Source organism: Sinohyriopsis cumingii, chromosome 6 (assembly GCF_028554795.1).
Source record: "Sinohyriopsis cumingii isolate HCF-2022 chromosome 6, ASM2855479v2, whole genome shotgun sequence".
NCBI lineage: Eukaryota > Metazoa > Mollusca > Bivalvia > Unionida > Unionidae > Sinohyriopsis > Sinohyriopsis cumingii.
Window position 1 is genome coordinate 58,900,160 of NC_142966.1, and position 144,179 is coordinate 59,044,338.

General features: G+C 35.0%; 1 protein-coding gene across 1 annotated transcript in view; it reads right to left on the minus strand.

Moving 5' to 3' along the window:
• The window catches only part of LOC149797034 (uncharacterized), a 1,977-nt gene extending 567 nt beyond the window's left edge, over positions 1–1,410 (minus strand). Inside the window, exons 1-3 of the mRNA XM_089960699.1 lie at positions 1,266–1,410; positions 628–869; positions 192–429 (exon numbers count right to left, since the gene is read on the minus strand). Coding sequence (XP_089816825.1) covers positions 192–429; positions 628–869; positions 1,266–1,410 — 625 coding nt within the window. The remainder of the gene's footprint in view (positions 1–191; positions 430–627; positions 870–1,265) is intronic.
• Between the last annotated feature and the right edge of the window lie 142,769 nt (positions 1,411–144,179).

Sequence of the window (144,179 nt, forward strand, 5' to 3'; positions counted from 1 at the left end):
AATGGAGAGCAGAGTTATACCATGGTAGTTTAAGCAGTCAGACTTTTCCCCCTTGTTTTTGTACAAGGTGATGATGACTGCATCTTGGAGGTCTTGTGGAAGTTTCCCTCACTACCAGCAGCAAATGAAGAACTCATGGAGTTTGGTGTGCAATGCTGGGCCTCCACTCTTCCATATCTCTGGTGGGATACCATCTTTTCCTGCAGCATTTCCAGACTTCAGCTGTTCTACGACTTTTAGTCTCTTGCAGTGTGGGTGTCTCATCTCATCAAGTTCCCTCTTAGGTGGCTGTTGTGGGATGCGATCAATAGCTGCCTCCTGGACTGTACAGCTAGTGCTGAAGAGGGTGTGGAAGTGCTCTGACCAGCGGTTCAGGATAGATTCCCTGTCAGAGAGTAGCTCTTTGCCATATACAGTCTGTAGTGGGCTCTGTATTTGGAAGGAAGGACCATACACTGCTTTCAATGCTTCATAGAACCCCTTGAAGTCACCAGTGTCAGCATACAACTGGGTTCTTTCTGCAAGCTTTGTCCACCATTCATTTTGTATGTCTCAGAGCCTGCACTGGAGGGAGCTGCAGATAAGTCAGAAGGCTGCTTTCTTCTGTGGACAGGTTGGTTGAGCGACGTGGGCTTGGTATGCTGATCTCTTTTTGTCAAGCAGCTTTTGGATTTCTTGGTTGTTTTCATCAAGCCAGTCTTTGATTTTCTTAGCGGTGAATCCAAGGATTTCTTCTGAGGTTTGCAGAATGGCAGCCTTGATGTGATTCCACATCTCTTCTGGAGGTATATCTGGTGGAAAATTATGTTCTTCAAGTCTATACTGCAGGCTCTCTTGAAATTCTGCCTTGACTGGGTTCATACAGAATTCTGAACGATAATTTCAAACACTTTTCCCAAACTTTCAAAGACCACAGAGATTTCCAATATCTATTTTTGCTAACATTTTGTACACAAGTTATGTTATATGAGAAAACAATGAATGCAAAATACAATGTACTACAATATTATTTAATGATGAAATGAAACTGAATGGGTCATCGAAAGAAAGAAACCAGGAAAACTCGACTAGATCTGAATCTAATAACCTTGGACAATTTTATTTGTGATTATGGAAAGAAATTAAATGTTTGGATTTATATTAATTTTTAAAGACTTTTAAAAGACCTCGATGGTAATCTGCTTGATTTTCCCAATCTTTCAAGGCCTTGAAAATGCTTCCTCATTTTTCACAAACTGTCAAAGACCTTCAAATAGCATATGAACCCTGCTTGACATCTGCAAACAAAAGGTTCTTGACCTGGAGCTTCCTTCTCAGGGTACCTCCTTGTTGTCTGGGCCTAGGCTTGAAGTGGAAGTTGAGCTTGCATCGGACGAGACGATGATCTGTGTGGCACTCTGCACTGGGCATCACTCTGGTATGAAGGACGTTCTTTAAAATCCCTCTGGCATACTATGGAGTGATGGAGCATATACACTGAAGAGTGTGGCATGTTGTTGGTTCCCTAACGGGAGACACATGGACATGATGAGGTTGGTGTGACCAGTGGGAAGGTTTGTTAATTGGCAATTGAGTCCTTGACCATGAAGCCGACTCCTGAAAGTTGTTTTTCAGTCTTTGGTTTTCCTGACCAGTAGAGGGTGTATCCATAGCCGAGTTCTCTCAGACTTCCCTCTTCTGAAAAGCAAACTTCGCTAAGTGCAGTAATGTCAACACCAAAGCAAGAGAGTTCGTGTTGAATTAAGGCAGATCATCATTTTGGTCTGTTGCTGTCAGTTGAGTCTAGCATTGTTCTGATGTTCCAACAAGGCAGTTTTAGTCTTTTCCCATAATGATAGGCAGGTGGGGCATGCCTTGTTTTTTCTATTATGTTTTGACTGCGTGGAAAGAAGCCCGTTGGCTGCGACAGGCCAATGGGTGTGTGTGTGCAAGGAGATGAGCTTTGGTTAGGCCACCATTTCTAGACCCCTCTCCATGCGGAGCAAGCAGAGCTGTCCTTAAAAAAGGCTGCTTGGTCACTCAGGCTGCTGCCAGGTGATGGTGTCATCTCCGGATCAACAACAGATGGGCCAAATGCCTGAGTCGCCTGCATGTAGGATTGAGACTGCAACTTCCAGTGACATCTTTCATCTGCCGTTTTTGCCCCTTTCCAATTGCTGCAGGGCTTGAAAGAGTCAAACATAAACAGAAGACAGTAGACAGTTCCTTCATGCCTGCACAATGGAGCTTTTAGGTGGAGTGCAGTCTGTGCAAACTAGACCCACCCGTTAAGCCTGGGGTTCATCTGCTATAACCCAGCAAGCCAGGACGGCGACAGTGAGGTCCACAGGCCATAGGTTTTATATCAGAGTTTCCCTCTCTTAGGCAGATGGCCAACCATGGCTGAAGAGATCTCCCTTCCCTGCTATTTCGAACCATAGCTGGTCAGCCACAACCACGATCCACTAATACATATGGTGAACCCTAGTCCCAAACACTTGGCAGTTGATCTGTAGAGACCTTCCGCCCTAGCTGGTGACTTCCCTGTTGAAGTTCAAAATTAGTATGTGACTAACTAGCTATTAGATTAAACTGGCAAATCAGTATATGACTATTTACCTAAATAGAAAGCTCAGACTTCCACTGACTATATATTATAGACGCTGCATATAAGAAACTGTGTATACATAGTATAAAGAAAACAAAAGCCATGGTACACTACCATGCTCTGATGTTGCTTATAAATCATTTAAGCTCTTGGAATGACACAAAATGCACAAATTAAAGCAGAAACTAGTAATGTATTGAAATTACTAAGTCGCCAAAATGCTGTCATAATAGAACAGTGACAGTGTTGTATCAGAAACCTGTGGCCATGTTATGAACTAATGCACAATGCTTTGTTAATAATTAAACCATAATTCTATAAAAACGGCATAAAAATGAATAAACTAAGCATAAACATCAAGCTGCATGTCAGAATTTCACTAAAAAGACCTCTGTAACAAATGGAGTAAGCAAATAAAGTCAAAGGTATGCTAATTCATAATGACCTTGCATAAGGTCAACGAGTGTGGTGCAAAGGTAGTTTTAAAAGATGAAGTCCTAAAAGTGACAAAATCACTTAAAAATTGTCTGAAATTCTAAAATAATAAAATAATGCATACCACCTGCAGTAGATCAATAAATCCACACAATAAATCCAAAATGAACGTTGGATGGGCCCATATGAAACATAAAAATGGCTGGATTGTAGAAGGATGAACTGTATAACATGTGGTCTGTACAACAGTGAAGCTAAAAAGTGAAACCTGGTGGCATGAAGGGGAGATAAATGGTAAGCATTATTGCCCTCTGCCTATTGATATAGGCAAGGAAAGATGAATATTTGTCTTTTAGTAGGGCTGGATTGCAGCATATCAACTAACATACTGTGGTTGGGAAACATATTCGAAGGAGAAGAATATACAGAGCGAGACACTAGTTTTCGGCCGATTTTATAGCCACACATAATCTCCCATTTACAGTACCAGGTCATTTTTCAGGTCTAGTCAAAATAATGATCCCGGACTTGGAAATTGCACAAAAGTTCTCATATAAACTGACCGAAAAAAAACAAACAAAAATTATTCATATACAGACCATTGCAGCTTTGGGTCCATACTGGGATAAGAAAATTGAAGATATGTGCTGCAATTAAAAATTTGCTACTGTCATTAAAAATCCAACCTCTATTAAATTCAAAACTCCCCACCTAAGTTTGCAAGTCTGTCTTATGCTGACTTCTCTGTTCTGTCATAAGCTGTGTTACATTACATACACAAGTATCCATTCACATAGAATATCTGGATCATACAATGACCAACTTTTCTTCATAAAACATGAAGATGAAAGTTCAATATAAGAGAAAGCACTAATACTAGTACAGTAGTCTCTGCCAAATTAAAACTTACTCCTTCAAGCAGAGGCATTTTCCTGCAGATGATAAATTGACGAATTCAATCTCATTGTACATAACAGGGTCCATAAAGAGTGGTGGTTGGTAAAAAGGGTCTCGGAGCAAAACAGTATTATTTGCAATTTCCTGCACCGAAGACTTGTTGCTTTTCTCACCCAGTGTTTCTCGAACTTCAGTTGTAACACTTGCAAATGGACGAAGCCTTGAGCGAATGTCCTTAAAGAAAGAAAAAGTAAAATATTTCAATAATCAATACATTCATTGACTCCAAGACTGCAATCTGACTGTATAAAAGAAAGATGGGTCTGCTTGAGCATAGTTTTATATAAAAAAAAATAGTGGTTTATGGTTTGTTATTTTACTAGTAATTTTTTAGTTCCCCATAAAAATCCTGATAATTAAACTGATGGTTAACAGATCACAATAATTACAGTAATGGAAAGTGTAGCTCACTTATTTTGTAACTTGATTAGAAAATGCCTGGAATTTCTTGTCTTGTCTACTATGATTTCTTACCCCAGCCCCAGCAGGGTATGTCTATACATGAAAATACATTGAAATTAAAGTAAACTCAAATTTTCTGTTTGCCAAATTCTTAACTCCTAATGAAATTAATTCAGAAAGACAAACAAATCTCAATATATATTTTAGTTTTACTCTGCTGGTACAAAACAACCTGTCCCATTGTAACAGAACAGTGATGTGCTATCTTTACTGTACAATTATCTCATCCCAACTGCAAACAACATAACCTGCTGGCAGATCTGTGTCTATGTCGTCTGCTAGGACTAATCAGAAGAACAAACAACACAGACCTTGATATGCATGTGTATTATGTCACGATATAACAATGTCTATGTTGTTTGCAATTGGATAATATTTATACATGACTGTATCCTGCACCTTTATGGCTATATGGTCACGGGTCATGTGATTCTTTCCATCCATTCATCCATCTGTCCATCTGAGTTGGTGTGTTAATAATGCCATCAATCAGTTACTGATATCAAAACATTATCTAATATGTTGATTATGTAAGAGAGGATGTTTACAGATGATGAGTAGATGACAATGGTAGTTTTGGATCCTGCATGCAGCCCCCCATGGGGAGGATGGGGTGAGGGTCAAAGGTCACATTTTTATAGTTAATATGAACTCTACCTTGCAGCCATAATTTCATTGAGGGATTGCAATCAACAAGATCCTTAGGATGTTCTAAAAGGAGGCTAAATATAACAGTGAAAGTGTGATACTTGCTTATTTGTAAGTGTTTGTTTGTTCACATAACCTTATGCTTTTATCAATACTTTAAGACCTATAATAACAATGAGTGTTAAACCAAAGGTAAACCAACTGCTTATAAATGAGTTGAAATGCACATCTATTTATTGGGGTAATTAGGATTTCTTCTGACAAGTCTGTTCATCATATGCAGTTTTCTCAACATAACCATGGATAATCAAAATGTTGCAAGTAATATGACTTTACATGGCTTCTGCATGGAATAAGCTCCAAACATGTGGTTCAGTGCTCAACAAGAGATAATCAAAACACTGCAAGTACATGTACTATGACTTGGCATGGAATTTGCTCTAAACATATGGCTCAGGCCTCACACTGAGATAATCAAAACACTGCTTGTACTATGACTTGGCATGGAATATGCTCTAAACATATGGCTCAGGCCTCATCATGTGATAATCAAAATCAAAACACTGCAAGTACATGTACTATGACTTGGCATGGAATCTGCTTTAACAGTGGCTCAGGCCTCATCATGAGATAATCAAAACACTGCAAGTACATGTACTATGACTTGGCATGGAATTTGCTCTAAACATATGGCTCAGGCCTCATCATGAGATAATCAAAACACTGCAAGTACAGGTCCTATGACTTGGCATGGAATATGCTCTAAGCATATGGCTCAGGCCTCATCATGAGATAATCAAAACACTGCAAGTACATGTACTATGACTTGGCATGGAATTTGCTCTAAACATATGGCTCAGGCCTCATCATGAGATAATCAAAATCAAAACATTGCAGGTACTAAGAGTTGGCAAGGAATATGCTTCAAGCAAGTGGCTCAGTGCACAACAAGAGATAATCAAAACATTGCAGGTACTAAGAGATGGCAAGGAATATGCTCCAAGCAAGTGGCTTAGTGTACGACAAGAGATAATCAAAACAATTTGCAGGTTCTATGACTTGGCATGGAATATGCTGCAAGTATGTGGCTCAGTGTATAACAAGAGATAATCAAAACATTGCAGTTACTATGACTTGGCATGGAATATGCTGCAAGCAAGTGGCTTAGTGTACAACAAGAGATAATCAAAACATTGCAGTTACTATGACTTGGCAAGGAATATGCTCCAAGGAGGAGTTTTGATTTCATATGAGGAAGCATTTTCACAGACTCAATTTTTTGCATGCAAATGTTAGAAGAAACCTACAACTACTGAAAAATTTCCATTTTTAATATTAAAATATGAATATCATCTCATCAATTAGTCCTTTCACAGTAACTTGTTGCCATTCATACTCTCCTTAAATGTACCACAAGCATTCCGAGCATCTCTGAGGAGATCACTGTCTGGATTATATAGGTGGCAGTCCTGATCATTGTTGATCTTAACACTTGTATTGTTACTAGATCTGGGTTTCCTCGAGTCGGCCTGAATTTTCCTCAGATTAGAAAATGTTCTTTCAGTGCCTGCATTGGAATGTGGCAATGTTAATACAACTCTGAGTCCAACAAAAAGTTTAATTTTTCCTGCCTGCAGAAAAATGCAGGTAGCTGCCTGTCTGCCAAAACATCCCAATATTAGTGCTATCTTTGTCAAATTTGGAATGTCCACTTAAAATCATCTTTATAGGAATGAAAGAATACATATTCATTTCTCTTTGAACATGATTTGAAAAATAAAAAGTATTGTTTTCATCCATTACTCAAGTTTGTAAAATATTAGATTTTGGCATTGGGATATCAAGCATGCTCACATATTAACAAATGTTAAATGCCGATACCAAAACAAACCTGTTTAATGCCACCCAAGCAATTCAGTAATATTGAAAACAACCATAATCCATTACCATCTTAAATCCTTTCCAAATCACTAATACACACACACACATACACACACACACACACAGAGTATAATCAAATGATTAATTTCAGTTTATTGTCAGATTAGCAGTCATATGATCACAGGAAGTCTTTAATGGAAATATACTAAACTAAAATATAGACTGGTCCCTTGTCATACTTTTGTTTGATGACTACATATGAGCTGCGAACCAGCCTTAAGTACTGGAAGCAAGATGTAAACAAAACATACAGAAAAAATGTCTGTTCTGGACTTTTCAAAAATAATCATTTTGAATATGTAGATTTTAAAGAGAGTTGGGAAAGATATAATTCATCCCCATCTTGGGAGGAAAACCCTCTTGGTTGGGAGGATCACATGTATGTTCTATTACTTGTGACAGCTATATTGTAGCTTTTACTATAAACTGAACACTTCTGTGCCTGAGATGTATATGAATTTAACTAAAATTCATATTTTAATTAAAAAATTTCCATAATATACATAAAAAGATAACTTTGCAAATCTTATGGATAGAACAGACCTCAAAGAGTAAAAGCCTAAATATCAGATAGTACTTCAGATCAATGTTTGATATGGGTACCAAGTCAGGTTGAAACACCTTGAACAATTTGATTGTTATACTCTGGAGACTATGTTTAAAGACAGATGGACTATGGACAGGTTAACAGTCTACCTTATTTCATGTTATTTTTTGTACCCTTTAATTTTTCATACACCATCAAGCCATAAAATAATAATTAATTAATTCTATCATATTTTTTGTACACAAAATTTAATATTTTTTCAGTCATCCAATTATTTTTCGTACATGAAACGATCTACTGTGAAGATTTACTTTTGCCAAAGTGATTAAAAAAGGTATGGCCCTTTAAATTTTACAGCTAGGAATAAGAGATAAAATCATTGTTTTAGTTGCATTTTTATCTATCTATTATTTTTATTTCACTTTGTTAAAACTGAAGACATGTTCCCATTTCAAATGGATTCAAAAATATATCAAAGTTTGATTTAGGTACGTCAATTGACCAGGGTATTGTTTTGCTAAGCAAGTTATGAGTAGTGACTAACTTTGGGCATGTTCTTAACTGAGGCATTGAAAAGTAAAATGGGAGATTCATGCAATATAACAATTGTCGTTTATAATCATGCATTATAATTTATTTCTATTATTATTGTATTTCACTACATATTTTTGTTTTTACTTCCATCACGTTTCAAACGGCATCAGAAAAAAATGCTGATGTATCACTTAGATATGCAAAACGACCAATTTATTCTTTGCCAAGTATATTTGGTATAATCTCATATGAGAAATATAAATATTTGTTTCCTCAGTGAGACACAAACCCGAATTATCTGTTATCTTCGTGTAAATGTGTATCTAAGGCATCTAATAATGAAATTTTTTTTAAAAATAAAAAAATATTCACCAATTATAAGTGTGCAGAAAGCCCTTGCTCAGCTTACTCGGAAAGAGCAACTGTTTTGTTAACTGAGAATCTATTCACATTCATTTTATTGCCCTTATTTGTCTTTTGTATCGGCAAGAAAATATAATGATTGATGTATTTGTTCTGTTGTTGTCATTACAATATATTCCGCTATTCATTAACAGCTGGACAACATCGTTAATGAGCGCTCTCTTGATTATGTCTGTCGGTGTAACAAAGAAATGCGCGCATTTAAAAATGAGTTCAGAAGCCATTTGAGTTTATTTATCCAGTAAAAATAATATCTCAGTACAGGAAGATGCTAAGACCACAGACCATTGGGCAATTAATGTTATTGTCTCAATATACATATGCAGTAAAAACTACAAAAACCCGGTTAGTTTTAATCATAAATGCAAAAGTCATTGACTCCGTGAGTTCGATTTATATATAGTTAATATCTTCAAAGATCTTGGTCTGTTTGTGCTTTGGCATGTCTTCATTATTATGTTTGTTCAAACCCCTGCCAAAGGGAGAGATTTTTGTCCCACCACCACCTAAATGCACTGAACCACCAAACAAAAGGCAGAAATTGGACCTGGACAGCCCAGAAAAGACAACAGTGAAGCCCATCACCTGTCTGTTACTGCAGTTACTGAGATTGCCAATGTAAAAGATGATGCTGAACTGCACAAATCAAATATTGATGCAGCAGATAATGCCATTATACCAAAAGATACTATTGAAATGGTGCCCATCGTTGCTGAAAAATTTTCTGAGATTGCAGTAGACAAGCTGGACTACAGCAAAGATATGAGGGATATAAGCCAGTTTCCTTAATTATGCTACTGCAGTTATATAGGAGGAAAATCTAAAGTTTCAGGGCTCAAGAGGATGGGTTAATGGATTTTTCAAGCGAAATGGACTTGCACTGAGATGTAGAACTTCAATATCTCAAAAACTACCTCGAGACCAAGAGGAAAAAAATAGACTGCTTTACCAGATATATAAGAAGGCTGCAGGAGGATGAGGAATTTGATGAACATTTAATTGGAAATATGGATGAAACACCAGTGTATTTTGACGTGGTTCCAAGGAAGATAATTGAGAAAGTTGGAATGAGAGAGGTGCGTATTAGAGGTACCGGTAGTGACAAGCACCATTTAACTTGTGTATTGACATGCCTGGCATCTGGTGATTTGTTGCCACCCATGATAATCTTTCGGGCAAATTTCTTTTTTAAAAGTCTAAAATTCCCAAAGGAAGTTGTAGTGAAAGTTCAACAAAAAGCATGGATGGATTAACACTAATACTGGATTATACTGATGAAGTTTGGAGAGTACACGTGAAGCACGCACCTTCTCTCCTAGTGTTGGATTCAGTCTGTGGCCATTTGAATGATGGAGTAAAAAACTCCATGAAAAAATCCTGGACAACAATCATGGCAGTAATCCCCAGTGGATGCACAAGTAAACTACAGCCACTGGATGTATATCTAAATAAGCCATTCAAGGCACTGCTGCAAAAAAAATGGTCAGCGTACATGAAGGACCAGACTTCCAAAAATATTGCAACCAGGGAAGCTGATGAGAAGGCAACCAAAAAAATTCCAGCCCCTTCAAAGCAACAGATGAGTGACTGGATTTTTGAAGCCAGTGAAGAATTAAAGAAGAAAAAGGACATGATAATCAGTAGCTTCAAAGTTACTGGTCTTTCAAATGTAATAAATGGTAGAGAGGACCACTACATAGGGAGTGATAATGAAGCTCCATTTGAAAGTCTTTGGAAAGTCTTTCTAGTGATGAAGAATGTGAATGGTTTGAGGGTTTTGAGCTGGAAGACTTGTAAAACTCTTTAAAATTATGAATGTTTCATTGCATCATGATTGTGCATTTGTTTTGTGCATTCGTCCCATGTTGGATCACAAATTATATCCTTGAAAATAACATGTTGTGTTTATAATACAAAAATATTTTTTATACACGTTGCTTTCTTTTTCTCTCTCTCTCTTAAATTCATTTGCCATTTTTTTTTTTCAACTGGCTTCAGAACAAGTATCAGTATATTAATATTGTTCTTGAGATAATGGGCTTGTCATACATATTTTCAATACCCCATGGGTAGCCTCATTTCCTTACACAGAGCCTCCTTAATTTGATCTGTAGAGTCAAATCTGGTCTTCAATCCAGTATTTACTGGAAAAGACCAAGAAAAAGGTCGAGCATATTTAATTAGCATGTATATTACCTCTGCATAGCCATGTGGCACAGTGACAATGAATCTCACAATTACAACCAAAATGATTTATTTATTCAGGTTTTAATTGCCAATGGAATATAATATTGTCCTTGTAGTGTTTACATAAGGAATAAGAACTGACAGGTAAATGAACAATAAAGATCTCTCTCTCTCTCTCATAACAACAACCACATTCTTGATTTGAATGCAGAATGAGACCGGATTTGTACATAAGTTTTGTATGTTAGGTTGTCGAGTGTCGTGTGTTCTGCAGGCCTTGTCCACGTATGATCCCTTTATTTTTCGTACACAGTCATTACCACAAAATGATAATTATTTATTTTACATATAATTTTTTCTACACTAAAATTAATAATTATGTAGCATGCAACCCGGTCTAGATCTTACAATGGACTCTCTTATACTAACTTAACTTCTAGATTTTCTCAGATTTTTCTATCCTCCCTATAACTGTTCCTGACAGTGACATATTACAATCTTTTCCAAGATCACAAGGTTATTATCCTTACATCTGAAGCCTATAACAATATCACTGCCTAGAGAACACGCACCAGCCAGCCTCTGTCCTTATCAGATCGTCTCTCCATTTTACGGCACCATTAGACAAACACACTGACCTAGTGTGACCTCTATCACTTAACAGGCTAGCTTTGGGAACTATTTACAAAGTCAGCAAAGATACCTTGCTACAAATTACCCATGTCTCCGATTAAGTGTGTCCTCACACTAAAACCGCAATATATTTAGATTTGGTTTTTTTTTAAAGGTTCAAAAAAATATTCAATAAGACTAGACATTATAAAAGAAAAATCGTTGCGATTAAAGTTCTTTTTGTTTAGCATAAGCAAGCTCTATTGTATAATTCAAGAGTTCTAAATGTATAGTCACACACCGTATATCCAGCCGAATATTTCAGACAAGTCCTATTTTAACTTAATGGTATTCACTTTCAGCACTTTTTTTACTTTTTAAATTTCCACAACTGAAGTTTATAGTAACTCATACAAATTTTGGAATTAAAGTTTCTATCTAATACGTATATTCTTTCCACCAGCTCGGGCCTCGCCTTTGGCGTCCACTCTGGGTCGTTGGTAACGGGTGTTCCGAGGTGGTACTTTTCATAGGGTATGGCCAAGATAGATCCTTATTTCTGGATGTATCATCGAGATTAGTGTAGCTAGCATTGTCATGCTCATCAATATCATCATCACTTTGACGCATATCCCCATTATCATTGTTATCTTGGACTTTACAGGATTTAATCCTGTCCACATGAATCACTTGTGATTTGCCCCTATATCCACACTTTACACGGTATGTCACATCACTGAGCTTTTTAACAACTTGAAATGGTCCCTTCCACCAAGACTGCAATTTACTTGAAAGTCCTGTTTTCCTTTGTGGAGTGTAAACCCAAACCAATCACCTGGTTTGAACTGTTCCCATTTCAATCGACTGTCGTAGAATCTCTTCTGGCGTAACATACTTTGGTTAAGGTGGTTTCTTGCAAATTGATGAGCTAAATGCATCATTTCCGAAAGGTTTTCAACCCAGGTATTTCGAGAATATGTATCTGGTGGCTGTCCAAATTGAATATCGAGTGGAATGGTCACTTCCCTACCAAGCATCAAGAAATTTGGAGTGAAATTTGTAGACTCTTGGACAGCTACATGATACATCATTGTTAAATATGGCAAGTGTTCATCCCAGTTATCCTGATGTTCATTTACATATGCAGAAAGCATCACAGCGAGCATTCTGTTGAACCTTTCAACCATTCCATCACTCTGTGGGTGGTAAGCAGTTGTCCTTGTCTTTTCGATACCCAGTAATCTGCACATTTCTTGGAAAATTTCAGATTCAAATTGTGTTCCTTTATCTGAATGAATCTGACGGGGCATGCCAAATCCGCAGATTATCTCTTCAACAAGTACACTGGCTATGGCTATGGCATCCTGATTAGGCAGTGCAAATGCCTCTGTCCATTTAGTAAAATAGTCTCCAATTACCAGAATATATTTATTCCCAAGTGAAGTTTCTGGCAACCGTCCCTTAATATCCAATGCTATTCTATCCATCGGACTTCCTGATTTGCAGAGTTGCATCATGGCTCTTCTCTTCTTGCCTGGGGACTTTTTTCTTGCACATACTTCACATGTACTACACCAGTCCCTAACATCATGTTGTAGTCCAACCCAATAATATCCTTGCCTGATTTTATTAAGGGTTTTTGAAATCCCTAGATGAGCTCCAGTTTTACTATCATGAGAAAATTTTAATACACTTTTCCTGAGCTCATAGGGGACAATAGCTTGATGATGTCCCACTTTACCATCACATGTTTGGTATCTCCAGCACAATAATCCATTGTGAAACTCAAGTTGGTCCAATTGAGCCCATAAACCTTTAACTTCATTACTTTGGCCTGATACTTCATTCCAGCATGGCCTTATGCCACCAGTCACCCACTGTCTAACTATGGATAGGTCATTATCGGCGTGCTGAGATTCCAGCAGCTTTGATACCATATCTGCCGATGCATACGTACCGTTATTATGAGTTCTGGAACATAACGTACTTACAGCAACTGTTTGTAGTGCGTTTTTCTTGTTGTCATTTCCAATGTTTGCAACATGCGTTTGTCTCCCGCATTGTCAGCATGCCTTCCTTGATAATGCATCCGCATTTCCATGACGCAGTCCTGGTTGGTGTAGGATTTCAAAGTCATACTGAGCCAGCATCTCAAGCCATCTAGCCAGTTGACCTTCTGGGTCCTTTAATGTCATAAGCCAACGCAATGCATTGTGATCAGTCCGAATGAGAAATCATTTCCCATACAAGTATGGCTTGAAATGTTTCACAAAGTACACTATAGCAAGTAATTCTTTCCATGTCACGCAATAGGATTTTGACAGTGTCCTACTTCCATACGCTACGACTTTTTCGCGACCTTCATGAACCTGGGAAATTACTGCACCGATTCCATTTTCACTAGCATCAGTATCCAAAATGAATTGTTTTGAAATGTCAGGGTATGTGAGTATTGGTGCTGTTGTTAACTTAGCTTTCAGCATTTCAAACACTTCTCCGCACTCCTTAGTCCATTTAAATGCCCTTCCTGACTCTGTCAGTTTATGTAAACAACTAGCGATTGATGAAAAGTCTTTTATGAATCTCCTACAGTAGGAGCAAAGCCCCAGGAAGCTGTGAAGCTCCTTCGCATTCGTTGGTGTAGTCCAAGATTTCATTGCCTCGATTTTTTCAGGGTCGGTTTTAATTCCCTCTTCAGACACCATATGCCCTAAGAATGCCACTTCGTGTGCAAACAAGTGACACTTGGAGGGTTTAAGTTTAAGGCCCGCCTGTTGCAATTGAGTGAAAACTTTCTGTAGACAGCTTAGCTCCTCGTCGAAAGTTTTGCCGAAAATAATTATGTCGTCCAGATATATCAGACATGTTTTCCATTGTTAACCTGCTAAAATAGTCTCCATCAGCCTTTCGAAGGTGGAACCTGAACTGCATAATCCAAAAGTCATTACACGAAACTGATATAAGCCATTTGGTGTTATAAAAGCTGTTTTGGGTTTATCTTGCTCTTCCATTTCTACTTGCCAATATCCACTCATTAAATCAAGGGTAGAAAACCATGATACACCTGAATGTCGATCCAATGAGTCGTCTATACGTGGTAGAGGATACGTGTCCTTCACAGTCAGCTGATTGACTGCTCTATAGTCAGCACAAAAACGAATTGTTCCATCCTTTTTACACACCTGCACTATAGGCGAAGCCCAGGAGCTTAATGATGGCTCTATAATGCCTTGAGTTAACATACTCTCAACATGGTCTTCAATTTCATCTCTTGAGTAAATCGGAATTCTACGTAACGGTTGTTTTACTGGTCTTGCGTCCCCTGTATTTATCTTGTGACGTTTTTGATTGGTTCTGCCAAGATCATCTTTTGATTTAGCAAATAAACCCGAGAACGTACATAGAAGTTGGTCAACTTTCTTGCATCGGGCCAATGTAAGACCCCTTTTTGTTTCTTGAGATAACTTTTTCAGGTGTTCAGGCATTTGGAAGGTTTCCACTTGAGCCAATAATTCTCCAGAAACATCACCAACATCATCAACATCCACCGGTACATAAAGACCCATACTAGTTCCAGCATGGACAACTTTTGTTTCGTCGGTAACGTTCATGACCTTTAGAGGAATAACATCACTGGATGTAGCCCTAATAAGTACTTTTCCTACTAGAAGTTGCTTATTTTCAACAAATTGTCCCTCTGGTTCCACAACCCCGATCATACCAAACGCGTGGTTATCCCCTTCTGTTTGTAGTTTGCAAGGAATATTCATCTCATGCCTTGCAGGGATCGATATTGTCTCTGATAACACAACTCTAGCGCACTCCATCGAAATTGATTTGATCACATCAAATGACAAAATGGTGTCCCCAATAGTTAAAATGTGATTCACAAAATCAATTTCGCTTCCTACTTTTTCTAGGAAATCCAATCCTAACACTCCTTCTGCTGTCAAGCCCATCATTGCAACGATAACACAATGCTCGTGACGTTTCCCTCCAAACGACAAGGTAAACTTTCCTTTACCGACTACTTCTAACAGTTTCCCATCTGCACACAGAATGTTCCCAGTAACCTCATCTAACCGAGGTCGATATTCCAGCGCCATCCTCTTGTAGACACCCTTTGCTATCATGGTAACCATAGCACCTGTGTCTATTAAGAAGTTGACACCCATTCTGTGTACAAATCCCAGAAGGTACATCCCAGCATCTTTCATCGTTGCCAGTCCAGTTATATTCATAGGCCTGGAATCACCCTAGTTTTCCGACAGTTTGGGCTTGCTTTTTGGACAGTCTCTTTTGAAATGCCCTATTTCTCCACACTTGTAATAAGATGTTGCCTTCGTTATGGTTTTCCCTGCAGATTTTGCCTTCAAATCCTTTAGTAATGTCTTGAGTTCCGCAACTTCTTTCTTAAGTTCCTGGATATCACTTAACCCTGCATCAGACATTGTAACAGTTCATGCATATCTTCCCAAATCCTTTCGCTGAAGTTCGACTCTATTAAAGGCTTCGAGTTCTACTCCAATCTGAATGGCTTCATCAAGGGTTTTAGAGCGTGCCTGTTGTATTCTTAACCTAAGTTCACTGTCAGTTAAAGAATCAATAAATTGCTCCTTTGACAGTGTTTCGAGTAATTCTTCTGGTGCCTTTGGATATGCTTGGGAAGCGAGTTGGCGTATCGCTTGTCCCAATTCTGGAAGTGTTTCATGTTCCCTTCTAAGGCAGCTTTTTAGTTGTACTCTGTAAATTTCCATTTGGTTTTTTGGCGTGAACCTTCTTTCTAGTGAATCCATGAGCCTGTCGTAATCTGGAGTTCCAGATCCCAGTAGCTGTTGGGCCTGACCCCTGAGACTCACTGATAGATAAAGCCCTTTCTCTTCTTGAGTCCATTTGTTTATCCCGGCACACATACTAAAATGTGCTTGAAAGTCTATCAGTGGTGTGGAACCGTCGAACGTTTGTGGCGTTACAAGTGGTGATTTCAGTTTATTTTGTTCCGAAAATTCTAATCTTCTTTGGGGTGCTTGATGTCTTTCCCGGGGTCTTGATGGCATTATTTGATGTTCAATTCCTATAGTCCTATGTGTACTTTCTTCTATTTCACGTTCCAGTTGCCGAATTTCATGATTAATTCTTTCTTGTGCATCCATCATTGACGAGACTGTCTGTGATTGCGTCATTTTCATTTATTCTTAAAATTTTCCAGGGTTTGCAGCTACTTTACGAAAAAATAAACCCACCACTGCCACCAAATTGTGTTGCATGCAACCTGGTCTAGATCTTACAATGGACTCTCTTATACTAACTTAACTTCTAGATTTTCTCAGATTTTTCTATCCTCCCTATAACTGTTCCTGACAGTGACATATTACAATCTTTTCCAAGATCACAAGGTTATTAAACTTACATCTGAAGCCTATAACAGTATCACTGCCTAGAGAACACGCACCAGCCAGCCTCTGTCCTTATCAGATCGTCTCTCCATTTTACGGCACCATTAGTCAAACACGCTGACCTAGTGTGACCTCTATCACTTAACAGGCTAGCTTTGGGAACCATTTACAAAGTCAGCAAAGATACCTTGCTACAATTATTCTTTTGTGTATGAAAATAACATGAAATATGGTAAGTAATAACTATATTTCCGATGTTATATAACAGAAAGACAAAATTATGAGGAAAAATGTCAAATAAACTTACAAAGTGATACTTCATAATGGCTTAACACTCTGTGAGATGTTTAATTATTGTATTGTACACAATTTCAAAGATATTAATAATTCATACGCCAATTTTGACTGTAATCCACCCAAACTCTAATTATTAAGCAAAAATAAGAATGAGATGTAAGGTTGGGTCCTTGAAATAACAGACAGATGTATGGTTGGGTGAATTTTTACAAAACAAAAAATGAGAATGAGATGTAAGGCTGGGTCCTTGAAAATGCAGACAGGTGTATGGTTGGGTGAATCTTTACTAAACAAAAAATAAGAATGAGATGTAAGGTTGGGTCCTTGAAAATGCAGATAGGTGTATGGTTGGGTGAATCTTTACTAAACAGAAAATGAGAATGAGATTTAAGTCTGGGTCCTTGAAATGCAGACAGATGTAAGGCTAGGTCAAACTTTAATAAACAAAAATGAGAATGATATGCAAGGTTGGGTCCATGAAAAAGCAGACAGATGTAAGGCTAGGTCAAACTTTAATAAACAAAAATGAGAATGATATGTAAGGTTGGGTCCATGAAAAAGAAGACAGATCTAAGGCTAGGTCAAACTTTAATAAACAAAAATAAGAATGAGATGTAAGGTTGGGTTCTTGAAAAGCAGACTGATGCAAGGCTAGGTCAAACTTTAATAAACAAAAATAAGAATGAGAGGTAAGGTTGGGTTCTTGAAAAGCAGACAGATGTAAGGCTAGGTCAAACTTTAATAAACAAAAATAAGAATGAGATGTAAGGTTGGATTCTTGAAAAGCAGACAGATGTAAGGCTAGGTCAAACTTTAATAAACAAAAATGAGAATGAGATGTAAGGTTGGGTCCATGAAAAAGCAGACAGATGTAAGGCTAGGTCAAACTTTCATAAACAAAAATGAGAATGATATGTAAGGTTGGGTCCTTGAAAAAGCAGACAGATGTAAGGCTAGGTCAAACTTTAATAAACAAAAATGAGAATGAGATGTAAGGTTGGGTCCATGAAAAAGCAGACAGATGTAAGGCTAGGTCAAACTTTAATAAACAAAAAATGAGAATGAGATGTAAGGATGGGTCCTTGAAAAAGCAAACAGACGTAAGGCTAGGTTAAACTTTGATAAACAAAAAATGAGAATGAGATGTAAGGTTGGGTCCTTGAAAAAGCAGACAGATGTAAGGCTAGGTCACACTTTAATAAACAAAAATAAGAATGATATGTAAGGTTGGATTCTTGAAAAGCAGACAGATGTAAGGCTAGGTCAAACTTCAATAAACAAAAATGAAAATGATATGTAAGGCTGGGTCCATCAAAAAGCAGACAGATGTAAGGAAAGGTCAAACTTTAATAAACAAAAATGAAAATGGTATGTAAGGTTGGTTCCATGAAAAAGCAGACAGATGTAAGGCTAGGTCAAACTTTAATAAACAAAAATGAGAATGATATGTAAGGTTGGGTCCATGAAAAAGCAGACAGATGTAAGGCTAGGTCAAACTTTAATAAACAAAAATAAGAATGACATGTAAGGTTGGATTCTTGAAAAGCAGACAGATGTAAGATTGGGTGAATCATTAATAAACAAAAATAAGAATGAGATGTAAGTCTGGGTCCATGAAAAAGCAGACAGATGTAAGGCTAGGTCAAACTTTAATAAACAAAAATGAGAATGATATGTAAGGTTGGGTCCATGAAAAAGCAGACAGATGTAAGGCTAGGTCAAACTTTAATAAACAAAAATAAGAATGAAATGTAAGGTCGGGTTCTTGAAAAGCACACAGATGTAAGGCTAGGTCAAACTTTGATCAACAAAAATGAGAATGATATGTAAGGTTGGGTCCATGAAAAAGCAGACAGATGTAAGGCTAGGTCAAACTTTAATAAACAAAAATAAGAATGAGATGTAAGGTTGGGTTCTTGAAAAGCAGACTGATGTAAGGCTAGGTCAAACTTTAATAAACAAAAATGAGAATGATATGTAAGGTTGGGTCCATGAAAAAGCAGACAGATGTAAGGCTAGGTCAAACTTTAATAAACAAAAATAAGAATGAGATATAAGGTTGGGTTCTTGAAAAGCAGACAGATGTAAGGCTAGGTCAAACTTTAATAAACAAAAATAAGAATGACATGTAAGGTTGGATTCTTGAAAAGCAGACAGATGTAAGATTGGGTGAATCTTTAATAAACAAAAATAAGAATGAGATGTAAGTCTCGGTCCATGAAAAAGCAGACAGATGTAAGGCTAGGTCAAACTTTAATAAACAAAAATGAGAATGATATGTAAGGCTGGGTCCTTGAAAAAGCAGACAGATGCAAGGCTAGGTCAAACTTTAATAAACAAAAATGAGAATGATATGCAAGGTTGGGTCCATGAAAAAGCAGACAGATGTAAGGCTAGGTCAAACTTTAATAAACAAAAATGAGAATGATATGCAAGGTTGGGTCCATGAAAAAGCAGACAGATGTAAGGCTAGGTCAAACTTTAATAAACAAAAATGAGAATGATATGCAAGGTTGGGTCCATGAAAAAGCAGACAGATGTAAGGCTAGGTCAAACTTTAATAAACAAAAATGAGAATGATATGTAAGGTTGGGTCCATGAAAAAGCAGACAGATGTAAGGCTAGGTCAAACTTTAATAAACAAAAATGAGAATGAGATGTAAGGTTGCGTCCATGAAAAAGCAGACAGATGTAAGGCTAGGTCAAACTTTAATAAACAAAAATGAGAATGAGATGTAAGGTTGGGTCCATGAAAAAGCAGACAGATGTAAGGCTAGGTCAAACTTTAATAAACAAAAATGAGAATGAGATATAAGGTTGGGTCCATGAAAAAGCAGACAGATGTAAGGCTAGGTCAAACTTTAATAAACAAAAATGAGAATGATATGTAAGGTTGGGTCCATGAAAAAGCAGACAGATGTAAGGCTAGGTCAAACTTTAATAAACAAAAATAAGAATGAGATGTAAGTCTGGGTCCATGAAAAAGCAGACAGATGTAAGGCTTGGTCAAACTTTAATAAACAAAAATGAGAATGAGATGTAAGGTTGGGTCCATGAAAAAGCAGACAGATGTAAGGCTAGGTCAAACTTTGATAAACAAAAATGAGAATGATATGTAAGGTTGGGTCCATGAAAAAGCAGACAGATGTAAGGCTAGGTCAAACTTTGATAAACAAAAATGAGAATGAGATGTAAGGTTGGGTCCATGAAAAAGCAGACAAATCCAAGGCTAGGTCAAACTTTGATAAACAAAAATGAGAATGAGATGAAAGGTTGGGTCCATGAAAAAGCAGACAGATGTAAGGCTAGGTCAAACTTTGATAAACAAAAATGAGAATGACATGAAAGGTTGGGTCCATGAAAAAGCAGACAGATGAAAGGCTAGGTCAAACTTTAATAAACAAAAATAAGAATCAGATGTAAGGTTGGGTCCATGAAAAAGAAGACAGATGTAAGGCTAGGTCAAACTTTGATAAACAAAAATGAGAATGATATGTAAGGTTGGGTCCATGAAAAAGCAGACAGATGTAAGGCTAGGTAAAACACTGATAAACAAAAATGAGAATGATATGGAAGGATGGGTCCATGAAAAAGCAGACAGATGTAAGGCTAGGTCAAACTTTGATAAATAAAAATGAGAATGAGATGTAAGGTTGGGTCCATGAAAAAGCAGACAGATGTAAGGCTAGGTCAAACTTTAATAAACAAAAATGAGAATGACATGTAAGGTTGGGTCCATGAAAAAGCAGACAGATGTAAGGCTAGGTCAAACTTTGATAAACAAAAATGAGAATGATATGTAAGGCTGGGTCCATGAAAAAGCAGACAGATGTAAGGCTAGCTCAAACATTAATAAACAAAAATAAGAATGAGATGTAAGGTCGGGTTCTTGAAAAGCAGACAGATGTAACGCTAGGTCAAACTTTGATAAACAAAAATGAGAATGATATGTAAGGCTGGGTCCATGAAAAAGCAGACAGATGTAAGGCTAGGTAAAACTTTAATAAACAAAAACAAGAATGAGATGTAAGGTCGGGTTCTTGAAAAGCAGACAGATGTAAGGCTAGGTCAAACTTTGATAAACAAAAATGAGAATGAGATGTAAGGTTGGGTCCATGAAAAAGCAGACAGATGTAAGGCTAGGTCAAACTTTAATAAACAAAAATGAGAATGAGATGTAAGGTTGGGTCCATGAAAAAAGCAGACAGATGTAAGGCTAGGTCAAACTTTGATAAACAAAAATGAGAATGATATGTAAGGTTGGGTCCATGAAAAAGCAGACAGATGTAAGGCTAGGTCAAACTTTGATAAACAAAAATGAGAATGAGATGTAAGGTTGGGTCCATGAAAAAGCAGACAAATGTAAGGCTAGGTCAAACTTTGATAAACAAAAATGAGAATGAGATGAAAGGTTGCGTCAATGAAAAAGCAGACAGATGTAAGCCTAGGTCAAACTTTGATAAACAAAAATGAGAATGATATGTAAGATTGGGTCCATGAAAAAGCAGACAGATGTAAGGCTAGGTCAAACTTTCATAAACAAAAATGAGAATGATATGTAAGGTTGGGTCCATGAAAAAGCAGACAGATGTAAGGCTAGGTCAAACTTTGATAAACAAAAATGAGAATGATATGTAAGGTTGGGTCCATGAAAAAGCAGACAGATGTAAGGCTAGGTCAAACTCTGATAAACAAAAATGAGAATGATATGTAAGGCTGGGTCCATGAAAAAGCAGACAGATGTAAGGCTAGGTCAAACTTTGATAAACAAAAATGAGAATGAGATGAAAGGTGGCGTCCATGAAAAAGCAGACAGATGTAAGGCTAGGACAAACTTTGATAAACAAAAATGAGAATGATATGTAAGGCTGGGTCCATGAAAAAGCAGACAGATGTAAGGCTAGGTAAAACATTGATAAACAAAAATGAGAATGATATGGAAGGATTGGTCCATGAAAAAGCAGACAGATGTAAGGCTAGGTCAAACTTTGACAAACAAAAATGAGAATGAGATGTAAGGTTGGGTCCATGAAAAAGCAGACAGATGTAAGGCTAGGTCAAACTTTAATAAACAAAAATGAGAATGATATGTAAGGTTGGGTCCATGAAAAAGCAGACAGATGTAAGGCTAGGTCAAACTTTGATAAACAAAAATGAGAATGATATGTAAGGCTGGGTCCATGAAAAAGCAGACAGATGTAAGGCTAGGTCAAACTTTAATAAACAAAAATGAGAATGATATGTAAGGCTGGGTCCATGAAAAAGCAGACAGATGTAAGGCTAGGTCAAACTTTAATAAACAAAAATGAGAATGAGATGAAAGGCTGGGTCCTTGAAAAAGCAGACAGATGTAAGGCTAGGTCAAACTTTAATAAACAAAAATAAGAATGAGATGTAAGGTTGGATTCTTGAAAAGCAGACAGATGTAAGGTTGGGTGAATCTTTAATAAACAAAAATAAGAATGAGATGTAAGTCTGGGTTCTTGAAAAGCAGACAGATGTAAGGTTGGGTGAATCTTTAATAAACAAAAATAAGAATGAGATGTAAGTCTGGGTTCTTGAAAAGCAGACAGATGAAAAGCAGACAGATGTAAGGTTGGGTGAATCTTTAATAAACAAAAAATAAGAATGAGATGTAAGTCTCGGTTCTTGAAAAGCAGACAGATGTAAGGTTGGGCGAATCTTTAATAAACAAAAAATAAGAATGAGATGTAAGTAAGGGTTCTTGAAAAGCAGACAGATGTAAGGTTGGGCGAATCTTTAATAAACAAAAATGAGAATGATATGTAAGGTTGGGTCCATGAAAAAGCAGACAGATGAAAGGCTAGGTCAAACTTTAAGAAACAAAAATGAGAATGAGATGTAAGGTTGGGTCCATGAAAAAGCAGACAGATGTAAGGCTAGGTCAAACTTTGATAAACAAAAATGAGAATGATATGTAAGGTTGGGTTCGTGAAAAGCAGACAGATGTAAGGCTAGGTCAAACTTTAACAAACAAAAATGAAAATGATATGTAAGGTTGGGTCCATGAAAAAGCAGACAGATGCAAGGCTAGGTCAAACTTTAATAAACAAAAATAAGAATGAGATGTAAGGTTGGGTTCTTGAAAAGCAGACAGATGTAAGGCTAGGTCAAACTTTAACAAACAAAAATGAAAATGATATGAAAGGTTGGGTCCATGAAAAAGCAGACAGATGTAAGGCTAGGTCAAACTTTAATAAACAAAAATGAAAATGATATGTAAGGCTGGGTGCATGAAAAAGCAGACAGATGTAAGGCTAGGTCAAACTTTAATAAACAAAAATGAGAATGATATGTAAGGTTGGGTCCATGAAAAAGCAGACAGATGTAAGGCTAGGTCAAACTTTAATAAACAAAAATGAAAATGATATGTAAGGTTGAGTCCATGAAAAAGCAGACAGATGCAAGCCTAGGTCAAACTTTAATAAACAAAAATGAAAATGATATGTAAGGCTGGGTGCATGAAAAAGCAGACAGATGTAAGGCTAGGTCAAACTTTAATAAACAAAAATGAGAATGATATGTAAGGTTGGGTCCATGAAAAAGCAGACAGATGTAAGGCTAGGTCAAACTTCAATAAACAAAAATGAAAATGATATGTAAGGTTGGGTCCATGAAAAAGCAGACAGATGTAAGGCTAGGTCAAACTTTAATAAACAAAAATGAAAATGATATGTAAGGAAGGGTCCATGAAAAAGCAGACAGATGTAAGGCTAGGTCAAACTTTAATAAACAAAAATGAGAATGAGATCAAAGGCTGGGTCCCTCAAAAAGCAGACAGACGTAAGGGTAGGTCAAACTTTAATAAAGAAAAACAGGAATGAGATGTAAGGTTGGATTCTTGAAAAGCAGACAGATGTAAGGATCGGTGAATCTTTAATAAACAAAAATAAGAATGAGATGTAAGTCTGGGTTCTTGAAAAGCAGACAGATGTAAGGTTGGGTGAATCTTTAATAAACAAAAATAAGAATGAGATGTAAGTCTGGGTTCTTGAAAAACAGACAGATGTAAGGTTGGGTGAATCTTTAATAAACAAAAAATAAGAATGAGATGTAAGTCTGGGTTCTTGAAAAGCAGACAGATGTAAGGTTGGGCGAATCTTTAATAAATAAAAAATAAGAATGAGATGTAAGTCTGGGTTCTTGAAAACCAGAGAGATGTAAGGTTGGGCGAATCTTTAATAAACAAAAAATAAGAATGAGATGTAAGTCTGGGTTCTTGAAAAGCAGACAGATGTAAGGTTGGGCGAATCTTTAATAAACAAAAATGAGAATGATATGTAAGGTTGGGTCCATGAAAAAGCAGACAGATGTAAGGCTAGGTCAAACTTTAATAAACAAAAATGAGAATGAGATGTAAGGTTGGGTCCATCAAAAAGCAGACAGATGTAAGGCTAGGTCAAACTTTGACAAACAAAAATGAGAATGAGATGAAAGGCTGGGTCCTTGAAAAAGCAGACAGATGTAAGGCTAGGTCAAACTTTAACAAACAAAAATGAAAATGATATGTAAGGTTGGGTCCATGAAAAAGCAGACAGATGTAAGGCTAGGTCAAACTTTAATAAACAAAAATGAGAATGACATGTAAGGTTGGGTCCATGAAAAAGCAGACAGATGTAAGGCTAGGTCAAACTTTGATAAACAAAAATGAGAATGATATGTAAGGCTGGGTCCATGAAAAAGCAGACAGATGTAAGGCTAGCTCAAACATTAATAAACAAAAATAAGAATGAGATGTAAGGTCGGGTTCTTGAAAAGCAGACAGATGTAACGCTAGGTCAAACTTTGATAAACAAAAATGAGAATGATATGTAAGGCTGGGTCCATGAAAAAGCAGACAGATGTAAGGCTAGGTAAAACTTTAATAAACAAAAACAAGAATGAGATGTAAGGTCGGGTTCTTGAAAAGCAGACAGATGTAAGGCTAGGTCAAACTTTGATAAACAAAAATGAGAATGAGATGTAAGGTTGGGTCCATGAAAAAGCAGACAGATGTAAGGCTAGGTCAAACTTTAATAAACAAAAATGAGAATGAGATGTAAGGTTGGGTCCATGAAAAAAGCAGACAGATGTAAGGCTAGGTCAAACTTTGATAAACAAAAATGAGAATGATATGTAAGGTTGGGTCCATGAAAAAGCAGACAGATGTAAGGCTAGGTCAAACTTTGATAAACAAAAATGAGAATGAGATGTAAGGTTGGGTCCATGAAAAAGCAGACAAATGTAAGGCTAGGTCAAACTTTGATAAACAAAAATGAGAATGAGATGAAAGGTTGCGTCAATGAAAAAGCAGACAGATGTAAGCCTAGGTCAAACTTTGATAAACAAAAATGAGAATGATATGTAAGATTGGGTCCATGAAAAAGCAGACAGATGTAAGGCTAGGTCAAACTTTCATAAACAAAAATGAGAATGATATGTAAGGTTGGGTCCATGAAAAAGCAGACAGATGTAAGGCTAGGTCAAACTTTGATAAACAAAAATGAGAATGATATGTAAGGTTGGGTCCATGAAAAAGCAGACAGATGTAAGGCTAGGTCAAACTCTGATAAACAAAAATGAGAATGATATGTAAGGCTGGGTCCATGAAAAAGCAGACAGATGTAAGGCTAGGTCAAACTTTGATAAACAAAAATGAGAATGAGATGAAAGGTGGCGTCCATGAAAAAGCAGACAGATGTAAGGCTAGGACAAACTTTGATAAACAAAAATGAGAATGATATGTAAGGCTGGGTCCATGAAAAAGCAGACAGATGTAAGGCTAGGTAAAACATTGATAAACAAAAATGAGAATGATATGGAAGGATTGGTCCATGAAAAAGCAGACAGATGTAAGGCTAGGTCAAACTTTGACAAACAAAAATGAGAATGAGATGTAAGGTTGGGTCCATGAAAAAGCAGACAGATGTAAGGCTAGGTCAAACTTTAATAAACAAAAATGAGAATGATATGTAAGGTTGGGTCCATGAAAAAGCAGACAGATGTAAGGCTAGGTCAAACTTTGATAAACAAAAATGAGAATGATATGTAAGGCTGGGTCCATGAAAAAGCAGACAGATGTAAGGCTAGGTCAAACTTTAATAAACAAAAATGAGAATGATATGTAAGGCTGGGTCCATGAAAAAGCAGACAGATGTAAGGCTAGGTCAAACTTTAATAAACAAAAATGAGAATGAGATGAAAGGCTGGGTCCTTGAAAAAGCAGACAGATGTAAGGCTAGGTCAAACTTTAATAAACAAAAATAAGAATGAGATGTAAGGTTGGATTCTTGAAAAGCAGACAGATGTAAGGTTGGGTGAATCTTTAATAAACAAAAATAAGAATGAGATGTAAGTCTGGGTTCTTGAAAAGCAGACAGATGTAAGGTTGGGTGAATCTTTAATAAACAAAAATAAGAATGAGATGTAAGTCTGGGTTCTTGAAAAGCAGACAGATGAAAAGCAGACAGATGTAAGGTTGGGTGAATCTTTAATAAACAAAAAATAAGAATGAGATGTAAGTCTCGGTTCTTGAAAAGCAGACAGATGTAAGGTTGGGCGAATCTTTAATAAACAAAAAATAAGAATGAGATGTAAGTAAGGGTTCTTGAAAAGCAGACAGATGTAAGGTTGGGCGAATCTTTAATAAACAAAAATGAGAATGATATGTAAGGTTGGGTCCATGAAAAAGCAGACAGATGAAAGGCTAGGTCAAACTTTAAGAAACAAAAATGAGAATGAGATGTAAGGTTGGGTCCATGAAAAAGCAGACAGATGTAAGGCTAGGTCAAACTTTGATAAACAAAAATGAGAATGATATGTAAGGTTGGGTTCGTGAAAAGCAGACAGATGTAAGGCTAGGTCAAACTTTAACAAACAAAAATGAAAATGATATGTAAGGTTGGGTCCATGAAAAAGCAGACAGATGCAAGGCTAGGTCAAACTTTAATAAACAAAAATAAGAATGAGATGTAAGGTTGGGTTCTTGAAAAGCAGACAGATGTAAGGCTAGGTCAAACTTTAACAAACAAAAATGAAAATGATATGAAAGGTTGGGTCCATGAAAAAGCAGACAGATGTAAGGCTAGGTCAAACTTTAATAAACAAAAATGAAAATGATATGTAAGGCTGGGTGCATGAAAAAGCAGACAGATGTAAGGCTAGGTCAAACTTTAATAAACAAAAATGAGAATGATATGTAAGGTTGGGTCCATGAAAAAGCAGACAGATGTAAGGCTAGGTCAAACTTTAATAAACAAAAATGAAAATGATATGTAAGGTTGAGTCCATGAAAAAGCAGACAGATGCAAGCCTAGGTCAAACTTTAATAAACAAAAATGAAAATGATATGTAAGGCTGGGTGCATGAAAAAGCAGACAGATGTAAGGCTAGGTCAAACTTTAATAAACAAAAATGAGAATGATATGTAAGGTTGGGTCCATGAAAAAGCAGACAGATGTAAGGCTAGGTCAAACTTCAATAAACAAAAATGAAAATGATATGTAAGGTTGGGTCCATGAAAAAGCAGACAGATGTAAGGCTAGGTCAAACTTTAATAAACAAAAATGAAAATGATATGTAAGGAAGGGTCCATGAAAAAGCAGACAGATGTAAGGCTAGGTCAAACTTTAATAAACAAAAATGAGAATGAGATCAAAGGCTGGGTCCCTCAAAAAGCAGACAGACGTAAGGGTAGGTCAAACTTTAATAAAGAAAAACAGGAATGAGATGTAAGGTTGGATTCTTGAAAAGCAGACAGATGTAAGGATCGGTGAATCTTTAATAAACAAAAATAAGAATGAGATGTAAGTCTGGGTTCTTGAAAAGCAGACAGATGTAAGGTTGGGTGAATCTTTAATAAACAAAAATAAGAATGAGATGTAAGTCTGGGTTCTTGAAAAACAGACAGATGTAAGGTTGGGTGAATCTTTAATAAACAAAAAATAAGAATGAGATGTAAGTCTGGGTTCTTGAAAAGCAGACAGATGTAAGGTTGGGCGAATCTTTAATAAATAAAAAATAAGAATGAGATGTAAGTCTGGGTTCTTGAAAACCAGAGAGATGTAAGGTTGGGCGAATCTTTAATAAACAAAAAATAAGAATGAGATGTAAGTCTGGGTTCTTGAAAAGCAGACAGATGTAAGGTTGGGCGAATCTTTAATAAACAAAAATGAGAATGATATGTAAGGTTGGGTCCATGAAAAAGCAGACAGATGTAAGGCTAGGTCAAACTTTAATAAACAAAAATGAGAATGAGATGTAAGGTTGGGTCCATCAAAAAGCAGACAGATGTAAGGCTAGGTCAAACTTTGACAAACAAAAATGAGAATGAGATGAAAGGCTGGGTCCTTGAAAAAGCAGACAGATGTAAGGCTAGGTCAAACTTTAACAAACAAAAATGAAAATGATATGTAAGGTTGGGTCCATGAAAAAGCAGACAGATGTAAGGCTAGGTCAAACTTTAATAAACAAAAATGAAAATGATATGTAAGGCTGGGTCCATGAAAAAGCAGACAGATGTAAGCCTAGGTCAAACTTTAATAAACAAAATTGAGAATGATATGTAAGGTTGGGTCCATGACAATGCAGACAGATGTAAGGCTAGGTCAAACTTTAATAAACAAAAATGAAAATGACATGTAACATTGAGTCCATGAAAAAGCAGACAGATGTAAGGCTAGGTCAAACTTTAATAAACAAAAATGAAAATGATATGTAAGGCTAGGTGCATGAAAAAGCAGACAGATGTAAGGCTAGGTCAAACTTTAATAAACAAAAATGAGAACGATATGTAAGGTTGGGTCCATGAAAAAGCAGACAGATGTAAGGCTAGGTCAAACTTTAATAAACAAAAACGAAAATGATATGTAAGGTTGGGTCCATGAAAAAGCAGACAGATGTAAGGCTAGGTCAAACTTTAACAAACAAAACTGAGAATGATATGTAAGGTTGGGTCCATGAAAAAGCAGACAGATGTAAGGCTAGGTCAAACTTTAATAAACAAAAATGAGAATGATATGTAAGGTTGGGTCCATGAAAAAGTAGACAGATGTAAGGCTAGGTCAAACTTTAACAAACAAAAATTTGAATGATATGTAAGGCTGGGTCCATGAAAAAGCAGACAGATGTAAGGCTAGGTCAAACTTTAATAAACAAAAATGAGAATGATATGTAAGGTTGGGTCCATGAAAAAGCAGACAGATGTAAGGCTAGGTCAAACTTTAATAAACAAAAATGACAATGATATGAAAGGCCGGGTCCATGAAAAAGCAGAGAGATGTAAGGCTAGGTCAAACTTTAATGAACAAAAATAAGAATGATATGTAAGGTTGGGTCCATGAAAAAGCAGACAGATGTAAGGCTAGGTGAAACTTTAATAAACAAAAATGAGAATGATATGTAAGGTTGGGTCCATGAAAAAGCAGATAGATGTAAGGCTAGGTCAAACTTTCATAAACAACAATGAGAATGATATGTAAGGTTGGGTCCATGAAAAAGCAGACAGATGTAGGGCTAGGTCAAACTTTAATAAACAAAAATAAGAATGATATGTAAGGTTGGGTCCATGAAAAAGCAGACAGATGTAAGGTTAGGTCAAACTTTAATAAACAAAAATGAGAATGACATGTAAGGTTGGGTCCATGAAAAAGCAAACAGATGTAAGGCTAGGTCAAACTTTAATCAACAAAAATGAGAATGAGATGTAAGGTTGGGTCCATGAAAAAGCAGACAGATGTAAGTCTAGGTCAAACTTTAATAAACAAAAATGAGAATGATATGAAAGGTTGGGTCCATGAAAAAGCCGACAGATGTAAGGCTAGGTCAAACTTTGATAAACAAAAATGAGAATGATATGTAAGGGTGGGTACTTGAAATGCAGACAGATGTAAGGGTAGGTCAAACTTTGATAAACAAAAATGAGAATGATATGTAAGGTTGGGTCCTTGAAATGCAGACAGATGTAAGGCTAGGTCAAACTTTAATAAACAAAAATGAAAATGAGATGTAAGGTTGGGTCCTTGAAATGCAGACAGATGTAAGGCTAGGTCAAACTTTCATAAACAAAAATGAGAATGATATGTAACGTTGGGTCCATGAAAAAGCAGACAGATGTAAGGCTAGGTCAAACTTTAATAAACAAAAATGAGAATGAGATGTAAGGTTGGGTCCATGAAAAAGCAGACAGATGTAAGGGTAGGTCAAACTTTAATAAACAAAAATGAGAATGATATGTAAGGTTGGGTCCATGAAAAAGCAGACAGATGTAAGGCTAGTTCAAACTTTAATAAACAAAAATGAAAATGATATGCAAGGTTGGGTCCATGAAAAAGCAGACAGATGTAAGGCTAGGTCAAACTTTAATAAACAAAAATGAGAATGATATGTAAGGTTGGGTCCATGAAAAAGCAGACAGATGTAAGGCTAGGTCAAACTTTGATAAACAAAAATGAGAATGATATGTAAGGCTGGGTCCATGAAAAAGCAGACAGATGTAAGGCTAGGTCAAACTTTAATAAACAAAAATGAGAATGATATGTAAGGCTGGGTCGATGAAAAAGCAGACAGATGTAAGGCTAGGTCAAATTTTAATAAACAAAAATGAGAATGATATGTAAGGCTGGGTCCATGAAAAAGCAGACAGATGTAAGGCTAGGTCAAACTTTAATAAACAAAAATAAGAATGAGATGTAAGGTTGGATTCTTGAAAAGCAGACAGATGTAAGGTTGGGTGAATCTTTAATAAACAAAAATAAGAATGAGATATAAGTCTGGGTTCTTGAAAAGCAGACAGATGTAAGGTTGGGTGAATCTTTAATAAACAAAAATAAGAATGAGATGTAAGTCTGGGTTCTTGAAAAGCAGACAGATGTAAGGTTGGGTGAATCTTTAATAAACAAAAATAAGAATGAGATGTAAGTCTGGGTTCTTGAAAACCAGACAGATGTAAGGTTGGGTGAATCTTTAATAAACAAAAAATAAGAATGAGATGTAAGTCTGGGTTCTTGAAAACCAGACAGATGTAAGGTTGGGTGAATCTTTAATAAACAAAAAATAAGAATGAGATGTAAGTCTGGGTTCTTGAAAAGCAGACAGATGTAAGATTGGGCGAATCTTTAATAAACAAAAATGAGAATGATATGTAGGTTGGGTCCATGAAAAAGCAGACAGATGTAAGGTTAGGTCAAACTTTAATAAACAAAAATGAGAATGAGATGTAAGGTTGGGTCCATGAAAAAGCTGACAGATGTAAGGCTAGGTCAAACTTTGATAAACAAAAATGAGAATGAGATGAAAGGCTGGGTCCTTGAAAAAGCAGACAGATGTAAGGCTAGGTCAAACTTTAACAAACAAAAATGAAAATGATATGTAAGGTTGGGTCCATGAAAAAGCAGACAGATGTAAGGCTAGGTCAAACTTTAATAAACAAAAATGAAAATGATATGTAAGGCTGGGTCCATGAAAAAGCAGACAGATGTAAGGCTAGGCCAAACTTTAACAAACAAAAATGAGAATGATATGTAAGGTTGGGTCCATGAAAAAGCAGACAGATGTAAGGCTAGGTCAAACTTTAATAAACAAAAATGAAAATGACATGTAAGGTTGAGTCCATGAAAAAGCAGAGAGATGGAAGGCTAGTTCAAACTTTAATAAACAAAAATGAGAATGAGATGAAAGGCTGGGTCCTTGAAAAAGCAGACAGATGTAAGGCTAGCTCAAACTTTAATAAACAAAAATAAGAATGAGATGTAAAGTTGGATTCTTGAAAAGCAGACAGATGTAAGGTTGGGTGAATCTTTAATAAACAAAAATAAGAATGAGATGTAAGTCTGGGTTCTTGAAAAGCAGACAGATGTAAGGTTGGGTGAATCTTTAATAAACAAAAATAAGAATGAGATGTAAGTCTGGGTTCTTGAAAACCAGACAGATGTAAGGTTGGGTGAATCTTTAATAAACAAAAAATAAGAATGAGATGTAAGTCTGGGTTCTTGAAAACCAGACAGATGTAAGGTTGGGTGAATCTTTAATAAACAAAAAATAAGAATGAGATGTAAGTCTGGGTTCTAGAAAAGCAGACAGATGTAAGATTGGGCGAATCTTTAAAAAACAAAAATGAGAATGATATGTAGGGTGGGTCCATGAAAAAGCAGACAGATGTAAGGTTAGGTCAAACTTTAATAAACAAAAATGAAAATGAGATCTAAGGTTGGGTCCATGAAAAAGCTGACAGATGTAAGGCTAGGTCAAACTTTGATAAACAAAAATGAGAATGAGATGAAAGGCTGGGTCCTTGAAAAAGCAGACAGATGTAAGGCTAGGTCAAACTTTAACAAACAAAAAAGAAAATGATATGTAAGGTTGGGTCCATGAAAAAGCAGACAGATGTAAGGCTAGGTCAAACTTTAATAAACAAAAATGAAAATGATATGTAAGGCTGGGTCCATGAAAAAGCAGACAGATGTAAGGCTAGGCCAAACTTTAACAAACAAAAATGAGAATGATATGTAAGGTTGGGTCCATGAAAAAGCAGACAGATGTAAGGCTAGGTCAAACTTTAATAAACAAAAATGAAAATGACATGTAAGGTTGAGTCCATGAAAAAGCAGAGAGATGGAAGGCTAGTTCAAACTTTAATAAACAAAAATGAAAAGGATATGTAAGGCTAGGTGCATGAAAAACAGACAGATGTAAGGCTAGGTCAAACTTTAATAAACAATAATGAGAATGATATGTAAGGTTGGGTCCATGAAAAAGCAGACAGATGTAAGGCTAGGTCAAACTTTAATAAACAAAAATGAAAATGATATGTAAGGTTGGGTCCAGGAAAAAGCAGACAGATGTAAGGCGAGGTCAAACTTTAATAAACAAAAATGAGAATGAGATGTAAGGTTGGGTCCATGAAAAAGCAGACAGATGTAAGTCTAGGTCAAACTTTAATAAACAAAAATGAGAATGATATGTAAGGTTGGGTCCATGAAAAAGCCGACAGATGTAAGGCTAGGTCAAACTTTGATAAACAAAAATGAGAATGATATGTAAGGGTGGGTACTTGAAATGCAGACAGATGTAAGGGTAGGTCAAACATTGATAAACAAAAATGAGAATGATATGTAAGGTTGGGTCCTTGAAATGCAGACAGATGTAAGGCTAGGTCAAACTTTAATAAACAAAAATGAGAATTAGATGTAAGGTTGGGTCCATGAAAAAGCAGACAGATGTAAGGGTAGGTCAAACTTTAATAAACAAAAATGAGAATGATATGTAAGGTTGGGTCCATGAAAAAGCAGACAGATGTAAGGCGAGGTCAAACTTTAATAAACAAAAATGAAAATCATATGTAAGGTTGGGTCCATGAAAAAGCAGACAGATGTAAGGCTAGGTCAAACTTTAATAAACAAAATTGAGAATGATAGGAAAGGTTGCGTCCATGAAAAAGCAGACAGATGTAAGGCTAGGTCAAACTTTGATAAACAAAAATGAGAATGATATGTAAGGCTGGTTCCATGAAAAAGCAGACAGATGTAAGGCTAGGTCAAACTTTAATAAACAAAAATGAGAATGATATGTAAGGCTGGGTCGATGAAAAAGCAGACAGATGTAAGGCTAGGTCAAACTTTAATAAACAAAAACGAGAATGATATGTAAGGCTGGGTCCATGAAAAAGCAGACAGATGTAAGGCTAGGTCAAACTTTAATAAACAAAAATGAGAATGAGATGAAAGGCTGGGTCCTTGAAAAAGCAGACAGATGTAAGGCTAGCTCAAACTTTAATAAACAAAAATAAGAATGAGATGTAAGTTTGGATTCTTGAAAAACAGACAGATGTAAGGTTGGGTGAATCTTTAATAAACAAAAATAAGAATGAGATGTAAGTCTGGGTTCTTGAAAAGCAGACAGATGTAAGGTTGGGTGAATCTTTAATAAACAAAAATAAGAATGAGATGTAAGTCAGGGTTCTTGAAAACCAGACAGATGTAAGGTTGGGTGAATCTTTAATAAACAAAAAATAAGAATGAGATGTAAGTCTGCGTTCTTGAAAACCAGACAGATGTAAGGTTGGGCGAATCTTTAATAAACAAAAAATAAGAATGAGATGTAAGTCTGGGTTCTTGAAAAGCAGACAGATGTAAGGTTGGGTGAATCTTTAATAAACAAAAATGAGAATGATATGTAAGGTTGGGTCCATGAAAAAGCAGACCGATGTAAGGCTAGGTCAAACTTTAATAAACAAAAATGAGAATGAGATGTAAGGTTGGGTCCATGAAAAAGCAAACAGATGTAAGGCTAGGTCGAACTTTGATAAACAAAAATGAGAATGAGATGAAAGGCTGGGTCCTTGAAAAAGCAGACAGATGTAAGGCTAGGTCAAACTTTAACAAACAAAAATGAAAATGATATGTAAGGTTGGGTCCATGAAAAAGCAGACAGATGTAAGGCTAGGTCAAACTTTAATACACAAAAATTAAAATGATATGTAAGGCTGGGTCCATGAAAAAGCAGACAGATGTAAGGCTAGGTCAAACTTCAATAAACAAAAATGAGAATGATATGTAACGTTGGGTCCATGAAAAAGCAGACAGATGTAAGGCTAGGTCAAACTTTAATAAACAAAAATGAAAATGACATGTAAGGTTGAGTCCATGAAAAAGCAGACAGATGTAAGGCTAGGTCAAACTTTAATAAACAAAAATGAAAATGATATGTAAGGCTCGGTGCATGAAAAAGCAGACAGATGTAAGGCTAGGTCAAACTTTAATAAACAAAAATGAGAATGATATGTAAGGTTGGGTCCATGAAAAAGCAGACAGATGTAAGGCTAGGTCAAACTTTAATAAACAAAAATGAGAATGATATGAAAGGCTGGGTCCAAGAAAAAGCAGACAGATGTAAGGCTAGGTCAAACTTTAATAAAGAAAAATAAGAATGATATGTAAGGTTGGGTCCATGAAAAAGCAGACAGATGTAAGGCTAGGTCAAAGTTTAATAAACAAAAATGAGAATGATATGTAAGGTTGGGTCCATGAAAAAGCAGACAGATGTAAGGCTAGGTCAAACTTTAATAAACAAAAATAAGAATGATATGTAAGTCTGGGTCCATGAAATAGCAGACAGATGTAAGGGTAGGTCAAATTTTGATAAACAAAAATGAGAATGATATGTAAGGTTGGGTCCATGAAGAAGCAGACAGATGTAAGGCTAGGTCAAACTTTAATAAACAAAAATGAGAATGAGATGTAAGGTTGGGTCCATGAAAAAGCAGACAGATGTAAGGCTAGGTCAAACTTTGATAAACAAAAATGAGAATGATATGTAAGGTTGGGTCCATGAAAAAGCAGACAGATGTAAGGCTAGGTCAAACTTTAATAAACAACAATGAGAATGATATGTAAGGTTGGGTCCATGAAAAAGCAGACAGATGTAGGGGTAGGTCAAACTTTAATAAACAAAAATAAGAATGATATGTAAGGTTGGGTCCATGAAAAAGCAGACAGATGTAAGGCTAGGTCAAACTTTAATAAACAAAAATGAGAATGAGATGTAAGGTTGGGTCCATGAAAAAGCAGACAGATGTAAGTCTAGGTCAAACTTTAATAAACAAAAGTGAGAATGATATGTAAGGCTGGGTCCATGAAAAAGCAGACAGATGTAAGGCTAGGTCAAACGTTGATAAACAAAAATGAGAATGATATGTAAGGTTGGGTCCTTGAAATGCAGACAGATGTAAGGCTAGGTCAAACTTTAATAAACAAAAATGAAAATGATATGTAAGGCTGGGTCCATGAAAAAGCAGACAGATGTAAGGCTAGGTCAAACTTTAATAAACAAAAATGAGAATGATCTGTAAGGTTGGGTCCATGAAAAAGCAGACAGATGTAAGGCTAGGTCAAAATTTGATAAACAAAAATGAGAATGATATGTAAGGCTGAGTCCACGAAAAAGCAGACAGATGTAAGGCTAGGTGAAACTTTGATAAACAAAAATGAGAATGATATGTAAGGTTGGGTCCTTGAAATGCAGACAGATGTAAGGCTAGGTCAAACTTTAATAAACAAAAATGAAAATGAGATGTAAGGTTGGGTCCTTGAAATGCAGACAGATGTAAGGCTAGGTCAAACTTTGATAAACAAAAATGAGAATGATATGTAAGGTTGGGTTCTTGAAAAGCAGACAGATGTAAGGCTAGGTCAAACTTTAATAAACAAAAATGAAAATGAGATGTAAGGTTGGGTTCTTGAAAAGCAGACAGATGTAAGGCTAGGTCAAACTTTAATAAACAAAAATGAGAATGATATGTAAGGCTGGGTGCATGAAAAAGCAGACAGATGTAAGGCTAGGTCAAACTTTAATAAACAAAAATAAGAATGAGATGTAAGGTTCGGTCGATGAAAAAGCAGACAGATCTAAGGCTAGGTCAAACTTTAATAAACAAAAATAAGAATGATATGTAAGGCTGGGTCCATGAAAAAGCAGACAGATGTAAGGCTAGGTCAAACTTTAATAAACAAAAATGAAAATGATATGTAAGGTTGCGTCCATGAAAAAGCATACAGATGTAAGGCTAGGTCAAACTTTAATAAACAAAAATGAGAATGATATGTAAGGTTGGGTCCATGAAAAAGCAGACAGATGTAACGCTAGGTCAAACTTTAATAAACAAAAATGAGAATGAGATATAAGCTTGGGTCCATGAAAAAGCAGACAGATGTAAGGCTAGGTCAAACTTTAATAAACAATAATGAAAATGATATGTAAGGTTGGGTCCATGAAAAAGCAGACAGATGTAAGGCTAGGTCAAACTTTAATAAACAAAAATGAGAATGAGATGTAAGGTTGGGTCCATGAAAAAGCAGACAGATGTAAGGCTAGGTCAAACTTTAATAAACAAAAATGAAAATGATATGTAAGGTTGGGTCCATGAAAAAGCAGACAGATGTAAGGCTAGGTCAAACTTTAATAAACAAAAATGAGAATGATATGTAAGATTGGGTCCATGAAAAAGCAGACAGATGTAAGGCTAGGTCAAACTTTAATAAACAAAAATGAGAATGAGATGTAAGGTTGGGTCCATGAAAAAGCAGACAGATGTAAGGGTAGGTCAAACTTTAATAAACAAAAATAAGAATGAGATGTAAGGTTGGGTCCATGAAAAAGCAGACAGATGCAAGGCTAGGTCAAACTTTAATAAATGAAAATGAGAATGAGATGTAAGGTTGGGTCCATGAAAAAGCAAACAGATGTAAGTGTAGGTCAAACTTTCATAAACAAAAATAAGAATGAGATGTAAGGTTGGGTCCATGAAAAAGCAGACAGATGTAAAGGTAGGTCAAACTTTAATTAACAAAAATAAGAATGAGATGTAAGGTTGGGTCCATGAAAAAGCAGACAGATGTAAGGCTAGGTCAAACTTTAATAAACAAAAATGAGAATGAGATGTAAGTCTGGGTCCATGAAAAGCAGACAGATGTAAGGCTAGGTCAAACTTTATTAAACAAAAATAAGAATGATATGTAACGTTGGGTCCATGAAAAAGCAGACAGATGTAAGGCTAGGTCAAACTTTAATTAACAAAAATAAGAATGAGATGTAAGGTTGGGTCCATGAAAAAGCAGACAGATGTAAGGCTAGGTCAAACTTTAATAAACAAAAATAAGAATGAGATGTAAGGTTGGGTCCATGAAAAAGCAGACAGATGTAAGGCTAGGTCAAACTCTGATAAACAAAAATGAGAATGATATGTAAGGTTGGGTCCATGAAAAAGCAGACAGATGTAAGGCTAGGTCAAACTTTAATTAACAAAAATAAGAATGAGATGTAAGGTTGGGTCCATGAAAAAGCAGACAGCTGTAAGGCTAGGTCAAACTTTAATAAACAAAAATGAGAATGAGATGTAAGTCTGGGTCCATGAAAAGCAGACAGATGTAAGGCTAGGTCAAACTTTATTAAACAAAAATAAGAATGATATGTAAGGTTGGGTCCATGAAAAAGCAGACAGATGTAAGGCTAGGTCAAACTTTGATAAACAAAAATGAGAATGATATGTAAGGCTGGGTCCATGAAAAGCAGACAGATGTAAGGCTAGGTCAAACTTTAATAAACAAAAATAAGAATGAGATTTAAGTCTCGGTCCATGAAAAGCAGACAGATGTAAGGCTAGGTCAAACTTTGATAAACAAAAATGAGAATGATATGTAAGGTTGGGTCCATGAAGAAGCAGACAGATGTAAGGCTAGGTCAAACTTTGATAAACAAAAATGAGAATGATATGTAAGGTTGGGTCCATGAAAAAGCAGACAGATGTAAGGCTAGGTCAAACTTTAATAAACAAAAATGAAAATGATATGTAAGGCTGGGTCCATGAAAAAGCAGACAGATGTAAGGCTAGGTCAAACTTTAATAAACAAAAATAAGAATCATATGTAGGTTGGGTCCATGAAAAAGCAGACAGATGTAAGGCTAGGTCAAACTTTAATAAACAAAAATGAAAATGATATGTAAGGCTGGGTCCATGAAAAAGCAGACAGATGTAAGGCTAGGTCAAACTTTAATAAACAAAAATGAGAATGATATGTAAGATTGGGTCCATGAAAAAGCAGACAGATGTAAGGCTAGGTCAAACTTTGATAAACAAAAATGAGAATGATATGTAAGGCTGGGTCCATGAAAAAGCAGACAGATGTAAGGCTAGGTCAAACTTTGATAAACAAAAATGAGAATGAAATGTAAGGTTGGGTCCTTGAAATGCTGACAGATGTAAGGCTAGGTCAAACTTTAAGAAACAAAAATGGAAATGATATGTAAGGCTGGGTCCATGAAAAAGCAGACAGATGTAAGGCTAGGTCAAACTTTAATAAATAAAAATGAGAATGATATGTAAGGTTGGGTCCATGAAAAAGCAGACAGATGTAAGGCTAGGTCAAACTTTGATAAACAAAAATGAGAATGATATGTAAGGCTGAGTCCATGAAAAAGCAGACAGATGGAAGGCTAGGTCAAACTTTGATAAACAAAAATGAGAATGATATGTAAGGTTGGGTCCTTGAAATGCAGACAGATGTAAGGCTAGGTCAAACTTTAATAAACAAAAATGAAAATGAGATGTAAGGTTGGGTTCTTGAAATGCAGACAGATGTAAGGCTAGGTCAAACTTTGATAAACAAAAATGAGAATGATATGTAAGGTTGGGTTCTTGAAAAGCAGACAGATGTAAGGCTAGGTCAAACTTTGATAAACAAAAATGAAAATGAGATGTAAGGTTGGGTTCTTGAAAAGCAGACAGATGCAAGGCTAGGTCAAACTTTAATAAACAAAAATGAGAATGATATGTAAGGCTGGGTCCATGAAAAAGCAGACAGATGTAAGGCTAGGTCAAACTTTAATAAACAAAAATAAGAATGAGATGTAAGGTTGGGTCGATGAAAAAGCAGACAGATGTAAGGCTAGGTCAAACTTTAATAAACAAAAATTAGAATGATATGTAAGGCTGGGTACATGAAAAAGCAGACAGATGTAAGGCTAGGTCAAACTTTAATAAACAAAAATGAGAATGATATGTAAGGTTGGGTCCATGAAAAAGCAGACAGATGTAAGGCTAGGTCAAACTTTAATAAACAAAAATAAGAATGAGATGTAAGGTTGGGTCCATGAAAAAGCAGACAGATGTAAGGCTAGGTCAAACTTTGATAAACAAAAATGAGAATGATATGTAAGGCTGGGTCCATGAAAAAGCAGACAGATGTAAGGGTACGTCAAACTTTAATAAACAAAAATAAGAATGAGATGTAAGGTTGGGTCCATGAAAAAGCAGACAGATGTAAGGCTAGGTCAAATGTTAATAAACAAAAAGAAGAATGAGATGTAAGGTTGGGTCCATGAAAAAGCAGACAGATGTAAGGCTAGGTCAAACTTTGATAAACAAAAATGAGAATGATATGTAAGGTTGGGTCCATGAAAAAGCAGACAGATGTAAGGCTAGGTCAAACTTTAATAAATGAAAATGAAAATGATATGTAAGGTTGGGTCCATGAAAAAGCAGACAGATGTAAGGCTAGGTCAAACTTTAATAAACAAAAATGAGAATGATATGTAAGGTTGGGTCCATGAAAAAGCAGACAGATGTAAGGCTAGGTCAAACTTTGATAAACAAAAATGAGAATGATATGTAAGGCTGGGTCCATGAAAAAGCAGACAGATGTAAGGCTAGGTCAAACTTTAATAAACAAAAATGAGAATGATATGAAAGGTTGGGTCCATGAAAAAGCAGACAGATGTAAGACTAGGTCAAACTTTAATAAACAAAAATGAGAATGATATGCAAGGTTGGGTCCATGAAAAAGCAGACAGATGTAAGGCTAGGTCAAACTTTAATAAACAAAAATGAGAATGAGATGTAAGGTTGGGTCCATGAAAAAGCAGACAGATGTAAGGCTAGGTCAAACTTTAATAAACAAAAATGAAAATGATATGTAAGGCTGGGTCCATGAAAAAGCAGACAGATGTAAGGCTAGGTCAAACTTTAATAAACAAAAATGAGAATGATATGTAAGGTTGGGTCCATGAAAAAGCAGACAGATGTAAGGCTAGGTCAAACTTTGATAAACAAAAATGAGAATGATATGTAAGGCTGGGTCCATGAAAAAGCAGACAGATGTAAGGCTAGGTCAAACTTTGATAAACAAAAATGAGAATGATATGTAAGGTTGGGTCCTTGAAATGCAGACAGATGTAAGGCTAGGTCAAACTTTAATAAACAAAAATGAAAAGGATATGTAAGGCTGGGTCCATGAAAAAGCAGACAGATGTAAGGCTAGGTCAAACTTTAATAAACAAAAATGAGAATGATCTGTAAGGTTGGGTCCATGAAAAAGCAGACAGATGTAAGGCTAGGTCAAACTTTCATAAACAAAAATGAGAATGATATGTAAGGCTGAGTCTATGAAAAAGCAGACAGATGTAAGGCTAGGTCAAACTTTGATAAACAAAAATGAGAATGATATGTAAGGTTGGGTCCTTGAAATGCAGACAGATGTAAGGCTAGGTCAAACTTTAATAAACAAAAATGAAAATGAGATGTAAGGTTGGGTCCTTGAAATGCAGACAGATGTAAGGCTAGGTCAAACTTTGATAAACAAAAATGAGAATGATATGTAAGGTTGGGTTCTTGAAAAGCAGACAGATGTAAGGCTAGGTCAAACTTTAATAAACAAAAATGAAAATGAGATGTAAGGTTGGGTTCTTGAAAAGCAGACAGATGTAAGGCTAGGTCAAACTTTAATAAACAAAAATGAGAATGATATGTAAGGCTGGGTGCATGAAAAAGCAGACAGATGTAAGGCTAGGTCAAGCTTTAATAAACAAAAATAAGAATGAGATGTAAGGTTGGGTCGATGAAAAAGCAGACAGATGTAAGGCTAGGTCAAACTTTAATAAACAAAAATGAGAATGATATGTAAGGCTGGGTCCATGAAAAAGCAGACAGATGTAAGGCTAGGTCAAACTTTAATAAACAAAAATGAAAATGATATGTAAGGTTGGGTCCATGAAAAAGCAGACAGATGTAAGGCTAGGTCAAACTTTAATAAACAAAAATGAGAATGATATGTAAGGTTGGGTCCATGAAAAAGCAGACAGATGTAAGGCTTGGTCAAACTTTAATAAACAAAAATGAGAATGAGATGTAAGGTTGGGTCCATGAAAAAGCAGACAGATGTAAGGCTAGGTCAAACTTTAATAAACAATAATGAAAATGATATGTAAGGTTGGGTCCATGAAAAAGCAGACAGATGTAAGGCTAGGTCAAACTTTAATAAACAAAAATGAGAATGAAATGTAAGGTTGCGTCCATGAAAAAGCAGACAGATGTAAGGCTAGGTCAAACTTTAATAAACAAAAATGAAAATGATATGTAAGGTTGGGTCCATGAAAAAGCAGACAGATGTAAGGCTAGGTCAAACTTTAATAAACAAAAATGAGAATGAGATGTAAGGTTGGGTCCATGAAAAAGCAGACAGATGTAAGTGTAGGTCAAACTTTAATAAACAAAAATAAGAATGAGATGTAAGGTTGGGTCCATGAAAAAGCAGACAGATGTAAAGGTAGGTCAAACTTTAATTAACAAAAATAAGAATGAGATGTAAGGTTGGGTCCATGAAAAAGCAGACAGATGTAAGGCTAGGTCAAACTTTGATAAACAAAAATGAGAATGATATGTAAGGTTGGGTCCATGAAAAAGCAGAGAGATGTAAGGCTAGGTCAAACTTTGATAAACAAAAATGAGAATGATATGTAAGGCTGGGTCCATGAAAAAGCAGACAGATGTAAGGCTAGGTCAAACTTTAATAAACAAAAATGAGAATGAGATGTAAGGTTGGGTCCATGAAAAAGCAGACAGATGTAAGGCTAGGTCAAACTTTAATAAACAAAAATGAGAATGAGATGTAAGGTTGGGTCCATGAAAAAGCAGACAGATGTAAGGCTAGGTCAAACGTTAATAAACAAAAATGAGAATGACATGTAAGGTTGGGTCCATGAAAAAGCAGACAGATGTAAGGCTAGGTCAAACTTCAATAAACAAAAATAAGAATGAGATGTAAGGTCGGGTTCTTGAAAAGCAGACAGATGTAAGGCTAGGTCAAACTTTGATAAACAAAAATGAGAATGATATGTAAGGCTGGGTCCATGAAAAAGCAGACAGATGTAAGGCTAGGTCAAACTTTAATAAACAAAAATGAGAATGAGATGTAAGGTTGGGTCCATGAAAAAGCAGACAGATGTAAGGCTAGGTCAAACTTTAATAAACAAAAATGAGAATGAGATGTAAGGTTGGGTCCATGAAAAAGCAGACAGATGTAAGGCTAGGTCACACGTTAATAAACAAAAATGAGAATGAGATGTAAGGTTGGGTCCATGAAAAAGCAGACAGATGTAACGCTAGGTCAAACTTTAATAAACAAAAATGAGAATGAGATGTAAGGTTGGGTCCATGAAAAAGCAGACAGATGTAAGGCTAGGTCAAACTTTAATAAACAAAAATGAGAATGAGATGTAAGGTTGGGTCCATGAAAAAGCAGACAGATGTAAGGCTTGGTCAAACTTTGATAAACAAAAATGAGAATGATATGTAAGGTTGGGTCCATGAAAAAGCAGACAGATGTAAGGCTAGGTCAAACTTTAATAAACAAAAATGAAAATGACATGTAAGGTTGAGTCCATGAAAAAGCAGAGAGATGGAAGGCTAGTTCAAACTTTAATAAACAAAAATGAGAATGAGATGAAAGGCTGGGTCCTTGAAAAAGCAGACAGATGTAAGGCTAGCTCAAACTTTAATAAACAAAAATAAGAATGAGATGTAAGGTTGGATTCTTGAAAAGCAGACAGATGTAAGGTTGGGTGAATCTTTAATAAACAAAAATAAGAATGAGATGTAAGTCTGGGTTCTTGAAAAGCAGACAGATGTAAGGTTGGGTGAATCTTTAATAAACAAAAATAAGAATGAGATGTAAGTCTGGGTTCTTGAAAACCAGACAGATGTAAGGTTGGGTGAATCTTTAATAAACAAAAAATAAGAATGAGATGTAAGTCTGGGTTCTTGAAAACCAGACAGATGTAAGGTTGGGTGAATCTTTAATAAACAAAAAATAAGAATGAGATGTAAGTCTGGGTTCTTGAAAAGCAGACAGATGTAAGATTGGGCGAATCTTTAATAAACAAAAATGAGAATGATATGTAGGTTGGGTCCATGAAAAAGCAGACAGATGTAAGGTTAGGTCAAACTTTAATAAACAAAAATGAAAATGAGATCTAAGGTTGGGTCCATGAAAAAGCTGACAGATGTAAGGCTAGGTCAAACTTTGATAAACAAAAATGAGAATGAGATGAAAGGCTGGGTCCTTGAAAAAGCAGACAGATGTAAGGCTAGGTCAAACTTTAACAAACAAAAAAGAAAATGATATGTAAGGTTGGGTCCATGAAAAAGCAGACAGATGTAAGGCTAGGTCAAACTTTAATAAACAAAAATGAAAATGATATGTAAGGCTGGGTCCATGAAAAAGCAGACAGATGTAAGGCTAGGCCAAACTTTAACAAACAAAAATGAGAATGATATGTAAGGTTGGGTCCATGAAAAAGCAGACAGATGTAAGGCTAGGTCAAACTTTAATAAACAAAAATGAAAATGACATGTAAGGTTGAGTCCATGAAAAAGCAGAGAGATGGAAGGCTAGTTCAAACTTTAATAAACAAAAATGAAAAGGATATGTAAGGCTAGGTGCATGAAAAACAGACAGATGTAAGGCTAGGTCAAACTTTAATAAACAATAATGAGAATGATATGTAAGGTTGGGTCCATGAAAAAGCAGACAGATGTAAGGCTAGGTCAAACTTTAATAAACAAAAATGAAAATGATATGTAAGGTTGGGTCCAGGAAAAAGCAGACAGATGTAAGGCGAGGTCAAACTTTAATAAACAAAAATGAGAATGAGATGTAAGGTTGGGTCCATGAAAAAGCAGACAGATGTAAGTCTAGGTCAAACTTTAATAAACAAAAATGAGAATGATATGTAAGGTTGGGTCCATGAAAAAGCCGACAGATGTAAGGCTAGGTCAAACTTTGATAAACAAAAATGAGAATGATATGTAAGGGTGGGTACTTGAAATGCAGACAGATGTAAGGGTAGGTCAAACATTGATAAACAAAAATGAGAATGATATGTAAGGTTGGGTCCTTGAAATGCAGACAGATGTAAGGCTAGGTCAAACTTTAATAAACAAAAATGAGAATTAGATGTAAGGTTGGGTCCATGAAAAAGCAGACAGATGTAAGGGTAGGTCAAACTTTAATAAACAAAAATGAGAATGATATGTAAGGTTGGGTCCATGAAAAAGCAGACAGATGTAAGGCGAGGTCAAACTTTAATAAACAAAAATGAAAATCATATGTAAGGTTGGGTCCATGAAAAAGCAGACAGATGTAAGGCTAGGTCAAACTTTAATAAACAAAATTGAGAATGATAGGAAAGGTTGCGTCCATGAAAAAGCAGACAGATGTAAGGCTAGGTCAAACTTTGATAAACAAAAATGAGAATGATATGTAAGGCTGGTTCCATGAAAAAGCAGACAGATGTAAGGCTAGGTCAAACGTTAATAAACAAAAATGAGAATGATATGTAAGGCTGGGTCGATGAAAAAGCAGACAGATGTAAGGCTAGGTCAAACTTTAATAAACAAAAACGAGAATGATATGTAAGGCTGGGTCCATGAAAAAGCAGACAGATGTAAGGCTAGGTCAAACTTTAATAAACAAAAATGAGAATGAGATGAAAGGCTGGGTCCTTGAAAAAGCAGACAGATGTAAGGCTAGCTCAAACTTTAATAAACAAAAATAAGAATGAGATGTAAGTTTGGATTCTTGAAAAACAGACAGATGTAAGGTTGGGTGAATCTTTAATAAACAAAAATAAGAATGAGATGTAAGTCTGGGTTCTTGAAAAGCAGACAGATGTAAGGTTGGGTGAATCTTTAATAAACAAAAATAAGAATGAGATGTAAGTCAGGGTTCTTGAAAACCAGACAGATGTAAGGTTGGGTGAATCTTTAATAAACAAAAAATAAGAATGAGATGTAAGTCTGCGTTCTAGAAAACCAGACAGATGTAAGGTTGGGCGAATCTTTAATAAACAAAAAATAAGAATGAGATGTAAGTCTCGGTTCTTGAAAAGCAGACAGATGTAAGGTTGGGTGAATCTTTAATAAACAAAAATGAGAATGATATGTAAGGTTGGGTCCATGAAAAAGCAGACCGATGTAAGGCTAGGTCAAACTTTAATAAACAAAAATGAGAATGAGATGTAAGGTTGGGTCCATGAAAAAGCAAACAGATGTAAGGCTAGGTCGAACTTTGATAAACAAAAATGAGAATGAGATGAAAGGCTGGGTCCTTGAAAAAGCAGACAGATGTAAGGCTAGGTCAAACTTTAACAAACAAAAATGAAAATGATATGTAAGGTTGGGTCCATGAAAAAGCAGACAGATGTAAGGCTAGGTCAAACTTTAATACACAAAAATTAAAATGATATGTAAGGCTGGGTCCATGAAAAAGCAGACAGATGTAAGGCTAGGTCAAACTTCAATAAACAAAAATGAGAATGATATGTAAGGTTGGGTCCATGAAAAAGCAGACAGATGTAAGGCTAGGTCAAACTTTAATAAACAAAAATGAAAATGACATGTAAGGTTGAGTCCATGAAAAAGCAGACAGATGTAAGGCTAGGTCAAACTTTAATAAACAAAAATGAAAATGATATGTAAGGCTCGGTGCATGAAAAAGCAGACAGATGTAAGGCTAGGTCAAACTTTAATAAACAAAAATGAGAATGATATGTAAGGTTGGGTCCATGAAAAAGCAGACAGATGTAAGGCTAGGTCAAACTTTAATAAACAAAAATGAAAATAATATGTAAGGTTGGGTCCATGAAAAAGCAGACAGATGTAAGGCTAGGTCAAACTTTAATAAACAAAAATGAAAATGATATGAAAGGCTGGGTCCATGAAAAAGCAGACAGATGTAAGGCTAGGTCAAACTTTAATAAACAAAAATGAGAATGATATGTAAGGTTGGGTCCATGAAAAAGCAGACAGATGTAAGGCTAGGTCAAACTTTAATAAACAAAAATGAGAATGATATGAAAGGCTGGGTCCAAGAAAAAGCAGACAGATGTAAGGCTAGGTCAAACTTTAATAAAGAAAAATAAGAATGATATGTAAGGTTGGGTCCATGAAAAAGCAGACAGATGTAAGGCTAGGTCAAAGTTTAATAAACAAAAATGAGAATGATATGTAAGGTTGGGTCCATGAAAAAGCAGACAGATGTAAGGCTAGGTCAAACTTTAATAAACAAAAATAAGAATGATATGTAAGTCTGGGTCCATGAAATAGCAGACAGATGTAAGGGTAGGTCAAATTTTGATAAACAAAAATGAGAATGATATGTAAGGTTGGGTCCATGAAGAAGCAGACAGATGTAAGGCTAGGTCAAACTTTAATAAACAAAAATGAGAATGAGATGTAAGGTTGGGTCCATGAAAAAGCAGACAGATGTAAGGCTAGGTCAAACTTTGATAAACAAAAATGAGAATGATATGTAAGGTTGGGTCCATGAAAAAGCAGACAGATGTAAGGCTAGGTCAAACTTTAATAAACAACAATGAGAATGATATGTAAGGTTGGGTCCATGAAAAAGCAGACAGATGTAGGGGTAGGTCAAACTTTAATAAACAAAAATAAGAATGATATGTAAGGTTGGGTCCATGAAAAAGCAGACAGATGTAAGGCTAGGTCAAACTTTAATAAACAAAAATGAGAATGAGATGTAAGGTTGGGTCCATGAAAAAGCAGACAGATGTAAGTCTAGGTCAAACTTTAATAAACAAAAATGAGAATGATATGTAAGGCTGGGTCCATGAAAAAGCAGACAGATGTAAGGCTAGGTCAAACGTTGATAAACAAAAATGAGAATGATATGTAAGGTTGGGTCCTTGAAATGCAGACAGATGTAAGGCTAGGTCAAACTTTAATAAACAAAAATGAAAATGATATGTAAGGCTGGGTCCATGAAAAAGCAGACAGATGTAAGGCTAGGTCAAACTTTAATAAACAAAAATGAGAATGATCTGTAAGGTTGGGTCCATGAAAAAGCAGACAGATGTAAGGCTAGCTCAAAATTTGATAAACAAAAATGAGAATGATATGTAAGGCTGAGTCCACGAAAAAGCAGACAGATGTAAGGCTAGGTGAAACTTTGATAAACAAAAATGAGAATGATATGTAAGGTTCGGTCCTTGAAATGCAGACAGATGTAAGGCTAGGTCAAACTTTAATAAACAAAAATGAAAATGAGATGTAAGGTTGGGTCCTTGAAATGCAGACAGATGTAAGGCTAGGTCAAACTTTGATAAACAAAAATGAGAATGATATGTAAGGTTGGGTTCTTGAAAAGCAGACAGATGTAAGGCTAGGTCAAACTTTAATAAACAAAAATGAAAATGAGATGTAAGGTTGGGTTCTTGAAAAGCAGACAGATGTAAGGCTAGGTCAAACTTTAATAAACAAAAATGAGAATGATATGTAAGGCTGGGTGCATGAAAAAGCAGACAGATGTAAGGCTAGGTCAAACTTTAATAAACAAAAATAAGAATGAGATGTAAGGTTCGGTCGATGAAAAAGCAGACAGATGTAAGGCTAGGTCAAACTTTAATAAACAAAAATGAGAATGATATGTAAGGCTGGGTCCATGAAAAAGCAGACAGATGTAAGGCTAGGTCAAACTTTAATAAACAAAAATGAAAATGATATGTAAGGTTGCGTCCATGAAAAAGCAGACAGATGTAAGGCTAGGTCAAACTTTAATAAACAAAAATGAGAATGATATGTAAGGTTGGGTCCATGAAAAAGCAGACAGATGTAACGCTAGGTCAAACTTTAATAAACAAAAATGAGAATGAGATATAAGCTTGGGTCCATGAAAAAGCAGACAGATGTAAGGCTAGGTCAAACTTTAATAAACAATAATGAAAATGATATGTAAGGTTGGGTCCATGAAAAAGCAGACAGATGCAAGGCTAGGTCAAACTTTAATAAACAAAAATGAGAATGAGATGTAAGGTTGGGTCCATGAAAAAGCAGACAGATGTAAGGCTAGGTCAAACTTTAATAAACAAAAATGAAAATGATATGTAAGGTTGGGTCCATGAAAAAGCAGACAGATGTAAGGCTAGGTCAAACTTTAATAAACAAAAATGAGAATGATATGTAAGATTGGGTCCATGAAAAAGCAGACAGATGTAAGGCTAGGTCAAACTTTAATAAACAAAAATGAGAATGAGATGTAAGGTTGGGTCCATGAAAAAGCAGACAGATGTAAGGGTAGGTCAAACTTTAATAAACAAAAATAAGAATGAGATGTAAGGTTGGGTCCATGAAAAAGCAGACAGATGTAAGGCTAGGTCAAACTTTAATAAACAAAAATGAGAATGAGATGTAAGGTTGGGTCCATGAAAAAGCAAACAGATGTAAGTGTAGGTCAAACTTTAATAAACAAAAATAAGAATGAGATGTAAGGTTGGGTCCATGAAAAAGCAGACAGATGTAAAGGTAGGTCAAACTTTAATTAACAAAAATAAGAATGAGATGTAAGGTTGGGTCCATGAAAAAGCAGACAGATGTAAGGCTAGGTCAAACTTTAATAAACAAAAATGAGAATGAGATGTAAGTCTGGGTCCATGAAAAGCAGACAGATGTAAGGCTAGGTCAAACTTTATTAAACAAAAATAAGAATGATATGTAAGGTTGGGTCCATGAAAAAGCAGACAGATGTAAGGCTAGGTCAAACTTTAATTAACAAAAATAAGAATGAGATGTAAGGTTGGGTCCATGAAAAAGCAGACAGATGTAAGGCTAGGTCAAACTTTAATAAACAAAAATAAGAATGAGATGTAAGGTTGGGTCCATGAAAAAGCAGACAGATGTAAGGCTAGGTCAAACTCTGATAAACAAAAATGAGAATGATATGTAAGGTTGGGTCCATGAAAAAGCAGACAGATGTAAGGCTAGGTCAAACTTTAATTAACAAAAATAAGAATGAGATGTAAGGTTGGGTCCATGAAAAAGCAGACAGCTGTAAGGCTAGGTCAAACTTTAATAAACAAAAATGAGAATGAGATGTAAGTCTGGGTCCATGAAAAGCAGACAGATGTAAGGCTAGGTCAAACTTTATTAAACAAAAATAAGAATGATATGTAAGGTTGGGTCCATGAAAAAGCAGACAGATGTAAGGCTAGGTCAAACTTTGATAAACAAAAATGAGAATGATATGTAAGGCTGGGTCCATGAAAAGCAGACAGATGTAAGGCTAGGTCAAACTTTAATAAACAAAAATAAGAATGAGATTTAAGTCTCGGTCCATGAAAAGCAGACAGATGTAAGGCTAGGTCAAACTTTGATAAACAAAAATGAGAATGATATGTAAGGTTGGGTCCATGAAGAAGCAGACAGATGTAAGGCTAGGTCAAACTTTGATAAACAAAAATGAGAATGATATGTAAGGTTGGGTCCATGAAAAAGCAGACAGATGTAAGGCTAGGTCAAACTTTAATAAACAAAAATGAAAATGATATGTAAGGCTGGGTCCATGAAAAAGCAGACAGATGTAAGGCTAGGTCAAACTTTAATAAACAAAAATAAGAATCATATGTAGGTTGGGTCCATGAAAAAGCAGACAGATGTAAGGCTAGGTCAAACTTTAATAAACAAAAATGAAAATGATTTGTAAGGCTGGGTCCATGAAAAAGTAGACAGATGTAAGGCTAGGTCAAACTTTAATAAACAAAAATGAGAATGAGATGTAAGGTTGGGTCCATGAAAAAGCAGACAGATGTAAGGCTAGGTCAAAATTTAATCAACAAAAATGAGAATGATATGCAAGGTTGGGTCCATGAAAAAGCAGACAGATGTAAGGCTAGGTCAAACTTTAATAAACAAAAATGAGAATGAGATGTAAGGCTGGGTCCATGAAAAAGCAGACAGATGTAAGGCTAGGTCAAACTTTAATAAACAAAAATGAAAATGATATGTAAGGCTGGGTCCATGAAAAAGCAGACAGATGTAAGGCTAGGTCAAACTTTAATAAACAAAAATGAGAATGATATGTAAGGTTGGGTCCATGAAAAAGCAGACAGATGTAAGGCTAGGTCAAACTTTGATAAACAAAAATGAGAATGATATGTAAGGCTGGGTCCATGAAAAAGCAGACAGATGTAAGGCTAGGTCAAACTTTGATAAACAAAAATGAGAATGATATGTAAGGTTGGGTCCTTGAAATGCTGACAGATGTAAGGCTAGGTCAAACTTTAAGAAACAAAAATGGAAATGATATGTAAGGCTGGGTCCATGAAAAAGCAGACAGATGTAAGGCTAGGTCAAACTTTAATAAATAAAAATGAGAATGATATGTAAGGTTGGGTCCATGAAAAAGCAGACAGATGTAAGGCTAGGTCAAACTTTGATAAACAAAAATGAGAATGATATGTAAGGCTGAGTCCATGAAAAAGCAGACAGATGGAAGGCTAGGTCAAACTTTGATAAACAAAAATGAGAATGATATGTAAGGTTGTGTCCTTGAAATGCAGACAGATGTAAGGCTAGGTCAAACTTTAATAAACAAAAATGAAAATGAGATGTAAGGTTGGGTTCTTGAAATGCAGACAGATGTAAGGCTAGGTCAAACTTTGATAAACAAAAATGAGAATGATATGTAAGGTTGGGTTCTTGAAAAGCAGACAGATGTAAGGCTAGGTCAAACTTTGATAAACAAAAATGAAAATGAGATGTAAGGTTGGGTTCTTGAAAAGCAGACAGATGCAAGGCTAGGTCAAACTTTAATAAACAAAAATGAGAATGATATGTAAGGCTGGGTCCATGAAAAAGCAGACAGATGTAAGGCTAGGTCAAACTTTAATAAACAAAAATAAGAATGAGATGTAAGGTTGGGTCGATGAAAAAGCAGACAGATGTAAGGCTAGGTCAAACTTTAATAAACAAAAATTAGAATGATATGTAAGGCTGGGTACATGAAAAAGCAGACAGATGTAAGGCTAGGTCAAACTTTAATAAACAAAAATGAGAATGATATGTAAGGTTGGGTCCATGAAAAAGCAGACAGATGTAAGGCTAGGTCAAACTTTAATAAACAAAAATAAGAATGAGATGTAAGGTTGGGTCCATGAAAAAGCAGACAGATGTAAGGCTAGGTCAAACTTTGATAAACAAAAATGAGAATGATATGTAAGGCTGGGTCCATGAAAAAGCAGACAGATGTAAGGGTACGTCAAACTTTAATAAACAAAAATAAGAATGAGATGTAAGGTTGGGTCCATGAAAAAGCAGACAGATGTAAGGCTAGGTCAAATGTTAATAAACAAAAAGAAGAATGAGATGTAAGGTTGGGTCCATGAAAAAGCAGACAGATGTAAGGCTAGGTCAAACTTTGATAAACAAAAATGAGAATGATATGTAAGGTTGGGTCCATGAAAAAGCAGACAGATGTAAGGCTAGGTCAAACTTTAATAAACGAAAATGAAAATGATATGTAAGGTTGGGTCCATGAAAAAGCAGACAGATGTAAGGCTAGGTCAAACTTTAATAAACAAAAATGAGAATGATATGTAAGGTTGGGTCCATGAAAAAGCAGACAGATGTAAGGCTAGGTCAAACTTTGATAAACAAAAATGAGAATGATATGTAAGGCTGGGTCCATGAAAAAGCAGACAGATGTAAGGCTAGGTCAAACTTTAATAAACAAAAATGAGAATGATATGAAAGGTTGGGTCCATGAAAAAGCAGACAGATGTAAGACTAGGTCAAACTTTAATAAACAAAAATGAGAATGATATGCAAGGTTGGGTCCATGAAAAAGCAGACAGATGTAAGGCTAGGTCAAACTTTAATAAACAAAAATGAGAATGAGATGTAAGGTTGGGTCCATGAAAAAGCAGACAGATGTAAGGCTAGGTCAAACTTTAATAAACAAAAATGAAAATGATATGTAAGGCTGGGTCCATGAAAAAGCAGACAGATGTAAGGCTAGGTCAAACTTTAATAAACAAAAATGAGAATGATATGTAAGGTTGGGTCCATGAAAAAGCAGACAGATGTAAGGCTAGGTCAAACTTTGATAAACAAAAATGAGAATGATATGTAAGGCTGGGTCCATGAAAAAGCAGACAGATGTAAGGCTAGGTCAAACTTTGATAAACAAAAATGAGAATGATATGTAAGGTTGGGTCCTTGAAATGCAGACAGATGTAAGGCTAGGTCAAACTTTAATAAACAAAAATGAAAAGGATATGTAAGGCTGGGTCCATGAAAAAGCAGACAGATGTAAGGCTAGGTCAAACTTTGATAAACAAAAATGAGAATGATATGTAAGGCTGGGTCCATGAAAAAGCAGACAGATGTAAGGCTAGGTCAAACTTTGATAAACAAAAATGAGAATGATATGTAAGGTTGGGTCCTTGAAATGCAGACAGATGTAAGGCTAGGTCAAACTTTAATAAACAAAAATGAAAAGGATATGTAAGGCTGGGTCCATGAAAAAGCAGACAGATGTAAGGCTAGGTCAAACTTTAATAAACAAAAATGAGAATGATCTGTAAGGTTGGGTCCATGAAAAAGCAGACAGATGTAAGGCTAGGTCAAACTTTCATAAACAAAAATGAGAATGATATCTAAGGCTGAGTCTATGAAAAAGCAGACAGATGTAAGGCTAGGTCAAACTTTGATAAACAAAAATGAGAATGATATGTAAGGTTGGGTCCTTGAAATGCAGACAGATGTAAGGCTAGGTCAAACTTTAATAAACAAAAATGAAAATGAGATGTAAGGTTGGGTCCTTGAAATGCAGACAGATGTAAGGCTAGGTCAAACTTTGATAAACAAAAATGAGAATGATATGTAAGGTTGGGTTCTTGAAAAGCAGACAGATGTAAGGCTAGGTCAAACTTTAATAAACAAAAATGAAAATGAGATGTAAGGTTGGGTTCTTGAAAAGCAGACAGATGTAAGGCTAGGTCAAACTTTAATAAACAAAAATGAGAATGATATGTAAGGCTGGGTGCATGAAAAAGCAGACAGATGTAAGGCTAGGTCAAGCTTTAATAAACAAAAATAAGAATGAGATGTAAGGTTGGGTCGATGAAAAAGCAGACAGATGTAAGGCTAGGTCAAACTTTAATAAACAAAAATGAGAATGATATGTAAGGCTGGGTCCATGAAAAAGCAGACAGATGTAAGGCTAGGTCAAACTTTAATAAACAAAAATGAAAATGATATGTAAGGTTGGGTCCATGAAAAAGCAGACAGATGTAAGGCTTGGTCAAACTTTAATAAACAAAAATGAGAATGAGATGTAAGGTTGGGTCCATGAAAAAGCAGACAGATGTAAGGCTAGGTCAAACTTTAATAAACAATAATGAAAATGATATGTAAGGTTGGGTCCATGAAAAAGCAGACAGATGTAAGGCTAGGTCAAACTTTAATAAACAAAAATGAGAATGAAATGTAAGGTTGGGTCCATGAAAAAGCAGACAGATGTAAGGCTAGGTCAAACTTTAATAAACAAAAATGAAAATGAGATGTAAGGTTGGGTCCATGAAAAAGCAGACAGATGTAAGTGTAGGTCAAACTTTAATAAACAAAAATAAGAATGAGATGTAAGGTTGGGTCCATGAAAAAGCAGACAGATGTAAAGGTAGGTCAAACTTTAATTAACAAAAATAAGAATGAGATGTAAGGTTGGGTCCATGAAAAAGCAGACAGATGTAAGGCTAGGTCAAACTTTGATAAACAAAAATGAGAATGATATGTAAGGTTGGGTCCATGAAAAAGCAGAGAGATGTAAGGCTAGGTCAAACTTTGATAAACAAAAATGAGAATGATATGTAAGGCTGGGTCCATGAAAAAGCAGACAGATGTAAGGCTAGGTCAAACTTTAATAAACAAAAATGAGAATGAGATGTAAGGTTGGGTCCATGAAAAAGCAGACAGATGTAAGGCTAGGTCAAACTTTAATAAACAAAAATGAGAATGAGATGTAAGGTTGGGTCCATGAAAAAGCAGACAGATGTAAGGCTAGGTCAAACGTTAATAAACAAAAATGAGAATGACATGTAAGGTTGGGTCCATGAAAAAGCAGACAGATGTAAGGCTAGGTCAAACTTCAATAAACAAAAATAAGAATGAGATGTAAGGTCGGGTTCTTGAAAAGCAGACAGATGTAAGGCTAGGTCAAACTTTGATAAACAAAAATGAGAATGATATGTAAGGCTGGGTCCATGAAAAAGCAGACAGATGTAAGGCTAGGTCAAACTTTAATAAACAAAAATGAGAATGAGATGTAAGGTTGGGTCCATGAAAAAGCAGACAGATGTAAGGCTAGGTCAAACTTTAATAAACAAAAATGAGAATGAGATGTAAGGTTGGGTCCATGAAAAAGCAGACAGATGTAAGGCTAGGTCAAACGTTAATAAACAAAAATGAGAATGAGATGTAAGGTTGGGTCCATGAAAAAGCAGACAGATGTAAGGCTAGGTCAAACTTTAATAAACAAAAATGAGAATGAGATGTAAGGTTGGGTCCATGAAAAAGCAGACAGATGTAAGGCTAGGTCAAACTTTAATAAACAAAAATGAGAATGATATGTAAGGTTGGGTCCATGAAAAAGCAGACAGATGTAAGGCTAGGTCAAACTTTAATAAACAAAAATAAGAATGATATGTAAGTCTGGGTCCATGAAAAAGCAGACAGATGTAAGGCTAGGTCAAACTTTGATAAACAAAAATGAGAATGATATGTAACGTTGGGTTCAGGAAGAAGCAGACAGATGTAAGGCTAGGTCAAACTTTAATAAACAAAAATGAGAATGAGATGTAAGGTTGGGTCCATGAAAAAGCAGACAGATGTAAGGCTTGGTCAAACTTTGATAAACAAAAATGAGAATGATATGTAAGGTTGGGTCCATGAAAAAGCAGACAGATGTAAGGCTAGGTCAAACTTTAATAAACAAAAATGAAAATGATATATAAGGTTGGGTCCATGAAAAAGCAGACAGATGTAAGGCTAGGTCAAACTTTAATAAACAAAAATGAGAATGATATGTAAGGTTGGGTCCATGATAAAGCAGACAAATGTAAGGCTAGGTCAAACTTTAATAAACAAAAATAAGAATGATATGTAAGGTTGGGTCCATGAAAAAGCAGACAGACGTAAGGCTAGGTCAAACTTTAATAAAGAAAAATGAGAATGATATGTAAGGCTGGGTCCATGAAAAAGCAGACAGATGTAAGGCTAGGTCAAACTTTAATAAACAAAAATGAAAATGATATGTAAGGTTGGGTCCATGAAAAAGCAGACAGATGTAAGGCTAGGTCAAACTTTAATAAACAAAAATGAGAATGATATGTAAGGTTGGGTCCATGAAAAAGCAGACAGATGTAAGGCTAGGTCAAACTTTAATAAACAAAAATGAGAATGAGATGTAAGGTTGGGTCCATGAAAAAGCAGACAGATGTAAGGCTAGGTCAAACTTTAATAAACAATAATGAAAATGATATGTAAGGTTGGGTCCATGAAAAAGCAGACAGATGTAAGGCTAGGTCAAACTTTAATAAACAAAAATGAGAATGAAATGTAAGGTTGGGTCCATGAAAAAGCAGACAGATGTAAGGCTAGGTCAAACTTTAATAAACAAAAATGAAAATGATATGTAAGGTTGGGTCCATGAAAAAGCAGACAGATGTAAGGCTAGGTCAAACTTTAATAAACAGAAATGAGAATGAGATGTAAGGTTGGGTCCATGAAAAAGCAGACAGATGTAAGTGTAGGTCAAACTTTAATAAACAAAAATAAGAATGAGATGTAAGGTTGGGTCCATGAAAAAGCAGACAGATGTAAAGGTAGGTCAAACTTTAATTAACAAAAATAAGAATGAGATGTAAGGTTGGGTCCATGAAAAAGCAGACAGATGTAAGGCTAGGTCAAACTTTGATAAACAAAAATGAGAATGATATGTAAGGTTGGGTCCATGAAAAAGCAGAGAGATGTAAGGCTAGGTCAAACTTTGATAAACAAAAATGAGAATGATATGTAAGGCTGGGTCCATGAAAAAGCAGACAGATGTAAGGCTAGGTCAAACTTTAATAAACAAAAATGAGAATGAGATGTAAGGTTGGGTCCATGAAAAAGCAGACAGATGTAAGGCTAGGTCAAACTTTAATAAACAAAAATGAGAATGAGATGTAAGGTTGGGTCCATGAAAAAGCAGACAGATGTAAGGCTAGGTCAAACGTTAATAAACAAAAATGAGAATGACATGTAAGGTTGGGTCCATGAAAAAGCAGACAGATGTAAGGCTAGGTCAAACTTTACTAAACAAAAATAAGAATGAGATGTAAGGTCGGGTTCTTGAAAAGCAGACAGATGTAAGGCTAGGTCAAACTTTGATAAACAAAAATGAGAATGATATGTAAGGCTGGGTCCATGAAAAAGCAGACAGATGTAAGGCTAGGTCAAACTTTAATAAACAAAAATGAGAATGAGATGTAAGGTTGGGTCCATGAAAAAGCAGACAGATGTAAGGCTAGGTCAAACTTTAATAAACAAAAATGAGAATGAGATGTAAGGTTGGGTCCATGAAAAAGCAGACAGATGTAAGGCTAGGTCAAACGTTAATAAACAAAAATGAGAATGAGATGTAAGGTTGGGTCCATGAAAAAGCAGACAGATGTAAGGCTAGGTCAAACTTTAATAAACAAAAATGAGAATGAGATGTAAGGTTGGGTCCATGAAAAAGCAGACAGATGTAAGGCTAGGTCAAACTTTAATAAACAAAAATGAGAATGATATGTAAGGTTGGGTCCATGAAAAAGCAGACAGATGTAAGGCTAGGTCAAACTTTAATAAACAAAAATAAGAATGATATGTAAGTCTGGGTCCATGAAAAAGCAGACAGATGTAAGGCTAGGTCAAACTTTGATAAACAAAAATGAGAATGATATGTAAGGTTGGGTTCAGGAAGAAGCAGACAGATGTAAGGCTAGGTCAAACTTTAATAAACAAAAATGAGAATGAGATGTAAGGTTGGGTCCATGAAAAAGCAGACAGATGTAAGGCTTGGTCAAACTTTGATAAACAAAAATGAGAATGATATGTAAGGTTGGGTCCATGAAAAAGCAGACAGATGTAAGGCTAGGTCAAACTTTAATAAACAAAAATGAAAATGATATATAAGGCTGGGTCCATGAAAAAGCAGACAGATGTAAGGCTAGGTCAAACTTTAATAAACAAAAATGAGAATGATATGTAAGGTTGGGTCCATGATAAAGCAGACAAATGTAAGGCTAGGTCAAACTTTAATAAACAAAAATAAGAATGATATGTAAGGTTGGGTCCATGAAAAAGCAGACAGACGTAAGGCTAGGTCAAACTTTAATAAAGAAAAATGAGAATGATATGTAAGGCTGGGTCCATGAAAAAGCAGACAGATGTAAGGCTAGGTCAAACTTTAATAAACAAAAATGAGAATGAGATGTAAGGTTGGGTCCATGAAAAAGCAGACAGATGTAAGGCTAGGTCAAACTTTAATAAACAAAAATGAGAATGAGATGTAAGGTTGGGTCCATGAAAAAGCAGACAGATGTAAGGCTAGGTCAAACGTTAATAAACAAAAATGAGAATGACATGTAAGGTTGGGTCCATGAAAAAGCAGACAGATGTAAGGCTAGGTCAAACTTCAATAAACAAAAATAAGAATGAGATGTAAGGTCGGGTTCTTGAAAAGCAGACAGATGTAAGGCTAGGTCAAACTTTGATAAACAAAAATGAGAATGATATGTAAGGCTGGGTCCATGAAAAAGCAGACAGATGTAAGGCTAGGTCAAACTTTAATAAACAAAAATGAGAATGAGATGTAAGGTTGGGTCCATGAAAAAGCAGACAGATGTAAGGCTAGGTCAAACTTTAATAAACAAAAATGAGAATGAGATGTAAGGTTGGGTCCATGAAAAAGCAGACAGATGTAAGGCTAGGTCAAACGTTAATAAACAAAAATGAGAATGAGATGTAAGGTTGGGTCCATGAAAAAGCAGACAGATGTAAGGCTAGGTCAAACTTTAATAAACAAAAATGAGAATGAGATGTAAGGTTGGGTCCATGAAAAAGCAGACAGATGTAAGGCTAGGTCAAACTTTAATAAACAAAAATGAGAATGATATGTAAGGTTGGGTCCATGAAAAAGCAGACAGATGTAAGGCTAGGTCAAACTTTAATAAACAAAAATAAGAATGATATGTAAGTCTGGGTCCATGAAAAAGCAGACAGATGTAAGGCTAGGTCAAACTTTGATAAACAAAAATGAGAATGATTTGTAAGGTTGGGTTCAGGAAGAAGCAGACAGATGTAAGGCTAGGTCAAACTTTAATAAACAAAAATGAGAATGAGATGTAAGGTTGGGTCCATGAAAAAGCAGACAGATGTAAGGCTTGGTCAAACTTTGATAAACAAAAATGAGAATGATATGTAAGGTTGGGTCCATGAAAAAGCAGACAGATGTAAGGCTAGGTCAAACTTTAATAAACAAAAATGAAAATGATATATAAGGTTGGGTCCATGAAAAAGCAGACAGATGTAAGGCTAGGTCAAACTTTAATAAACAAAAATGAGAATGATATGTAAGGTTGGGTCCATGATAAAGCAGACAAATGTAAGGCTAGGTCAAACTTTAATAAACAAAAATAAGAATGATATGTAAGGTTGGGTCCATGAAAAAGCAGACAGACGTAAGGCTAGGTCAAACTTTAATAAAGAAAAATGAGAATGATATGTAAGGCTGGGTCCATGAAAAAGCAGACAGATGTAAGGCTAGGTCAAACTTTAATAAACAAAAATGAAAATGATATGTAAGGTTGGGTCCATGAAAAAGCAGACAGATGTAAGGCTAGGTCAAACTTTAATAAACAAAAATGAGAATGATATGTAAGGTTGGGTCCATGAAAAAGCAGACAGATGTAAGGCTAGGTCAAACTTTAATAAACAAAAATGAGAATGAGATGTAAGGTTGGGTCCATGAAAAAGCAGACAGATGTAAGGCTAGGTCAAACTTTAATAAACAATAATGAAAATGATATGTAAGGTTGGGTCCATGAAAAAGCAGACAGATGTAAGGCTAGGTCAAACTTTAATAAACAAAAATGAGAATGAAATGTAAGGTTGGGTCCATGAAAAAGCAGACAGATGTAAGGCTAGGTCAAACTTTAATAAACAAAAATGAAAATGATATGTAAGGTTGGGTCCATGAAAAAGCAGACAGATGTAAGGCTAGGTCAAACTTTAATAAACAAAAATGAGAATGAGATGTAAGGTTGGGTCCATGAAAAAGCAGACAGATGTAAGTGTAGGTCAAACTTTAATAAACAAAAATAAGAATGAGATGTAAGGTTGGGTCCATGAAAAAGCAGACAGATGTAAAGGTAGGTCAAATTTTAATTAACAAAAATAAGAATGAGATGTAAGGTTGGGTCCATGAAAAAGCAGACAGATGTAAGGCTAGGTCAAACTTTGATAAACAAAAATGAGAATGATATGTAAGGTTGGGTCCATGAAAAAGCAGAGAGATGTAAGGCTAGGTCAAACTTTGATAAACAAAAATGAGAATGATATGTAAGGCTGGGTCCATGAAAAAGCAGACAGATGTAAGGCTAGGTCAAACTTTAATAAACAAAAATGAGAATGAGATGTAAGGTTGGGTCCATGAAAAAGCAGACAGATGTAAGGCTAGGTCAAACTTTAATAAACAAAAATGAGAATGAGATGTAAGGTTGGGTCCATGAAAAAGCAGACAGATGTAAGGCTAGGTCAAACGTTAATAAACAAAAATGAGAATGACATGTAAGGTTGGGTCCATGAAAAAGCAGACAGATGTAAGGCTAGGTCAAACTTTACTAAACAAAAATAAGAATGAGATGTAAGGTCGGGTTCTTGAAAAGCAGACAGATGTAAGGCTAGGTCAAACTTTGATAAACAAAAATGAGAATGATATGTAAGGCTGGGTCCATGAAAAAGCAGACAGATGTAAGGCTAGGTCAAACTTTAATAAACAAAAATGAGAATGAGATGTAAGGTTGGGTCCATGAAAAAGCAGACAGATGTAAGGCTAGGTCAAACTTTAATAAACAAAAATGAGAATGAGATGTAAGGTTGGGTCCATGAAAAAGCAGACAGATGTAAGGCTAGGTCAAACGTTAATAAACAAAAATGAGAATGAGATGTAAGGTTGGGTCCATGAAAAAGCAGACAGATGTAAGGCTAGGTCAAACTTTAATAAACAAAAATGAGAATGAGATGTAAGGTTGGGTCCATGAAAAAGCAGACAGATGTAAGGCTAGGTCAAACTTTAATAAACAAAAATGAGAATGATATGTAAGGTTGGGTCCATGAAAAAGCAGACAGATGTAAGGCTAGGTCAAACTTTAATAAACAAAAATAAGAATGATATGTAAGTCTGGGTCCATGAAAAAGCAGACAGATGTAAGGCTAGGTCAAACTTTGATAAACAAAAATGAGAATGATATGTAAGGTTGGGTTCAGGAAGAAGCAGACAGATGTAAGGCTAGGTCAAACTTTAATAAACAAAAATGAGAATGAGATGTAAGGTTGGGTCCATGAAAAAGCAGACAGATGTAAGGCTTGGTCAAACTTTGATAAACAAAAATGAGAATGATATGTAAGGTTGGGTCCATGAAAAAGCAGACAGATGTAAGGCTAGGTCAAACTTTAATAAACAAAAATGAAAATGATATATAAGGCTGGGTCCATGAAAAAGCAGACAGATGTAAGGCTAGGTCAAACTTTAATAAACAAAAATGAGAATGATATGTAAGGTTGGGTCCATGATAAAGCAGACAAATGTAAGGCTAGGTCAAACTTTAATAAACAAAAATAAGAATGATATGTAAGGTTGGGTCCATGAAAAAGCAGACAGACGTAAGGCTAGGTCAAACTTTAATAAAGAAAAATGAGAATGATATGTAAGGCTGGGTCCATGAAAAAGCAGACAGATGTAAGGCTAGGTCAAACTTTAATAAACAAAAATGAGAATGATATGTAAGGCTGGGTCCGTGAAAAAGCAGACAGATGTAAGGCTAGGTCAAACTTTAATAAACAAAAATGAGAATGATATGTAAGGCTGGGTCCATGATAAAGCAGACAGATGTAAGGCTAGGTCAAACTTTAATAAACAACAATGAGAATGATATGTAAGGTTGGGTCCATGAAGAAGCAGACAGATGTAAGGCTAGGTCAAACTTTAATAAACAAAAATGAGAATGATATGTATGGCTGGGTCCATGAAAAAGCAGACAGATGTAAGGCTAGGTCAAACTTTAATAAACAAAAATGAGAATGAGATGAAAGGCTGGGTCCTTGAAAAAGCAGACAGATGTAAGGCTAGGTCAAACTTTAATAAACAAAAATAAGAATGAGATGTAAGGTTGGATTCTTGAAAAGCAGACAGATGTAAGGTTGGGTGAATCTTTAATAAACAAAAATAAGAATGAGATGTAAGTCTGGGTTCTTGAAAAGCAGACAGATGTAAGGTTGGGTGAATCTTTAATAAACAAAAATAAGAATGAGATGTAAGTCTGGGTTCTTGAAAAGCAGACAGATGTAAGGTTGAGTGAATCTTTAATAAACAAAAAATAAGAACGAAATGTAAGTCTGGGTTCTTGAAAAGCAGACAGATGTAAGGTTGGGCGAATCTTTAATAAACAAAAAATAAGAATGAGATGTAAGTCTGGGTTCTTGAAAAGCAGACAGATGTAAGGTTGAGCGAATCTTTAATAAACAAAAATGAGAATGATATGTAAGGTTGGGTCCATGAAAAAGCAGACAGATGTAAGGCTAGGTCAAACTTTAATAAACAAAAATGAGAATGAGATGTAAGGTTGGGTCCATGAAAAAGCAGACAGATGTAAGGCTAGGTCAAACTTTAATAAACAAAAATGAGAATGAGATGAAAGGCTGGGTCCTTGAAAAAGCAGACAGATGTAAGGCTAGGTCAAACTTTAATAAACAAAAATAAGAATGATATGTAAGGTTGGGTTCTTGAAAAGCAGACAGATGTAAGGCTAGGTCAAACTTTAACAAACAAAAATGAAAATGAGATGTAAGGATGGGTCCATGAAAAAGCAGACAGATGTAAGGCTAGGTCAAACTTTAATAAACAAAAATGAGAATGATATGTAAGGTTGGGTCCATGAAAAAGCAGACAGATGTAAGGCTAGGTCAAACTTTAATAAACAAAAATGAGAATGAGATGTAAGTCTGGGTCCATGAAAAGCAGACAGATATAAGGCTAGGTCAAATGTTAATAAACAAAAATAAGAATGAGATGTAAGGTTGGGTCCATGAAAAAACAGACAGATGTAAGGCTAGGTCAAACTTTGATAAACAAAAATGAGAATGATATGTAAGGCTGGGTCCATGAAAAAGCAGACAGATGTAAGGCTAGGTCAAACTTTAATAAACAAAAATAAGAATGAGATGTAAGGTTGGGTCCATGAGAAAGCAGACAGATGTAAGGCTAGGTCAAACTTTAATAAACAAAAATAAGAATGAGATGTAAGGTTGGGTCCATGAAGAAGCAGACAGATGTAAGGCTAGGTCAAACTTTGATAAACAAAAATGAGAATGATATGTAAGGCTGGGTCCATGAAAAAGCAGACAGATGTAAGGCTAGGTCAAACTTTAATAAACAAAAATAAGAATGAGATGTAAGGTCGGGTTCTTGAAAAGCAGACAGATGTAAGGCTAGGTCAAACTTTGATAAACAAAAATGAGAATGATATGTAAGGCTGGGTCCATGAAAAAGCAGACAGATGTAAGGCTAGGTCAAACTTTAATAAACAAAAATAAGAATGAGATGTAAGGTCGGGTTCTTGAAAAGCAGACAGATGTAAGGCTAGGTCAAACTTTAATAAACAAAAATGAGAATGATATGTAAGGTTGGGTCCATGAAAAAGCAGACAGATGTAAGGCTAGGTCAAACTTTAATAAACAAAAATGAAAATGATATGTAAGGCTGGGTCCATGAAAAAGCAGACAGATGTAAGGCTAGGTCAAACTTTAATAAACAAAAATGAGAATGATATGTAAGGTTGGGTCGATGAAAAAGCAGACAGATGTAAGGCTAGGTCAAACTTTAATAAACAAAAATAAGAATGAGATGTAAGGTTGGGTTCTTGAAAAGCAGACAGATGTAAGGCTAGGTCAAACTTTAATAAACAAAAATAAGAATGAGATGTAAGGTTGGATTCTTGAAAAGCAGACAGATGTAAGGTTGGGTGAATCTTTAATAAACAAAAATAAGAATGAGATGTAAGTCTGGGTTCTTGAAAAGCAGACAGATGTAAGGTTGGGTGAATCTTTAATAAACAAAAATAAGAATGAGATGTAAGTCTGGGTTCTTGAAAAGCAGAGAGATGTAAGGTTGGGTGAATCTTTAATAAACAAAAATAAGAATGAGATGTAAGTCTGGGTTCTTGAAAAGCAGACAGATGTAAGGTTGGGTGAATCTTTAATAAACAAAAATAAGAATGAGATGTAAGTCTGGGTTCTTGAAAAGCAGACAGATGTAAGGTTGGGCGAATCTTTGATAAACAAAAATGAGAATGATATGTAAGGTTGGGTTGATGAAAATGCAGACAGATTTAAGGGTAGGTCAAACTTTAATAAACAAAAATGAGAATGAGATGAAAGGCTGGGTCCTTGAAAAAGCAGACAGATGTAAGGCTAGGTCAAACTTTAATAAACAAAAATGAGAATGTGATGTAGCTTGGTCTGAATCTTAATGTCAAACTAGAAACTACATAGAATCATTAACTGAATGTCTTTGGTGACTTAAAGTGTACTGCAGGAACTAATCTGTCATGTTGTCTATTGCAAATCTATAAATGAAACTGGGATGGTTTATTTGTGGAGAGATGCATCAAGATGGCATACTAGATAATTTTGTTCAGGAAAAGAAAGATTACCCATAGTTCAACAGCACAAAATTTGCAAATCCCACAATCCCTGCATCCAGTTACATCAGTTCCACATCCACATTCCCGGAAGTGATGTGAGACGATGCCGTTCCATTCACACTTAAACCCTTTGTGACAGCACTGATTACAGAGGGTGCAAACTGTTTGCTTTCTGGGGCTGGGAAGGAATATCCACTTGTGTTTACATCCAACAGATGTATTCACTGCAATAAGGAAAAACAACATGTAAATATACTTACAAAATTCAGCGATATATCTTTAGAAATTACAAAATGAAATAAAATTGCTTTAAAGTGGATTTCTTTCTTTCATATAATCTTTATAGTTGGGAACCAAATACATTGAAAATGAAGAAGTTTGAAGAAAACTACAAACCATATATGGGCAACCAAATACCTTGAAAATGAAGAAGTAAGTTTGAAGAAAACTACAAAGCACATACGGGAAACCAAATACCTTGAAAATGAAGAAGTAAGTTTGAAGAAAACTACAAAGCACATACGGGCAACCAAATACCTTGAAAATGAAGAAGTAAGTTTGAAGAAAACTACAAAGCACATACGGGAAACCAAATACCTTGAAAATGAAGAAGTAAGTTTGAAGAAAACTAGAAAGCACATATGGGCAACCAAATACCTTGAAAATGAAGAAGCAAGTTTGAAGAAAACTACAAAGCACATACGGGCAACCAAATACCTTGAAAATGAAGAAGCAAGTTTGAAGAAAACTACAAAGCACATATGAGCAACCAAATACCTTGAAAATGAAGAAGTAAGTTTGAAGAAAACTACAAAGCACATATGGGCAACCAAATACCTTGAAAATGAAGAAGTAAGTTTGAAGAAAACTACAAAGCACATATGGGCAACCAAATACCTTGAAAATGAAGAAGTAAGTTTGAAGAAAACTACAAAGCACATTTGGGCAACCAAAATTCTTGATAGGTAATGGCATCGGATATACAAAAACATAACTGACAAATGCAATAATAATGTTATCTTGCTAACTAGGTAGATGTAATTTTTGCACATGTGATAATAATAATAATAATAATAATAACAATAATTTTATTATTATTAATATTTTATTTTGTTATTATATATATTATTATTATTGTTATTATTATTAAATATGACAACTTTATTATTAAGGTTAATACAGAATGATTAACAGTGGCCTAGTGGTTAGAGTGTCCACCTCAGATGCGGGAGGTCACGGGTTCGAACCCTGGCCGAGTCATACCAAAGACTTACAAAAATGGTAATAACAGCTGCCTCGCTTGGCGCTCAGCATTAAGAGGTTAGTGTTAGGACTGGTCAGATAATGTGAATGGCTGAGACATCATGCTACATGTCTGAGGCATGATGCCCCAGTGCTACACATCACTATAAACTGTCACACTGCAGACATCATAGCGATGTGACTGAAATTTTTTTAAAGCTACATTAAAAATCTAAATCACACATATGCACACACAGAATGATTAATCTTTCCTGAGGCCCTCATTGAAATTAACAGTAACTTTTTTCTTTAATTTTAAGATGCACACGAAAATTATGAGAAAGTTAAATACAAAGTAAGTATATTATCAATTAAAAAAGGAAGATAAAATATCAACTATTTAGCTTACACTATCGAAGGTTATTGCTAGTCTTTTTTATACAAAATGCACAAGCAGGTATCATGAAATTGAGAAAACTGTATGGCCATACCTCATTAAATAAATTAAGCCAAGTTATCAATGGATATAGGCAGTGATCTATATTGCATGAATTACTCAAATAATTTAACATCAATACAATGAATGATGAACACATAAGGTCAAATAAATATAACTCATATTATTGACTCATTCATATACAATATATTATTTCAGTCCATAATGATATCTGATGAGTTATGGATTGTAATTTGCAGTTGATTTAGTTGCAGTACAGCTGAGTAGAAGAAAGATTTTTTTGTGTAATACTGTTATGGGTTGTGGAAAATGAAGATCACATTTTGCAATTCTCAAGGAGTGAGGTTTTGAGTCACTTATGTACCTCCCAATATCTATTCAGTAAGTTGACACTTCCCCTTTTATACAGTCATAATGAAGTAAATTGCTATATTTGGCTATCAAGATATTCTATTATCTATATTCTTTAACAAGTGTCCCTCCATGGGCCTGATGCTCTACTGACATAGAAGAATTTCCAGTAATACCAAATTAGTCTGTTTCTTCTATTTAACTGTTCAGGTTACAAGTCTAGGCTCTTACAAACAGTAACAGGAAAAAAGTGTAGAAGCTTTGCAAAATTTAACAAATAATTTATTTCCCTAGAATATCAAGTTCAAAATCACAAAAAAGAACATACGGTTTTACAAATCAAAAATCAAATCCAAAAATAAATACAAGAATTAAAAAAATAATAGTCCTAGTAATAAAAAGTCCTGAATGAATTAAGTTTGAATCCTGATGAAATCCAAAATGGAAGATGATGACGTCTGTTGTAACCTGTGAAGTGCAGATGTGTCAACAGTTTATTGTTGAATCACAGAAAATATTATTCCAGTTTTTGAATTCTGTATAAATTTTGATAAACGTCTTTGTCCATGAATTAATTTAGAGCACTAGTATTTCCGGGAAGAAAAAACAAATCACTTGAATTCAAAATAATAAAATTTCAACTCAAACTGGTTACAACATATGTATGGAGCCTGACTGACTAATCTCTATAAAGACAACAGTTATAAGACTAACTACAATGCAAAACAGATTCCCGGATGGAGGTCAAGAGTTCATCTTTCCAGAAGGAGTGGAAATTTGTTACATGATAATTAACACGTCCAGGTACCGCCTTGACTTAACTTAATAATTCTTACTCTGAAAAAGATTTTTTTTTTAAATTTTAAAAAATTGTTTACCAAACTATCACTGGTTCTAAATCAAGGTCAGAAACTTGATACATTGTTTATATTATGATTTGTTTATCAAAAACCATCAGGTCAAACAGAACTGAACTGAATTTCTGGACAATGTCAAATCCAGTAAATAAAGTTACATTACAATATCATGTAATGGAATAAAAAATCAAACAAACAAACAATTAAATCAAATATACATAACAGTTCAGGATTGAATTATCTCTGATATTCTTTAGTTCACAACCCCATGTCACTAAGGTCATTTAGTTGGATGAAGAAGCCATAGCATGATGGCCACCAATTTCAGAACCATGTACACATCAAAAGCCTTTTTTTTTGAAAACCCATGTCAAAAGGACCATCTGCTTAGGGTGAGTAGCAATAACTTAATATTCAAGATAGCTGCACCTTTTTCATTTAGAACCAATCAGACAGCTTAAGCCATTTAGAGGAAACCCTATGTCAGTACAATTGTCCAATCAGGATGAGTAGTTATAAATGTTTTTCAAGATGGCCACCCTGGCAGCCATAACTGGAATGTTTGAGCATTTCTCTGATGAGCATCATTTTATTTATGGCCAACATTGTAATAAGTCTTTCAGTCAAACCCCATGTCAATTCAACCAGCCATTTTGAAGATATTGCTGCAATAAAATTTACAATACTCTGGTGACTAGATGTGCGCAGTATCACTGGTATACCAGTTTACCACTGTATTTTTTCCAATGGTACATACCATGCTATGTTTTTTAATTTTACCAGTAAGTCAGAAGTTTCTTTCAGTAAGGAATGTATGAAATTCCCAAGGAATATTCTTAGAACTTGAATGATATTTAAAGTGTTTTAATTATTCATGACAAAATAGTTCCAAAATGAATTAATATTATGAATATAATACTTAAGATCCTTCAATAACATGTTTGACACGTGTCATGAATGCTAACAGGTGGTCAAAAGCATATGTGCATGTGATAATTATACGTATTCTTCTGTAGGACTGCAAATCATCCTACAACTTTTATAAGTGCACTTGTATTTTGTCTAAACTTTAAGTAATATTTTCTCATTTGTTGAGTAAGTTTGTCTTATGCCTACTGGCTTTCTCTGACAACTATCTTCTCTGGGTGTTGGCATCCCACTCAAAGCTTCCCTGCCTATTATGGTGTAGCTAGAAAATTGTACCAAAAGTTCGTATTTTTACCAATAGGCTCTAGAGTGTCAGCATAGTGTCTTTCCCAGTATCAACAATAGTGTAAGCTTAATTGTCCCATTTTAATCTAAGCTTTTAGTTTGTAAATGATACATACAATGATTAATATACACATAGAAAATTCATCTACTATAAGGTACTTGCCATAATTTTTTTGGGGAGGGTGCTGTGATTTTACTCAAGCTTAAATATTTTCTTTTCTTTTATCTCAAGATTATTAATGTCTTTTACAAATATATATTTGGTAGCCATGTTGAAAGTGTTAGAGTGGCTCCATCTTTATTTAGTAGCAAGTTGACATCATAAGTCTTTAAGTGAAACCAATTCTTTTTCTAGTAACATATGTTTCTTTAATAATACTTACCTAATCATAACACCTTAGGAGAACAACTATTACCTCCAAATCCAGGCCTCCCAGGCAAAAAACTTTTAAGCTGAAAAGCTAAAAGTTATCTGTCCACCTAGGTGGTAGTTACAGTGATTTCCCCTTGATACAAGGATTGGCACCAAACCAATGAATACTTCGGTTACTACTGGAGTGGAAAGCATGCTCTCTATATGGATGTAACTGCAGGGAGGGTGGGAGGGTACATGAGTATTATGATCAGGTAAGCATTATTGAAGAAACATATTAAAAATTTGTTTCTTCTTGATATACATTACCTGATTATAATACATTGGGAGGATAGGTACGAGGTGGTGATAGTTACATCCTCTTACTCTGGAGAGGCCATCTTTGGTCCCCTAAGGTATGTGAGACAGCTTCTAGACAATGTGGCTTGAGAATAGTCTCCATTTGTTGGGGAGTGACTTTAAATGGGAAAATTTTTCCCTCTCACAAATCCAGTGGAAGTCATGAAGCCACATCTTTATGAAGCTGTCGAATGACTCAGGAAGATAACCTGTTGTGCTATAGGTCCTACCAGATCAAGCAGAGATTTCTGGAATGAAAGATCTCTGAAATGAAAGCTGGAGAAAGTGGACCCTGACTTTTATCCCATGGCATGGATAGTTTTGGTGTAATGGGTTGTTATGCTGCCACTGTGGTGTTATGGTTGGGGTGGGGTGCTCCCAATATACTATTATATTATTACAGAAGTCCCACCCAGGTTCAGCTTAGTTCTGTCCAACAAAAAAAGCTTCCTGTAAAAACACAAGGACAGTACAATATTCTCCTTAGCCCTCTCATCTCATACTACATCAGATGACGGCTATTAAATTTCTTCAGTCACTCAATTCATTCACATGGAAATACTCATATGTTCTTGTATGGTAAAACAATGTCATAATAAAAGCATGGTATCAATTACTTCTCATACATACATCAATAAATTACATGCCCATTATAGTCACTACATATTCTTAATCCCATTATACTAAACAATATCACAACAATCAGACGCATTTCTTTACATTACAACTCATACAAAGTAAACAAATATTAAACTATTCATGCTCTGATACATCCGTACAGCCATATTAACTAATCTTACACACTTCAACCATTTTCCAAATTCACATTTCAAGCATGTGTAAAATCTAACATATCTAACATACAATGAAGTAACTTAATAGCAAATTACAAAATTAATTCTGGCCACAAGCTAACAATCTACATAACTCAAACTCATTTCTCAAATACGCATGTAAATTAAACACTACAAAGGTATTTCTACGTACTAAATGATCCTATTAATTAATTATACATACTACACATAATTACAATTATAATGCTGTAATATTCTGCAAAAATCGAGCAAATAACTTATTGACATTTACAAAGCTTTGTCTTTGCTTAGAATCTCCTCTCTAAGTTTTAATGCCAAATTACGAGTTGCTTCCTCGGAGTAATCCTATATTGCTCAGCAATCTTCCTAGGCGAGACTAAATTTTTACTTCCTATTTAGATGTTATAATTTGAATCAAAATTGTTATCACATTCTCTATCTCAATTCTGATTTGGTGTTGCTTCAACCCGATCCAATAAAACTTAGAAGACACTGTCCTTCTTGCTGTCTGTCCATGTGGGGACAGATTTAGAACACACCCTGTTTCCCCCTCGTGGGTTCCTCTGATCTTAGGACTAAGCTGTAACTCATAGGTGGGAAGCTGCGTGATCCAACGCCTGTGCGATTCAAGACGTTGGGTCTTCTCTCTGGTCATGGTAACCTTACATAAGAGATTAACTCTAGCCTGTGGCAATGTTTAGACATCAAACCATGGCTTGTAATAATACCTTAGTTTATACTCAACTTACTAACTTGGGCTGAGCAAACATGACAATAATGTTAGGTAACAGTTTCACACAAATGCATGTGGTCTCTTCAAGAGCTGAAATGCGTAGCAAATTCACTGACCTGGGGTTATTCCCCCAATTTGCAAGGTCTGACATCCTCTCTTCCATGATTATGTAGCAAGTCAGATGTCATGGATTGGTAGCTTTTAATTGTGAATGGTGCTAACTGACTCTCAACAAGCATCAAAGTAGAAAGTTGTCTATTTGAAGTGTTGGTACATTCAGTATTACACTGTGTTCATGCTCACACCATTGTGTGAAATTCTCCATCTCCCTTGTACACATTCAAAGTGAAGGACTGTCTTGCTTGAGTAATTCTCCCCACCAGTTGATGTGAGAACTATTTCTTCTTGAGGGCTTGTTTAGTATGATCCATACATACAGGTTCAACAACTCTAGATTGAGATGGAACACACCATCATCGTCATTTGAGCAAATGAGGAAATATCTTAATTTTCTGTGGATTTTCCAACGCTAGATTGATGAGGTTGTTGATCCAAGATTTAAATAAAGTAACTACTAAGTGGACACTAAGACTAAATAGTATAGACACTTAGTAGTATGTATGTGACTACAGAGGTTGTTGATTTTTCCCACTTTAGTGAAGCAATCAGGATGAACTGGGACTCTGATTCTCTTGCTTTCTGAATCATGTTCAGAAACAGGTGTGCTAGTATGAGTATATGTCCAAGTCATTCCAATCTATGCAAAGAGCATCTATTGGCCAGGTCTTTGGATTCAGGGCCTGTAAGATAAATGATGGGAGATTGGCATTACCTTTTTCACCAAATGGTTGATCCCAGCGGGCATGTATGCAAATGAAAACTGAGGGATGAAACAACCATTCTACTTGTATTAGCTGATTCTTCTGGGACACTATTACCTGTACTCAGCTTGAAAAAATTACATTTGCAACCAGAGCAAGTTGCATATAGAGTGGTTGTCAGTCCTGTGTTACCAAACTGGTCTTGCCCATGGTCTAAATTTGTAGAACAAAACAGAACAGACAAGACATACAGGTGCAGCTCAGCATGCATCCTGCTTTATGGATTCAGAGTCAACGACAATTACCTGCGAAACAGCGCACATGACAGCCAATACAGATAGAGTATGGGGGTGTCACTATAGATGCAAATGAAGTGCACACTAAAATATCAATTCAAAAAGTTAACAAAGGCCAATTGACTGCTTATACAGGTAAAATCACTGAAATGTTGCTTAAAGTAACTACTAAGCGGACACTAAGACTAAATAGTACAGACACTTACTAGTATGTATGTGACTACAGAAGAACTATACAGTAATATAACTGAGCTTCTATAGCCCACACAATACCTGCCCAGGAAATTGCACTGAAACATCACTATTGATACTTATGAAGTGGATGCTATCATATCATTTTGTAAGACAATGTTACCTGCAGGAAAGGCCAAATGTCAGCCTATAAAGGCAAATCTGTAAAACATGGAACTACAAAGTGGACTCTAAGGCTAGATTAGTCTCGAAAACTTACCTGTATGTATCTGACAGTAGCAGTTATACAGCAATATTATATGTTTTCCATATCACACACCATTATATTTGGAGTATTCTTCACTTCAAAGAGAACACTCCAAATGCTTGTATGTGGATTGCAAGGCTTTTCTGTCCACAAAGAGCATGCAACTTGGCATGAATGGAAGAGGTAACTTAAGTATTCATGAGATGTTGGTGTTAATCCTTATATCAAAGGTAGATTACTCTAACTGCCACCTAGGTGGGCAGATAACTTATAGCCTTTTAGCTAAATAATTTTAGCCTGGGAGGGCTGAATTTGTGAGGATGCAGTGGTTCTCCTAAGGTATTATGATCATGCAATGTATTTGAAGAAGAAGTCCAATTTTCTTTTGTAATGGTGTTTTCATTTAAAAGGATATTCAATCATTTATGCCATTCATGACCATCTATGCTAATAGTTGCATAATAGATAGCAGGCAAACAAAACTAAATTGTCCTGTACCATCAAATCACAATCTTAGTTACAGGTCTTTTTAAAATGACTTTTTATTATCTCTGTGATGAAAAAACATTACCAAAGAAACTTAATTTGTCAGTTTGCAACATACCACTATTTTCAAACATTTTTTATGAAACAATATTTAAGCTATTTAGTAATCTCAGAAAAAGCCTAATCTGCATTACATTCAGTTATGCTGGCTAATAAATTACTAACAAACATCCTTTATGTGCATGAGTCATAATGAAAGACTGAAATTTACCAGAAAGAAAAGGATGGGGTTCAAATAAACTTCCTGATACCATCCACCATCATAAACTCATTCCATGAATTCTACATCCTTGAAAATGTACTCTTTTCACTTTTGAATACTGCACACTATTCACTCTGTTTAAAGACTGAAGTTTGAAACTGTTCATTCACTAGTAATGGTTAGGTAGCATATACAATAAAACCTGATTTAATGAACCTCTGCTAATCAATTGCAACTATCATGCAAGGATTGATTTTATTACTGTCATGAGTGACCACTTGCTGAATGTGATCATGTGACCAGCTGCCATAATTATTAGGCATAATAGGCATTTCAATACTTCTGTGAATCACTGCATTGCAACAGCAGATATAATTACCAATGATCTTTATTGAATCAGTTGTTGAAAACAGCCTGAATTGAGAATGCAGGTTGTTTTGAATCATGATGCATAAAAAGTTGTCTCTGTTTGTTTGGTTTGATTTATAAGGTAAAGTTGTAAACAATGATCCAGACTGGTGAACTTATCACAAAGTGACACAGTTGTGCTTTAGTGACAAAAACTATTACAATTAACCATTCCATCTTTAAAGACCAAACAATCATGAAACCGCACAGTCAATTCAAAGGTTCATGGTGGTTATCTGTTGTGAAAATCCAGACAATGCTAATGTCATGATGAGAGATCTTCTCACTCTGCTCTCGCTCAATAATGTTGGGTACTGCCCAAACTTGTTTGTTTGTGGAATTACAATATATAATGTTCCTGGTGAATGAAGAGTTATTTGCTTTTTCTGGATTTTATATTTTCTGCAGTTACAGCAAAATCATACATGAGGATGTGCCGTAATAAGAACTCTTTTCATTTGTTCATCTCCAATTTTATTTGTTCATTCTCTTTCTCCAATTGCAACTACAACAGCATCCACCCAGGATACGGGAGGTTCGGGGTTCGAACCCCAGCTAAGCCATACCAAAGACTTCTAAAAATGGTACTTACAGCTGCCTCTCTAGGCGCTCAACATTAACAGGTCAGTGTTAGGACTGGTTGGCCTGGTGTCAGGATAATGTGACTGGGTGGGACATCATGCTACATGTCTGCAGCATGATGCCCCAGTGCTCGGAATCACTTTAAACTGCCACATTGCAGACATCATAGCAATATGACTGGAAAATTGTTTAAGCTACATTAAAAATCTAAATCATACACACACACACCCATGTTAATCTAAGTATATCTATTTGTCATGAGTGACTTAATTTTCTGCATCTGGCTGTAAATAAAGTTACTGAGTAAGTATTATCATAACCTATATTTTAATTTATGGACAGGATAAGGGAATGTTACCTAATAGTTAACTTTGCAATTAATATGCCATAATCCCAACAGACTACATTGTTTCCCCTCCTGAAAAGCCCCCTTGCCCCCCATTTTCTATGACCTAAATCTGATGGCAGCAATGAGTCTGTGTTCAAAAGTGCCCCTCTTGAATGAACATCCATTGCATCACTGCCAGAGACACGAAAAAACTGTCAAATTTTATTTTTTATGCATTTTTATTGCTAAATACATTTTTAAAATAAATTCATTAAATATTTTAACAATAACAATGAATGAAGAATCAAATATAAATACAAAATTGCAGGTATTTTTCCTTCTTAAATTTCTACTGAAAAAACTTACCTCTTTCACAGATCTATTATGAGCAACCACTTATCTTAAGTGACCACCTTTTGTTTACAGAAGGGGTGGTCTCTCAAGACAGGTTTCAAAAAACGTGTAATAAGAGAACTACTGTTTGCCAATCGTTTCATACAATGAATAGTTGGTTAATGAACCACTTTTTACAGCTACTTAACAATAACAGTGGTCAATTAGGTGTTAAGCTTCACCTGTCAATCTCTGTCTGGTATTTACAAATGTCTAACAGCCAATCAGATCATGATAAAAAGCAAGTTTTCTTAACAACAGCCTAATTCAAAATGAAGAAAAGTGGTAACTCACTCCCATTTATTGCTGGGACTCAGAGTTTTAGTAAACAGTGTAGAACTTGAACTGCTTCTGCATTATGGGATGCCAGATATGGGTATATACTGTTCACATTTGTATGAAACAGTATTTATGTAGCAATACATGATAAACAATTTTACCTTCTGGTAGTGGAAGGGTTTATGGAAAAATCCTTGATATATAGCAAGACAAAAAGATATTTTGCCTTACTTAGAATAATACAAAACTCATGCTACAGAAATAACATGTTGTGATCATCTAATAAAGAACTATGTTCATGGCTCATCATGTCGTATATGTAGTTTTTATGTCTTTGTGAATTAAAAGTTGAACAGTTTTCAACATAAAACAGTTTAATTTTGCACCTGTGTCTGCTTTGTATCATGTTTCATACAATGCTCTCAGATTAAAAAAAAAGGGGTTTACCTAATCCAAAAGGCACATTCTTGGTGATGATGGGGGTGACACAATGTTTGATTTCAAAAAAAAGGGGTTTACCTAATCCAAAAGGCACATTCTTGGTGATGATGGGGGTGACACAATGTTTGATTTCAAAAAAAGGGGTTTACCTAATCCAGAAGGCACATTCTTGGTGATGATGGGGGTGACACAATGTTTGTGCAGTAAATCATCAATTAAGTCTGTGAAGATACAGAACACCCCCCAGGTGTACTCCTTGACATAGGATGCTGTTTCCTTGGAGATTTCTGTGAATTCTAAGGACTCTTTGATTTCAGGCATGTAGCACTTAGATTCCACAGTCAACACTGTCTCTCCTTCAAAATAAAAAAATAATTGAAAAACACAATTGAGAAAAATGAGAAAAAAATACTGCAGAGGTCAAAATGACATAATAACTTCATGACATCATTGATACAACATCACTATTTATGCACCTGTATCACATATCTAGGAATGATATGAGGGACTGGACATAAAATGATGTGATTCTGTCTTCCATCATTTATCAAATAATAAAAAGTAAAATTTTTTAAAAATTTTATAAATTACAATAACAGTTCTTTGAACAAAATAATTTTTTTAGCAAATTAATATATTCAAAGAATACTTGGTTACATTAAAATTAGCAAATAAACACTGATGCAACTCAAATCAAATCCTCCGAGATAAACAATAAATGTCTAATGTCTTGACATATGCATTATATAGACAAAGGAAAGCAACTTTTACAAATTACCTCCCTTATCCACCAATAAGTGGCTGCCTATATACCAAATGTTTATCCAGTTTAAACTTGAATGAAATATCAATGAGGATGTTAACAGTCATGGGGAGGCATGTGAGAGCTGCTCATCAATGTGATCAGGTACGTATTCTCAGAAACATAATTTACAAAGAATTTACTTTCTTTGACAACTATGTTCCTTAATCATATGAGTGTTAGGAAAATAGGTAATAAAAGAAGAAAAATGCATGTGCACCCAACCCCTACCACTGGCACCCATTGATGAAAATGTGGCTGAAGTCTACATATGAAGGAAAACAATTTTCCTAATGTTAAAATTGCACAACCTACAGTTACATTATACATGACATCAAGACAATGGGAATGATGCTTTCTTGCAATACAAAATTTTGGGCAAACAAAGCCAAAGCTATAAATCCATGCCCAGTGTATCAAGCACTTCAGCCATGATACCCCGACTTCGGGTGTTATGTTGTGTTTCTTGGCCTTTATTGGAAGAAGAAGGTGATGCTGGGACCCATGAATGTTACCTGTGCATTTCAAGGAGTGCCTGAGAGTGTGGACCAATTCTTGCATGATTGCCCTCTCTCAATGTATTGATTAAGGAGGGTGAACAAATGATGGTAACCTATTCTTGGCTGTGAAGCCTGGCTGTGTTTATAGAATCAAAGAACCATCCAATCTTAACTGGAGATTAGTCTGGGACAATTGAAAGGGTATGTGATTTACTCACCATATATGCCAACTGTATATGATTTAGGGTTAAAAAAACAACAGGTTTTTGTTTGATATTAGCTTCAGTGGGGTTGTGGCCAGTGGCTCAAAGTTGTCTGAGTTGAGCCATTCCTGAGCCACGAAAGATTCCAATTTAGAACATTGTGAATGACTGAGGCTGATTCAATTCAAAAGCAGCCAGTAAGTCTGAAAGATCCTTGTTATGACCTATATCTCCTTTACCATGATGTCTGTGCATGTGTGATTTGGATTTTTAACGTAGCTTTAACAATTTTTCAGTCATATCACTATGATGTCTGCAGTGAGGCAGTTTATAGTGATGTATAGCCATGAACATGCTTTGTATCAGCATATCAGAAAGCAAGGAACTAACTAGGGACAAAACAATAATTTCTATCTATATGCATATCCATAGGCAAGGCTAACTCGGGACAAGATAATTATTTACATCTATATGCATATCCACAGGCAAGAAACTAAATAGGAACTAGACAATTACGTATATCGATGGCAAGATAATTATTTATATATATATGTATATCTACAGGCAAGTAATTAAATGGAACAAGACAATCATTTCTATCTATATGCATATCCACAGGCAAAGAACTAACTAGAGACAAGATCATTATTCCTATCTATAGTTTTTATACAATAGGACATCAGCTGACCACAGAACATGGCATAAAGTATTATTTAACAAGAGTTCCAAGACGACCTGATATCACTCACCTGACCTATGTAACTTAACTGTTGACCATATCACAAAACAGTGTTATGTAGCACCATAAGAACATAACCCTGTGTAAATTATCTCCCAAAGTTCATCACATGTCAGTTTTAACTATATCACCATCACATTTAAAAAAAGCTAAAATCAGATTTAGAGGTGTCCCTACAGACAGCATTACTTTGAAAATATTCCTGGTGTAAGGAAAATGGCAAGAAAGTAAACACAGACAAGACTAAGTATTAATGATTAATACTGACAAAAGAGAGCAAAACTGGAAAATAACAATTTAAAATTTAATTTGAATGAAATTTGTCTACAAATGGCTACCCATGACAAAATCTTTACGGTGATGGTTGACAAAATTTTGGAATGGAATGAACATATTCTAGTCAGATGTTACAAAGTCAATTCATGTATGTGGTTATTAGTAAGACAAGGCCATATCTATCAACCAAACATAGCTAAATATACAACCATAGACTGTAATGTTATTTCGGGAAAGACTTCTGACAAGGATATTTGCAAATTATTCTACTTGCACAAAACGAGCTTGCAGACTCACCCTTGATAATATTTAAAAACATCCCAAATGCAATGATTGATAGCAAAATATTAAAAGTAAGTGAATAAATATTTCTGAGAAATACTAAACTTATGAACAAACTACTTCAGACAATATGGCCCCATTATTTCTCAATTTACTATTTCAAGCTAGAAAACAAGGCAACACTCCCAATTTAAGAACAAGTTCAGCTAACCACCTTTCCAATCTAAAACCAAACAAAGAACTCCAAAAAAAGAACTCTTTAAGAAAAGTTTCTGATATGCCTGATCACTAATTTTGAACAGAATTCCAAAGGAAATTAAAGAAAGTACAAACTTTAATGCATTTAATTATAATCTAATTCAGTGGATGAAAGTGTTTGACTTGTTAAATACATTAATTTAGTACAAGTCACTTGGGTCATGTATGCGGATTTACTCATTTTAAATTAAATACAAATTGTTCTTTTAAAATTTAACACTAATCTTCTTAAACCAAAGTCTATTCAATCCTGATTATAGAATGTTCTGCACCTTAGATGTCACAAAGAAACTTCCAGACAAAAATTATCTATCGCTACGGATTTTTACAATGGTGGCCATGTACTAAACTTTTGTCAAAATAACAGCACGTTGAATGGAATCTTCACAATCGAGGGTAGTTATTCATAGATTTTACTTTGAAAATTAAAAAATTTATTAAATTAGCTGAATGGTCTATTTTTACTATGTACTTCCAGAACACACAAGTGTGAAAAATAACTCTACATAAAGAACCCTGACACACAAAAATCTAGATCAGGAAAGTGTCAATAATCTAATGTATTAGGTACATCTGGACAGTGTCAATAATCTACAACATCAGGACAGTGTCAGTAATCTACAGAATCAGGGACAGTGTCAATAATCGAATGAATTAGGTACATCTGGACAGTGTCAATAATCTACAACATCAGGACAGTGTCAGTAATCTACAGAATCAGGGACAGTGTCAATAATCGAATGAATTAGGTACATCTGGACAGTGTCAATAATCTACAACATCAGGACAGTGTCAGTAATCTACAGAATCAGGACAGTGTCAGTAATCTACAAAATCAGGACAGTGTCAATAATATACTACATCAGCACAGTGTCAGTAATCTACAGAATCAGGGACAGTGTCAATAGTCGAATGTATTAGGTACATCTGGACAGTGTCAATAATCTACAGAATCAAGACAGTGTCAGTAATCTACAAAATCAGGACAGTGTCAATAATATACTACATCAGGACAGTGTCAGTAATCTACAGAATCAGGACAGTGTCAATAATCTACAGAATCAGGACAGTGTCAGTAATCTACAACATCAGGACAGTGTCAATAATCTACAGAATCAGGACAGTGTCAGTAATCTACAACATCAGGACAGTGTCAGTAATCTACAGAATAATAATAATAATAATAATAATAATGAAGACTTTGTACAGTGCCTAATCTTTAGAAGCTCTAAACACTTTACAACATTAGACAACACCTATAAGATAAAAAACATATAATGATATGATTACAAAAACAAACACCATAAAATTAGAAAACATTAAAAAAAACATGCTGAAAATATTTAAGGTAGGAAACATTATTAGGTCTTTAAGTTTGTTCTTGCAGTCGAAATAAGTGAGCTTTGAGATATTTACAGGATCAGGACAGTGTCAGTAATATACTACATCTGGACAGTGTCAATAATCTACAACATCAGGACAGTGTCAGCAATTTACAGAATCAGGACACTGTCAATAATCGAATGTATTAGGTACATCTGAACAGTGTCAATACTCTACAACATCTGGACAGTGTCAATAATCTACAACATCAGGACAGTGTCAGTAATCTACTACATCAGGACAGTGTCAATAATCAAATGAATTAGGTACATCTGGACTGTGTCAATAATCTACAACATTGGGACAGTGTCAGTAATCTACTACATCAGGACAGTGTCAATAATCAAATGTATTAGGTACATCTGGACAGTGTCAGTAATCAACAGAATCAGGACAGTGTCAATAATTCACTGGTCAACAGTGAAATCATTACTGACTTGAAAAGGCCCTAATCTGTAGTATTTTGGTGTGCCGAACACGAATATAACCGTGAAAAATTTGTATTGGCTCTCGTTTTGAAGATATTCATATACCTCATTTTCTATGTTTCACTGTGTAAATTTCTCCAGTAGGACTGCAGCAACATCCGGAATAATGATGTAACATTGCATAATACCATCATGCTCACATCATCCACAGTTGATTGCATCATTTTCTGATGCAATGCAATACTAATGCCATGCGGCTGCTGAAGTAAGTTGACGTCAGCAGTGTACTATACATGTGTAGGCCTATTATACTAATGCCAGGCGGCTGCTGAAGCTGACGTAAGCAGTGTACTATATAAAGCCCAATCAGATAGGTTCAGCATTTAAAATATTTTAGACGTTGTGCGAGACAGTTCAAGCTACTGTTACATAAAACTTATTATTTTATCCATTTACGTACAATAAAGAACAGTAATGCCTCGAAAGTGTGTTAATACCGAAGACAATTTTTGCTATATTTGTGGGGAAGTGACATTTGCCAACCAGAAGAAAAGTATCAATTCTCAAGTGAAGAAGGCATATCATCTTTACTTCGGATGCAAGGTTGGTGACCAAGACAAGCCTTGGGCTCCGCATATATGCTGTGCTACATGTACAACACAGCTTTCACAGTGGTTGAATTGCAAAAGGTCATCAATGCCGTTTGCAGTCCCAATGGTGTGGAGAGAGCCAAGCAACCACCTAAATGACTGTTACTTCTGCTTGGTTCCTCCTCTTTCCGGCAGAATAACGAAGCGAAAGAAGTCGAGAATAGTCTACCCAAACATTCCGTCTGCATTGAGACCAGTTCCACATGGTGAGGGACTTCCTATTCCAGAACCTCCAGCAGAATATTCTCTTGATTCATCTGACGAAGACAAAGGTGAGTCGACCTGTTCTTCTCCTGGTCCATCAGCATGCAGTGATCCAGATTTTCACTGTGGTGCATCATCAACCCCACACAGAATAACACAGGAAGAACTAAATGACCTGATTCGTGATTTGGACTTATCAAAGAACAAGGCAGAATTGCTAGGATCAAGACTCCAACAATGGAATCTTCTAGAAGAAGATGTCACAATTACTGCATATCGAAAGCGCCACCAGCAATTGGAGCCTTTCTTCAGAAAGGAAAGTAATCTGATATTCTGTTCCGATATTGAGGGCCTCATGAATGCTTTAAAAATCACTCATGACCCACAAGAATGGAGACTATTTGTGGACTCTTCGAAACTGAGTCTCAAGGCTGTGCTTTTGCACAATGGAAACATTCTTCCATCTATTCCAGTAGCGTATGCTGTCCACATGAAAGAGACATACGATAACTTAAGGCAGCTGCTGAATTCCATTGAGTATAACAAGTACAGCTGGCACCTCTGTGGTGATTTGAAGGTAGTTGCCCTTTTAATGGGACTGCAGCAAGGATATACAAAATACATGTGTTTCTTATGCGAGTGGGATAGCCGAGCAAGGGAAATGCACTACATGAGGAAGGAATGGACTCACAGGCAGAATGTAGCCATTGGAGAGAAGAATATCCAACACCCAGCTCTGGTTGAGGCTCAGAAAATCTTGCTACCACCCCTTCACATCAAACTAGGTTTGATGAAGAACTTCGTGAAAGCCATTGACTGGACTTTGCCAGCATTCCGATACCTGCATGAAAAATTCCCTCGACTCAGCGAAGCAAAGATTAAAGAGGGAGTTTTTGTGGGTCCTCAGATTCGAGAGCTTTTCAAAGATGACCGGTTCAACAACTTGCTGGAAGGTGACGCGAAACAAGCATGGAATGCTTTTCGCCTAGTTTCTACAAACTTCCTCGGAAATGTTAGGGCAGAAAACTATAAGGAACTAGTAGAAGACATGTTGATGAAGTATAAGAAACTTGGCTGCAATATGTCTCTAAAGATTCACTTCCTTCATTCCCATTTGGATTTCTTTCCTAGCAACTGTGGTATTGTTAGTGATGAACACGGCGAACGTTTTCATCAAGATATCGCAACAATGGAACAAAGATACCAGGGAAAATGGTCCACTACAATGCTGGCTGACTACTGCTGGACACTCCTCAGAGATGCTCCCGAACAGCTGTACAAGAGACAGGCGAAGAAATCTAAGATGTAGTCAATGACTTGATTTTTTATAGGTAGGCTATTACAGTTGACCTTTTACTATTGGAATGCATTTCGTTATGTAAACATTAATTTCTTGCAGATTACAAAAAAACTAGAGCCAATTTTGCAATTTGACTGTCATATTCGTGTTCAGCACATAAAAATTGATAAGAATTGACTAATTTTATTTCAGTAACATGACTTTTGTAAAAATTTGTTGTCCAGTGATAATCGAATGTATTAGGTACACTTGGACAGTGTCATTAATCTACAGAATCAGGACAGTGTCAGCAATCTACAAAATCAGGACAGTGTCATTAATATACTACATCAAGACAGTGTCAGTAATCTACAACATCAGGACAGTGTCAATAATCATGTATTTTTTTTAGGACTTTTTCAATTAGGCAGGCATTTGCAGAGTTAAATTTGTACATAAATGCTGACCCATGCATCCTTAGCCCGAAGTCAATGCCATTGCATGGAAACATGATATTAACATTGTCACTTGTATAAAATTAATGAGAAATGTGGGGCCAATTGGCCCTCTTCATTTGAAAAAGGGTCCAATAGTGTGCTGATAGGGGGCCAACCTCATAATAAAGTGAGATCATTTACATGGTCTTTTACCTGTTATCTGCATGAAAACTATATACATGGTTCCCACACTTTTCTAAAGACAAATTTCCAGGTCATTTCCAGGGTTTTTCCAGGAAGAAATTAATTTTTTCAAGGTTCACATATGACCATTACTGAATGGAATTAAACTACAATTTACATTGTAAAACATGCAATTTCTAAATCTAAAGATGTTTCTCTTTCAAGACTCTCCAAAACATCAAAGTCAGAAAAGATGATCATATAGAAAACCACAAAATGTATCACAAAACAAGTTTGATTATATTCCTATAAACTGGCATGAAAAGTCATTTCAACATACAGAATAAAAATTCTAACATTATTTTGCTGACCTGCATTATGTTGCCAAGTGGGAACAACATAATGAACATAAATTAGTTTTGGTTCCTTTCAAACCTTTAATTCTAAAGAATTCTAAAGCAATATATATAAATATCTTTCAGCTGATGCCACTAAAACACATGTGTTCATTAGTACTTTCAAGACTGGACTACTGTAACTCAATTCTGTCTGGTTCATCTCAATATCTACTTCAGAAACTTCAAAACGTTCAAAACACAGTTGCTCGGATCATCCTTTGAGTACCATGATCAGAACACACATACCCACTGCTCTGTACCCTACACTGGCTATCCCTTCAATCCAGAATCAAACACAAATTTGTTCTCTGTGCTACGTTTCACTGATGGACTCCAGTCCAACATACATATCGGACCTCACCCATGTGTACACACCAGAAAGATACTTACCCTCCTCTTCTGACAATTGTATATTCATTTTTCCCACTATGGAAATGAAGTCATATGGACGTTCTTTTGCATAACAGGGCCCAGCAACATGGAATGAATTGCCCACTGAACTTAGACACAAAAGACACAGTGATCCCATTCAAGAGTGCTCATTAAACTCACCTATTTCAACTGCAAGAACAAATTTAAAGACCTAATAATGTTTCCTACCTTAAATATTTTCAGCATGTTTTTTTATGTTTTCTAACTTCATGGTGTTTGTTTTTTGTAATCATATCATTATATATGTTTTTTATGTTTTAGGTGTTGCCTAATGTTGTATAGTGCTTAGAGCTTCTAAAGATGAGGCACAATACAAAGTCTTCATTATTATTATAATATATGTGTATGTGAAAATGTGGATTGTTTGATTTATGTACTCATGCAGCTAGCAATGCAAACTGCAAGTACCAGGTAACATTTCATCAACGACGTAATTTTATCTTGTCTTTCAACAGATTAAAGACATAATGATTTTAATACTCACAATTTATGAGAAAATAAGTAATTTTCATATCAATTTCATGCATGTGTCACTAGACATAACAATGTTTAAGTTTGCTCAGCCATCCGGTAAGCGGCTACGCTTTGCCACAACAATGTTGGTCTCTTGTGATGCTAGACTGGTTTTCATACCTTCTGTGTAACAAAAGATACGGATATCAAGCTGAGTTTGAAAATAAAAGTCTACTAGATGAATCTAATCCACTGATCATTTTGATTCAATCAGCATATTAGTTTACTGCAAGCACACAAATGATCCATACTGCACCCTCCGAATATTCTGGTTAGAACTCGATAAATTTAACTTACAATCAGCTTAGTTATGACTCAATTACGTGATTGTTTCAAGCATCAAGGTCTTGGCAAATTCCTGGGGTTTTCCCGACTTTCATCAGTATTTGCAAAATTCAAGGACTTTTCAGAGTCAGGAAAAAATCATCATTTCTCTCAACTTTTTCCTGATTTTCCGGTAGTGTGGGAACCAAGTATATAATAAATTACCTTCTTCACTTACAGATTCTCTTCTCTGATTATTGATGCCTCTGACAATGCACTAACAGCATAAAAAAATTAAATTATCCTATTGTCTGCCCCTCCAACATTATCAGTCCATGAAATGTATTAGCTTTCAAGCAATTTCTTGCGAGTACATGAATGTTATTTTGGCAGCAAAAGCCTCATTTACAATCATCGGACTGTGTGTATATCATCTCTAAGAGCTTGATGATGGTCAATACACTCTATATGGCATGTTAAAGTTGTGGTCAAAAAGTTCTGATATCCAGTCATCAGGAGTTATTGTTCTTTGAACTTCTGCACAAACTGCAGTATATTTAACTTTATTTTTAGCAGCTAAACTCATGTTTCCAGCCTTCTTGGAAAACATACATGAATTTTTATATTCTTTGTTTCTATCATTTTGTAATCCAAATCTTTGTTGGAAGTTTCATGTTTGGTTAGTATTTCATCTTGACTCTTGTAGATTACTCCGTCTTGTTCAGTGCAGACATCATCTGTAAGGTCATTCTGATTGCTGTCATGCTCTAATCATGATACTGGGAAAAGATATTTGTTATCCACTCTTTAAGTAAAACTTTGCCACACATCAAAATGCAAACTACTCTATGTCAAGGTTGCATCACATGACTGGTAGCATGTGACTTACAAAAACAGCAGAGACTACACATTTAGAGGTGGAACTTATTTCAATACATAATTAGAAATTTTTAAAACAAATATTTTCATTGAGGCTATTACAGTCTCGACTGGTTCCCGGTCATAAGAAAAAATGTACTGGTATACTTTAACATCGGACAGGGTACCAGTCTAATTCTAAGCTGGAAATATTATGGGATACATCAAGTACATGATTATTTCTGGATGATCCATGGTTATATATATATATATATATATATATATATATATATATATATATATATATATATATATATATATATATATATATATATATAGGTTCAGATGAATGTCAAAAATAGCCAGGCTGAGTGGAAGTGCAATTGAAAAAGGAATATATTTGTTTTCATCAAAGCATTATAAAATTAAAGACAAAAAACATTCCCTGTCCATTTTATATGTGTAACTTTAGGTGCATTGACTTAATTTATTTGCAGTACATGGTTTTTATTTTATGTGAATCCCACAAGGGTGTGCAATGGCTGAAACACTGTATATTTATGTACATATTCAGTGCAGTAAATGCAAAATACCTGTATTATTTTTTCTTTGTTCAATAGTGGTCTGGACAGCTCCAGTCTGGTAGACAATGCCCTCTGGGCTTAGCAGGATGATGCGGCCATATTTTGCTGTTCTTGTCATGATCAAAGACAACTGCCTGGCAGGCAAGCCAGTTGGGAAGGAGTAACTCTGGTTAATAATGACAAAGTCCTTCACATCCTTGCCATCACTAACAAAGTCCCGCTGTGACAGAGAAATAATGAGATTTTATAATGTCAAAGTATAATTTAAAAAATTGTCTCTGTAATAGAGAAATAATTCAGTTTTATAATGATCAAAGTATGATTTAACAAATTGTCCCTATAATAAAGAAATAATGCAACTTTATAATGATGTGTGTGTGTGTGTTTTGGATCTCTGCAGTGTGACAGTTTATAGTGATGTCTAGCACTGGGGCATCATGCCGCAGACATATAGCATGATGTCCCACCCAGTCACATTATCCTGACACCAGGCCGACCAGTCCTAACACTAACCTCTTAATGCTGAGCACCAAGCGAGGCAACTGTTAGTAACATTTTTGTAAGCTTTTGGTATGACTCAGCCGAGGATCGAACCCACGACCTCCTGCATCCGAGGTGGACACTCTAACCACTAGGCCACCAGAGCAGTCTTATAATGATGAAAGTATAAATTAACAAATTGTCTCTGCAATAGAGAAATAACTGAAATTTATAATGATCAAAGTTTAATACAAGTGGCATCCATTTTCACACAGAGCATCTCAAAATACTGTAAAATTCATTTATTTTCATGGCCATAAATTTCCATATGTGTAAAAAGATATTGATTTTCATGTTTCATAAAGGTGTGCATTGAGGATGGGGTTCAGTGGCATCTACAAAATGATCATTCTTTCTTGGTTATTTAAATACATGTCTGTAACAAACACAACATACACAAAAATGGTACCTCATGACTATACACAAATAATGGTACCTCATGATTTACACAAAAAAATGGTACCTCATGCCAATACACAAAAATGGTTGTTGTTGTTGTTGTTGTTGTAGGGTTTAATGCCATTTTTCAGCACATGATAGGCTATACATGGTGGCCAGTATTAATGGTGGAGGAAGAACCTGGGAAAACCCCAGAAAGAACCACCGACCCACGAGAAGCTACTGGCAAGCTTTCTCACATACCCACATTGGCTGAATCCGAGACTCGAACCCACACAGACAGAGGTGAGTTGGCAGTGATCCATAACAGAGAGTGCTTTACACCACTCGGCCATTCAGGGCCCCACACAAAAATGGTAACTCATGACTATACACAAAAATGGTACCTCATGATTATACACAAAAAATGGTACCTCATTAATAAAAAAAAAATGGTACCTCATTACTAAACACAAAAAATGGTACCTCATGACTATACACAAAAATGGTACCTCATGACTTCACACAAAAAATGACCCCTCATTACTAAACACAAAAAATGGTATATCATGACTATACACAAAAATGGTACCTCATGACTTTACACAAAAATGGTACCTCGTGACTTTACACAAAAATGGTACCACATGAAAATTGCAGATTCAAAGTAATATCTTACTGCAAAAACCTGATATCACCCACCTTATATTCAGAATCTATGTACTTTCTGATAAGTCAAGTCAAACTGCAAACAACAAAGATCTTGATCTTTCATACCATACACTGCCTACTGATCAGGGTCTATGCTGCTTGTTCTACAGATTACTCCTAACAAACTCCACAGACCCATATCTGCTGGCACATTATGCAATGGCAGATCTGGGTCTGTGCAATTTGCAGTTGGACTCATAAGCAAATATATTAGGTAGGTCTACATGAGTTATGATGGGCATGTGATTTGGCTGAAATACATCCACTTCAGCATAATTTCCAGCTATTTGGTAGAAGCTGGGGGGGATCTGACATGTTGTTTAACTGTGTTTATCTGGACTTGAATTTTGTGTATTGGTATTGTTTGCTTGGATGTAAATGTTGTTCATGTGAAGACTCTACTTATCATATATGGTTTTATTAAAGTCTGAAATAGCCACAATGTTGCTATGGGAACCACCCTGAATACAAGTTTGAAAGAGCATGTTCTAAGAAATATTTTTGCTGAATTTGATCTAAATTCACCAAGCCATTCTGGAAAAAAGTAGAAAATAAGTTTTCCAGTCTGGTTCCTATGGAAGCTAAATCATAACTTGAAAGCCCAGCAAAATTTTGATAGAGATGTCCTGAGGACCATTCCTACCAAGTTTAGAACGAAAATAGCAATGTGGATTGATGATACATGAAGCACAGTGGATGCAGAGCCAAACTAGATAGCTCTGCTATATGGTCAGGTAAGCTAAAAGAAAACCACTCACAATATGAAAAAGTAAAAGAATAACAACAACAATATAATAGCTTATTATTTGTACTTAGCCTTCTTGGCTACCATGGATATCTACCACCCTATGCTGTAGGTACAATACTAAAATATAAATGTGAATCCTATTTACCATATTCATACTCCCGGGGGTGCTGACTTTCTCAAGAACTGTGTACATGTAAGGTTCATCCACAGGATGGGTACGGAGGCAGGGAATTTTGATCACACCAAACACAGCCTCAAGGACATTCTGCATAAGATCAAACTGAAACAAGAGTTAAATTTAAATTTATTACAACTTTCATCTTTCTTATTTAAGATTTTGTTACTATAAACTTTGGAACTCTGTTCAACATAATGACTCTTGTCTCTGAAACTAAGCTTTTGATAATAAACCTTTTGAATCAGTATTATAAACTATTGATTAATGTTAGATACTTAAATTATGTTACATGTACTTAGTGTTCTCTGTGTTCAGTTACTCAGCTGAAATAGGTTGACCAATTGCTCTTATAAAGGTAATAGGATTTGCATGCCTTTAAAAAAGAAATTCATTCTACCCCTATGGTTTAATTTGATACAAAAGACTCATTAACATGATAATCCAATGCACATCAACCTTTAATTGACTAAAACGATGCTACTAACACTTCTGCATACTTAAGATCAAAACACAGTCAGTACTTCATTAGGTTCTCATGGAAATGATTGCGGCACAGCTGAGACAGTCAATTTAAACTTTTCATGTCTGAATACATGAGGGCACATAGCATTTGTGATGACTGTAAAGATATCAAACTAAAAACCTAAAACACTATTTTACTCGGCAAGACTTATTTAACTGGTATTTAGTTTTTGGAAGCACTGCCACCAGTAGGCATTACTGACATTTCAGGTAATAGAAATTTTACCATATATTGTTGCTTACAGTATTCTGAAAATTTTGTTTAAGCAGCAAATGTAACAAAGTATATTACTTCTTATTAAAAGTTGCAAATTTCATGATGTTTATTTAAATTTCCAAGCACTAACGGTCATTTTCTACTCTAAAATGTGTGATACATTATGGCATTATTTTTCAATTCTGATTGTGATTTTATTCACTTTCAACAACAAGGGTCCTAATCCGTCATATTTTGTGCATTGTCTATAAGACAAAATGGGATCCACACCTGCCTCCATATTAAAAAGCACATCATTTATGCATGCTATAGCAAGGGAGCAGTGAATATCTGAAATGAAATGCCTGTAACATGCTTACATATTTGATAAAAATAAGATATTTTGGCTGAGCAAAGTTTGAAGCAGAACATATGTAAGAGACTTAGCTCTACTTCATTCAGATAATGGATCTCAAATAATATTTGACTCTTTTGTTACTAACTATGAAAACTTCAAATTGAACATGTTGAAAGAAATCAATCACTGAATATTTTCAAGCAATTAAATCAAGATCTAATTGGTAGGTAAAACAAAAATCTGTCAGACCTCATCTTTTGCCATCTCAGGATAAAGTGCCTTCTGGAGAGACTCCAAGGTCCAAACATGGCTACTACTTCCAAGGCAGGTTGTCATGGCATTGCTAAGGACTGTGGAAGACAACTTCATTATCTTCTGTTCCATCTCCATCAAGAAGGCAATATCTGCCACTACAGTCTCTGACTTCACCATAAAGAGGAGTAATTTTCCCTTAAATGAAAATAAGAATTTTCTTTTTCAATAGATTTCACAAAACGAATAACAAAATTACAAAATCTACTTGGAATACACTTTACATCCTCATGCCATTCTTAATATCATTTCATATACTGTGGCAATTTAACATTATTTTTTTTATCCTATAATTTTCTTTAATTGCATGAGTACAATGGCTTCTATAATGGTTATTCCAAGTCAAAGGAAACATGGTGTAAATATTGACATTTCATGCATCTCAGCATAATTTTAATTATGACAAGAGCCCCTCAAAGGGACTGAAACTCTTCTGGGCAAAACAAATTTCTAGGAAAGCAAGATAAAACCATTATATTCATTTCAACTGCTGAGGAATGAAACCATGTATGATATATTCTTCATTGATAACAAGATGTTGAGTTCTTTATAAATATGACAAACCATCAGGGGGATCAGTCAAAGATTTCCAAGACATCCATCATGGCACCATTAGTAGCACTAATAATATCCACTTGAAAAGTACATGTCAACAGCCAATGTAACATTTTGGCCAGAAGGAGTTGTGATATCAATGATAACGGGCATATAATAAAGTAATCATGATGTCAGCAATGACAAATAAAATAATACTTCAGGATTTACTGATCTACTTTGGCTTTATCCTATGGAAAGCAGTACATTTGAAAACCTACCAAAAACTGCTAGAGTGGATGCCAGAGACAACATCCAAGCTGATGGCAATTCTTGAAGTTTTATAAAGAAACTTTAATTGCAAAGTTCATTTACTGAGTTTACATAAAACATGGTAGAATTTAGTGACAGAAATTTAAATGAATTACAAAAAGTGAAAAACATTAAATTAAAATAGGCCTTGCATGAAATATTTTCTTGTAGGTAGGATGTGAGTATGCATTGTTTGAAAGTATTAAGATATGATGTAAGGTTTACTTACGTAACAAATCAGAATAATTTTCATTAAAACAGTGAAATTGTATTATATCAATGCTATTAGAAACACAGTTGAATACATTCATATACCTGGTCACAATACAAGTTTCTGAGAGCAGTAAATCTAAACACAATACTGTTTTAGCATGAGGAACACTTTTTGGAGGTATGGGTAATTATTTGAATAAGGTGTTTTTGTTTTCACATTGTAAATAGTTCCTAAAACAAGTAGTGAATACCATATGACTATTCATTCTTCTAGGATGTATTCATCACGGATATTATTTATCTAAATACTTCAATGCTTTTAGTGAAGGCTCATTGTGACCGATGCTGTATAAATCGGTATTATTTTTTAAAATACCAGTGTTCTGTAAACAAAGAAAATGGTGGAAAATCTAAGTATGTCAATACTCCAGAAAAGTTTCAATGGATTATTTTAGTGTGTGTGTGATTTGCACTTTTAGCATAGCTTTAACAATTTTTCAGTCATATCTCTATGATGTCTGCATTGTGACACTCTATAGTATTGTCTAGCACTGGGGCATCATGCCACAGACATGTAGCAAGATGTCCCACCCAGTCACATAATCCTGACACCAGGCCGACCAGTCCTAACACATACCTCTTAATGCTGAGTGCCAAGCAAAGCAGCTGTTAGTAGCACTTTTTAAGTCTTTGGTATGACTCGGCTGGGGATCGAACCCATGACGTCCTGCATCCAAGGTGGACGCTCTAACCACTAGGCCACTGGTCTATTTTAGTTCAATGGATCCAGACTATTTTGAGTTCAATGTATCCAGTCCATTTTAGTCCAATGGATCCAGTCTATTTGAATTCAATGGATCCAGTCTATTTGAATTCAATGGATCCAGTCCATTTGAGTCCAATGGATCCAGACTACTTGAATTCAATGGATCCTGTCTATTTGAGTTGAATGGATTCAGTCTGATTGAATTTAATGGATCCAGTCTGCTTGAATTCAATGGATCCAGTATCTTTGAGCTTAATGGATCCAATCTATTTGAGTTCAGTGGATCCAGTTTATTTGAGTTCAATGGATCCAGCCTGCTTGAGTTCAATGGATCCAGTGTGTTTAAGTTCAATGGATCCAGTTTGTTTGATTTCAATGGGTCCAGTCTATTTGAGTTCAATGGATCCAGTATGCTTGAATTCAATGGATCCAGTCTCTTTAAGTTCAATGTATCCAGTCTATTTGAGTTCAATGGATCCAGTGTGTTTGAGTTCAATGGATCCATTCTATTTGAGTTCTCTGGATTTAACAAAGAGGATATTGATGATGCTGAAGTAAATTCATACAAAGCTAATCCCAGATATCAGACATTATCACTATCCATGTTAGCAATAACTCATCACTGAATCAGCTGAATGAACTTATCAAGATGAAATTCCAACTCTACCAATACTCATAGTAACATGGGTATGTGTACAAGATCACTACATGATGAAATTCCAACTCTACAAATACTCATAGTAACATGGTATGCGTACAAGATCACTACATGATGAAATTCCAGCTCAACCAATACTCAGAGTAACATGGTATGTGTACAAGATCACTACATGATGAAATTCCAACTCTACAAATACTCATAGTAACATGCATATGTGTACAAGATCACTACATGAAATTCCAACTCAACAAATACCCATAGTAACATGGTATGTGTACAAGATCACTACATGATGAAATTCCAACTCTACTAATACTCATAGCAACATGGGTATGTCTACAAGATCACTACATGATGAAATTCCAACTCTACAAATACTCATAGTAACGTGGTATGCGTACAAGATCACTACATGATGAAATTCCAACTCTACAAATACTCATAGTAACATGGTATGCGTACAAGATCACTACATGATGAAATTCCAACTCTACAAATACTCATAGTAACATGGTATGTGTACAAGATCACTACATAATGAAATTCCAACTCTACAAATACTCATAGTAACATGGTATGTGTACAAGATCACTACATGATCAAATTCCAACTCTACAAATACTCATAGTAACATGCGTATGTGTACAAGATCACTACATGATGAAATTCCAACTCTACAAATACTCATAGTAACATGCGTATGTGTACAAGATCACTACATGATGAAATTCCAACTCTACAAATACTCATAGTAACATGCGTATGTGTACAAGATCACTACATGATGAAATTCCAACTCTACCAATACTCATAGTAACATGGTATGCATACAAGATCACTACATGATGAAATTCCAACTCTACAAATACTCATAGTAACATGCGTATGTGTACAAGATCACTACATGATGAAATTCCAACTCTACCAATACTCATAGTAACATGGTATGTGTACAAGATCACTACATGATGAAATTCCAACTCTACAAATACTCATAGTAACATGGTATGTGTACAAGATCACTACATGATGAAATTCCAACTCTACCAATACTCATAGTAACATGGTATGTGTACAAGATCACTACATGATGAAATTCCAACTCTACAAATACTCATAGTAACATGGTATGTGTACAAGATCACTACATGATGAAATTCCAACTCTACCAATACTCATAGTAACATGGTATGCATACAAGATCACTACATGATGAAATTCCAACTCTACCAATACTCATAGTAACATGGTATGCGTACAAAATCACTACATGATGAAATTCCAGCTCTACCAATACTCATAATAACATGATACGTGTACAAGATCACTACATGATGAAATTCCAACTCTACCAATACTCATAGTAACATGGTATGCATACAAGATCACTACATGATGAAATTCCAACTCTACAAATACTCAGAGTAACATGGTATGTGTACAAGATCACTACATGATGAAATTCCAACTCTACCAATACTCAGAGTAACATGGTATGCGTACAAGATCACTACATGATGAAATTCCAACTCTACCAATACTCAGAGTAACATGGTATGTGTACAAGATCACTACATGATGAAATTCCAACTCTACAAATACTCATAGTAACATGCATATGTGTACAAGATCACTACATGAAATTCCAACTCTACAAATACCCATAGTAACATGGTATGTGTACAAGATCACTACATGATGAAATTCCAACTCTACCAATACTCAGAGTAACATGGTATGCGTACAAGATCACTACATGATGAAATTCCAACTCTACCAATACTCAGAGTAACATGGTATGTGTACAAGATCACTACATGATGAAATTCCAACTCTACAAATACTCATAGTAACATGCATATGTGTACAAGATCACTACATGAAATTCCAACTCTACAAATACTCAGAGTAACATGATATATGTACAAGATCACTACATGATGAAATTCCAACTCTACAAATACTCATAGCAACATGGTATGTGTACAAGATCACTACATGATGAAATTCCAACTCTACAAATACTCATAGCAACATGGTATGTGTACAAGATCACTACATGATGAAATTCCAACTCTACCAATACTCAGAGTAACATGGTATGTGTACAAGATCACTACATGATGAAATTCCAACTCTACAAATACTCATAGTAACATGCATATGTGTACAAGATCACTACATGAAATTCCAACTCTACAAATACCCATAGTAACATGGTATGTGTACAAGATCACTACATGATGAAATTCCAACTCTACCAATACTCACAGCAACATGGTATGTCTACAAGATCACTACATGATGAAATTCCAACTCTACCAATACTCATAGTAACATGCGTATGTGTACAAGATCACTACATGAAATTCCAACTCTACAAATACTCATAGTAACATGCGTATGTGTACAAGATCACTACATGAAATTCCAACTCTACAAATACTCAGAGTAACATGATATATGTACAAGATCACTACATGATGAAATTCCAACTCTACAAATACTCATAGCAACATGGTATGTGTACAAGATCACTACATGATGAAATTCCAACTCTACAAATACTCATAGTAACATGGTATGCGTACAAGATCACTACATGATGAAATTCCAACTCTACCAATACTCATAGTAACATGGTATGCGTACAAGATCACTACATGATGAAATTCCAACTCTACAAATACTCATAGTAACATGGTATGCGTACAAGATCACTACATTACATGATGAAATTCCAACTCTACCAATACTCATAGTAACATGGTATGCGTACAAGATCACTACATGATGAAATTCCAACTCTACAAATACTCATAGTAACATGGGTATGTGTACAAGATCACTACATTACATGATGAAATTCCAACTCTACCAATACTCATAGTAACATAGGTATGTGTACAAGATCACTACATGATGAAATTCCAACTCTACCAATACTCAGAGTAACATGGTATGCGTACAAGATCACTACATGATGAAATTCCAACTCTACCAATACTCATAGTAACATGGTATGTGTACAAGATCACTACATGATGAAATTCCAACTCTACAAATACTCATAGTAACATGGTATGCGTACCAGATCACTACATGATGAAATTCCAACTCTACCAATACTCATAGTAACATGGTATGTGTACAAGATCACTACATGATGAAATTCCAACTCTACAAATACTCATAGTAACATGGTATGCGTACAAGATCACTACATGATGAAATTCCAACTCTACCAATACTCATAATAACATGATACATGTACAAGATCACTACATAATGAAATTCCAACTCTACCAATACTCATAGTAACATGGTATGCATACAAGATCACTACATGATGAAATTCCAACTCTACCAATACTCAGAGCAACATGGTATGCGTACAAGATCACTACATGATGAAATTCCAACTCTACCAATACTCATAGTAACATGGTATGTGTACAAGATCACTACATGATGAAATTCCAACTCTACAAATACTCATAGTAACATGGTATGCGTACAAGATCACTACATGATGAAATTCCAACTCTACCAATACTCATAATAACATGATACATGTACAAGATCACTACATGATGAAATTCCAACTCTACAAATACTCATAGTAACATGCATATGTGTACAAGATCACTACATGATGAAATTCCAACTCTACCAATACTCATAGTAACATGGTATGCGTACAAGATCACTACATGATGAAATTCCAACTCTACCAATACTCATAATAACATGATACGTGTACAAGATCACGACATAATGAAATTCCAACTCTACCAATACTCATAGTAACATGGTATGTGTACAAGATCACTACATGATGAAATTCCAACTCTACAAATACTCATAGTAACATGGTATGTGTACAAGATCACTACATGATGAAATTCCAACTCTACCAATACTCATAGTAACATGGTATGTGTACAAGATCACTACATGATGAAATTCCAACTCTACAAATACTCATAGTAACATGGTATGTGTACAAGATCACTACATGATGAAATTCCAACTCTACCAATACTCATAGTAACATGGTATGCGTACAAGATCACTACATGATGAAATTCCAACTCTATAAATACTCATAGTAACATGGTATGCGTACAAGATCACTACATGATGAAATTCCAGCTCTACCAATACTCATAATAACATGATACGTGTACAAGATCACTACATGATGAAATTCCAACTCTACCAATACTCATAGTAACATGGTATGCATACAAGATCACTACATGATGAAATTCCAACTCTACAAATACTCAGAGTAACATGGTATGTGTACAAGATCACTACATGATGAAATTCCAACTCTACCAATACTCAGAGTAACATGGTATGCGTACAAGATCACTACATGATGAAATTCCAACTCTACCAATACTCAGAGTAACATGGTATGTGTACAAGATCACTACATGATGAAATTCCAACTCTACAAATACTCATAGTAACATGCATATGTGTACAAGATCACTACATGAAATTCCAACTCTACAAATACCCATAGTAACATGGTATGTGTACAAGATCACTACATGATGAAATTCCAACTCTACCAATACTCAGAGTAACATGGTATGCGTACAAGATCACTACATGATGAAATTCCAACTCTACCAATACTCAGAGTAACATGGTATGTGTACAAGATCACTACATGATGAAATTCCAACTCTACAAATACTCATAGTAACATGCATATGTGTACAAGATCACTACATGAAATTCCAACTCTACAAATACTCAGAGTAACATGATATATGTACAAGATCACTACATGATGAAATTCCAACTCTACAAATACTCATAGCAACATGGTATGTGTACAAGATCACTACATGATGAAATTCCAACTCTACAAATACTCATAGCAACATGGTATGTGTACAAGATCACTACATGATGAAATTCCAACTCTACCAATACTCAGAGTAACATGGTATGTGTACAAGATCACTACATGATGAAATTCCAACTCTACAAATACTCATAGTAACATGCATATGTGTACAAGATCACTACATGAAATTCCAACTCTACAAATACCCATAGCAACATGGTATGTGTACAAGATCACTACATGATGAAATTCCAACTCTACCAATACTCACAGCAACATGGTATGTGTACAAGATCACTACATGATGAAATTCCAACTCTACCAATACTCATAGTAACATGCGTATGTGTACAAGATCACAACATGAAATTCCAACTCTACAAATACTCATAGTAACATGCGTATGTGTACAAGATCACTACATGAAATTCCAACTCTACAAATACTCAGAGTAACATGATATATGTACAAGATCACTACATGATGAAATTCCAACTCTACAAATACTCATAGCAACATGGTATGTGTACAAGATCACTAACATGATGAAATTCCAACTCTACAAATACTCATAGTAACATGGTATGCGTACAAGATCACTACATGATGAAATTCCAACTCTACCAATACTCATAGTAACATGGTATGTGTACAAGATCACTACATGATGAAATTCCAACTCTACAAATACTCATAGTAACATGGTATGCATACAAGATCACTAAATTACATGATGAAATTCGAACTCTACCAATACTCATAGCAACATGGGTATGTCTACAAGATCACTACATGATGAAATTCCAACTCTACAAATACTCATAGTAACATGGTATGCGTACAAGATCACTACATGATGAAATTCCAACTCTACCAATACTCATAATAACATGATACGTGTACAAGATCACTACATAATGAAATTCCAACTCTACCAATACTCATAGTAACATGGTATGCATACAAGATCACTACATGAAATTCCAACTCTACCAATACTCAGAGTAACATGGTATGCGTACAAGATCACTACATGATGAAATTCCAACTCTACCAATACTCATAGTAACATGGTATGTGTACAAGATCACTACATGATGAAATTCCAACTCTACAAATACTCATAGTAACATGGTATGCGTACCAGATCACTACATGATGAAATTCCAACTCTACCAATACTCATAGTAACATGGTATGTGTACAAGATCACTACATGATGAAATTCCAACTCTACAAATACTCATAGTAACATGGTATGCGTACAAGATCACTACATGATGAAATTCCAACTCTACCAATACTCATAATAACATGATACATGTACAAGATCACTACATAATGAAATTCCAACTCTACCAATACTCATAGTAACATGCATATGTGTACAAGATCACTACATGAAATTCCAACTCTACAAATACCCACAGTAACATGGTATGTGTACAAGATCACTACATGATGAAATTCCAACTCTACAAATACTCATAGTAACATGCATATGTGTACAAGATCACTACATGAAATTCCAACTCTACAAATACCCACAGTAACATGGTATGTGTACAAGATCACTACATGATGAAATTCCAACTCTACTAATACTCATAGCAACATGGGTATGTCTACAAGATCACTACATGATGAAATTCCAACTCTACAAATATTCATAGTAACATGGTATGCGTACAAGATCACTACATGATGAAATTCCAACTCTACAAATACTCATAGTAACATGGTATGTGTACAAGATCACTACATAATGAAATTCCAACTCTACCAATACTCATAGTAACATGCGTATGTGTACAAGATCACTACATGATGAAATTCCAACTCTACCAATACTCATAGTAACATGGTATGTGTACAAGATCACTACATGATGAAATTCCAACTCTACAAATACTCATAGTAACATGCGTATGTGTACAAGATCACTACATGATGAAATTCCAACTCTACAAATACTCATAGTAACATGCGTATGTGTACAAGATCACTACATGATGAAATTCCAACTCTACAAATACTCATAGTAACATGCGTATGTGTACAAGATCACTACATGATGAAATTCCAACTCTACCAATACTCATAGTAACATGGTATGTGTACAAGATCACTACATGATGAAATTCCAACTCTACAAATACTCATAGTAACATGCGTATGTGTACAAGATCACTACATGATGAAATTCCAACTCTACCAATACTCATAGTAACATGGTATGCGTACAAGATCACTACATGATGAAATTCCAACTCTATAAATACTCATAGTAACATGGTATGCGTACAAGATCACTACATGATGAAATTCCAGCTCTACCAATACTCATAATAACATGATACGTGTACAAGATCACTACATGATGAAATTCCAACTCTACCAATACTCATAGTAACATGGTATGCATACAAGATCACTACATGATGAAATTCCAACTCTACAAATACTCAGAGTAACATGGTATGTGTACAAGATCACTACATGATGAAATTCCAACTCTACCAATACTCAGAGTAACATGGTATGCGTACAAGATCACTACATGATGAAATTCCAACTCTACCAATACTCAGAGTAACATGGTATGTGTACAAGATCACTACATGATGAAATTCCAACTCTACAAATACTCATAGTAACATGCATATGTGTACAAGATCACTACATGAAATTCCAACTCTACAAATACCCATAGTAACATGGTATGTGTACAAGATCACTACATGATGAAATTCCAACTCTACCAATACTCAGAGTAACATGGTATGCGTACAAGATCACTACATGATGAAATTCCAACTCTACCAATACTCAGAGTAACATGGTATGTGTACAAGATCACTACATGATGAAATTCCAACTCTACAAATACTCATAGTAACATGCATATGTGTACAAGATCACTACATGAAATTCCAACTCTACAAATACTCAGAGTAACATGATATATGTACAAGATCACTACATGATGAAATTCCAACTCTACAAATACTCATAGCAACATGGTATGTGTACAAGATCACTACATGATGAAATTCCAACTCTACAAATACTCATAGCAACATGGTATGTGTACAAGATCACTACATGATGAAATTCCAACTCTACCAATACTCAGAGTAACATGGTATGTGTACAAGATCACTACATGATGAAATTCCAACTCTACAAATACTCATAGTAACATGCATATGTGTACAAGATCACTACATGAAATTCCAACTCTACAAATACCCATAGCAACATGGTATGTGTACAAGATCACTACATGATGAAATTCCAACTCTACCAATACTCACAGCAACATGGTATGTGTACAAGATCACTACATGATGAAATTCCAACTCTACCAATACTCATAGTAACATGCGTATGTGTACAAGATCACAACATGAAATTCCAACTCTACAAATACTCATAGTAACATGCGTATGTGTACAAGATCACTACATGAAATTCCAACTCTACAAATACTCAGAGTAACATGATATATGTACAAGATCACTACATGATGAAATTCCAACTCTACAAATACTCATAGCAACATGGTATGTGTACAAGATCACTAACATGATGAAATTCCAACTCTACAAATACTCATAGTAACATGGTATGCGTACAAGATCACTACATGATGAAATTCCAACTCTACCAATACTCATAGTAACATGGTATGTGTACAAGATCACTACATGATGAAATTCCAACTCTACAAATACTCATAGTAACATGGTATGCATACAAGATCACTAAATTACATGATGAAATTCGAACTCTACCAATACTCATAGCAACATGGGTATGTCTACAAGATCACTACATGATGAAATTCCAACTCTACAAATACTCATAGTAACATGGTATGCGTACAAGATCACTACATGATGAAATTCCAACTCTACCAATACTCATAATAACATGATACGTGTACAAGATCACTACATAATGAAATTCCAACTCTACCAATACTCATAGTAACATGGTATGCATACAAGATCACTACATGAAATTCCAACTCTACCAATACTCAGAGTAACATGGTATGCGTACAAGATCACTACATGATGAAATTCCAACTCTACCAATACTCATAGTAACATGGTATGTGTACAAGATCACTACATGATGAAATTCCAACTCTACAAATACTCATAGTAACATGGTATGCGTACCAGATCACTACATGATGAAATTCCAACTCTACCAATACTCATAGTAACATGGTATGTGTACAAGATCACTACATGATGAAATTCCAACTCTACAAATACTCATAGTAACATGGTATGCGTACAAGATCACTACATGATGAAATTCCAACTCTACCAATACTCATAATAACATGATACATGTACAAGATCACTACATAATGAAATTCCAACTCTACCAATACTCATAGTAACATGCATATGTGTACAAGATCACTACATGAAATTCCAACTCTACAAATACCCACAGTAACATGGTATGTGTACAAGATCACTACATGATGAAATTCCAACTCTACAAATACTCATAGTAACATGCATATGTGTACAAGATCACTACATGAAATTCCAACTCTACAAATACCCACAGTAACATGGTATGTGTACAAGATCACTACATGATGAAATTCCAACTCTACTAATACTCATAGCAACATGGGTATGTCTACAAGATCACTACATGATGAAATTCCAACTCTACAAATATTCATAGTAACATGGTATGCGTACAAGATCACTACATGATGAAATTCCAACTCTACAAATACTCATAGTAACATGGTATGTGTACAAGATCACTACATAATGAAATTCCAACTCTACCAATACTCATAGTAACATGCGTATGTGTACAAGATCACTACATGATGAAATTCCAACTCTACCAATACTCATAGTAACATGGTATGTGTACAAGATCACTACATGATGAAATTCCAACTCTACAAATACTCATAGTAACATGCGTATGTGTACAAGATCACTACATGATGAAATTCCAACTCTACAAATACTCATAGTAACATGCGTATGTGTACAAGATCACTACATGATGAAATTCCAACTCTACAAATACTCATAGTAACATGCGTATGTGTACAAGATCACTACATGATGAAATTCCAACTCTACCAATACTCATAGTAACATGGTATGTGTACAAGATCACTACATGATGAAATTCCAACTCTACAAATACTCATAGTAACATGCGTATGTGTACAAGATCACTACATGATGAAATTCCAACTCTACCAATACTCATAGTAACATGGTATGCGTACAAGATCACTACATGATGAAATTCCAACTCTACCAATACTCATAATAACATGATACGTGTACAAGATCACTACATAATGAAATTCCAACTCTACCAATACTCATAGTAACATGGTATGTGTACAAGATCACTACATGATGAAATTCCAACTCTACAAATACTCATAGTAACATGGTATGTGTACAAGATCACTACATGATGAAATTCCAACTCTACCAATACTCATAGTAACATGGTATGCGTACAAGATCACTACATGATGAAATTCCAACTCTACCAATACTCATAATAACATGATACGTGTACAAGATCACTACATAATGAAATTCCAACTCTACAAATACTCATAGTAACATGGTATGCATACAAGATCACTACATGATGAAATTCCAACTCTACAAATACTCAGAGTAACATGGTATGTGTACAAGATCACTACATGATGAAATTCCAACTCTACCAATACTCATAGTAACATGCATATGTGTACAAGATCACTACATGAAATTCCAACTCTACAAATACCCATAGCAACATGGTATGCGTACAAGATCACTACATGATGAAATTCCAACTCTACAAATACTCATAGTAACATGCGTATGTGTACAAGATCACTACATGAAATTCCAACTCTACAAATACCCATAGTAACATGGTATGTGTACAAGATCACTACATGATGAAACTCCAACTCTACCAATACTCAGAGTAACATGGTATGCGTACAAGATCACTACATGATGAAATTCCAACTCTACCAATACTCAGAGTAACATGGTATGTGTACAAGATCACTACATGATGAAATTCCAACTCTACAAATACTCATAGTAACATGCATATGTGTACAAGATCACTACATGAAATTCCAACTCTACAAATACCCATAGTAACATGGTATGTGTACAAGATCACTACATGATGAAATTCCAACTCTACCAATACTCATAGTAACATGGTATGCGTACAAGATCACTACATGATGAAATTCCAACTCTACAAATACTCATAGTAACATGCATATGTGTACAAGATCACTACATTACATGACGAAATTCCAACTCTACCAATACTCATAGTAACATAGGTATGTGTACAAGATCACTACATGATGAAATTCCAACTCTACCAATACTCAGAGTAACATGGTATGCGTACAAGATCACTACATGATGAAATTCCAACTCTACCAATGCTCATAGTAACATGGTATGTGTACAAGATCACTACATGATGAAATTCCAACTCTACAAATACTCATAGTAACATGGTATGCGTACCAGATCACTACATGATGAAATTCCAACTCTACCAATACTCATAGTAACATGGTATGTGTACAAGATCACTACATGATGAAATTCCAACTCTACAAATACTCATAGTAACATGGTATGCGTACAAGATCACTACATGATGAAATTCCAACTCTACCAATACTCATAATAACATGATACATGTACAAGATCACTACATAATGAAATTCCAACTCTACCAATACTCATAGTAACATGGTATGCATACAAGATCACTACATGATGAAATTCCAACTCTACCAATACTCAGAGCAACATGGTATGCGTACAAGATCACTACATGATGAAATTCCAACTCTACCAATACTCATAGTAACATGGTATGTGTACAAGATCACTACATGATGAAATTCCAACTCTACAAATACTCATAGTAACATGGTATGCGTACAAGATCACTACATGATGAAATTCCAACTCTACCAATACTCATAATAACATGATACATGTACAAGATCACTACATGATGAAATTCCAACTCTACAAATACTCATAGTAACATGCATATGTGTACAAGATCACTACATGATGAAATTCCAACTCTACCAATACTCATAGTAACATGGTATGCGTACAAGATCACTACATGATGAAATTCCAACTCTACCAATACTCATAATAACATGATACGTGTACAAGATCACGACATAATGAAATTCCAACTCTACCAATACTCATAGTAACATGGTATGTGTACAAGATCACTACATGATGAAATTCCAACTCTACAAATACTCATAGTAACATGGTATGTGTACAAGATCACTACATGATGAAATTCCAACTCTACCAATACTCATAGTAACATGGTATGTGTACAAGATCACTACATGATGAAATTCCAACTCTACAAATACTCATAGTAACATGGTATGTGTACAAGATCACTACATGATGAAATTCCAACTCTACCAATACTCATAGTAACATGGTATGCGTACAAGATCACTACATGATGAAATTCCAACTCTATAAATACTCATAGTAACATGGTATGCGTACAAGATCACTACATGATGAAATTCCAGCTCTACCAATACTCATAATAACATGATACGTGTACAAGATCACTACATGATGAAATTCCAACTCTACCAATACTCATAGTAACATGGTATGCATACAAGATCACTACATGATGAAATTCCAACTCTACAAATACTCAGAGTAACATGGTATGTGTACAAGATCACTACATGATGAAATTCCAACTCTACCAATACTCAGAGTAACATGGTATGCGTACAAGATCACTACATGATGAAATTCCAACTCTACCAATACTCAGAGTAACATGGTATGTGTACAAGATCACTACATGATGAAATTCCAACTCTACAAATACTCATAGTAACATGCATATGTGTACAAGATCACTACATGAAATTCCAACTCTACAAATACCCATAGTAACATGGTATGTGTACAAGATCACTACATGATGAAATTCCAACTCTACCAATACTCAGAGTAACATGGTATGCGTACAAGATCACTACATGATGAAATTCCAACTCTACCAATACTCAGAGTAACATGGTATGTGTACAAGATCACTACATGATGAAATTCCAACTCTACAAATACTCATAGTAACATGCATATGTGTACAAGATCACTACATGAAATTCCAACTCTACAAATACTCAGAGTAACATGATATATGTACAAGATCACTACATGATGAAATTCCAACTCTACAAATACTCATAGCAACATGGTATGTGTACAAGATCACTACATGATGAAATTCCAACTCTACAAATACTCATAGCAACATGGTATGTGTACAAGATCACTACATGATGAAATTCCAACTCTACCAATACTCAGAGTAACATGGTATGTGTACAAGATCACTACATGATGAAATTCCAACTCTACAAATACTCATAGTAACATGCATATGTGTACAAGATCACTACATGAAATTCCAACTCTACAAATACCCATAGCAACATGGTATGTGTACAAGATCACTACATGATGAAATTCCAACTCTACCAATACTCACAGCAACATGGTATGTGTACAAGATCACTACATGATGAAATTCCAACTCTACCAATACTCATAGTAACATGCGTATGTGTACAAGATCACAACATGAAATTCCAACTCTACAAATACTCATAGTAACATGCGTATGTGTACAAGATCACTACATGAAATTCCAACTCTACAAATACTCAGAGTAACATGATATATGTACAAGATCACTACATGATGAAATTCCAACTCTACAAATACTCATAGCAACATGGTATGTGTACAAGATCACTAACATGATGAAATTCCAACTCTACAAATACTCATAGTAACATGGTATGCGTACAAGATCACTACATGATGAAATTCCAACTCTACCAATACTCATAGTAACATGGTATGTGTACAAGATCACTACATGATGAAATTCCAACTCTACAAATACTCATAGTAACATGGTATGCATACAAGATCACTAAATTACATGATGAAATTCGAACTCTACCAATACTCATAGCAACATGGGTATGTCTACAAGATCACTACATGATGAAATTCCAACTCTACAAATACTCATAGTAACATGGTATGCGTACAAGATCACTACATGATGAAATTCCAACTCTACCAATACTCATAATAACATGATACGTGTACAAGATCACTACATAATGAAATTCCAACTCTACCAATACTCATAGTAACATGGTATGCATACAAGATCACTACATGAAATTCCAACTCTACCAATACTCAGAGTAACATGGTATGCGTACAAGATCACTACATGATGAAATTCAAACTCTACCAATACTCATAGTAACATGGTATGTGTACAAGATCACTACATGATGAAATTCCAACTCTACAAATACTCATAGTAACATGGTATGCGTACCAGATCACTACATGATGAAATTCCAACTCTACCAATACTCATAGTAACATGGTATGTGTACAAGATCACTACATGATGAAATTCCAACTCTACAAATACTCATAGTAACATGGTATGCGTACAAGATCACTACATGATGAAATTCCAACTCTACCAATACTCATAATAACATGATACATGTACAAGATCACTACATAATGAAATTCCAACTCTACCAATACTCATAGTAACATGCATATGTGTACAAGATCACTACATGAAATTCCAACTCTACAAATACCCACAGTAACATGGTATGTGTACAAGATCACTACATGATGAAATTCCAACTCTACAAATACTCATAGTAACATGCATATGTGTACAAGATCACTACATGAAATTCCAACTCTACAAATACCCACAGTAACATGGTATGTGTACAAGATCACTACATGATGAAATTCCAACTCTACTAATACTCATAGCAACATGGGTATGTCTACAAGATCACTACATGATGAAATTCCAACTCTACAAATATTCATAGTAACATGGTATGCGTACAAGATCACTACATGATGAAATTCCAACTCTACAAATACTCATAGTAACATGGTATGTGTACAAGATCACTACATAATGAAATTCCAACTCTACCAATACTCATAGTAACATGCGTATGTGTACAAGATCACTACATGATGAAATTCCAACTCTACCAATACTCATAGTAACATGGTATGTGTACAAGATCACTACATGATGAAATTCCAACTCTACAAATACTCATAGTAACATGCGTATGTGTACAAGATCACTACATGATGAAATTCCAACTCTACAAATACTCATAGTAACATGCGTATGTGTACAAGATCACTACATGATGAAATTCCAACTCTACAAATACTCATAGTAACATGCGTATGTGTACAAGATCACTACATGATGAAATTCCAACTCTACCAATACTCATAGTAACATGGTATGCGTACAAGATCACTACATGATGAAATTCCAACTCTACAAATACTCATAGTAACATGCGTATGTGTACAAGATCACTACATGATGAAATTCCAACTCTACCAATACTCATAGTAACATGGTATGTGTACAAGATCACTACATGATGAAATTCCAACTCTACAAATACTCATAGTAACATGCGTATGTGTACAAGATCACTACATGATGAAATTCCAACTCTACCAATACTCATAGTAACATGGTATGCGTACAAGATCACTACATGATGAAATTCCAACTCTACCAATACTCATAATAACATGATACGTGTACAAGATCACTACATAATGAAATTCCAACTCTACCAATACTCATAGTAACATGGTATGTGTACAAGATCACTACATGATGAAATTCCAACTCTACAAATACTCATAGTAACATGGTATGTGTACAAGATCACTACATGATGAAATTCCAACTCTACCAATACTCATAGTAACATGGTATGCGTACAAGATCACTACATGATGAAATTCCAACTCTACCAATACTCATAATAACATGATACGTGTACAAGATCACTACATAATGAAATTCCAACTCTACAAATACTCATAGTAACATGGTATGCATACAAGATCACTACATGATGAAATTCCAACTCTACAAATACTCAGAGTAACATGGTATGTGTACAAGATCACTACATGATGAAATTCCAACTCTACCAATACTCATAGTAACATGCATATGTGTACAAGATCACTACATGAAATTCCAACTCTACAAATACCCATAGCAACATGGTATGCGTACAAGATCACTACATGATGAAATTCCAACTCTACAAATACTCATAGTAACATGCGTATGTGTACAAGATCACTACATGAAATTCCAACTCTACAAATACCCATAGTAACATGGTATGTGTACAAGATCACTACATGATGAAACTCCAACTCTACCAATACTCAGAGTAACATGGTATGCGTACAAGATCACTACATGATGAAATTCCAACTCTACCAATACTCAGAGTAACATGGTATGTGTACAAGATCACTACATGATGAAATTCCAACTCTACAAATACTCATAGTAACATGCATATGTGTACAAGATCACTACATGAAATTCCAACTCTACAAATACCCATAGTAACATGGTATGTGTACAAGATCACTACATGATGAAATTCCAACTCTACCAATACTCATAGTAACATGGTATGCGTACAAGATCACTACATGATGAAATTCCAACTCTACAAATACTCATAGTAACATGCATATGTGTACAAGATCACTACATTACATGACGAAATTCCAACTCTACCAATACTCATAGTAACATAGGTATGTGTACAAGATCACTACATGATGAAATTCCAACTCTACCAATACTCAGAGTAACATGGTATGCGTACAAGATCACTACATGATGAAATTCCAACTCTACCAATACTCATAGTAACATGGTATGTGTACAAGATCACTACATGATGAAATTCCAACTCTACAAATACTCATAGTAACATGGTATGCGTACCAGATCACTACATGATGAAATTCCAACTCTACCAATACTCATAGTAACATGGTATGTGTACAAGATCACTACATGATGAAATTCCAACTCTACAAATACTCATAGTAACATGGTATGCGTACAAGATCACTACATGATGAAATTCCAACTCTACCAATACTCATAATAACATGATACATGTACAAGATCACTACATAATGAAATTCCAACTCTACCAATACTCATAGTAACATGGTATGCATACAAGATCACTACATGATGAAATTCCAACTCTACCAATACTCAGAGCAACATGGTATGCGTACAAGATCACTACATGATGAAATTCCAACTCTACCAATACTCATAGTAACATGGTATGTGTACAAGATCACTACATGATGAAATTCCAACTCTACAAATACTCATAGTAACATGGTATGCGTACAAGATCACTACATGATGAAATTCCAACTCTACCAATACTCATAATAACATGATACATGTACAAGATCACTACATGATGAAATTCCAACTCTACAAATACTCATAGTAACATGCATATGTGTACAAGATCACTACATGATGAAATTCCAACTCTACCAATACTCATAGTAACATGGTATGCGTACAAGATCACTACATGATGAAATTCCAACTCTACCAATACTCATAATAACATGATACGTGTACAAGATCACGACATAATGAAATTCCAACTCTACCAATACTCATAGTAACATGGTATGTGTACAAGATCACTACATGATGAAATTCCAACTCTACAAATACTCATAGGAACATGGTATGTGTACAAGATCACTACATGATGAAATTCCAACTCTACCAATACTCATAGTAACATGGTATGTGTACAAGATCACTACATGATGAAATTCCAACTCTACAAATACTCATAGTAACATGGTATGTGTACAAGATCACTACATGATGAAATTCCAACTCTACCAATACTCATAGTAACATGGTATGCGTACAAGATCACTACATGATGAAATTCCAACTCTATAAATACTCATAGTAACATGGTATGCGTACAAGATCACTACATGATGAAATTCCAGCTCTACCAATACTCATAATAACATGATACGTGTACAAGATCACTACATGATGAAATTCCAACTCTACCAATACTCATAGTAACATGGTATGCATACAAGATCACTACATGATGAAATTCCAACTCTACAAATACTCAGAGTAACATGGTATGTGTACAAGATCACTACATGATGAAATTCCAACTCTACCAATACTCAGAGTAACATGGTATGCGTACAAGATCACTACATGATGAAATTCCAACTCTACCAATACTCAGAGTAACATGGTATGTGTACAAGATCACTACATGATGAAATTCCAACTCTACAAATACTCATAGTAACATGCATATGTGTACAAGATCACTACATGAAATTCCAACTCTACAAATACCCATAGTAACATGGTATGTGTACAAGATCACTACATGATGAAATTCCAACTCTACCAATACTCAGAGTAACATGGTATGCGTACAAGATCACTACATGATGAAATTCCAACTCTACCAATACTCAGAGTAACATGGTATGTGTACAAGATCACTACATGATGAAATTCCAACTCTACAAATACTCATAGTAACATGCATATGTGTACAAGATCACTACATGAAATTCCAACTCTACAAATACTCAGAGTAACATGATATATGTACAAGATCACTACATGATGAAATTCCAACTCTACAAATACTCATAGCAACATGGTATGTGTACAAGATCACTACATGATGAAATTCCAACTCTACAAATACTCATAGCAACATGGTATGTGTACAAGATCACTACATGATGAAATTCCAACTCTACCAATACTCAGAGTAACATGGTATGTGTACAAGATCACTACATGATGAAATTCCAACTCTACAAATACTCATAGTAACATGCATATGTGTACAAGATCACTACATGAAATTCCAACTCTACAAATACCCATAGTAACATGGTATGTGTACAAGATCACTACATGATGAAATTCCAACTCTACCAATACTCACAGCAACATGGTATGTGTACAAGATCACTACATGATGAAATTCCAACTCTACCAATACTCATAGTAACATGCGTATGTGTACAAGATCACTACATGAAATTCCAACTCTACAAATACTCATAGTAACATGCGTATGTGTACAAGATCACTACATGAAATTCCAACTCTACAAATACTCAGAGTAACATGATATATGTACAAGATCACTACATGATGAAATTCCAACTCTACAAATACTCATAGCAACATGGTATGTGTACAAGATCACTAACATGATGAAATTCCAACTCTACAAATACTCATAGTAACATGGTATGCGTACAAGATCACTACATGATGAAATTCCAACTCTACCAATACTCATAGTAACATGGTATGTGTACAAGATCACTACATGATGAAATTCCAACTCTACAAATACTCATAGTAACATGGTATGCATACAAGATCACTAAATTACATGATGAAATTCGAACTCTACCAATACTCATAGCAACATGGGTATGTCTACAAGATCACTACATGATGAAATTCCAACTCTACAAATACTCATAGTAACATGGTATGCGTACAAGATCACTACATGATGAAATTCCAACTCTACCAATACTCATAATAACATGATACGTGTACAAGATCACTACATAATGAAATTCCAACTCTACCAATACTCATAGTAACATGGTATGCATACAAGATCACTACATGAAATTCCAACTCTACCAATACTCAGAGTAACATGGTATGCGTACAAGATCACTACATGATGAAATTCCAACTCTACCAATACTCATAGTAACATGGTATGTGTACAAGATCACTACATGATGAAATTCCAACTCTACAAATACTCATAGTAACATGGCATGCGTACCAGATCACTACATGATGAAATTCCAACTCTACCAATACTCATAGTAACATGGTATGTGTACAAGATCACTACATGATGAAATTCCAACTCTACAAATACTCATAGTAACATGGTATGCGTACAAGATCACTACATGATGAAATTCCAACTCTACCAATACTCATAATAACATGATACATGTACAAGATCACTACATAATGAAATTCCAACTCTACCAATACTCATAGTAACATGCATATGTGTACAAGATCACTACATGAAATTCCAACTCTACAAATACCCACAGTAACATGGTATGTGTACAAGATCACTACATGATGAAATTCCAACTCTACAAATACTCATAGTAACATGCATATGTGTACAAGATCACTACATGAAATTCCAACTCTACAAATACCCACAGTAACATGGTATGTGTACAAGATCACTACATGATGAAATTCCAACTCTACTAATACTCATAGCAACATGGGTATGTCTACAAGATCACTACATGATGAAATTCCAACTCTACAAATATTCATAGTAACATGGTATGCGTACAAGATCACTACATGATGAAATTCCAACTCTACAAATACTCATAGTAACATGGTATGTGTACAAGATCACTACATAATGAAATTCCAACTCTACCAATACTCATAGTAACATGCGTATGTGTACAAGATCACTACATGATGAAATTCCAACTCTACCAATACTCATAGTAACATGGTATGTGTACAAGATCACTACATGATGAAATTCCAACTCTACAAATACTCATAGTAACATGCGTATGTGTACAAGATCACTACATGATGAAATTCCAACTCTACAAATACTCATAGTAACATGCGTATGTGTACAAGATCACTACATGATGAAATTCCAACTCTACAAATACTCATAGTAACATGCGTATGTGTACAAGATCACTACATGATGAAATTCCAACTCTACCAATACTCATAGTAACATGGTATGCGTACAAGATCACTACATGATGAAATTCCAACTCTACAAATACTCATAGTAACATGCGTATGTGTACAAGATCACTACATGATGAAATTCCAACTCTACCAATACTCATAGTAACATGGTATGTGTACAAGATCACTACATGATGAAATTCCAACTCTACAAATACTCATAGTAACATGCGTATGTGTACAAGATCACTACATGATGAAATTCCAACTCTACCAATACTCATAGTAACATGGTATGCGTACAAGATCACTACATGATGAAATTCCAACTCTACCAATACTCATAATAACATGATACGTGTACAAGATCACTACATAATGAAATTCCAACTCTACCAATACTCATAGTAACATGGTATGTGTACAAGATCACTACATGATGAAATTCCAACTCTACAAATACTCATAGTAACATGGTATGTGTACAAGATCACTACATGATGAAATTCCAACTCTACCAATACTCATAGTAACATGGTATGCGTACAAGATCACTACATGATGAAATTCCAACTCTACCAATACTCATAATAACATGATACGTGTACAAGATCACTACATAATGAAATTCCAACTCTACAAATACTCATAGTAACATGGTATGCATACAAGATCACTACATGATGAAATTCCAACTCTACAAATACTCAGAGTAACATGGTATGTGTACAAGATCACTACATGATGAAATTCCAACTCTACCAATACTCAGAGTAACATGGTATGCGTACAAGATCACTACATGATGAAATTCCAACTCTACAAATACTCATAGTAACATGCGTATGTGTACAAGATCACTACATGAAATTCCAACTCTACAAATACCCATAGTAACATGGTATGTGTACAAGATCACTACATGATGAAATTCCAACTCTACCAATACTCAGAGTAACATGGTATGCGTACAAGATCACTACATGATGAAATTCCAACTCTACCAATACTCAGAGTAACATGGTATGTGTACAAGATCACTACATGATGAAATTCCAACTCTACAAATACTCATAGTAACATGCATATGTGTACAAGATCACTACATGAAATTCCAACTCTACAAATACTCATAGTAACATGGTATGTGTACAAGATCACTACATGATGAAATTCCAACTCTACCAATACTCAGAGTAACATGGTATGCGTACAAGATCACTACATGATGAAATTCCAACTCTACCAATACTCAGAGTAACATGGTATGTGTACAAGATCACTACATGATGAAATTCCAACTCTACAAATACTCATAGCAACATGGTATGTGTACAAGATCACTACATGATGAAATTCCAACTCTATAAATACTCATAGTAACATGGTATGCGTACAAGATCACTACATGATGAAATTCCAACTCTACCAATACTCATAATAACATGATACGTGTACAAGATCACTACATAATGAAATTCCAACTCTACCAATACTCATAGTAACATGGTATGCATACAAGATCACTACATGATGAAATTCCAACTCTACCAATACTCAGAGTAACATGGTATGCGTACAAGATCACTACATGATGAAATTCCAACTCTACCAATACTCAGAGTAACATGGTATGTGTACAAGATCACTACATGATGAAATTCCAACTCTACAAATACTCATAGTAACATGCATATGTGTACAAGATCACTACATGAAATTCCAACTCTACAAATACCCATAGTAACATGGTATGTGTACAAGATCACTACATGATGAAATTCCAACTCTACCAATACTCATAGTAACATGCGTATGTGTACAAGATCATTACATGAAATTCCAGCTCTACAAATACTCAGAGTAACATGATATATGTACAAGATCACTACATGATGAAATTCCAACTCTACAAATAGACATAGCAACATGGTATGTGTACAAGATCACTACATGATGAAATTCCAACTCTACCAATACTCATAGTAACATGATATATGTACAAGATCACTACATGATGAAATTCCAACTCTACAAATACTCATAGCAACATGGTATGTGTACAAGATCACTACATGATGAAATTCCAACTCTACAAATACTCATAGCAACATGGTATGTGTACAAGATCACTACATGATGAAATTCCAACTCTACCAATACTCAGAGTAACATGGTATGTGTACAAGATCACTACATGATGAAATTCCAACTCTACAAATACTCATAGTAACATGCGTATGTGTACAAGATCACTACATGAAATTCCAACTCTACAAATACCCATAGTAACATGGTATGTGTACAAGATCACTACATGATGAAATTCCAACTCTACCAATACTCACAGCAACATGGTATGTGTACAAGATCACTACATGATGAAATTCCAACTCTACCAATACTCATAGTAACATGCGTATGTGTACAAGATCACTACATGAAATTCCAACTCTACAAATACTCATAGTAACATGCGTATGTGTACAAGATCACTACATGAAATTCCAACTCTACAAATACTCAGAGTAACATGATATATGTACAAGATCACTACATGATGAAATTCCAACTCTACAAATACTCATAGCAACATGGTATGTGTACAAGATCACTAACATGATGAAATTCCAACTCTACAAATACTCATAGTAACATGGTATGCGTACAAGATCACTACATGATGAAATTCCAACTCTACCAATACTCATAGTAACATGGTATGTGTACAAGATCACTACATGATGAAATTCCAACTCTACAAATACTCATAGTAACATGGTATGCATACAAGATCACTAAATTACATGATGAAATTCGAACTCTACCAATACTCATAGCAACATGGGTATGTCTACAAGATCACTACATGATGAAATTCCAACTCTACAAATACTCATAGTAACATGGTATGCGTACAAGATCACTACATGATGAAATTCCAACTCTACCAATACTCATAATAACATGATACGTGTACAAGATCACTACATAATGAAATTCCAACTCTACCAATACTCATAGTAACATGGTATGCATACAAGATCACTACATGAAATTCCAACTCTACCAATACTCAGAGTAACATGGTATGCGTACAAGATCACTACATGATGAAATTCCAACTCTACCAATACTCATAGTAACATGGTATGTGTACAAGATCACTACATGATGAAATTCCAACTCTACAAATACTCATAGTAACATGGCATGCGTACCAGATCACTACATGATGAAATTCCAACTCTACCAATACTCATAGTAACATGGTATGTGTACAAGATCACTACATGATGAAATTCCAACTCTACAAATACTCATAGTAACATGGTATGCGTACAAGATCACTACATGATGAAATTCCAACTCTACCAATACTCATAATAACATGATACATGTACAAGATCACTACATAATGAAATTCCAACTCTACCAATACTCATAGTAACATGCATATGTGTACAAGATCACTACATGAAATTCCAACTCTACAAATACCCACAGTAACATGGTATGTGTACAAGATCACTACATGATGAAATTCCAACTCTACAAATACTCATAGTAACATGCATATGTGTACAAGATCACTACATGAAATTCCAACTCTACAAATACCCACAGTAACATGGTATGTGTACAAGATCACTACATGATGAAATTCCAACTCTACTAATACTCATAGCAACATGGGTATGTCTACAAGATCACTACATGATGAAATTCCAACTCTACAAATATTCATAGTAACATGGTATGCGTACAAGATCACTACATGATGAAATTCCAACTCTACAAATACTCATAGTAACATGGTATGTGTACAAGATCACTACATAATGAAATTCCAACTCTACCAATACTCATAGTAACATGCGTATGTGTACAAGATCACTACATGATGAAATTCCAACTCTACCAATACTCATAGTAACATGGTATGTGTACAAGATCACTACATGATGAAATTCCAACTCTACAAATACTCATAGTAACATGCGTATGTGTACAAGATCACTACATGATGAAATTCCAACTCTACAAATACTCATAGTAACATGCGTATGTGTACAAGATCACTACATGATGAAATTCCAACTCTACAAATACTCATAGTAACATGCGTATGTGTACAAGATCACTACATGATGAAATTCCAACTCTACCAATACTCATAGTAACATGGTATGCGTACAAGATCACTACATGATGAAATTCCAACTCTACAAATACTCATAGTAACATGCGTATGTGTACAAGATCACTACATGATGAAATTCCAACTCTACCAATACTCATAGTAACATGGTATGTGTACAAGATCACTACATGATGAAATTCCAACTCTACAAATACTCATAGTAACATGCGTATGTGTACAAGATCACTACATGATGAAATTCCAACTCTACCAATACTCATAGTAACATGGTATGCGTACAAGATCACTACATGATGAAATTCCAACTCTACCAATACTCATAATAACATGATACGTGTACAAGATCACTACATAATGAAATTCCAACTCTACCAATACTCATAGTAACATGGTATGTGTACAAGATCACTACATGATGAAATTCCAACTCTACAAATACTCATAGTAACATGGTATGTGTACAAGATCACTACATGATGAAATTCCAACTCTACCAATACTCATAGTAACATGGTATGCGTACAAGATCACTACATGATGAAATTCCAACTCTACCAATACTCATAATAACATGATACGTGTACAAGATCACTACATAATGAAATTCCAACTCTACAAATACTCATAGTAACATGGTATGCATACAAGATCACTACATGATGAAATTCCAACTCTACAAATACTCAGAGTAACATGGTATGTGTACAAGATCACTACATGATGAAATTCCAACTCTACCAATACTCAGAGTAACATGGTATGCGTACAAGATCACTACATGATGAAATTCCAACTCTACAAATACTCATAGTAACATGCGTATGTGTACAAGATCACTACATGAAATTCCAACTCTACAAATACCCATAGTAACATGGTATGTGTACAAGATCACTACATGATGAAATTCCAACTCTACCAATACTCAGAGTAACATGGTATGCGTACAAGATCACTACATGATGAAATTCCAACTCTACCAATACTCAGAGTAACATGGTATGTGTACAAGATCACTACATGATGAAATTCCAACTCTACAAATACTCATAGTAACATGCATATGTGTACAAGATCACTACATGAAATTCCAACTCTACAAATACTCATAGTAACATGGTATGTGTACAAGATCACTACATGATGAAATTCCAACTCTACCAATACTCAGAGTAACATGGTATGCGTACAAGATCACTACATGATGAAATTCCAACTCTACCAATACTCAGAGTAACATGGTATGTGTACAAGATCACTACATGATGAAATTCCAACTCTACAAATACTCATAGCAACATGGTATGTGTACAAGATCACTACATGATGAAATTCCAACTCTATAAATACTCATAGTAACATGGTATGCGTACAAGATCACTACATGATGAAATTCCAACTCTACCAATACTCATAATAACATGATACGTGTACAAGATCACTACATAATGAAATTCCAACTCTACCAATACTCATAGTAACATGGTATGCATACAAGATCACTACATGATGAAATTCCAACTCTACCAATACTCAGAGTAACATGGTATGCGTACAAGATCACTACATGATGAAATTCCAACTCTACCAATACTCAGAGTAACATGGTATGTGTACAAGATCACTACATGATGAAATTCCAACTCTACAAATACTCATAGTAACATGCATATGTGTACAAGATCACTACATGAAATTCCAACTCTACAAATACCCATAGTAACATGGTATGTGTACAAGATCACTACATGATGAAATTCCAACTCTACCAATACTCATAGTAACATGCGTATGTGTACAAGATCATTACATGAAATTCCAGCTCTACAAATACTCAGAGTAACATGATATATGTACAAGATCACTACATGATGAAATTCCATCTCTACAAATACACATAGCAACATGGTATGTGTACAAGATCACTACATGATGAAATTCCAACTCTACCAATACTCATAGTAACATGCGTATGTGTACAAGATCACTACATGAAATTCCAACTCTACAAATACTCAGAGTAACATGATATATGTACAAGATCACTACATAATGAAATTCCAACTCTACAAATACTCATAGCAACATGGTATGTGTACAAGATCACTACATGATGAAATTCCAACTCTACAAATACTCATAGCAACATGGTATGTGTACAAGATCACTACATGATGAAATTCCAACTCTACCAATACTCATAGTAACATGGGTATGTGTACAAGATCACTACATGATGAAATTCCAACTCTACAAATACTCATAGTAACATGGTATGTGTACAAGATCACTACATGATGAAATTCCAACTCTACAAATACTCATAGCAACATGGTATGTGTACAAGATCACTACATGATGAAATTCCAACTCTACCAATACTCATAGTAACATGGGTATGTGTACAAGATCACTACATGATGAAATTCCAACTCTACAAATACTCATAGCAACATGGTATGTGTACAAGATCACTACATGATGAAATTCCAACTCTACCAATACTCATAGTAACATGCGTATGTGTACAAGATCACTACATGAAATTCCAACTCTACAAATACTCAGAGTAACATGATATATGTACAAGATCACTACATGATGAAATTCCAACTCTACCAATACTCATAGTAACATGCGTATGTGTACAAGATCACTACATGATGAAATTCCAACTCTACAAATACTCAGAGTAACATGATATATGTACAAGATCACTACATGATGAAATTCCAACTCTACAAATACTCAGAGTAACATGATATATGTACAAGATCACTACATGATGAAATTCCAACTCTACAAATACTCATAGCAACATGGTATGTGTACAAGATCACTATATGATAAAATTCCAACTCTACAAAAACTCATAGTAAGATGGGTATGTGTACAAGATCACTACATTACATCATGAAATTCAAATGCTGCAAACATTCATAGTAACTCATCAGTATGTGTACAAGATTGCAGCTTTACATGAACATAAAGTCACATGTACCTAATTCCTATCAACAAATACCATTTTAATTCAGGGCAGTTGATGCTCATCTTGGACTTTAAAAAAATGGATTTCTTGAACTGTTTGAAAACAAACTAGATCTAACACCATGATTGCACCACCACAGCCATCCCTCAGGTTGATGTTTTTATTTAGGACAAATACACATCATAAAAAGTCTTGGTGTCAAAACCCCATGGTGACATGACTACCCATTAAGGAATTGCAATAACAAAATTTTCATGACCCAGACTGGCACCATTCTAATTTAGAGCAAACTAGACATCATAAACATATCAAACATACCAGTAAAAAAGTCAATTCAAGTTTATGGCTTCTCAGTAGGATAAGACATTTTCTCCCTGAAAGGCACAGGAAACTATTTTATAACAGTTACATACAACCCTATTTTTGACTACTGTAGTACAGTATGGGGTAATTCAAATGATAAAAACATAGCAAAGCTGGCACATCTTCAAAAAAGAGCATTTGGGCTAATATCAATCCAGAAAGAAAGCAAGGAAAGTTTAGCTGGTGGGTTAAAAATATTACCTATTAAAGACCGAATCTGTTTGAGAAAAGCCAAATTAATGTACAGGATATCTCAGAATAGTGCTCCTGAATATTTACAATCACTATTCCAGTATAGGCTACCTGGTAATACTCCCCACCTGCGATCCATGTCTACCAAACAGTATAAAATTCCCAAACCAAATAAGGAGTTATTTAAAAAAAGTTTCCAATACTCTGGAACTCTGCTCTGGATTAGTATTCCAGCTGAGATTAGAAATGCCCACTCTATTTCCTTCTTCCAAATCCAATATATCCAGTGGCTTCAGAGATGCAGCTTAAATAAATAAATTCCTTTGTATGAGGGCCTCAAGGTAGATTAGTTTTTAGCTAATTGTGTTACCCTCTTTAAATAAGGTCATTATTATTATTATTATTATTATTATAAGAAGTTGTTCAGTGAAAACACCCATGTTGATATGACCATCCTTTCAGAAGGATTAGCCATACGAAGATTTACAAGATGGCTGCAATGGTGGCCAAACTGAATAACAGATCAGCACCATTTTCATTTAAGACATTATAATAAGTATTTTAGTGAAAATCCCATGTTGATATGACCATCCATTCAGGAAGAGTTGTGTAAAGATTTCCATGATGCCACTGTGGCAGCCATACTGGAGGCAAGAAAGCCCATTTTCACGTAGGACCAACTGGATCTTGGGATGAATGTGAATTTAAATTTTCATGGCAATCCTCAAGTGGTGTTTAATATCATACTCATTCACTCTATTTATAGCTTTAATATCATACTCATTCACTCTATTTGTAGCTTTAATATCATACACATTCACTCTATTTATAGCTTTAATATCATACTCATTCACTCTATTTATAGCTTTAATATCATACTCATTCACTCTATAGCTTTAATATCATACTCATTCATTCTATTTATAGCTTTAATATCATACTCAGTCACTCTATTTATAGCTTTAATATCACACTCATTCATTCTATTTATAGCTTTGATATCATACTCATTCGCTATATTCATGGTGTTTTATATCATACTCATTCACTATATTTATAGCTTGACCTAACTCTAAAGCATCTTTAAGTTTTATAAAGTCATCTTTTTTCAATCTATGCTCAATGGTGAAAGTTCTAAATATATCCTAAACCATACACTAGTTTATTAAATAAACAACAAAAATTTAATTCAATAAGTGAGTATTTAATTTATGATTGAAATTACGGAAACTGCATACCATATTCTCCAAGTGTTTCAATAGTTTCCAGCATTTTTTTCCTGAAAAAGAAGATGGAAGACCATTCTGGATCTGACTGAGGGTCAGTAGTCTGGTTCTTGACAAGTCCATCAGAATTTTCTGCTGATACTCAATGACTATATTTGGCAGTGTATAACAGCGTCCCTGGTGTGCCTCATGAGATTTCTGATTCAACAACAGTTGTTGAAGAAGTTCATCCCTCCCCTGAAACAGAAAATATACTACAGAATATAAATTATTCAAACTCAGCAAGGTACAACAAGAATGGTTCTGATAACTGGATGTTTGGCAAAGTGAGTCTGTCATATTACAAGTGCTTTCGGAACATTGTCTTAGTTTGGATAAATATAAACTCTGATAGCTGAGTTTCTATTGTACAATGTTACTTAATGGTCTGATACAGTGACCTCTCCAGTAACCCTTACTTTTATAGTTATCTTTGGCCAATGAATAATATATGAACTTGTATGTCTCTTGTACACAAAATTCACAAAAGGGAAATGGGTATTAGCAAATTACAAAATAAATTATTTCATCATATAATTTAATGCTGTCGATATACTAGACTATAAACATTAGTCTCACACTCAGAATATCACATGTATAATCATGAGGCATGAAATGACTGTTTTGGTCAACTTATAACATCAGTAAAAATTCATTTCATACATGTTTTATGTGTACTGATATCAAGTCTGAGAGTGTATAACCTATTATGTAACTGCCAAAACATTGTCGCTCAGTGATATTGCCATACAACATTTGAAAGCATGTTACAGTGTGACATAACACTTATATGACACTACCTTATTACAGGTAAACTGAGATAAATCTGCATTGTGCTGATATGATGTTGCAGTGTGATAACACTTATATGATGCTATATCACTGCATGTAAACTGAGGTTAATGTGCAAAATCTTGATATGATGCTACAGTGTGACATAACACTGATATATAACACTTACATGATGCTATATCATTGCAAGTATATATATATATATATATATATATATATATATATATATATATATATATATATATATATATATACAGCGTGACCCCGCTATAACATGGTAGTTGGGAGCCATAGAAAAATATGTGCTTCACTGGCACAGTGACCATCTTAAGTTGATGCATATTAAATGGGAAATACACCTGTGGTGAAAACAGAAAAGGCATATACAGTATTTTACTTTATTTAGAGAAACACGGATTGGTACATATACATGTATACTGTTTATATATACATGTCTAATGTGTAGCATGAATAGAGCATCAACACCATGTACTCAACTGCAAATCTCATCACATACATTGAATCCGCAATACAAGTAATTCCATCCAAAATATGCACACACAGAGATTTAAAATTTTCAGTAATTTTGTCACAGGTCATACAGGTCTGAATTTAGTGGATAAACATAGCACAATCACGTAATGAATGTTGAAGCACATTTACTTTTCAGTACATCCCAAGTCAGTAAAAGTTAGTTTGCATTTTAAGCCACCTTTGGTAGTGTTCGTAAGCATAAACTTTTTCCCTGCCAAAAGGAAACTTTCAAGGCACAGTAAACATGTTCCAGTCACGTTGGAAAATGAAAAAATACACACACAATGTGATGATATGATGTTACAATATGATATAAAACTTACAGTATATTACACTATGTCACTAGAAGAAGTAAACTGTGATAATATACTATATACAAATTTACATTGAAAGATGATTATTCATAATTATTTTATATTACACTGATACATGTTTTACCACATTTTACAACGGATACAACCAGTTGTGTTTCTTGCTACAGAATTATCTCCTGCAACCTGCAGTATCCCAATACATGTGAACATAATGTAAATATTACTTTATCTATTAGTGCCAATGGAGATATTTAAATTATAAAGGGGCTTAAGTAATTCTTACTGAAACTGAATGACCCAGACTAGTTATCTCAGAAATATAAAACACAGATATGGGAAATGCATAATTTATCATCAAGGCAGGTTTAATGATGTCTATGTAGGTTGTTTAGAATGTATTACTGGGCATTCAGCTGAACAAAATGGAAATGGATTGGCATTAAAGAAGGACTTATTTTAAGATTGCATTTTGGAATAATTTGTGGCATTTCCCTCATTCTGGTAGCAATATCTAAAATTCTGGACATCACTCCTTGTCTATAAAAATTACATGATCTTCTTACTAAATTTCTAAACTTGAATAAAACTTAATCCTTTTGTTGATATCACATATGTGAAAATAATAAAAGTTAGTTTTTAAAAAAATAATCCAAATTTACTCCAGATACAATATTTTTAAAGTATCTTTAGTGTTAATATTGGCATATAAAGGCAAAAGCTGTGAGAATTTAATGGAATAATAAATTATTTGCTAATCTGCTTCAATGATAAGTACTAGTGTAAATTGAGAAATCCCATCAGACAGCAAGTAACAAGTATTAGTGTGGAATAGGGGAATCCCATCGGACAGGCACTGACAAGTACTAGTGTGGAATAGGGGAATCCCATCAAACAGTTTGTAAAATGTACAAGTGTGGAATAAAGGAATCCCATCAGACAGCTAGAAACAAGTACTAGTGTGGAACAGCATGATCAAATCAAACAGCCAGTGACAATTACTAGTGTGGAATAGGGGAATCCCATTAAACAGTTTGTAACATGTGTACAATTGTGGAATAATGGAATCCCATCAGACAGCCAGTGACAAGTACTAGTGTGGAATAGGGGAATCTCATTAAGCAGTCAGTAGCATGTACAAGTGTGGAATTGAGGAATCCCATCATCCCATCAGACAGCCAGTAACAAGTACAAGTGTGGAATAGGAGAATCCCATCAAACAACCAGCAACATGTACAGTTGTGGAAATGAGGAATCCCATCAGACAGCCAGTAACAAGTACAAGTGTGGAATAGGAGAATCCCATCAAACAACCAGCAACATGTACAATTGTGGAATAAAGGAATCCCATCAGACAGCCAGTAACAAGTACTAGTGTGGAATAGGGGAATCCCATCAAACAACCAGCAACATATACAACTGTGGAATAAAGGAACCCCATCAGACAGCTAGTAACAATTGCTAGTGTAGAACAGGGGAATCCCATTTGTTAGTAAAATGTACCAGTGTGAAATAGGGGAATCTCATCAAAGAGTCAATAGCAAAAGTGGAATAGGGAAATCCCATCAAATAGTCAGCAGTCAGTACTTGTCTGGCATAGATGAATCATATCAAACATTCAGTACCAGTGTGGAATAGGGGAATCCAGTGTGGAATAGGGGAATCCCATCAGACAAACTGTTAACAATGCTTCACTGGCAGCAGTTGATATTAATGAAAATAATAGTAATTGATATTCAATAAAAACATAAACTGATTCAAAATACCTTCCCTGACTGGAGATCCAATGTCATGAACTTGAGGCGACCAGGCTGCTCAATCAAGTGGTGAAAATTGTCCCTCATGGCATACAAGCTGGACAGATTCTGCTGCTCCTGGAAATTCATCACTCCCAGGTTTCTGGTTTCCAAAGAGGTCAAGTGAAATGAAAAAGAAATCTTTATTTTGCTCCTTATAGTGTCACTGCATTAAATCTATTTTAACAATTGCCTACGGAATGCTTTTGAAATCCCAAATCCCCTGATCTAAACTAAGCCATCCAATTATAAGTGTATCTTATTTAATAGTCCATTTATACAAAGGTAATGTCATGGCTTATTAATAAGAATATAAACAATTACAGAGGTAATTAGATGTGGAGATATATGAACAAGAAGAACAAAGGATTGCTGATCACATCTTACTGCATATTTTGACCAAGTTGCAATCCTGATTATACCTAATTACTACAGAAGAGTAGAAATATGTATGAAAATATAATTTTTTCATTAGTGACCAAAACCTGGGACCTGAAACATTTTCCAAAATCCTTTTAGTGGATTCATTTCAAGTACAAGATTAACCAAGATGCCAGCTCAAAGCAGCATGCAGTAGTTTCTGTCATTCTTCCCAACCACATTTTCTGGCTAATACTGAAGAAAGATTCAAAATACCTCAATATACATCTGCAAAAAAACTATCTTCAGTTTCTGAATCCAGTTTAACTAATACTCCATGTTCCAACAAGGCTGAGAGTAATGAGCAAAAAACGGATGCTTTTTCTTCTTTCATGAACATTATATACAACTCACAAAGCAAAACAATCCACATTCTACTACAAATATTATCCACCACAAGTAATTCTGGACACAAAGTTGGGCTTGGTTAAGAGAACATCTTCCTCACATGGAGCAATCTATAAAACCGTTCAAATCTGGATGAGAACAACATGTGACAGTAACACTTTGCCCATACAAGATGCAAGCACACAGGCATGTGACAGTAACACTTTGCACATACAAGGTATAGGCACACAGACATGTGACAGTAACACTTTGCACATACAAGGTGTAGGCACACAGACATGTGACAGTAACACTTTGCACATACAAGGTGTAGGCACACAGACATGTGACAGTAACACTTTGCACATACAAGGTGTAGGCACACAGACATGTGACAGTAACACTTTGCACATACAAGATGCAGGCACACAGACATGTGACTGTAACACTTTGCACATACAAGGTGTAGGCACACAGGCATGTGACAGTAACACTTTGCACATACAAGATGCAGGCACACAGACATGTGACAGTAACACTTTGCACATACAAGATGCAGGCACACAGACATGTGACAGTAACACTTTGCACATACAAGGTGTAGGCACACAGACATGTGACAGTAACACTTTGCACATACAAGGTGCAGGCACACAGGCACAGCTTAAGGAATTTCTTTAGTTCATTAGCACATGTTAGGAATGTAGAGAAAAAGAAATAGCTCACTTGAATAAATACTACACCTGTAAAACTTCAGAGTTATGCAAATATTGATAAAAATAGATTTAATCCCTCATTAGATGTATGTGAAAACTGTGAATTATACACATGTGTATCTATCATTAGATAACCATAATGAACCAATTAATAATTATGAAAGCTCATTGTTGTTGTGGGCTTAACACCATTTTTCAGCACATGGTGGAGGAAGAACACGGGAAAACCAATGACCCAAGGGAAGCTCCTGGCAAACTTTCTCATGTACCGTCATTGGCTAAGCCTAGGATTCAAAACCAATGTGGACAGAATTGAGATCTCAGTGATCTGTAAAGGTGAGCACCTTAGACCATTTGGCCACCCTGGGCCCCAATTATGAAAGGAATAAGAAACTTAGCTTTTGCAGTATAACACACATTTCACATACTGTATCATCTATGTACAATGATAGTGAATTATGTGATTCTGTTAATGTTACTTCTCACTCTGAGGTTCTTCAAGTGTCTAATAGGTCAATGTCTTCCTGTACATAATGTAAATCAGTCTCACACTGAACATTCTGATGTATCCCTATCTACTACATGTCATCAAGGGACAACAGATGAGTCCTGTATATCATGTTCTTTATGTGTTTATGTAAATAATTTTCAAGGTTATGAAACAAATATGTTAAGTCTAATAACACCAGAGAACACTGCTTAGGGTCATGTCTGAAAATCAATCCTGTTATCAAAATTGTCCTGTGTGTGTTCTCCTTGCAATAGGTCTGTGTAATGGTTCACAATTTTGTAGATATTTTTGCAGTACATTTTGTCATGGTCAGCGTGAAACATAACCATTACAAATGGTATTTTGGGCTAGGGTCGCAATAAATTTGTAGCCTGCCATGGTCAACCTATCTTGTTTGAACACATGAGTGAATTTTAATTAGAGTCTGTCTGATAATGGTCAGACAGTTAGGTTTAAATAAGGTCATGTAGTGGGAAATGACAAAGCTAAGACAAGCCAGAGCCAAATTTTAGAAAACCTTGGGCTATTTGAAACAGGTCTCATAGAATGATATTTTCCAGAATAGTTACTAATAAAGGTGGTCTAGAGAGAATTATTCTGACTTCAATGGGAGTGATAAAATGTTTGGCAGTCAGAGAAAGTTAATCATGATTGACTAAGCTAAATGAGCGGGTGAGTTTCCCAGACAAATTCAAGGTTTAAGTAACCTATGGTTAGCAAGTAATGTAGTCAGGACAAGGAGTGAAGTACATTAATTCATTTATGTAATTAAGTTGTGTATTCTCTTCAACCGAGAATTCATGGTGACAGCATTAGCAATGTATGTCAACTGACATTGTTCAGCTAGGCAACTTATAGCCCACAACAGGATATCATAGTTTATTTAAGAAGTCTAGTTATATCATGGTTCCACTTAGGAATGAGAAAAACCACAAGAAAATACATTAATTATGATAGGGTTGTATTATAAATATCAAGTTGCAAACTGACCATATCAGCTAAGTTCTGCTGAAGTACAATTAGATGATATCTGATGTAAAAAGAGTGCGAATACTGTTTAAAGGAAAACCCAAATAATATTTACGTCGCATATTATGTTTTATTTGAAGGAAAAAACAGCTCCATACATGTGCTGCACAGTGGAAAAGTGTGCAGTCTACAACCAAGTAATGGTTGATGACTCAAAGAGGTTAGAAAGAAAGACAGAGAAAAGAAAAAGAAATATGGCAATGCTGTCCTGTCACCAACAGTGATTTGGAAAAGGACCAGAAGCAACCAGGTTATGCTGATATGCCGGCAATTTGAGTTTGATCTTTCACTTAATTCTATGATGAAATTTGTTTTATTGGTATAAAAGAACAGCTAACTGAATTTGACATAAGTTTTGTAACTTTGTTGCTGAAGAAAGTGATTCATTCAAATGTCATGTTCAATTTCATTTTGTTTATGTAATTCATTAAATTGTTATCTTTTACATATGGGTAGCTTGTGTTGTTCTATTCTATATTCCTGCTCAGATCTCTGTTATTCCATCCATTAATGAAAATTTCATATTTTATTTTATGATTTACTCAATCCAGGCAGTATCACAGTGGTCGATAAACTCATAGAACACCATAAGGAGGGGGACCTCTCACATCCCACCACTGACAGTCTGCAACCTAAATATCCAACATGCCCTTCCCATACTGAATGAGTATCATGGGTCTATGTGAAATCTTTCTCTCTGAAATCTTCTGAAAGATAAATCCTTCCAAATAAAAATGAAGACATACTCACCCAAAAATACAATTATATTATAATTCTTTGAATGATATATAAAATAGAAGATAAAGGTAAAACTTTAAGTCCTTAAGATTCCTTGTCAAAGATCAAGATTTTAACACTCCCTAATATATGCAATAAAAGACAATGATAATTAAAGATGGTGCCATAGGGTGTTACAACATTATCTACAACCTGTCTCCATCTTTCAACCATCCCTATATACCTACAATAAAAGTGTCTGATTTTATTCAATTTATTTCGAAAAATAAGCAGACTGGTACAGTACTTGCGAATTGCAAAGATCAAATATTAGAGGGGAGGGTCCAAACCAAAGTAGTCAAACAAGGCATTGATTCAGGAATAAAGAATTTTCCAGTATTGGCAAGACTGGTTACTGATATTTCTGAATGCAGACAAATTCAGATCTAGGGATTTTTGCCATGGGATCCCATCAGGATATCCAAAATTCCAATAATTTTTTCCAGTGAGATTTTTGTTGTTTTCCCACTGCAATCCCATCAGGATAGCCAAAAATCCCCCAAAAATATAATTCCAGTGAGATCCTGGCTTGTTTTCCCACCAGAATCCCATCAGGATAGTCACCAATCCCCCCCAAAATATTTTTCCCAGTAAGATCCTGAGTTGTTTTCCCAGTGGAATCCCATCAGAATAGCCAAAATTCCCAATAATTTTTCCCAGTGAGATCCTGGCTTGTTTTAACAGTGGAATCCCATCAGCATAGCCACTAATCCCAATAATTTCTTCCCAGTGAGATCCTTATTGTTATTTTGAGTGGAATCCTGCTGTTATGTCAAAAATACCTTCATTTTTGCCAGTAGGATCCTGGTTGTTTTTTTCTCCATGGAGATCCTTCCAGGATATGAAAATTACTATAATTGTTTTCCTGGAATGATCTGCTGAGAGCTTATTCCCTGGTGAAATCCCTCAGTTAAAAAAAACAGGATAAAAACAATCCTAACATTTTCTCAGCAGGATCCCAGTTTTCTATAAGATACAAGCAAAGTTTTTATTTAAAATGATTCACTCCTGTCTGAAGTTAGGCAACTAAATCCTTTAATGATGCTCACTTTTCTATTTCCTGTATTTTGTCCTCTATGATCTTAAGAACTTCAAGGTCATCTTGTAATTTGATCTGTTGCTTAAGAAGCTGCATTTTTCCTGATGAGTCAGAGCTCCCTGCACTCATGCTAACCACCACAAATTCACAACCATGAAATGGTGGAACAGCATCTTTCTTTTCTTTGTCTTCTTTGACCTATTAAAAATAAGTTGATGTTTTCATCGATATGTGGTACTACTGATCTACAACAGTTATTACATGTTCTAATTAGAATTTCATTATTGATATTTCAATATCAGTTAATAATATTTTATCACTACATTCATATTCATTTTAAAGGTCAAAGGAATTACATAAAAATGAATTTTCCAATGCTCAGTACAATGATACTATTCATCTCAAAGTATTTGCATACCCTCTCATTTGTTTGTATACTGCACTCCCAATTAATGCATCTTATAATTTATAAAGCTGCATACAAAATTTCCTTGAAATAAAATATAAAAAGATTACATAATTAAGTGCCTTTAAGCAAGTCCAACATTCAGCAGCCAGAACTTAATTATTTGATGATGCAAAATGCTGATAATCAAATTCTGCTAAGTTATATCAATATTGATATGCACATACAATTTTATTCAAAGCCAATAAATTATCAAGAAGATTGAGTGAACATAAGAGTGGTGTGTCCAACAATCAGGATCTGTTGTTGTTGATGATGTTTGGATTTAATGCAATTTTTCAGCACATGATAGGTATACATGGCGACCAGTAAAACTGGTGGAGGAAGAATCTGGGAAAACCTGTTAAGAACCACCATACCACAGAAAGCTACAGACAAGTTTTCTCATATGCCACACTTTTCTCACATACCCACACTGGGTGAGACCGAGACACAGACTCACACAGAGAGAGGTGAGATGGCAGTGATCAGTAAGGGTGAGCACTTTAGACCACTTGGCCACCAGAGCCCCAATTAAGGTCTATAACAGTGCTAAAGATACTCAGATAGAATGCTGAAAAATCATAGTCAGCCATGGTGTTATTAGTATAAAGTTGTATACCAAACATATGGTTGAAATCCAATAGGAATAAAGGGAGATAACGCACAGAAAGGAAACCATACGAATCAATTGCTATAACTCTGCTAGAAGATGATTCATGCTTAACATGTAACTCAGCAACACTGACAAACAAACTCAGCTAAGATCCCATCAATATCAACCTGCCTACTAAATTTGTTTGCAATCCAATGAGGGATTTTTTACGTAGAGATGAAATGTGGTGGTGCCTGAAAATCTGGGAACATATCTCTACTAAATGATGTATAATATGACAATTGTAACTCGGCTAAATAATGACGGAGAAAGCTGATAATCATCCTTTGCTACAGTCCAGTCATTATTTGATTATCTGCAAAATATGGTTTAAATACAACCATGAAAAATGGTGACCAGTATAACCGGTGTGGAAATAAAAGTGGGTGGATCCAAGCAACAGGGGCTATAACTTCATTCAATGATGAAGTAGAACAGTGACAATGAATTTCTGTCAAGGCCTCATCAATATAAATCTACCTATAACACTGACATCTATAAAATTAAGGGGTTACTAATTGATCTGGTTAAAATCCAATAATAATGAAGAGAGTTACTGTGCAGAGGCAAATACAGGGCAGTTTTGATAATAAAGGACTATAACTCCTCTAAACAATGATGAAGAATACTACCAACTGAACTCAACCAAAGCCTCATTTCTATCAAACTGTATACCAAATCTGGTTGAAATGCAAGAATTATTTATAGAGTTATTGTGAAGAAATAAAAGCAAGATGGATAAATGGGCATAGAAATGGATAGAGGAAACAACAAACAGGCCCAATTTAATATTCCACATTTTTTACAAACAGCAGGGGGGCAAAACATAACAGCCAAAAAATATCATTTACAGTAATGAAATAATTAAAATAATCATGTTACAAAATCACTACCTTCTGAAGTTTGCTGACTCTCTCCAGCTCTGAAGAAATTTGCTGACGGAGAAGTTTGGTTTCTGAATAAAAATTGTTGATCTTCACCTTGTCATCTTCATAATGCATGGCCACAGCAGGATATATTCCATCACACTGAAATTCATATTGGTATTCATGCATCTGGAAAAGATAATAGATATCAACATATATATTTCTGGAAATGACTAAAAACCAAGACCTTGGCTCATTATTTTAGGTGTATTAGATGCCAACAGGACTTTTCTGTAGGTAAAATCCAATGCCTTGGCTCAATATTTTAGGTGTATTAGATGTCAACAGGACTTTTCTGTAAGTAAACTCCAAGGCCTTGGCTCATTTCTTTAGTGGTATTTGATGTCAACAGGACTTTTCTGTGAGTAACTAAAATCCAAGGCCTTTGGTACACCATTTTATGTATTAGATGTCAAGAGATATTACAGTATGGTTAGCGTTGTGATGTAACTGTTAGTGACAAATCAAAAGTTAGCTTAACAGATGATCATTAATGCTCTATTTTTCTAAAGACTGATAGTTCCACAAAGCTCTCAGTAAAAGTGTACAACAGACCATGACAAAAGGATATCAGTATGTTTCATAAGGTAAGGATACATTAATATAGAAGTTACTGACATGTTCTTTCTCAAAAGCAAAGATAAATTCCTTCTTAAGTCATCGGAAAACACAAATAATTTATGGTTAGACAAAAACCCCATTCACATCAGACATTATGTATTAACTGCAAAAATGATACTCAATGCACTACTGTGAAAGCGGTACAATACTGACAATGTTGGTGCCATGCTGAGTTTTACAACCGATAAAAAACAATCAAAAACATTTAGCTATGTATATCACGATAGTTTCTTCAAAGAAAGAATATGGTTAATCATAATAAGAATTCATATTACTTTGGCACAACAATGGCGGTCCATGACAATTTTCTTTAATCTTGTTTATAGTCTGAATTAAAAAAAGCAACCTATAGATTAAGGTAACCATTATAACAGCCAGATCCAACTCCTCTCACTATAGATTAAGGTAACCATTATAACAGCCAGATCCAACTCCTCTCACTATAGATTAAGGTAACCATTATAACAGCCAGATCCAACTCCTCTAAGATTTTTTTGTTATTATCTGATCTTATAACAATCTGCGATCCACTTGCAGATCTTCCTCAGTTATAATGATTACTGTGGATTTAATAAAAGTCAGTAGAGTTTATATCTGGTCTTGTAATACAGATATTCATAGCAGTGTTCAAATACTTATTCTGCTTAAAACCCATAGCCAATGGTCAAGTTCAGCAGATGGTCACTCAAGATAGGTCATTTATATACCAGTACTATAACTGAGACATGCACAACAAGATTGGTCATAAATGACAGATGGCTGCTCATAGCACAGACCATTCAAATCAGATTTTTTAAGTATTATCACTGAACAAATGGAAATACAGTCAAATGATTATGTTGGCACTACAAACAATATATAACAATATAAAACAATACAAAAACAATATACAACAATATAAAACAATATACAACAATATAAAAACCATATAAAAACAATATTTACAAAAAAAATAAAAAATAATTTCACTATAGAGTTTGTCTTCTCTAAGTCTTTATGGTGTTTAGTCCAAAAGATGCACCGAGTGTTGTTTTGGTTGGTTGATGTAAAGCAGTGCGAAGATGCTCACAATGTCTTCAAGATGTCTTCAAAGTCGTCTGCTATGTGCAATGGATGTAAATTTAAGCTAAGAAATATTGCTTACCAATTTGGAAACAAAATTTGACCCAAAATTTCAAGCAATTGTGACTGAAAACAACCACAACTATGTGGGAAGGGGCCATTTTCCACCCTTACGGGATATAATGTCTCAAGCCTTGTTAGATTACCCCATATGATAATAAACATTAATCTTTTTAATATTAAAGGATACTATATTCAACACAAATGAATATAATTGATGTATTGATGTATTTACTAAAACTGCATGCAAGCTGAATATGGAACTATATATATGATTTTATTTTGCTGGCAAAATCTATCTGCAACATTTTCATGCATTTCTCAGACTTTGGATTTTTGGCAATGACCTTGGAACTTTATATCAGCCAGTGTCAAAATGATGGCACACATTTTATGCCATTGATTTAAAAAAAGGCCATTGTTGGATCTTTTCCTCACAAATAGTACTCTTACTCTTTTCCCATTTTTAGTGAAGTAACACTTCAGCATTTGCTGGGGTATGATAAATCCCTCATTATCAAACCGGATGGGTCCCTCAGGGCTTTCCTCGATCCCGAAACCAATCACATCTCCTGGTCCAAACGTTACATCCTCATCTGGGTTGAGTTTTGTATTCTTTAGTAAGCTGCTGGAATTCTGGTAAACTCTGCAATTAAAACAGCAAAAATTTGAAATAATATGCTATTTTTCTTGTCATAATTTAATTCATAAACATTAAACCCCCAGTTCAAAACTGCTTCTTCTGATAAAATTCAGAATTTAGAATATTGTAACAAATTCACCAATATATCACAGAATTTACATGTAGAATATCATAACAAATTCACCAATATGTCAAAGCATTTATATATAGAATATTGTAATAAATTCACCAATGTCACAATGTTTACAAATAGAATATTATAACTTCACCAATGTCATAAAACTTACATATAGAATATTATAACAAATTCTCCAATGTCATAAAATTTACATATAGAATATTGTAACAAATTCACCAATGTCACAATGCTTAGAAATAGAATATTATAACTTCACCAATGTCATAAAACTTACATACAGAATATTTTAACAAATTCACCAATGTCATAACATTTACATAAAGAATATTATAACAAATTCACCAATGCCATAAAATTTGCATATAGAATAATGTAACAAATTCACCAATGTTATAACATTTACATATAGACTATTGTAACATATTCACCAATGTCATAATATTTACTTAACAAATATACTAATGTTATAACATCTACCTGTAGAATATTGTAACAAATTTACCAATATAACATTTACATATATAATATTGTAAAAACGGTCTCCATTGTTATAACATTTACATACAGAATCCTCTAACAAATTTACCAATATAACATTTACATATATAATATTGTAAAAACGGTCTCCATTGTTATAACATTTACATACAGAATCCTCTAACAAATTCACCAATATCATAGTATTTACATAAATAATACTGTAACAAATTCACCAATGTCATAACATCTGCATACAGAATACTGTAACATATTCACCAATATCATAATATTGTCATATATAATAACAAATTCAGCAATATCATAACATTTATATATAAAATACTGTAATGAATTCACCAACATCATAACATTTACATATGTAATATTGTAACAAATTCACCAACATCAAAATTTAATTGTTCTCAGAAAGTTTTTCTACCACAGTAATGTTGTTACAAGGCTGGTTGTGGACAGATGCAATATTTATAAGCTGAACTGGACCATCACCACATTTAAATATATTCATAATATCAAACAACAAATGTCTGTCTGTCTGTCTGTAACAGTATTAGTATAAATGAGTTACCAAGCTGACTTCATGGATGGCATATTGAGTGACATAAGAGAAACAGACATAAATGCATGCAGAGATGACAATCAGCAAAAGTCCCTATTGCTTTTTCATATGATCAATATGACATAAGGATGTAAATTTAAAAACCCATGATTCAGGGACCAAAGCATTATGCCCCTTTAATAGTAAGCAGCCATGGTGGTTTATTCATAAGTATACTGGACTTACAAACAAAAGGGTGTGGTTTCAAATCCTACCAAGTTTAAATTACAGGAGATAACAATTCCTTTGTCCAACTATTTGTGTGCCAGATTTGTAAACATTTTGTGCTTTACAGTAAATAAAATTTATGAAAGTTTCTATAAACTCACCCACCATTATCAGCATGATATGCAATGGATCCTTGTCTCCAGCCCAGAAAATCAATGGGGTAGTCTCGAGGGCACATACCCATTGCTAAATGTTTCTGCTGATTCAAACTTAGTACTTTCATGTCAAAATATAGCATGTTTCTGTTCAATGGCGTCTTTGACACAAACACAGCAAAAGAGTTCTGATTTTTATATTTCCTGAAAAGAAATAATATTTTTATGTTTTAAGTATTCCATTTTTTAACAGGAATGTCTGTGACAAAGTATGATATACCTGATTTTGGGAATATGCAATCATTAAAACTCAATTTAATATGGCATTGTCCATCAGTTTCTATCCAGGTATGACTTTTAGAGTATGTTTTCTTTCTCCTTTGGACATAAATAAATGTTGCAGGTGCCACTCCACTATTATAAATCTGATTCTGGGTTCACATAAAAAACTGGCATTTAAAGAGGATGCAAATCTCGAACCAGTCAAATGAGACAAGGCCTATAACCCTGGTACCAGTAGTACTGAGCTGTTTTTGCATGACCTTGTCACTTCAGCTAATTTGTGCCTAATTGCCCCTTCAGTGTTATGCTTAGTTGTTTCAAAACAACACAGATTTTCTTAACCAAATCCATTTTGGTATTTAATGATGTGAAATTATACAATGTGATGCACATATGCATGCAGACTGCTAACACAAAAATGTCAGTGATCATTATGTGTTCATGGTTACCATAGCAACCAAACTGGGAAACAGAGTAAACAAATACCTGTTGAAAAAAATGAAATCAATATAACTTATACTTTTCTGTCAAATATATTTATTCAGTATATGAATACGGACTGTTGATTTTCAGTTTATGTACCACTCATATCCTCAATTTATTATTTTTAGGCCTTACCTGCATAGGAATACGGACAGTTGATTTTCAGTCTATGTACCACTCATATCCTCAAGTTATTATTTTTTGGCCTTACCTGTATATGAATATGGACAGTTGATTTTCAGTCTGTCTACCACTCATATCCTCAATTTATTATTTTTAGGCCTTACCTGCATGATTAATGCTTCAGTTTTGAACATGTCAAAATATTTCAGGCCGTTATAATATTTAGTTTTTGCAATGTTTATGTATTTTTCAATTTGTGTCCATATGAAAACTAATTCTAATTAATTATTTATATCTAAATTATACATTCAACAGTTTATGACTGTTACAAGGTAATACTATACAGAAATTAAGGTTATTAGGACTCTGCTTGTATACAATGCAATCTTTAAATGACAGATCTAAATTTTATTTAAATTGCTTTAGATGAAGCTACAGCTACATTTTCACATGATAATAAACTGTGAAAACCATATATGGCCAACATCAATCCAAACTCAATTAGTGATAATTTCTTTACATCCTGTAGAATTGATTGAATTTATTTCCAAGTGCTGCAAACTATTAAATTACATTTCTTTGAAATTTGAACAACTGCATCATTAATACAGTGCCAAGACTAAGAATTATTCTGTAAAAGACAGCGAGTGGCACATTCGTTTATTATCAAAATGTTTCAGTATTATATCCATGGTGTTTTATTAAGATTACTTAAAGCCTTAAACATTGTTCATGTAATAAAGTTTTCCTGGGATATCTCTGTCTTAATAATTTGTACCTTGTGGTCTCAAGCTATTTTTTTTTTAATATTCAGATAAAATGGATTAAATAGTTCTTTTCTTTTAAAACTTATTAACATGATGGTGTCAATCAGAGTACCACATATAATCGCTTATAAGTTGATTCAAACTGCAAACAACAAAGGTCCTGATCTGCCTTAGCATAAAGCGCTCGTATTATCAGGGTCTATGTTGTTTGTTCTACTGATTAATCCTGACAAACTGCACAGACCCAGATCTGCCAGTGCATTATACGATGGAAGAGCTGGGTCTGTGTAGTTTGCAGTTGGATTCAATTTATAAGTGAGCATAGTAGGTCAACTATTTGTTTTGTAAACTTTTTTTTATTAGGGTAGACCTTTTATATTATTACATTTCTCTGTTTCATTCAAACTTTCAATCATTTGTGGAAATATAAAAACTATAAACAGTTTTGTATATTCAATCAGTTTACTTTTGAAACTAGTTCTTTACAACAGAACAGCCATAACAATAAAATGGTCACTGAAGCAGGTGCAAACTGATGCAAACATTGCCAAGTAATAAATGTTTTCTATTCTTGAAGAGCGAGCAGGTGATCATTTTCTTTCTTGTGTCAATTTTCTTAACAATTAAATTGTACTGAGAAAGAGAAAAGGAACAACAATTATTGTGCATGAGAACAGTTTCTCATTTTTATTTTTTCTAAAGCATGGGAATATCTCACAGAGCTATCACAATGCAACTCCTGGAAATGAATTCTAAATTCTAAGTGTAAAGAGTACTGTCCATCCTTACAATGTAAAAAACAAAGGCATCACATACTCCTCAATAAATAAACTTGCGAAACACTTTAGGCAGCAATCTTGTGGAATTCAAATTTCTTCTTGAAGATGGCTTTATCAGAGCACTTGCATATCATTCCATGTGAAAGCTCATGGCATACTCCAGAGGAAAATCAGTTTTTTATTATATTCTCATTTTTTTCTTCTTCATTAATTTTACACTGTCAGAATTGTACAGTATTTATAGGTTACTGCATTTGTATGGGAAAGTATGAACAAGTTTTTCAGATGGAAATACTGCATGACCTTGGGAGTGCAGTATATCCAACCAACAAAACAAGTTCATATTTTCCCATACAAATGCAGTAACCTTTTTATTATATGCTCATTTTCTTATTCTACCTAAGGCTTAATTATATAGATAAAAATAAAGTACAAAAAAAAAGTAAGTGAATGTATGCCATATTCCAAGCTAAATACACAAGTGCAGATTCATCATTACACACAACAACATTATTAATATGCACATAACTCTGCCCAGATAAATTTGAACTTAGACATAAGTTTCAAAAGAAAATGGTGTTTTGGTCTACTTAAAATTGAAATTTGGAGTCATATTGTGAATGAATGCACACTGCAACAACTTTTTCATTTGATCGGGAATGAACAGATTTTGGAATTTTTGTCGATTCTAAGAAATTTTGTGATTATGGACTAGATTTATCTGTGCCAATTCCACATGAATTATATCAAATTTCAGGAGCAACAGAGCAGCGTGTTGACATCTGCAAGTGTGTTTCTGTTCTGCCATTGAATGTTTGAAATCATAATGTGGGAAAAATATGAAGTCTTTCAATTGCAATTATCAAAAAGATGCTATGGAATATAATGTTTATTTCATTTTGAGTGCAGTAAGGAGGATATAATTGCACATGGAAAATAGTCTAAATTACAGTACAATTTCGAATAGTGTAATCAAGCTTAACATCCAATGATATGGCTCATGTAATTCGGATTTGCAGAACTAAGAAAGTACCTTTTTGCCATTTTTATTATCAGTTAAAAGATGACAGTTTATGCCTTGTCACATGCACATTTGAAGGGACCCAGCAACTATATGAAATCTGGCATCTATTGCTAGCCTAAATCCGAAATGTTGTATCAAGAAAGTTCACGCGGAATGTGGCCAAGCAGCTGGTATGTGGCAGTCCATGAAGCATCTGATTTAGTTCATTCAGAAATAAATTTAATCAACCAAAATGTAAAGTGCCTACTCTGTGAGTGTACATGATTTGTTTACAAAGTAGTTCCTAATATACTACTGGGCACACGTGAGTGCAATATGAAATGTGCATGAGTGCAGTATCGTATAACAATGAATGATTCAGACAATGTAAAGTTATTGGAGAAAAAATGAGCATATAATAATTCTCCATACTGAACTGCTTCATACTACACAACATATATGTATAAAACTAGTTTTGACTGTAATCAAAGGATGTGCATTCATGCAGCAGATGCCATAGTTTTTTATTTATTAAATTTGTCAATGGATGAACTAAATGGGATGTTTGGTCTATTTGAAAACAGTGATGATATAGTTGACAATGTAGACGAGTTCAATGAATCACAAAAGAAACTTTCAACAAAGTAAATGACTGAGCATGATATCCACAATGTCTACAACAAACATGAGACACAAAGTATTGAAAATGTCATTCTGATCATTAAAACATTAACATTCAGACTTTGCACCATGCTCTCCAGGGTGAAATGGGCAGCCTTGTTCAGCTCTCAATTCTCCCCACTCTGTCCAACCAGAAAGTCACTTCTCCCTAAAATTCAAGTGGGTTCAAACCCCAATGAGTCATACCAAAGGCATAAAAATGGCACTTACAGTTGCCTTGCTAGGCACTCAGCATTAAGAGGTTAGTGTTAGGACTGATCGGCCTGGTGTCAGGATAATGTGACTGAGTGGGACATCATGCTACATGTCTGCAGCATGATGTCCCCAGTGCTAGACATCACTATAAACTGTCTCACTGCAGACATCGTAGCGATATGACTGGAAAATTGTTAAAGCTACATTAAAAATCCAAATCACACACACACACACACACACACATACTGAGGTTCTATATGACCCTAATTATATGGTCATCACATACAGTGCTTGGTGACATCATCCATTAGTACAGTATCTGGCTCCCAAACTACCTGGGTTAATATGGTTGTACCATCTGTAAGTTTTGTTTGTAAGTCGGATCCAACTGCAAACTGCACAGACCCAGATGTGTCATCAAATAATGCACCGGCAGGTCTGAGTCTAGGCAGTTTGTTAGGAGTAATCAGTAAAAAGTACAACACAGACCCTGATCTGTCAGCATATATGCAATGGCAGATCAGAATCATTGATGTTTACAGCTGAACTTGACTTATAAACAAGTATGACTGACTGCTACTCTGAAGCTTCCAAAATGGTTTGCCTCAAATTTGTAGCTTGATACATTATCCCATAAGTCACCTATGTTGTGTAACAGGCTATAATACCCAACTGTATGCCCATTCTGACACTTAGAAACTTATAGCAGTTCTTCTGAAGCAGTGCTAACACTACAGTGTGGTTCTACAACAATGCTGTAGTACTGCTAACACTGCAATGTGGTTCTACAACAATGCTGAAGTACTGCTAACACTGCAATGTGGTACTACAACAATCTTACAGTGGTTCTTTTGAAGCAGTGCTAACACTACAGTGTGGTTCTACAACAATGCTGAAGTACTGCTAACACTGCAATGTGGTTCTACAGGAATCCTGGAGCACTGCTAACACTACAGTGTGGTACTACAACAATCTTGGAGCACTGCTAACACTACAGTGTGGTTCTACAACAATCGTGGAGCACTGCTAACACTACAGTGTGGTACTACAACAATCGTGGAGCACTGCTAACACTACAGTGTGGTTCTACAACAATGCTGAAGTACTGCTAACGCTGCAGTGTGGCTTTACAAGAATCCTGTAGTACTGCTAACACTGCAATGTGGTACTACAACAATCTTGTAGCACTGCTAACACTGCAATGTGGTACTACAACAATCTTGGAGCACTGCTAATATTACAGTGTGGTTCTACAACAATGCTGAAGTACTGCTAACACTGCAGTGTGGCTTTACAAGAATCCTGTAGTACTGCTAACATTGCAGTGTGGTTCTACTGGAATCCTGGAGTGTTGATAATACTGCAGTGTGGCTCTAATAGTTCTCTTGGAGCAATGTTAGCACTGCAATGTGATACTACAACAATCTTAGAGCAATGCTAACACTGCAATGTGGTTTTACAACAATCGTGGAGCACTGCTAACATTGCAGTGTGGTTCTACAACAATCTTGGAGCCATGCTAACACTGCAATGTGGTTCTACAGGAATCCTGGAGTACTGCTAACACTGCAGTGTGGTTCTACAGGAATCTTGGAGTACTGCTAACACTGCAGTGTGGTTCTTCAAGAATCCTAAAATACTGCTAACACTGCAGTGTGGTTCTAAATGAATCTTGGAGTACTGCTAATACTGCAGTGTAGTTTTACAAGAATCATGGAGTACTGATAATACTGCAGTGTAGTTTTACAAGACTCTTGGAGTACTGCTAATACTGCAGTGTAGTTTTACAAGAATCCTGGAGTACTGCTAACACTACAGTGTGGTTTTACAAGAAAGGAGATCCAAGTATGTTGAGGAAATCCACCAAACATTATAAAGGAACCTCAACAGTAGAAAATGAACATACATGTGATAGAAGCGAGAAAACAGTTTAGAATAATATCAGGAGATAAGCAAAATTTGGTAGGGAGTTTTGACTTCAAAAGGGATGATTTTCAATGAGAATGGTGAATTTTTTATTGTAGTACATGTCTTCAACTTTCTTATCCATGTGAGGACCCAAAACTTGGGTCACTATGAGAGTAGTTTTCATCCATTTGAATTAGAACTTTTGTGCAATTCCCAAGCCTGGGAACATTATTTTGACTAGATCTGAAAAATGGTCTACTACCATAAAGATTATGTTTGGCTGAAAAGTTGGCAAACAGCGTTTCAGTACATATCTTTATTAACAATTACTGCAGATTCTGCAAACATGGATTTCAGTGATGGTGTATTTTTGTCACATTTAATATGCTTTAATATGCAGCATGATGCATAATGTCATTTTTAACACCACAGCAGATTTTAAAAATCAGCTTTATTGGAAAGGCAGAATGCAAATTCATGTCCTTTAAACATGATCATAAACCACTTAAATTACTGTTTTCATCAATCATTAAATTTGACATGATATTCTGGTTGCTTTATTTTGGTGTTTTTGAATTAAGAAATAATGCACACTTGAACATATCAAAAAACTTTAAACACTGAAACCAAACTGATCTTGTTTTATGTTGACAGAACTCTTTACTAATCCAATCATAATCAATTAATCTTTAATCCTTTCAGAATTACGTCTGATTACACATAGCATAATCCATGTGGACAAATTTCAAACACTAAAACCAAATGATCCTGCCAATCAAATCAAAGGGATGTTAATTGTTTTATGCTGCTTGAAATCAGAAATTGAATTGTCTTGCCTGACTTAAGTTGGTTCAGTCACATGACCACAAGCAGTATTACCTTATATATACTACAGCGCATGTAAGGCATGAAGGGAAAAAAAAGGGCATGATGAGAGACTTCCATCATCTTGGGAGTTAAACTCTTGCATCCAGGAAGTTCACATGTAAGAATAAATCTGATAATTACAATATTTTAACATCAAAGCACAAACAGTGTAGTGGCAGTAAATTTTGAGCACATACTGTCAATAAACAGATAAGGCGCTGCTGTACTACTCAAATTGTATTACCTGTATTCAAGGACTCCATCATCCATCACATCGATGAAATGAGATCTCCCCATTGTAATCTTGTCTGGGATCAAAAG